Raw genomic sequence first — 144179 nt, 5'->3', positions numbered from 1 at the left:
AACTCACTGTGCCTCCCAAACTCCAGGAAACAGCATGTGGCCATGTTGAAGCCCCACCCCAACCAAAGCTGAAGAGGGGTTCAGGCGCCCTCTCACTCCTTAATCCTCCTGGGAAGATAGGACTTGAAGGTCTAAGCCCAAATTTCTCAAAAAAAAAAAAAAAAAAAAAAAAAAATCCTCATTAGAATCCTTGTATCCTGCTTCTCATTCTCCTAAAATCTTTTTTACTCTGAAAGCGTGAAAGAAGCCCTCAGATAAATGTCCTAAAGTTTTGAAACCAAACCTCAGATTTTTTTAAAAGATTTTTTTTATGGCTTTCTGTCTTCTATACTTTGCTACTTCAGAGCTATTATATCAGTACCCCTGGAGAAACTGAGGTAAGACGTGCAACACCAGGTTACATTCCCTCAAGAAACTACATAGGGCATTCTGTAATGTAGCTTCATTTCTTCTCACTGAGTATTCTTCTCCTTTCCAAACCTGAAGTTAAAAGAACTTCCAAGGTACTCAGGCAAACTGGTAAATGATACTACGATCTTTATGGATTTAACTGTGGCCTGACCAGCTGAAGCACTCTGAGTTGTATAGAAGAGTCTACCAGTTGGGAGGGAATCCTTAAGAAAAAGAATGCAAAATTAGGAATACAAACTTGGGTATGAAAGCAAATATTTACTTCTATTGAAAAAAATTAGAACAAATTACAAAATTTAAAATACTAATACCAGAAACATCAAAAATCCAGAAAAATTTCACAATGTTTTTATGAATTATTTGTCTTATCTATATGTACCTCTCTAATTTCTTTTGAATTTTGATGACTAACAATTCTGAATAAATATTTTTTTCAAATGAAGACATATACAGGAGTAATTAAAATGCACTTAAAAACACCTCCACATTGCATCAAGCTACTTGACTATGTAATCACATTCTCCTTATACTATATATTAATATGTTGATTTGTTTATAAATGCGTAGAGTGATTTTTGTCACTGGATTGTTTCCCTAGGTTGTTGTGTTCCATTGACAGGTAATCTTTCATCCCATTTTGTCTAAAACTGCTGAGTTTCTTCAGATGTGATGTGATCCAATATGTTGAAATTATAAAATATATGACTAAAAAATATACATAGTCACTGTGGAACTGACACTAGTTTGTGACCTACAAACACAGGAATTCTGATATATTTTATTTTGCATAATTTACATTAAGAAAGAAAAAAACTGTATTATGGATTTATAGTTGCATTTGCTGCTTATTGAGTATATACCTGGCAAAACAGAACTTCTGTTTTGTCAAGGCATTTGTGAGAATCAAATTCTGTGCTTATAATTTTATATATCTGAAGATTAGCAGAGTTTTCCACAGATTACCTTCTGGCTTCATACTTTGAAAACTTGTTTCTCCTTCAATACCCACATACTTCCAAAGCCCAGTGCAATAGGTCACATTCATATCACAATGTGATGTCTGGCAGTGGGAATATTGCTGGAAACCATTCCTGCACCAGAATAGCTAGCAATAACTTACCCAGATGTGAAAGTGACCACATAAATACAACCTTCTTAAGCTAGACTCTATGTATCTTCAATTCAGCTTCCTCTTAGCCAATTCCCAAACAGCTCATGATCTAATGCTACTCTACAGAAGGGCAAGTATGATATAAGAGAGGGTAAGTGTAGAGAAAAGAGACAGAGGTCTTCACTGATTGTAGCTAACATATCTTACAAGTTTTACAAAAGCATATCACCATGTGATCACATTGCTTGGTCTCCAAGCAGGGCCTTTTAAGGGGCTTGTGCACGTGAGGGGCCTGGGACATCATTAACTTCAAGACATATCTGCCCTGTCAATCAGAGATGAGCTCTGTTTGAATGAGCCATCTGTTCACAGCACATTTATATCTATGGGGTTGGCACACTGGTGTGCTTGTGAGCAAATGTGGGTTAGTATAAGTTACCGCCAAGAGTTTAGCAGTTGGCTAATGTCCAACAGGAGTAGGAAACTGAATATAATTTTCCTATGGTAACTTTTATTCCTTAGCCTCAAGACATGAGGAAAGTTACTAATTGCCTTGGTGTGTTCAAATACCTTAGAAAATTAAGGCATTTTAGTAACCCAGAAGGAGGATTCTAGGCCCTGACCAGAAAGCTCCTTATACCAAGGTTGCAAGTTTTATCCCCAGTCAGGGCACATACAAGAAGCAGCCAACGAATGCTTAGATAAGTGGAACAGCAAATTGAGGATTCTCTCTCTCTCTCTCTCTCTCTCTCTCTCTCTCTCTCTCTCTCTCTCTCTCTCTCTCTCTCTTTCTCTCTCCCACAAATTTTTTTCTTTTTTTCTTTTGGCTTTAATCTTTATTGCATTTCTTTTTCACATTACCATTTAGTCCCCTTATACACTTCTCCCCCAGCAATCACCACACTGCTGTCCATGTCCATGAGTCCTTTTCCTTTTTGCTCAGTCCCTCCACCCCTTACCTACCCCCATCAGCTGTTGCCCTGCTCCCCATCTATGAGTCTCCCCATTTTCCTTATTCAGTTTTTTCATTAGATTCCACATATGAGTGAAACCACATGGTATTTGTCTCTCTCTGACTGGCTTATTTCACTTAGCATAATGTTCTCCAGGTCCATGCATACTGTTGCAAAGAGTAAAATTTTCTTCTTTTTTACAGCAAGAAGGAGACTCATGAAAGAATCATAAAGGGGTGGGTTGTGCTCAGACACTGTAAAAATCAAAGACAGCATGGTAAAATGTCTTAATTATCAATTTAAGGATTTTCTTGTGTACACTTGTAGTCTATAAGAGAATAGTCATATGAATAATTTCAGCTGGATGTGACACAATACTCAACTAACAGTGGCTTAAATATTAAAGATACTTAAAGAACTCTTGGGACAAAAAGTCTGACGGTAGGTGATTTGATAATGCTGCTATTTTGGGACTCTGAGTTCTTGTTTCTGTGATTCTCATGGTCAAAAGATGGTTGCCACAGCTTCACACATCATTTGTCCGAAGGCAGAGCACAGGGGGAAGTGAGAAAGTGTGAGTGCCTCTCTCCTTTCAGCAAGGAGGAGGAATGCTTTCTAAACAGTTTCCCATCAGAATTTCTATTTAAGTGTCATTGGTCATACTGGGCTCATGGATACAAGGGGGAATTGGGAAAGTGGGTGTTGGTCAAGGGGGCATGGGAGTTGCCTGACTGGCTTTGTCATAATTCATCTTTCTGGGTGGGGCATTTGGCTTCCCTGAACAAAAGTTTTGGTTCTAGCAGGAATGAACTAAAGGGGAATAGATATTGGGAGGCAACTAATGGTATATGCAATTGGAACTTTTGAGCTGAATATCAGCAAAACTATTCTTTACTTACCAATTATTAATAAACTAACATGAATTGAGTATATATGAATATAAACCATCATTTATTTAGCCAATACTCTGTCATACAAACTGTGTAGATGTTAGATACTATATATTATCTGCAATTCTCCCAGCCCTGAAAGATAGATAGTATGATTATTTTCAGAGAGATTAAGTTACTTTTTAGGGAAATAAATAGCTTTATTCTGACTTCTATTATTAAAGTCTTTGCCTTTCTTGAACTTCAAATCAATTAAATAATATAAAATGTTCTCTCTTGTTTCTGAATTCTCTTGTTCAATGTTAAGTCTGATTCATTCATGTTGTTAAAGGTATTTGTAATTTTTAAAAATTATTGTGTATTATTCCATTGTTTGAAATACTGAGTTGAGTTTTTTTTCCAGTTTGGAGCTATTATGAATAAAACTGCTATTAACATTCTTCTACATGTCTTTTGATGAATAGAAGTACTCTTTCTGTTGGATTTACATGCAGGAGTAGAATAGGGAATTTAGCTTTAGTAGATACTCTCTGAAAGATTTCCATAGTGGTTGTACCAAGTTACACTCCCACCAGAAATCTATGAGAGAACCATATGCCTATGTTTGGTTTTGTTATACAGAAGGTGGTAAAAGGTAAGGAAAAGAAAGAGTGGGGCAAGACAATGGGGATTATTAACACTGGGGAAAAATGAAGCAGGTTGACATTTTAAATACAGTGGTCAGGATTTAAGCTCTTTTTTTTTTCTATGTGAGAGGGCAACATTCTAGCAGTCTTAAAGAAAGTACAGCAATGATCAATGCCGGCATATAAGGAGAATGTTCTAGGCAAAGGGAGGAGCCAGTGCAAAGGCTGACATACCTGGTGTGTTCACATCAGAGTAACTGGTCAATGTGGAAGAAGGAGAGTGAATGAGGTGGGAAGCAATAGAAGGTGATATGAGACTGGCTAGCAGAGCCAAAGCATACAGGGCCATTTAAAACATGGGGAGGACTTTGGCTTTTACTCTGAGTGAAATGGGAGCCACAGCAGGTCTTTAAGCACATGAGTGACATAATCTGAATTACTTTTTAAAGAGATCATTCTGGTTGCTGGGTTGAGAATAAACTTTAGGGTGGGAGCTAGAAGACCAGTTAGTAAGCTATTGCAGGTGGTAACGGAGACTTGGATAAGGACGGTGGCAGTGGACATGCCGAGTCTGGTTAAATTCTGGATAGCCATAAATATTATTGGCATCAGCAGCTTTCTTAATAGCAATTCTATGCTAATAATAATAGGTGCCATCTTTGACCTTCTATTATGTTCATACTCTGTGTTTTACTATCCTCATAAACTAAAGCTCAGAGATGTTCAGCAACCTCCTGCAGGACACACATTTCATTAGAGGTAAACCAGTGGCCCAATTTTAGCTCCAACAGATTTCAAAGCTAATGCGCCATCACCAGGTTCCTTTTTGCCTAGCCCAGTACCTTGTATGTAATATGTGAGCAATATCTTTATTTGAATTAATGATGCCACTTACCTTTGTCTGAACTTGCTCAGATTGAGCTATGTGTTTGCTTCTGCAGTTTAAAATTTTTTATTGTTTTACTTTTATATTAACTTTACTTTTTGGTGTATAGTTCTCTGAGTTTTAACACATACGTAAATTTGTGTAACCACTACCACACCCAAGATATAGAACATTTCCATCACCTTGCTTCCACCACCACCCCCACTTTTTTTCTCTCATGTTGCACCTTTGTAGTAAACTCTTCCCCAAACCTAAATTTCTGACAACCACTGATCTGTTCTTTGTCAGTGGGGAAGCTCCGAAGATTCTTACATAGAGAACATAGACAATAAAACAATAAGTGTCCTCCCTCGTGGCTGGTGTGGCTCAGTTGGTTGGACTTTGTCCCACAAACCGAAAGGTTGTGGGTTTGATTTCCAGTTGGGGCACATGCCTGGGCTGCAAGTTTGGTCCCCAGTCAGGGTGCATGCAGGGGGCAACCAACTGATATTTTTCTCTCACATCGATGTTTCTCTCCCTCTCTCCCTCCCTTCCTCTCTCTCTCTCTAGAATCAATAAAGGAATGTTTAAAAAAACAATGAGTGTCTGGAGGACAAATTTGGCAGCAAGGTGCATAATGGATTAGACGCAGAAGGTTCAGGGAACAGACTTCAGCAGCACAGCTAAGCATGAGGTGATAGGCGAGAGCTGGTGTGGGGGCAATGAAGAGATCTGTGTCTTTCTGCAGAGCTAACGGGACCTGCGCAGTCCTGGAGCCCTCAAAGCATGTTATCACATCAGCCATGGCCGCTAGAGGGCTTCCCTGCCTCTGCTGGAGCCCAAGCTGCTTCTCACCCGGGGAGGGCGGTGCTGCTGTTTCAAATCCAAGCCAGGCGGAAAAAGTTAAGGACTGTATGATTTCACTCATATGTGGGATATAAAACTGAAAGTCATAGATACAGATAACAGTATGGTTGTTACCAGAGGGAAGGGGGTGGGGGTAGTAAAGGGTAAAGGGGAGCAAAAATATGGTGATGGAAGATGATTTGACTTTGGGTGGTGGGCACAAAAGGCAATATACAGTCGGGTATCATAGAATTGTACACTCGAAACCTAGGTGCTCTTATTAATCAATGTCACCCCAATACATTTCATTAAAATAAACAAAACTGCAATATGTGCCTTAAAAATAATCCAAGTCAGGCTAGTTCCTGAAACGCTTCATGGGAGCTTGGATTTTGAACAGTTGATCTTCACCGGAAGATCTCCCGCTCGTTTGACAACAGCAAGAAACAGGGCCTAAGACGTAAGGATGAATTACAGAGCCGGTACCCAGGTGGCCTGGGGAACAGGAGAGCAGGAGGAGGAAACATCTGCCTACAAAATGCCAGCAGCAACCAGGAGCTGGCTCTGACCCCAGGGGACTGAAGTTCCAGATTCCAAACATCTTTTTGTGCTTGTGGTAGGTCACGCAATTGGGCCGGCAGTTGTTTAAATTTCTCTCTGAGTTCCAGGTTTGAATGGAAAGAGGAGTTATCCTAGGTGCTTCTAGTCAGCCAAAGCTGGAGAAGCTGTACGTGAACTTGTGAGTAAATGTGTGTATGGTTGAGTGTGTGTATGCATGTATGTAATGTGTGTGCATGGGTGAGTACATATGTGTGCATGTGTGTGCGTGAATGTGTACATTGAGCAAACATCCGCGTACACATATGGGTGCATGTGGGTGGATATGGGCACATGTGTGTATTCCTCTGAGAGTGTGGTGCATGTGAGCAGGTGTTCATGTGTCTGTGTGTGCCTGCTCTGCAGGGAAGATGTTAATGTTTGTTGCTTGGCTTCAACCCAAAAGAGAAACAAATAATGAGGTGAATGGAAGTGAACTGGAGTCTCTGCTTCTATTACACTAATTAGCCCACATCAGTTTTGATGGAGAGAAGATATAATAGATACAAATGAAGAAAGGATGAAAATCCTAGGGACGCGGGTTGTGCAGAGAAAGGGGGAAGCCACTCAGGAGTCCTGTTGGGCAGAAAAGGCCATTTCAGAAACCCCCCCTGAATCAGGTGAGATGAGTGAGTCATTCCTGCCCTTAGACAAAGACCAATGCATCATCCCATCCTGGCCAGCTACTTTTTAGGATGGTCTTATCTTACTAAAGATCACTTTACTTTTTGATGTGGTGACAGCTACCTACCTGACTCTCCCCAGGGCAGGTTTCTTGTTCTTTTTGTCAGGCTAGCCCCTTTCCACATTTCTCAGAGATGCGCTCACAGCCCTCTTCCTCACCAGCTGCTCACCACAGACCCAGCTTCTACCTGTGTCTGCACTGAGTCACGGTGCCTTGTCCAGAGGCTCTGCTCTTGCTGCCTGTGAATGGCTGGAAGCAGAATGGTGAAGGCAGGAGCACAAACTGTTTGGTAGGTTGGTGAGAAGGAGCTGCTCCTTAAACTCTAACCCTGTGTATAGGTGGTGAGTGAGTGGGAGGGAAAGGTAGTAAAAGAATGTTAGAGACCCCTGAGGCAGGCCTTCCCCTTCAGAAATAGCAGTGGTCCCTGTCTGTGGGTCCAACTCATACAGGCTCAAAGGTGCAGATTCAATTGTGGAATGATTGTCCTTCAAATTGCCAAAGTCCGTGCCCTGCTCTCGGAGAACAGGGTCTCTCCTGGCTTCTCACACCCCCTTTTGAACATGTCCTGGGGGGCCCCACACACTTTGAGTGGCATGGCTCTGAGAACTTTTTATAAATCTCTCCAAACATAGCAAGCTTTTCTCACACTGTATACTTGAGTGTGTGTGTGTGTGTGTGTGTGTGTGTGTGTGTGTGTGTGTGTAGGGGGGAGGTCTTCATAATTTTTTTCACATACTAATAAATCTAGAGAATGGTCACTTCTTAGAAAATGTTCATTCCACTTCTTATTCATTGATAGTCCCTGTTTTTGTGTGCCCCTTCAGGACACAAGTGGCCTAGGCCTGGTTTTCTTTCTAATGCAGTTATTTCTCTTTTTCATCTTTAAAATTTTATTTTAAAAAGTGAGATATAATTGACATATAACATTATATTACAGTTGACCCTTGAACAACATGCGTTTGAACTGTGCAAGTTCACTTACATGTGGATTTTTTTCAATAAATACTGTAAATACATGTTCTCTTTATGATTTTCTTGATATTTCCTTTTCCCTAGCTTACTTTATTGTAAAAATATAACATAAAAAATATGTGTTAATTGACTATGTTATCAGTAAGACTTCCAGTTAACAGTCAGTATTAGTGGCTAAGTTTTTAAAAAATTAAATTGTACTGATTATGCTGTTACAGTTGTCCCAATTTTCCCCCTTTGCCTTCCTCCACACAGCACTCACCACTCCTTCAGGCCATCCCCACACCATGGTTCATGTCCATGGCTCATGTACATAATTTTTTGGCTACTCCACTTCCTATACTGTACTTTACACCCCCATGGCTATTCTGTAACTGTCTATTGTACTTCTTAATCCCCTCACCTCTTCACTCATTCCCCCATGTTCTCCTATTTGGCAACCATCAAAACACTCTCCATATCCATGATTCTGTCTCTGTTCCTCTTGTTTCCTTAGTTTGTTTTTTAGACTTAATTATTGATAGATGTGTATTTACTGCCATTTTATTGTTCATAGTTTCGATCTTTTTTTTCTTAAATAAGATGAACTCCTTTAGTTTACTCTTGTCTGGGAAGCTCTTTATCTGCCCTTCAATACTAAATGATAGCTTTGCTGGGTAGAGCAATCTTGGTGTAGGTCTCTGTTTTTTATGACTTGTAATATTTTTTTGCCAATCCCTTCTAGCCTACAAAATTTCTTTTGAGAAATCAGCTGACAGTCTTTTGGGAAATCCTTTGTATGTAACTAACTGCTTTTAAGATTTTTTTTCTTTATCTTTAACTTTTACATTTTAATTATGTTGTGTCTTGGGGTGGGCCTCTTTGAACCCATCTTGTTTGGGACTCTGTGTTTCCTGGACTTGCATGTCTATTTCCTTCACCAAATTAAGGAAGTTTTCTTTCATTATTTTTTCAAATAGACTTTCAATTTCTTGCTCTTTCCCTTCTCCTTCTGGCATCCCTATGATGCAAATGTTGGAATGCTTGAAGTTTTCCAGAGGCTCCTTACACTGTCTTCATTTTTTTTTAATTCTTTTTTCTTCTTGCTGTTCTGATTGGTTGTTTTTTGCTTCCTTATGTTCCAAATCATTGATCTGATTCTCAGCTTCATCCACTTTACTGTTGTTTCCCTGTAAATTGTTCTTTATTTCAATTAATATATCTTTTATTTCTGACTGGATCTTTTTCATGTGTTAAAGTCCTTACTAAGTTGTCTGAGCATCCTTATAACCATTATTTTGAATTCTGCATCTGACAGATTGCTTATCTTCATTTTATTTGGCATTTTTTCTGGAGTTTTGATCTGTTCTTTCATTTGGGCTGTTTCTTTGTCTCCTCATTTTGGCAGCCTCCCTGTGTTTATTTCTATATATTAAGTAGAGCTGCAATGACTCCCTTTCTTGGTAGCATGGCCTAATGTAGTAGGTGTTCTGTAGGGTCCAGTGGCACAGCCTCCTCTAACACCCAAGCTGAGTACTCAAGGTGATGCATGTCCTTTGTGTGGGTTGAGTACAGCCTCCTGTTATAGTTGAGCCTTGATTGCTATTGGCAGGTCAATGGAGGTATTTACCCAGGTCAGTCAGCTTCAAGGATTGACTGTGACTACTGACCACCAACCTCTGCTCTCTGTGGTGGATCAGCTGTGCAGGGAAAGAGTGATGATGCTCCAATGTGATTTATGGCTCTCCACCAGGTGTGCAAACTCTGGGATTTCCTGGGTGGTGCAGGACAAGGTCAATCCCAACCTGTGTTCTGCCTAGGGCCACCCTGCATGAGCTATAAAGCAGTATGAGATGGCTGCTATTTGTGTTGGGCTTTAAGATTCCCAGGAAAAGTCAAGCTGTGGACCTAGGCTGGCTGTTGCTAGTGTTGGGCCTGGATCACTGAGGCTGACTGTTGCTTGTTTGGTATGATTTAAGAAGTTGTGAAGCATGAGCCAAGGCCAGCCATTTATATGGGAAAGTCACAGTTAACAGTTTGGGTGAGCCCATAAATTGGGTTGGACAGAATCTCAGGGCATCTCCAGTGTGGGGCAAACAGTGTTAGCCAGGTCGATGGAGTCTCAGATATGGCACCCTTCTGTGGGCTCTGTTGCTTTGCAGTGGGACTGCTCAGCAAAGGGACAATGGCTTCTGCCTGCCTTTCTGTCTGAGAGAAAGCTGCCTCCAAGCTCCTTTATGCCAGACACTTCGATTCCTTCCTATATGATACTGTTGCCTTTCAATCTGCTACTCTGGTGTAGGAGCTCAGAGGAAGTGAGTCTGAGTAAGTCCATGTGTAGGTTCTTTAAGGGAAACTGCTTGGGACTCCTGAAGTGTTTTCCACTGACTCAATCTTCACTGCTTTTTGCAGCCAGAAGTTATGGGAACTTATCTTCCTGGCACTGGAACCCTGGGCTGGGGGGCTGGTATGGGGCTGGGACTTTTCACTCCTGAGATATCCCTCCCAAATTTTTATCCACCACATGTGGGTATAGGACCAGCCCTTTCCACATCTCCACCCCTCCTACAAGTCTGAATGGGTGTGGTTTCCTTAATTCCATAGTTGTCAGACTTCCATTCAACTCAATTTTTTTTTCTTTTCTTTTCTTTTTTTTAGTATATGATTTTTATATATAGAATTAGCCAGCTGGACTCAGTTTAGATAATCCTAATTTTGTGACAATATCCAAAGCATCATAGTCTGTAGCCATTTGAACATATGCCTTCTACTGTCCATCAAGCTTGATCAGGGTGTTGACCTTGGCCTGGTCAATATCATAAAGCTTCTTCACAGCATATTTTGATCTGGTGCTTGTTTGGCCTTGATATCACAATAGACACAAGTGTATTGTTGTCTTCTATCTTCTTCATAGGCACAGGAATTTATATTTGTGAAGCCCTCCCTGTCCCTCCTCTGTCCCTCCCCACCCCTCCTCTGTCCCTCCCCACCCCAAGGTCTTAAGTTAGGTGGTCCAAAGAATATATAAACATGTTGCTGAAGGATGTCTTGGATCCATTTTTTAAATAATGTTGAATTTTGAGAGTTCTTATATATTCTAAACTCAGGTCTTTATCGGATATGTTTTGTGAATATTTTCCCCCAGTCTGTAATATGCCTTTTTATTCTTTTTATAGTGTCTTTTATAGAGCAAAAATTTTTAATTTCTATGAGGTCTAATTTATAAAATTTTCTTATTATGGATTATGCTTTTGGTATCAAGTCTTAGAACTCTGCCTAGTCTTAGGCCACAGAGATATTCTCCTATGCTTTTTCCTAGATATTTTATAGTTATATGACTTATATATGAGTCTGTGACCCGTTTTGAGTTAATTTTTATATTAGGTGTAGGTAAGGTAGGTCCAGCACCTTTGAAAAGGCTATTCCTCCTCTACTGGGTTCCTTTTACTCCATTGTCAAAAATTTATTGGCATTTTTGTGTGGTTCTATGTTTAGGTTCCTATTCTGTTCCACTGGTCTGTGTGCCTGTTTCTTCCATCAGGACAACACTGTCTTGATACTGCAGTTATATATTAGGATTTAATATTGGGAAGAGTGTTTCCTTCCAATTCTTGTTTTTCACAATTGTTTTGGTTATCTTAGGGCCTTTGCCTGTCCATATAAATTTTAGAATAAGTTTATCTAGGTCTGCAAAGAAACTTGCTGAGATTTCAATAGGAATTGCATTAATATGAATCAGTTTTAAGAAAAGACTTTTTTTTTCTTGCCTCAGAATTTCTGGGGAGCAAGTTTTAGTTAAAGAAGCTCTAAAGCCTTATGTTGTTACAGGTTTCTTGTCTGGGATATATTTTTAATTCCAGCCAACACAATTTTTTTTCTGGCAACAGAGAAAAACTCTGTATGGAAAAGTTGGGCATCTGGAGTTGGTGAAAGATTCACTAATAAACTTTGTTCCATCTAGAATCTGGGCATCTAAGGAGACTCAGTGTTCTAAACTGGCTCCTTTGAGGTCCACTGTAGCTTTTTGGGATTTATACATTTTTTTAAGAAAAACAAAATAGAAGTGTCTTAAGAGAAGTAGGTTGTTTTTTCTTGAGTCTGTGAGAACCAAATGTCTCTTCAGTAAAACTGATTTTACTTTGTCAGAAGGAAGATTTAATGAACTTGAGTTATTATTTAAAATGCACCTCTTACCAGCATCATCATGAGTCATTCTGAGTGCAGGGGAAAATGTTGGCGATGGTGCGATAGAGGATGGATTTGTAGGTCTTTAAACATCTGCCCTGCTCTTCACTCTCCTTTTCTATTCTCTTCATATTTCCTATCCATTAGGGAACAAGCTAACAGCAGTAGAGTCTTCCGTTTTTGCATTCTTTTCTTCAGTGTAGCACTTCCTTTTAGTTACACCCTTTAGTTCTCCAATGTGCTGTCTTATTTTTAGTCAGCGACCTGGATATTTGGCAAGTTAACCTTTATTTCAGTTAACACCAGACAAAGGGAACCCAATTCCACATCTGTCCTCATCCAAAGTTGGCCCCAACCTAGGTTAAAAAAATCTCTGAATTCTTCCCTGGCCAGTGTAAATTATGTGTGCCCCTTTAGTGATCTGATTTATACTGGCTTTTGTAATGGTGTCACATCCTGATGGCTGCAAGCATCGTTAAAGAATCCTTTGATAAGAGGCACTACTTACCCAGAGTTTGCTCTCAGAACAGGGAATCTTGACTACGGGTGTCAGTTTTGTGTATCCCAGATGCTTTAAAGGTTATTTAACTCTGAATTTTATAGAAGCAATCAAAAGGTTTATCAAGATTGCAAACCTCATATATGGAATAAGAACTCTATCCAGTTAACTAAACAGTTAATTGTATCAGGTAACATTTAAATGTGGTACCTACACAATAAACTCCAAGTAGCATCCTGTGTGTTATAACTAAAGTTGCTTCCACATTAGGGCATTAGTGATACCTTTAGTCAGAGCTGGCCAAAGAAATGACTTTATCTAAGCTCAGAGAAGACCTCTTCCCCAACTTCTCCCTAGTTATCTTTATTTTAGATTGGAATGGTTTCTTCTAGAGAAGCAAACTGTAGCTGATGTGGTCATTGGGTCTGTTGTCCCCCAAGAGCTCACTCCAAGTGGGAGGCATATCCAGGGCCTGAGGACTAGAACCAAAGACAACAAGGATGGATTGTTGCTGGTGGCTGAGTAATGTAGAAGCAAAATACTCTTTCTGTCTTCTCTCCTTAGACAATGATAGCACCCAGTTGACTTGCTTGGGGATTACAGAAGTTTGTAAGGCAGAACTCAGGGCTATGCATGTACCGTCTGTTCTTTGCTGAATTCACTCCCATCACCAAAGCAAAAATCACAGTCATCCTCCTTCTCCCCCATCATTTATGCCCCAATCAGTCACCTCCTCCTAAGCCCCCTGAACTCTTTCCTCATATTTGCAGAGAAAGAAGGGATCTCTTTTGGTGTGCACAGAGGAGCGCTAAACTTTCCAATTACACTATTCTGTCCTTCCTTGTCCTAAGCTCCACTACTAATTGCAGAGTTCCCAGTTCATGTGGGTTTGCTCCTTTCACTGCTTGTTCTCTGCAGAAACTGGCCCAGCTGTTATTTGGTGGAATGAATGGAAACTCCCACTGAGATCTGCTTGGACACTGTCCCTGTAGGCTGCTGGGATGAGAGTGGTTTTTAAGTCCCCGGGTTTTTTGTAGAAAGCAAGCTTTCAGATTGAGTATAACCTAAAACAGGTTTTCCCCTTTGAACAGAAATCATAGACACTTCCTGTGTTGCAAAAACAAACACCTTCTTACCTGCTGCCCTGCTGCCGGATATGGGTTTGACTGTTTAACACCTTCAGGTTCACTGGGAGGTGGGGCTAGCAGAGCGGGAGTGGGGAGCTACACTTTGGTGCAGGCTTCATCTTCAAAACACTTCCTGCAAACCCCTTTGTACTCTGTAATCTTGGCTGCACAGAGCTACCACTGTTCCTCTTTGCTGAGCCCTGCCTGTGCTCAGCACCTCCTTTGCCCTCTCTAATTTCCCTCTTTCTTACAAAATCCAGCTGCCTGTTGAGGCTTCTCTCTCTGTATTTACAGCTGTCTAATCAGCTGGTAATTTACTTTCAATCAGGGCCAGATTGTGTTCCTCGGATTTACATCTCCTCTTTCATTCGGTGAAGAAATTATTGCCTTTCCTCTTTACCATTTATTTTACATTTCTGCCATGTTGTGCTGACTAATAGTTTCTTAAATATGAAGATATAACCAAGCAGTTCAAGAGAGGATTTGTCCAAAAGTCAGACTTGCATCACAGTTGTCAGTGTGAAATCTAGATTTCTAGAAGCCCTTTGTTATTTAATTCCAGCCAGGAATTAATTTTCCTGAAGGGTGGCTGTAAGGAACATCCGAAATGGTTAGGGGTGATGAAAGGGCAGTGCAAGGCTGTGCTTCTGTCCTTAAGACTTGAGACTTCCAGTCAAGATGGAGGCATAGGTAACATGCTAGGCTCCTTATGCAACCACAGAAAGAATTACAACTAAACCTCAAAATAAATAACACCCAGGACCATCAGAAAACCAAACTGTATGGAAGTCTGACAACCAGGATCTGAAGAACAAGGATCTGAAGAAGCCACTTTCATCCATATAGGAAGGAAGGATGGAGATGCAGAGATGGGCAGAGAGGTATGGAGACGGGATGTGGTGCGGAGTGGTGGCAGCAGCAGAACAGGAGGTGCCACGTTCATCTGTGGTGAATAAAAAATCAGGAAGGATACTTTGGAAGTGAGTTATCCCAGCCCCAGGCCAGACTGCATGACTCAGGGTTCTAGCACTAGGAAAATAAATCCTCATAACTTCTGGCTGTAAAAACCAGTGGGGTTTGGGGCAATGGAAGAAACTGCCGGATTTTCAGGACTCTCCGCCTTAAGGTCCTGCACGAACTTAAAACGTATGCAGACCCACCCCCTCTAGGATTCAGCACGAGGGCAACAGCTGGAAGGGTGCCAGTCAAAACAGGGTGAGTGCTGGGCAAACCTCCAGAAGTCAGGCAGCGACATTGTCTCCTCTCCAAACCCCTCCCCCCACAGAGCCACAAAGCAGTGAAATGGATAGCCCTGCCCTGGTGATTACCTAAGGCTCCACCATACACAATTTACAGGTACCTTTTTTACAACAGGCCATGCTACTAAGAGAGGGAGTCGAAGCAGCTCTACCTAATACACAGAAACAAACACAGGGAGGCTGCTGAATTGAGGAGGCAAAGAAACACGACCCAAATGAAAGAAGCGAACAAAACCCCATAAAAAGAACTATATGAAATGGAGATAACCAACCTATCAGATGCAGATTTCAAAACACTGATGATCAGGATGCTCAAAAAATTCATTGGGTATGTCAGTAAAACACAACAGACCCAGTAAACAATGAACGTTACACTGAGTGAAATACAGAAAAATTTACAGGGAACCAACAGTGGAGGAGATAAAGCCAGGATTCAAATCAATAATTTGGAACATAAGGTAGAAATAAGCATTCAACCAGAATAGCAAGAAGAAAAAATAATTTTAAAAAATGAGGATAGTATAAGGTGCCTCTGGGATATCTCCAAATGTACCAACATCCAAATCATAGAAATGCCAGAAGGAGAAGAGGAAGAGCAAAAAATTAAGAATTTATCTGAAAAAGTAATGAAAGAAAAGTGCCCCAATTTGGTGAATGAAAAAGACATACAAGTCCAGGAAGCACAGAGAGTCCCAAACAAGCTAGACCCAAAGAGGACCACGCCAAGACACATCATAATTAAAATACCAAAGGTTCAAGATAAAGAGAGAATCTTAAAAGCAGCAAGAGAAAAGCAGAGACTTACCTACAAAGGGGTGGCTGTAAGACTGTAATCTGATTTCTCAAAAGAAATTTTTCAGGCTAGAAGGGACTGGCAAGAAGTATTCAATGTGATGAAAAGCGAGAACCTAAAACCAAGATTACTCTATCCAGCAATGGAAGGGCAGATAAAGTGCTTCTCAGACAAGGTAAAGCTAAAGGAGTTCATCACCGCCAAGCCAATTACTATATGAAATGTTAAAGGGAATTATTTAGGAAAAAGAGGATCAAAACTATGAACATTAAAATGGCAACAAATTCACAACTATCAACAACTGAATCTAAAATAACAAGCTAAGCAAACAACCAGAACAAGAACAGAATCACAAATATGGAGATCATTTGGAGGGTTATCAGCAGGGAGGGTGACGGGGGAGAATGAGAGAAAAGGTGCAGGGATTAAGAAGCATAATTGGTAGTTACAATATAGACAGGGGGATGTTTAGAATAGTATAGGAAATGGAGAAGCCAAAGAACTTATGTGTACAATCCATGGGCGTAAACTAAAGGAGAGGTATTTCTGGAGGGAATGGGGGTACTGAGCGGAGGGCGACGAAGGGAGAAAAATTGGGACAACTGTAATAACATAATCAATAAAATATATTTTTTAAAAAAGACTTGAGCTACACCAGTTTAAAGAGACTGCCTGAAAAAATCTGAAAAACTGTAGGCAATAATAAGATTATGTTGTGGTTTGTGAAGCTGGTTGAGTTGAGCAGAAGAGAAATTGGGGAAATAAAGAGAGAGCAGGTGAGGGTAGAAAGGCAGAGACTGAATGAGGGACAGATGGACTGAGGGTCAGTTGCGGCTCACCCACATAGATTTCCCTTTCCTCATGCACACCTGGGGATGCTTCCCTGGACAGGGATGTGTTCTTAAATCTGACTGATGTTGGTAATCTGTCAGCTTTCCTCTCTTCTGAGAAAGATTCTCTTAGTGGGGCAGAATTGGGGCTGGGGAAGAGCCCTATCCACCTTCTCTAGCTACTTGTTCTTACTAGAAACCATCATGCTCATCTCAGCTTTTGGGCCTAAAGAGCTCCCCGTCCTCCCAGTCCCCAACACTTCCTGCCTTTGTTTGGCTCATCTCCAAGGGCACTCAGAAATTTCTCCAGAGCAAGGGCTATAGGGTAGCCATGTGTTGGAAACAGGTGGGTAGAGTGATGCTAGAGGACCTGTTTCAAAGCTGCTTGGCACAGTGGGAAAACTCCTTGTGAGAAAGGCCAGTAAAAGCATGGATCCTGGAGGCAGATTGCCTGAGTTCAGGTCCCAGCAGCACCACTTAACTCTGATCCTGGACAAGGTTCTTAATCTCTATGTACCTCAATTTCCCCCCATGTGAACCTAAGATAATAATAACATCTATCATACAGGGTTCTTATGATGATTAAATGAGTAAATGACTATTAAGTGCTTAGAACTGCATTTTTTATTTGTTGAATATTAGTTAATGTTAGTTTTTTAACAAAGATTTTATTTATCTATTTTTAGAGAGAGTGGAAGGGAAGGAGGAAGAGAGGGAGAGAAACATCGATGTGTGAGAGGTACATTGACAGTCAGTTGCCCCTCACACGCCCCAACTGGGGAGCAGGCCACAACCCAGGCATGTGCCCTGACAGGGAATCGAACTGGTGACCCTTCACTCTGCAGGACAATGCTCAACCAACTGAGCCATGCTGGTCAGGGCTGGTTAGTGTTAGTCTTTTATATTAGGCAGTTTAGGAGGGAGTGAGGGGAATGATGGAAATTTGGGGAAAGATAAGTCTCTCCAAAGTACTCTTAGTGGTGCCTCTGCTAAACTCTTTTTTTTTTTTTTTCTCTTAATTTTAAATGGAAGCTTCTCCAAGCTGTTCTCCCTGCCCCTCAGACCTTCAGCTCCTGAGTCAGGTGCTTCAACTCTATGCCCCTAGAACCTTGTACTCATAGTTACATGGGTTCGTGCTCTGTTCTGTATCTCCCACTAGATAGTAAGCCTAATGTGAAAACCAGGAGGGACGTGTCTGAGTCATTACCATGACGCTGTACAAAGCTTAGCACACTGTGCCCCCAAATGGGTGTTGAGCTTGACTATGGAAATGCAATCAGGTTGGTACATGCAGTGTCTAGAGGGCAGGAGAGGGCTTTTCTTAAGTCAGGTACCAGTTACTGAAGATCCTTCCTGTCTAGAGTATCTTGGTAGGAAATTGAGTTAGGGATTGCTCAAGAACAGGCAAGTGAGCAGTCAGTCATTTGGAAGACTTTTCTCAGAACTTAGTGGCTCAGCTACTAGACTGGGATCTAACAAGGCTCTTCTCTGGGGAAGGACTGGCAAGAGTGTGAGGGAATAGCAGGCCCCCACCTAGATCTTGTCTTGAGAATGGCACCTGGGAAACATCAGACAGCACCAGAGCCCACTGGCTGCCATTGGGGTTACTGGATCCTGGCTGAGGGTTGTAGCAGAAGTGTGTGCATCTATTATTAAATGCTGTGCTAAGGCCCTGAGACCAGGGAGGAGACTAAACCACACAAAGTCAATTAAACCCTTCCTGCTTCTCATGCCTCTGAATTGCCTCTGGTGCTTAATAAAAGATTCCTAGGCTCTACCTTGGAGTTACTGAAATAGAAATATCTGGAGGTTAGATCTCAAGTCTGAGAATATTTAGTGAGATAACAATAGGCTCTGATGGGAGGATAAGAGCAGGCAGCACTGGGGAAAATTAGGTAGAGTTCCTATTGGAATCAGCCTGCGAAGTTTCACATCTTGGGGCAAATTCTGACTGTGTTAGTTTGGTAGGGCTGCTGTAACCAAGTACCACAGACCGGGTGACCTATGCAACAGAAATGTATTGCCTCGCAGTCCTGGAGGCTGGAAGTCCAAGTTCAGGCTGTCAGCAGGGTTGGTTTCTTACAAAGACTGGGAAAAAGAATCTGTTCCATGCTTCTCTCCCAGCTTTGGTGGTTTGCTCCCAACCTTAGGTGTTCATTGGCTTGTAGATGCATCACCCCCATCTTTGCTTTCATGTTTATGTGGTGTTCTCTCTGTGGTGTGTCTTTGTGTCTAAATCTCCCTTCTTATAAAGACACTAGTCATAATGGATTAGAACCTGCCCTATGACCTCATTTTAACTTGATTACCGCTGTAAAGTCTCTATTTCCAAATAATGCTACATTCTGAGTTACTGGGGGTTAGGGCCATCAACATATCTTTTTTGTGGGATGTAATTCAACCTATAATGCTGACCAAGTGGGAAAATTGCTTGGGAATATTGGCAGTGGAGTGGATTCTGACATGCTCTCAAAACTTGAAAGATGAAATTTGAAAATTTCTGAAAAAAGAAAAACTCATAGGTATAATTGGGAGATCCAACCATGAAATGTAAGTAACTTTGGTAAATAAAATTCTAGTAACACAAGTGGAAATGATCCCAAAGAAAAAAATTACAGTGGCTACTGAGAGAGCCCTTTGGTGAGTATTTATCTGAGGGGATCATAAAGAATTCAGAAAACAATACAACCTGCAAAAGGAAGCTGAGTATGCAACCCATCTTATAAACATTCTAAGGGCAATAAAATGGGCTTTGTTATACATGTGTTGAGCAAGGAGAACACATGTGGAAGAGGTAATGCTATTAACAAAACATTGTTGTGATTACCTGTCTATCTATCTATCATTATGTGAATACCTAAAATAATACAATGTTATATGTTAATTATATCTCAATAAAACTGACAAAGAAAAGGTTAATTGAGGAATTAAAAAATAAAGCATTAAATTTTGTTTTTAATAAATGATCTTTATTATAAAAAAAACAAATGGGGCAGAAGATACTTATCAGCAGGAAGCAGCTGTCTATGTTGTTCGGAATTCTTGTTAAAAAAAACTTTACTTATTTTTTTTTTTTTCAGAGAGAGAGAAAGGGAGGAAAAAATAGAGGGAGAGAGACATTGATATGAGAGAGAAACATTGCTTGGTTGCCTTTCTAAGGCACCCCAACCAGGGACCAAACCAGCAACTTAGGCATGTGCCCTGACTGGGAATCGAACTGGCGACCTTTCTGTTTCCAGGACAGTGTTCAACCAACTGAAGCATACCAACCAGGGCCTGAATTCTTCATTAGAACAAATATTTTATATTGTAAGGGCTGATAAGAGATTGTAAGGAGGAAAAGAAGCTGCATACTGATGAGATGATAGGGGGGAAAAAAATCAAGCAATTTCAAGTATTTGCACTATACCAGGGGTTGGCAATTTTTTTTCTGTAAAGGTGATATTTTAGGCTTTGTAGGCCATATGGTTTCAGTTTCAGCTATTCAACTCTGCTTTTCTAGTGTGAAAGCAGCTATCAATAATTTGGAAATAAATAGGTGTGACTGTGTTCCAATAAAACCTTATAAACAGGCAGATAGGCAGCTTTGGTCCGGGCTGTAGTGTGCTGATCTCCACATTAAAGCAATGCCATCTCAGAAAACGGAAAGAGCTTGCTGTTGCAATGGAGATTCACTGTAGGTCATCCCTGAGTAACCCTTCAGCAAAGAGGAAGTACACAGAATCTGGATAAGGGCAGAGGACAAACAGGGAGATTCTAAAATGCACAATCCACTTAGCTTCACATTGTGACACATGCCCAGAACGTTAGTACTAGACAATTCTATTCATTAAATATTATTTAAACACCCACTTCACACTGTTCTAAGTTCTCAGTGGTAAGCACTAAAGACACAGTTTTAGCCCTCAAGGAATTTTTTAGTCTCAAAGGAAAGGAAAGGGAAGTGTTCTTGTGAGAAGTGACTGCAGGGGTAGTGAATGTTCTGAAAGGGGAAGGGTATTGGGCAAATGGTATTTAAACAAGGGGATCTGACTTAGTTTAGAGGGTCAGGGGAGCCCTCCCTAAGAAAACTGAGATTTGTTTGAGGAACGAGCCTGGAGACAGGGGTAGGGTGGAAAAATATCCTAACAGAAAGAAGTGTTGTGCGAAAGTCCAGCCTCAGAAAGAATCCTCAAGACGCAGAAGTAAAGAGAAAAACAAGTGGCTAGACGAGAGAGGAAGGAGTCTGGGGCAGGACAAAGCAGAGTGGCAGGCAGGAGCCAGGGTCAGGAACATGGACTTTGTCGTTTCTCAGATACACCAATCCAGCAACATCAACAAAAGTGGAAATGAGGTGCCTGTGACAGGAAGTTGTTTTTAAAAACCTCATCTCAGCTCCGATCATCATAACTGCCTTCCAGACAATCATGAGCCAGCCTCCTAACAGTTCTCCCTGCCTCTGGTCTGGGATCCCTCCAATCCCCTCCCTTCTCAGGTGCATCTCTCAAATCCAAATCCGATTCTATCACACTCACGCTTAAGAACCTTCAGGGATTAGCCCTGGCTGCTGTGGCTCAGTGGATAGAGCGTTGGCCTGCGAGCCAAGTGTCACTGGTTTGATTCCCAGTCAGGGCACATGACTAGGTTGCACGTCAGGTCCTCAGTTGGGAGTGTGAGTGAGAGGCAGCCACACAGTGATGCTTCTTTCCCTCTCTTTCTCCTTTCCCCTCTCTCTAAAAATAAAGTAAATAAATAAACAAATAAATAAATAAGTTAGTTTTTTTAAAAAAAAGAACCTTCAGGGATTACCATAGTTCTTGGGACTTAATATATTTGGATTTTAATGAGGCATTTGATCCAGTCTTTTATGGTGTCTTTGAGTAATAAATGGAATACCGTTTACTGTCTTGAAAGTGCTGCACTGGCTCATGTAAGCACTCCCCGTAGTTATACATCTAATGTGTGTGGCTTGCAGGTCTCTGTTTCAGGGAAATATAAGATGAAAAAAAAAAAAAATCACACTAGCTCTTAAATGTCTTGGAGCAGAAGTGACATCTCCTTCATCCAGTTTATTGGTAAGAAGTCATGGGACCCCAACCCAATTACAACAAATTCTGGGAAAAGTAGGAGAGTACATGGGAACTGTCTTTGCCACAGTGTGTTTACTGAGTTTACATATGTCATAAAGCATGGATGGTTAGTTAATATTGCCTGATAAGAGAATTTACATTCAAAAATATTTCAACTAGATGGAAGGATATATCTAAACTAACAAAGAGATATTTAGGAGGATTCTATATAAAGTCCTATACCTAGGTTCAAGTAAAAACAAACCATTCTAGTTCAAGGTGGAAAGTATTTTGCTTGACACATTTGAAGTTCAAAACAACAATACAATGGGTTCCCTTAACCACATGCCCCATATGAATCATCAGGGCCTGTCAAAGAAGTCTGAGGAAATCATAGCAGCATTAATGGATGTATAGAGTTTACAATAAAGTAGATAACAACTGCCTTATTCGCTTAGCTTGCTAGACACATCTGCCAGTGGGTTCAGCACCAGGGGCTACATTTAGAGATCTGAGAAGCTGGAATGAGCCCAGAGGAAGATGAGTGGGATGGTAAGGGTTACTGCAAGGTAGGGGTTAGACTCTGGACTTGGACTTAAGACACCTAATTTAAGTTCTGGGCCTGCCACTTCCAGGCGACAATAACCAAAATTTATTCCCTACCCAGCTGCATTTCACCTTTCTAAATCTCATCTTCCTTCTGGATAAAGGGGAGATTTGGACTTGAATTTCTAAAGTTCTTGAAAGTTTGGCATGTTTGACATTGTTCTGAGAACAGTTGAAGGGATTTGGTGATGTGTAGCAGGGAATATTGAAAGGGGACATGGAAGTTGTTTTTAATTATTTGAAGAATTGTCATGAGGAAAAGGAATTAGATTTTCTCTGCATTTCATGTGAGGACAGCCTATGGCCAGAGGGATGAGGATACAGAGAATATTCTGAGTCTCTAGCATGTCTTAATAATCAAAGAGGTGTTCATGTAAGGTAGTGACCATTTAGCAGAAGTAGGAAATAAGTTCCATTCCAGCCCCTGCCAACCAAGTATGATTGTACTTGGCACAGTCATACATATCTCACGTTTAATACAGTGAGATCTGTGTTAAAATTCCATCATGAGAACCTGCCACACCCTTAGGAATTTCCCCAGGCTTGCTCACCTTTAACCCACCTACTCTGTATTTGTCACTCATCAGCCTCCTGGGTATCTTCTTGTTTAGTTCTGTAGCCTTTATTCTGTCTTCTTTCTCCTGAAATTAAAAAACTTATTTGGTGCTTCCTTTCCAGATTGTGACCTTGACTCCTCTTTATTTTTTATTTATTTAAAAAATTTTTATTTATTAATTTGAGAGAGAGGGAGGGGAGAGGTGGAGAGAGAAGCACCACTTTGTTGTTCCAATTGTTATGCATTCATTGGCTGATTCTTGTATGTGCTCTGGGTGGGGATGGAATTTGCAACCTTGGCGTATTGGGATGATGCTCTAACCAACTGAGCTAGCCAACCAGGGCTTGGCCTCTCTTTAAGATGTGATTTTCTTATCTGCTCTTTGGCCCTTTGGACCACAACTTTGGGCACTAGATGCCACAGTAAGTGACTTTCACTAGTCAACAGAACAATGTGCAATTAAGTTGCCATTCATTAGGCCCTCATATGACATAAGAGGGGTACAGAACACTGGAGGACTACTTTGTCAGGGCTGCATAGGAGAACCCTGAACTGTATGAAATGTTGGGCTTGATGACCACTAATGCCCCCTTCTATTCTCAGATTCTATAACTTTTTAATTTATATCTGTCCCTGTGCACAGGGTGGGCAATAAGTAGAAAGTTTTCAGTGACTCTTTGCCAGCGGTAATGCACTTTTAAGAATGCTCTTAGATGTTGCCAGTGAACTATCTTCAGCAGAGTAAGGGCAGCTGTTGGAGCAGTGGAGATAAACTAACACTTCTTCATTTACCTTCTCTTGTCTGACGTTCCATATAATAAAGGGAACCTATGAAGTACAGTCAGCTAGAGTGGAAGAGGGAGGCGGCATTTGTCAGGTAGCAGTGCAATGCTGATAGCTCAGCGGGCCAAACCATGACTTTGGCCTCCTTGGCTCTTTGACCTAACCAAGATTGAATGATCTTTGAAGGCTTGCAGGGAGGAAAATATGTCATCAGTTGAGCTGACTCCAGAATGACTCAACTTCAGTGAAAAAGAGCAGAAAGTTAAAACCCTGGCCCACAGATGTCCTGTATAATGGCTTTGCCTGTTCGTGGTGATCTTAGAAAAACAACAACAACAAATCATATCATTCCATCAATATGCTCCAACTGTACTTATGATAATATCCAAACTCCACATCATGGCTTAAATGGTCTGAATCCTGCCTCTCTCTCCAACCTCATCCTGTATATTTATCCTAATATTTATTTCTTGAGGGCAGAAACCTTTTCTTGTGTCAGGCTGCACCTGCAATGTTGAGAACAGCACTTGGCACATGTTTTACTAATGATTTGTTGAATAAATGAATCCAGATTTGACTTCCAAAGAACTTTACTAAATTCATGTAATGGAACCTCTCACCACTAAATTCTTAGGAATAATCCTTTTAAAGAAATTCTACTCCCCTATCCCTGCCATACTTTGTGGATGAAAAACATTAGTTTGATAAGAGGATAGCTAAAGAAGTGATGTATAATGTCATGTCCAGTTCAAAGTCCTTGTGGAAATTTGATTGGGAAAATGTAATTACCCAAGTTAGACTCTGCCCAGAATACCAGGCTTAAGGTATGGGATAAGAGTACATTAGAAAAATGAATTGGGCAGCTGACAAAATACTTTCTTTATGTGGAAGTAAATGACCTTGAATTTCACATCTTTTACTGGCTTTCTGTGGCAGGAGCAAGAAATTATACTTTGAAAGAGCCAGGCTTTTGGAATGCCAGTGGCAGTACCAGGAAACCTGTGGGTGGCTACAGAGAGTTTCTTTCTCAGTGCCCTTTAAAGTAGGCATGTAATGGACCAAATATGCTCTCTGTTTTGGCTTTTCATTTGGAGGATTATCTATGATTGCGGCTGACTGCATTCCAAATTTATGAGATTTGGCACCTGAATCAGATACTAAACAAAAAAATAAACCATTTGTTCATTTCTTTCTTCTTTCTCTTTTTGTCACCCCCCATTTAACTGTCTCAAATTGTTAACAAATGAGTTGAATGTTCAATATCTTTTCCACAGAAAATGCCTTTGGAAAAACCAAGACAGTCCAGTACACTGTTTCCCATCTAGTTCATCATGACATTCTGGAACTTTGAAAAGATATTCTTTTCTGTGTCAAGGTGTCCTAGGGTAGCTGACACTGCTTCGTTTCTTCTTGACAGGATAGATGGAGGACAGAGAGATAACGCAGCAGGCTGCAAGAGAGAGGGTGGCTGGATAAGGGGCTCCCCCAAATTAATGTTGTTCTTGCCTCCCAGAGCTCTCCACCATGAGAGCAGTGGCTGCTGCTCACCCACCATCCTCACGCCACCCCTCCAGGTGAATACCAACATTTTCTCAGGGGCTTTGAGAGGTAGGGTTTTTACATGAAAAAAAAAAAAAAAAAAAAGGATGTGAGTAGAGCTTGTAGGCACCAGATTGATGAGGAAGTGTTTTGGGGCTGGGTTCCCCCAAATCCCACCATGACTGGCATCATATACACTATTTGGATTTACAATAAAGGTGATAATTATTACCTTGTTAGCAGAGAATACCAATGCCTTAAAGAAAGCCTTCACTGTTTAAACTCTTTCTCAATTTTAGGGATGTGCTAGAATATGGAGCTCTTCAGACCCACTCACTGCTTGCTGCCCTCAGATCCAGCTGCACCCTCCCTCCCGATGCCATGCATGCACCCCTCATCCAGGGATGAGGAGTCCTAGAACATCTGCAGACCCACCCACTCTGGGAACAATGACCAGGGCAACAACTAGAGAGGCGCCAGTCTCATACAAAGTGGGAGAAGTGTCTGGAAAAGGGGAAAGTGAGGAGCAAGAGACATTGTTCCCTCTCAGACCCTCCCCACACACACAACGCCACAACGTGGTGAAACAGGTCACCCCGTACTGATGAATACCTAAAGCTCCGTCCCTTACAATGTAACAGGAGTGACAGCTCTCCCTAAGAAACAGAGGCAATTAAACACAGGAACCTGTCAAGATGAGGAGACAGAAAAGTATGGCCCAAAAGAGGGAACGGATCAAGGTTCCAGTGGGAGAACTAAGCAACAAGGAGATAGCCAACCTAACAGATGTACAGTTCAAAACACTAGTGATAAAGATGCTCACAGGTTTGACAGATACGCTTAAGTATGGTAAATGCATAAGGGAAGAAGTGAAGACTATGCTAAATGAAACGAAGGAAAATCCACACAAAACCAATGGTGAAGGGAAGAAAACCAGGGTTCAAATCAATGATTTGGAACATAAGGAGGAAAACAACAGTCAGCCAGTACAGAGTGAGGAAACAAGAATTGAAAAAAAAGAGGAGAGGCTTAGGAACCTCTGGAACAACTTTAAACATGCCAATATTCAAACCATACAGGTGCCAGAAGGAGAAGAGGAAGAGCAAGAAATTGAAAACTTATGTGAGAAAATAATGAAGGAAAACTCCCCATATTGGTGAAGGAAATAGACATACAAGTCCAGGAAGCAGACAGAGTCCTAAACAAGCTAGACCCAAAAAGGACCACACCAAGACACATCATAATTAAAATGCCAAATATTCAGGATGAAGAGAGAATCTCAAAAGCAGCAAGAGAAAAGCAGAGAGTTACCTACAAAGGGGTGCCTATAAGACTATCAGCTGATTTCTCAAAAGGAACTTGGCAGGCAAGAAGGGACTGACAAAAAGTATTTAAAATGATGAAAAGCAAGGACCTACAACCAAGATTACTATCATTTAGAATGGAAGGGCAGATGAAGTGCTTCCCAGACAAGGTAAAGCTAAAGGAGTTCATCATCACCAAACTATTATTATATGAAATGTCAAAGGGACTTAAGAAAAAGATCAAAATTATGAACATTAAAATGACAACAAACTCATAACTATCAACTGAATCTAAAAAATAAAAACAAAATCCAACTAAGCAAACCAGAATAGGAACAGATAGTAGGTATGGGGATCATTTGGAGGGTTATCAGCTGGGAGGGGGGAGGGGGAGAAATGGGGAAATGGTGCAAGGATTAAGAAGCATAATTGGTTGGTACAAAATAGACTGGGAAGTTAAGAATAGTATAGGAAAGGGTGAAGCCAAAGAACTTACATGGACATGAACTAAGCAGGGTGGCATTGCTGGAGGGAAGGTGGGTACTGGGCAGAGAGGAGCAAAGGGGAAAAAGATTGAAACTATTGTAACAATATAACCAATAAAACATATTTTAAAAATAAATAAATAAATAAACCCATAAAAGGCAATCTTTCTAGTTTAACCTAGTTGAAGTGTTAATACCACAGGCCTGCAGCAAGTCTGGCTGGAGGCTAGGGGTCATCAGGGAGGAGAAAGACTAGGAGGGAGCATCTCCTAAAGGAAATCTTAAACTCCAGCTGCAAAGGAAAAGGGTCTCATCTTTGGGTGTATACAGTGGGGGTCAGGCACTTTGTTTTTTATGTACTCCTGGACCTCCAGCACTTCCTGTTCACATGGCCAGACACCAGCACAATTACGCAGGTTCTGTCCTTCACAAAGATGTCCAGTCTAGGGGGAGGGATGAGAACGGGCTGACGTTCAGCCCTGCTTCTTGCACCTGGCTCAGAGATGCTTCAGCCTTGAGGAATGAAATCTATGCATTTAGGAAGTCTGGTTCTATGCTCCTGGATCCTCAGTTAATCTTTTCTGCTTGCCTTTCTCTCTTCTCTGGAACTTCACCATTCTTTCTTTGAAGAAGTTTGCAGTGTGGAATGATACAAATAATAAAAGTTAACATGTATTAGATATTTGGCATGTACCAGCTATTGTGCTCAGTGAGCACTTTATGTGAATTATTTATCCAATAAATATTAACTTAGGACTGGTTACATGTTAGAAAATGTGCCAGGTGCTGGGAGACAGAATAAAGCAGACAAAATTTTTTGCCTTCATAAAAGTTATATTCTAAAAGGAGATGAAGAGATCTTAAAGAGTAAAATACATGATGTGGAGGTGATGTTAAAGGTGTTGTAGAAAAATAAAATGAGGGCGATGCTAGGACATACTGGTGAGGCTTGAGGAGGGGAGGTAGGATGCTGCTCTTTTTCAGTTGGGTGGATGGTGAAGATTTCACTGAAAACGGATCTATATGACAGACAGATAAAATTACTATTTTCATTTAACAGATGAAGAAACTGAGGCTAAGAATATAAACACTTTTTCTCAAGAATAGATTGCTTAGCTATTTGTATGCTGGAACAGTCTCCCCCAGGATTCTTTGCTAATGCCTTCCTTCCTAGCTGTAGCGTTCAAAGCAATTGCACACAGTGGAGGAATTGTCACACCACGGGCACGCCAAAGGTGGAGGGAAAGGAGAGGTGGCTCCTACAACCTGCCTACCTGGCCTCCCCCTTGAGTGAAAACAAACCTCATGATTCTAAGCTGGGTTTTGTGGACATAGGACAGACAAAACAAACAAATAAACACACACAAAAACCACTCAATTTTTTTAAATGGACTATTTTTTAGAGCAGTTTTAGGTTCACATGCACTATTGGCATCCTGTTCAACGTTTTATTTACAAGGTTAACTTCTTTCCTGCTCCTTTCTCATGAATTGAATCTGGGCTGCAGATGCAACATTGCTCACTGGACGCTGCATCCCCCTTGCACACCTGGGCTGCCCTGCCTGTCAGGGGCCTGCTGTCCTCCCTTTTACACGTGGAGGACCCAGTGCCTGCAGAGGAGGTCAAAGGACATGTGGGGAGATAGAATAAAGCAGGCACACACGGGGAACCGAACAGACAGGGGGCCGGGCTTCTGATTGCTTGCAGGGTTGTGAGCTACTGCAGGTCTGAGGCCGTCCCTGCCCAGCAACCCTGTCAACTCAAGCAACCTTCTCCTCCTGGCCAAGGTTGTAAGTTCTTTTCTAGGAATTTCTCAGCCCTGAATTTCCCCTTTTGCTTTTTGTTTGTCATCCTGAGTTGGCTCATCTTGTCCTCCAGGCTTGCCTAAAAACTCCTTATTCAATGATGAGCCTTGAATAAATATGTCTGCCACAGAGCTGAATCACCATTTGTTACTCCTCACTGACTCTGAGATGCCTTTTAAGCTAGAGGGCTTGGCTTGCCCTGTGGTGAAGAGGAAGCAGCACCCAGCCAGACACCCACACCTACAGGCGGAGCTACTTCTGAGCAGCAGTCTGGATGGAAATGTGTCATCGCTCAGGCACGGAAGACAGGCATTGGGTGGGCAGGAGGCGGGTGGTGACATCAAGCCCAATCTTGCTGGATTTGAGGGGAGGTCATGCCTGATCTTGACTTTTGAGGAAAAAGGAAATGAAGTCATTGATGAGCCCTCTATACTTGAGATTCAGGGGATGAAGTCACACCTGGGTTTGCCTTATTTGGGAGAAGAAAAAGTGACAGCATGCTCACTTTCCTTATTTTGGGTCTGTGAGTAAGGGGAGAGGGTATACTCTACTAGAATTTGCCTTTTTTGAGAGGCCAGGGAAGTTAGGAAGCCCTTCTGCCTCCAAAGAGAGGTTTGCCTTCCTGCCTGCTGAGCTCGCTGTCTCAGGAAAGGGGCCAGAGGGAGCAGCCCCTCCCAGGGCTGCATTGCACTGGGCTGGCTTTGCTGTTCTCTCAAAACAGCCAGGGCCCACTGTGGCATTCTAGGGCCCTGGTCGTTCCTTTCCCTTCATGGGCCCCTTTCTCTGTAAATAAATAAATAAAATTATAGTTTATGATTGTGGTGACACAATGATAAATATCATCCAGGCTGGAGTTATTATTGTATAAGCATTATTATATTCATTTTTCTTCTGATTGTAAAAAAATTAAAATTAAAACACTGTTGTGGGCCTTTAAAAGTATCATGGGCCTTAGGCCCTCTGTGCCCAATGAGTTTATTGGCCCTGAGGCCAGGGATCTCCCCACCTTCAGAATGGAATTGGGCTGGAGGGGGAGCCACCCCCCACCCCCACCCCCCACCTGAGATGCTCCACCAGGGGCTGGGCTGAGAGAGCTGCACAGAAATGCAGCCCTTGTATGGACAAAAGGCATGGTGCAGAAGCAGGACAGTTCATCAGGTGACTGGCTTGCTTAACAGGACTTACATCAGATGAAGTGCCCTTAGGCTAAGGAACTCAGAGAGCAGGAACTCAGAGAGCATAAACTCTTCATTTCCCCAGGCAAAGGCAAAGAGAGCACTATTTGGAAATTCAGTGTGGTAGGTGATCAACCAGTGTCAAAGAAACACTGGAAGGTAGTAGTGACTTAAAATTATTTACATACTTATTGTCAAGATAGAGGCATAGGTAAACATGACTTGCCTCCTTGTACAACCACAGCAAAAATTACAACTAAACTACAAAACAGCTATCACCTAGAACTGTCAGAAAATCAAGCTGTATGGAAGTACAACAACCAAGGAATTAAAAAAAGTCACATTCATTCAAACAGGTAGGAGGGGCTGAGATGTGGAGACACAGAGACTTGGAGAAGCAGAGATGTAGACGTTGAATGGGTGATCCCACACCCATGTGTGGTGGATAAAAATCAGGAGGGATATCTTGGGAGCCAGCCATCCCAGCCTCTCACCAGTCCCTGCAACCCAGGGTTCCACTGCCAGGAAGATAAGTCCCCAATACCTCTGACTGTAAAACCAGTGGGAATTGGGGCAGCAGAAGAAACTGAGGGATTCTTAGGTGTCTCCTCTTAAATGGCCTGAAACAGACTTAGGACTTATGCAGACTCACTCCCTCTGGGCTCCAGCACTGGGACAGCAACTGGAAAGCCACAAGTGGCATACAGGGAGAAAGAGAAGTGTCTGGCATCAGGGCAAGTACTGGGGTCAGCTCCCTTCCAGACAAAACTCCAAAAGCAAGGAATCAGTATTGTCCCTTTTCTGAGCTCCCCGCCCCCACAGAGTCACAGAGCAGTGACACCATATCTGAGACTCCATGAACCTGGTTCACACAGGTTGTCCCTCCCAGAGACTCTGTCTCATCCATTTTATAGATGGACTTTTCTACATTAGGCAATGCTACTAAGATAGGGAGCCAAAGCAGCTTTACCTAGTACACAGAAACAAACACAGGGAGACTGCCAAAATGAGAAGACAAAGAAATATGGCCCAAAAGAAAGAACAAAGCAAAACTTCAAAAAAAAAAAGAGAACTAAGCAAGATGGAGATAAGCAATCTATCAGATGCAGAGTTCAAAACACTGGTTATTAGGATGCTCAAGGAATTCATTGGATAATTCAACAGCATGAAAAAGATCTAAACAGAAATGAAGGTTACACTAAGTGAAATAAAGAAAAATCTACAGGAAACCAACAATGATAGGAAGGAAGGTGGGATTCAAATCAGTGATGTGCAACACAAGGAAGAAAAAAGAATCCAAAACAAACAAACAAACAACAAAAAAAATAAAGATAGTGAAGGAGCCGCAGGGATAACTTCAGGAGTTCTAACATTTGCATCACAGGGGTGGCAGAAGGAGAAGAGAAAGAGCAAGAAATTAAAAATTTCTTTGAAAAAATAATGAAAGAAAATTTCCCTAACTTGGTGAAGGAAATAGACATGCAAGTCCAGGAAGCACAGAGTCCACACCAAGACATATCATTATTAAAGATAAAGAGAGAATCTTAAAAGCAGCAAGAGAAAAGCAGAGAGTTACCTAAAAAGAAGTTTCCATAGGATTGTCAGCTGATTTCTCAAAAGAAACTTTGAAGGCAAGAAGAACCTGGCAAGAAGTATTCAAAATGATGAAAAACAAGGACCTACAACCAAGATTACTCTACCCAGCAAAGTTATCATTTAGAATTAAATGGCAGATAAAGTGCTTCCCAGACAAGATAAAGCTAAGGGAGTTCATCATCACTAAGCCATTATTATATGAAATGTTAAAAGGACTTCTTTAAGAAAAAGATAAAAACTATGAACATTGAAAGGGCAATAAATTCACAACTATCATCAATTAACTATAAAAAAAAAAAAAAAACCAAACTAAAGCACAACAGAAACAGAATCACAGATATGGAGATCATTTGGAGGGTTATCAGTTGGGAGGGGGAAGGAAGAGAATGGGGAAAAGGGATTAGGAAGCATAATTGGTAGTTACAAAATAGCGGGATGTTAAGAATAGCATAGGAAATGAAGAAGACAAAAAACTTATATATACAACTCATGGACATGAACTAAGAGTGGGGGTTGTTGGGGGGAGTTGGGGGTATTAGGTGGAGGGGAGCAATGGAAGAAAAATTGGAACAACTGTAATAACGTAATCCATAAAATATATTTTAAAATAAAATAAACTATTCACATTCATTCAACAAATATTTATGGACATCAATATGTGTTAAGCAGGCTAAGATCAAGTGTAGTATCTGTTCTTATCAATATGTGTTAAGCACTAGGCCTTACAGACAAGTTCTTACTTTCATGGAACTTATGTAAATAGTATATACTGCACATTTAAATGCTCCAAGCTATCCGTTTATAGCCACAGGCAAGTTAAGAAAGCAGGGGGGGGAGGGGGAACATAATTCATCTATTACTCTCTAGGCATTGTGTCACTTGATCTCCCTAATCCCCCAAGGAAGCACGAATTATTTTTCTCTTTGATAGGTGAGAAATGGAGGCTCACAGAGGTTAAGAAACGTGGCCATGATACACAGTTCCCAATGTGGATTGGAAATCTGTTCTCACTCATTCCAAAGTCTGTGATCTTTCCATTGCCTGCTCTGTATCACTAGTTATATTTATGGTAAAGAGATATTTGATTCACTAATAGTTTCCCAAGACTGTATCTACCATGCAAACTTAAGTATATCCCCTTTTTGCAAAGGTAAGGGTCTATCTCAGAAAAAAAGGTAAGTTCAGAAAGTATCTGAAAAGAACCTATATTAGGAATACAGGGAGGGGTGAAACCTTAGTCCATGTGGGCGATAGTGTGTAAAAGTGAGGAGATGGGGTCCCTGATGTCTGGGGAAGACCACCACAGTCAGAGAGATGAGGGGTCACTGAAGTTTGGGGAGACATGCATTTTTTATATTATAAGTATCTGTTGAGGTATGCCCAGACCTCCTGGTTAAGACAAGTGCAGTAGGGACAGTGAGTGCCAAATCTTCAGTGTGACTGCCTCAGCAAGATAAAGACAGAGACTGAGCACAGAGCCAGCAGAGCATTAGGAGTCTGCTGGGCAGGAAAGTTCTGCCAACAGAATTCCAGTTCAAAAAGCAAACCTAAGTGCGGTCACAACTCAGGGATGTACACGACAGAAATTTCAGATCAGCCGAGTCTTCCTGAGGCAGGCACCAAGGATTTGGGCACTCTCAGTTCAGAAGCAGGGCGTCAGAGACACAGCACCAGAGACCTGGACGCAGCAGGTGAATGCCAGTCCTGCAGTGGGAGCTGTTTGTCCTTGACTTGCTTTTGCCGCATGCTAGTAGTGCATGTGGTTGTGTGCATGGTGCATGCATATCAGCTAGGGGGCAGGGAACTGGGTCTCAGGTAGTCCTAGGAGCCAGGAATCCAGCCTCTGGATAAACCCTGCTGCCCTTTGGGGCAGGGTTAGACTGACTGGGTTGACCTCTCAAAAATGTGAAATTGTTCACTGATTTCACACTACCTCTGCTACAGTGCTTACTGATCGCAAATATTTAAAATGCTCTTAAAAGTATTATAAGTAGACAAGTTTCTTCACAGGCCTCTTATACTGTCCTTGTTTTTCCTCATCTACTGAGGTTTCCTCATCTACTGAGGTTCACATATAACCCAGACCTGATGCACACAGGCTTGGCCACGAAACTGTAACTAACAGAATAATCTGCTGAGACCCCTAGTTTCCATCACCTGTACATCAATTTACCTCTATTTCTACTTCTAAGCCAGAACCCCATTATCTCCACCAAGTCACTTTAGAAATAGAAGATTATTATTTTTTCTTTCCCCTCTAAATATCTGTCCAAACCAGGAGGATATAAAGGGGAAGTCATTGTTAATTAATAAAGTTTCTAAATGTTAAACAAAAACCATCCTTGTGACTAAACACAACTGGAAATGAAATGTGTGAGCAGAATTGTCTAGAAAGTTCATCAGCTAATTCAAGAAACACATCAGAGAAAATTCAGGAGCAGAAAGTCCCCTGCTGTGACACTATGGTAGGGGAAGTGACTGACCTGGGAAGAGGGCTGAGAAGGCCATGGAACATCTATGAACCTCTAAGCCAGCTAGAGGAGGGAAGGCCTGTAACCTCAGGACTCTCACTTCTCAAGGGAGCTGCCAAACAGAGTATGATACAGTGGTCTGCCTTATCCGTGGTTTCGCTTCCCGTGGTTTCAAGTTTCCTGTCTTCAACTCCAATCTAAAAATATTCAATGGAAAATTCAAGAAATAAACAATTTACAAGTTTTAAATTGCACAATGTTCTAAGTGGCATGACAATGTCTTGTGCTGTCCCAGCCTGGGATTTGAATCATGCCTTTGGCCAGTGTATCCATGCTGTATATGCTACCTACTGTGAGTCATTTAGTAGCCATCTCAGATATGAGATCAATTATCAGTGAGAGAATGAGAGAGAGTTTATTACAGTATATTGTTATAATTTTCTATTTTATTATTAATTGTTCATTTCTTATCATGCCTAATTTGTAAATTAAACTTTATCATAGGTATGTATGTATAAGAAAAAACATAATATATGTAGTAGGGCTTAGTACTATCTGCAGTTTCAGGCATCCACTGGGAGTCTTGAAACGTATCCCCCATGCGTAAGAGGGGACTACTCTACTGGACATCTGACCTGATGACACAGACATGTGCCAGACCCTTTGAAGCCAGATCTCTGATGCTGGTGTGTGCATCTTTGGGTGGAGTCCACCTTCCCAGTCTGTACAGCCACTCTCCCTCCCTCTCTTTTTCCCTCCCTTCATTCATTTCTTTTCCTTTCCTTCCTTCATTCCTCCCTTCCTTCTTCATAGTTAGTTGAGTATACAGCACATACTTTAATCTCTTTGAATAATGAAAATCCTTTTGGAATTTCAGATTCACCATTAGAAATTATTTTTATAGGAAAAATTACATATATTGATATAGAAGTCTGTAGATTGGTCTAAATTGATAAAGCCTTGAAAAATAGCTGAAAGTTGCTTATGGGCAATTGTTAATTGTGAATCACTTTCATGAAATTTCCCACTATCTCCTAAAAATCAAAGGCAGAAGAATTTCTGATTAGCTGAAGTTTCTGGTTGTTTGGCCCCTTGGTTAAAGCTCTTCTTGCCACTCTCCTCTCTTCTCTTCCAGGTACATCTGAGTTAAAATACTAGGAAGAATCTAACAAGGGGAAAACTCCTTCTGTTTATACAAACCATCTACATATCTGGCTGCCAGATCCTCTTCACATACATAATTATCCCTGGTTGGAAACACTTTATTTTGATTCGTTAAAGCACTTTTGCTGCTACCAACAGCAGGGGAGAGTTTCTGGAAAAGACTCCAAAGTCACTTAGCTTCTTACAATCTAGACTAGCAATCTAGACTGCCACCACTTCAATTACGTTATATAGTGAAGCAGAAGTGTGGCAAATATAGAATACTATATACTTCCAATTACTTCTGTAACAATTGAACACTGCCACTTAATTAACAATCTCAACTTGAAAAGATGCCTTTCTATTTTAAATGTCAGAGGTTTTCATTGTGAAAAATCATAAAATACAGAGAAACATAGAGAAGAAAATAAAGATTACCCATAATAACAGTCATAAATGATAAACACCACTAACATTTTGGTGAATATCTCTCAAGTGTGTTTTTCTATTCCTCCATTTTTTAATATTCAACTGAAATTTTACATTTTAATAGCAATTTCCTTTTTTGCCACTAAAAATATATATCACACTCATTTCCTCCATGCAGTTAAGTATTCATATACAAAGTGATATTTAGTGGCTGTGTAGTATTCTTTTTGTAGATATATCATAATTTATCTAATAACTCTATTGGGAATCACAGTTAGATTATTGTTATTTGAAGGGGTTCAAGATGTGCTACTTTGGCATGTGTATTATTTTGAGCTAAAGACAATTGAGATCATGTGGGTTCAAGAGGAACTTCTGCCTCCACACTACCAACTACTTAGAAGAATTTAAATTAGGGGCCTTGCCCATATAAGAGTTATTACCAGAGACAGCTTTCTATGACTTATCTATATGGCCGGGAAAACACCTACTTACTGAACATCTGTTCTTCTCTACCCTCTACAAAGTGCCTTGCCTCATTCTGTACCTCATTTAACCTTTCTGTCTCTGAATCTCTCATGTATATGGGGTTCCTGTACCTGCTTTGGTTATTCTTTTCTTTTTACTCTGTCTCATGTTAATGTAATTATTAGACCAGCTGAAAGAACCTAGCAGTGTAGAAGAAAGTTTCTCCCTCCCCCTCCTCTTTTTTTTTTTTTTACTGTATGTTGTATGTAACATAGACATAAACAGCCTTGTGCATGAATCTTTGCAAGAATTCTCAATTAATCCTTTACTGCAAATTCCCAGAAATGGAAGAGCTGGCTGAGAGGGCTTAAACATTTTCAAATCTTTTGCTAAAATTCTGCCGAACTGGCCACTAGAAGAGATGTAGCAGTTAATTTACCTGAAGACACTTAGGAGGATCACTTTACCTATATCCCCAACAATATACAGCCTTGAAAATGAAATTAATTTGGTGGTTGCAAAGCAAAAATCTCATTTCACTGAAACTTCATCTCTGAATGTTAGTGAGGTTGAACACTGTTTAATATGTTTAATTGACCATTTAAGTATGTGGCCTCTAGGGAATTGCCCATTAATGCCATCTACTCAATTTCCTACTGTGATAGCTATCTTGTACTTATTGGTTTGTAGTTGATTAATGGGTCATTTCCACTATCAGATGATTTCCATAGGTGATTTTTATGGCAATGTTTTTTTTATAGGCTTCCATTTCTGTCACCTTCTCTAAGAAGGTTATGAAAGGGAATCCACATTTCATGAGTAAAACTGGCCAAATTTCTTTGCTTCCTAATTTGCAAGCAATATTCCTTCTAAGTTCACTCATGTAATTACTCTGTTTTGAAATTTTTCAGGGACTTGTTTTCACCTTTAAAATGAAAACGAAACTTACTATTGAAAAACTATGTCTATGATCTAGCAGCTGATCTCAACTAGAGCGGTGCTTTTAATACAGTAGCCACAGTAGGTCTTATGTTAGGTGTTCTTATCACAACAATAATACTAAGTAAAAAAAGCAGTAGGGAACTTTGTATTATCATGTTTACAGCATAGACTGTGGTGATTACTTCACAGGTGATATGTTTATATCCAAACTCATCAAGTTGTATACATCAATTATGCACACCTTTTTGTAGGTCAATCATACCTCAATATGTGTTTTTAAAAAAAAAATACAGTAGCTACTAGTAATATGTGGCTATTTAAATTTAAACTTAAAAGATGAAATAAAATTAAAATTTCAGTTTCTCAACTCATTTGTTCAATAGTTATTATTTTGGACAGCACAGATATAGAACTTTTTTTTATCATTGCAGGTGTGAACAGCTGATTAACAGATTTAACTTTTTCTATTCCCTGGATCTAATTTCTTCTATGTCTCTTAGCCTCTGCTTAGAATGCCCTTCTCAATTTCTTTAGCTAATTCCCACACATCCTTCAACATACAGCTCAAATGTCACTTACTCTGGGGAGGTATCTCCTAATCACTCATGTCTCCCAAACTGTATTGGGGCCCAATGTGGCCCATCAAAGCTCTGGGCTTAGTACCCACTACAGTCAATTGCAGATGTCAGTTCTCTGGTCCTTGTCTCCTACCAACTCACTGAGAGAGGAATGGGTGTCTTCAACTTCTGATTCCCCAGATTAGTTTCTGAAGAACGGACAAAGCTTGATGTACGTTGAATGAATGGACTGTCCACATTTTGCTTCACCCTTTACAAATGCAACGATGTATTCTTAAAAAGTCTCAAGAACTTGGACTTCTGGCCAAGATGGAGGCCTAGACAGACACACTGGGTCTCCCTCTACAACTAAGAGGGAATACAACTACTTCAAAACTAGAAACAACCAGAAGTTCCAGAAAGTCAAGCTACATGGAAGTCCAACACAAAGATATAAAGAAGAAATACTCATCCAGACAGGTAGGAGGGGCGGAACCTGGGTGGAGAAGATGTGGTGTGGTGGCAGCAGCAGCCGTAGGCCAGCAAAAAGCACAGTTACATATTTTAAAAAGTTGGGAGGGACACCTGGGGAGTGTTCCCAGCTCCTCGCCAGACCGCACAGCTCACGGTCCCAGAGCCAGGGAAAATAAAGCCTCGCTGCCTCTGATGGTGTAAACCAATGGAGTTTGGGGTGGAGGAAGAAACTGCTGGTCTCTCAGCAGAGTCCACTTGTTTAAAGGGCCCCCCTGACCCTAGAACATCCGCAGACCCACCCACTCTGGGAACAATGGCCAGGGAAACAGCTAGAGTGGTGCCAGCCCCATATGGAAGTGGGAAAGGTGCCTGGAAAAGGGGTGAGTGCTGAGCAAGCAGCGTTGTTTCCTCTCAGACCCCTCTCCCACATACAGTGCCACAATGTGATGAAACGGGTCACTCTGTACTGATAAATACCTAAGGCTCCATCCCTTACAATGTAACAGGAGTGACAGCTCTACCTAAGACACAGAGGCAAACAAACACAGGAAACTGTCAAGTTGAGGAGACAGAGAAGTATGGCTCAAAAGAGGAAACGAATCAAGGTTCCAGTGGGAGAGCTAAGCGACGAGGAGATAGCTAACATAACAGATGAGGAGAGAAACTAACAGACACAGAATTCAAAACACTAGTGATAAAGATGTTCACAGGATTCACAGATATGCTTGAGTATGGAAAATGTATAAGGGAAGAAGTGAAGGCTATGCTAAGTGAAATGAAGGAAAATCCACACAAAACCAATGGTGAAGGGAAGGAAACCGGTGTTCAAATCAATGACTTGAAACATAAGGAAGAAAAAAAAAGTCAGCCAGTACAGAGTGAGGAAACAAAAATTGAAAAAAATAAGGAGAGGCTTAGGAACCTCTGGGACAACTTAAAATGTGCCAACATCCAAATCATAGGGGTGCCAGAAGGAGAAGAGGAAGAATAAGAAATTGAAAACTTATGTGAAAAAATAATGGAGGAAAACTTCCCAAAGTTGGCGAAGGAAATAGACATACAAGTCCAGGAAGCACAGAGTCCCAAACAAGCTAGACCCAAAAAGGACCACACCAAGACACATCATAATTAAAATGCCAAAGGTGAAAGATAAAGAGAGAATCTTAAAAGCAGCAAGATCAAAGCAGAGTTACCTACAAAGAGGTGCCTATAAGATTATCAACTGATTTCTCAAAAGAAACTTTGAGGCAAGAAGGGACTGGCAAGCAGTATTCAATGTGATGACAACCAAGATTACTCTATCTAGCAAAGCTATCATTTATAATGGAAGGGTAGATAAAGTGCTTCCCAAACAAGGTAAAGTAAAAGAGTTCATCATCACCAAGCCCTTATTATATGAAATGTTAAAGGGACTTATTTAAGAAAAAGAATATTAAAACTATGAACACTAAAATGACAACAAACTCAACTACTGAAACTAAAAAAATATAAAAACAAAATCCAACTGAGCAAACCAGAATAGGAACAGAATCATAGATATGGGGATCATTTGAAGGGTTATCAGCTGGGAGGGGGAAAGGGAAGGAATGGGGAAATGGTACAGAGATTAAGAAGTATAATTGGTGGGTACAAATAGACAGGGGGAAGTTAAAAATAATATAGGAAAGTGTGAAGTTAAAGAACTCATATGTACAACCCATGTACATGAACTAAGGGGGTGAGATTGCTGGAAGGAAGGGTTGGTACTGGACAGAGGGAAGCAAAGGGGGAAAAATTAGAACTACTATAACAACATAATCAATAAAATATATTTTTAAAAAGTCTCAAAAACTAAAAAGCATACAAAAACAAGTATGCAAGGGGCAACATATATATTTTAGGACTAGTACAATTATTAACTACAATAAACTAATGAAGCACACAGACATGCTGGTAGAGTTGCCTCACAAAAGATAGTTACAACAGCAGATCTTATCCTTCAACAAATATAATCATTTGAAACAATTACAAATCATATATTCTTAATAATTCTCACCCAAAATAAAAGCCTACAGAAGTTTATTAGTTATCCTTAGTCTTCCAGAATCTGAGCTCTTCATCTAATTTTCCTTCTAAAGTTACAGCATGGTCCTGGTATAACAGAAGCCCTGGGCTGCTCTGATTTGAAACAGAACCCACAGGCTGTTTAGTTAAGGGCTTGATTGCCCGCCACCAGAATTATAACTCTCAATACCAGAGTTTAGTGAAAAGAAAAAGAATTGTTTATTTAATAGTTATATAGATTTAGATTATTTGTGGATTTCTGCTGTTAAGTCTTATGTTCTTTAAAAACACCCACAAACACATAGTTCTGCCTTCCCCTACCAAACCAGGCTAGTTTTAGAAAAGTTAGAGATACCGTTTCCCTACTTCCTAGACAGCCCTGGCTGGTTTAGCTCAGTGGATTGAGCATCGGCCTGCGAGCTAAGTGTCGCTGGTTCGATCTTCCAGTCAGGGTACATCAGAGAAGGAAAACTCTGACTCCAAAAAACCTCCGCTGCCTTGCGGCATACCTCTTCTGGGGAAAGGCTAAGGGAGTAAACCCCGACAGAAAATCCGGAGCCGGAGTCCCTAAGGCGGTTTGACGTTGTAGTCAACACCGGCAACTCCTGCGGCGCACCTGAACCCAAGCTGTATCGACTCTGTCTTTCCCTTGGACCCTTCAGCTGCGAAGAGAGGGGGGGGTCTGCTGCATGGGCAACAGCAGACCCTCCATATCACCCTGCCCAGGCTCTGTAGCTTCAGCTCCACTGGAGAGGACACTCCAGCGTCATCGCAAGATGTCGATTCAACACGGGAGGAGACAGATGCCGTGTCACTCCCGAGTCGGACTGCACAGCCATTCTCAGCGGTGCAGATAGACACTTAGGAAGCTACACCATCGTCTCTCGAGACGGATGGCTGCCGACGACGACGACTTCCTAGACACAGTTCAGCTTTACCTGTAGCTGCCAATCATTCAATTCTTATTGGGGAGGTCTTTCTGTGTCATGGTGCCCACCAGCTTTCAATCCAAAACCGCATGGATTCTCAGCCTCCTTGTAAACTGCCTTCTCAAAGCCGCATGGTGTTTCCCTCTCAAAACTGCATGAAGAATCTTCTCAAAACTGCATGGAGAACTCAGCTTCTTTAATCCGCATGGAGAACTTAGCGTCTCAAAACCACACGGTGAGAGCCCCCTTCACCAAGCCGCGTGGAGAGAGCCTCGCTAAAATGTCTTCAGCTGCTTTTTAAAACCCTGACTGTCCTCTGACGCAGTGGGTGTGGTAACCAGTTCTGACCATTCACAGAACCTTGTGCAGACTCTGTATGCTCTTTCCGTACCATTCCACAGTCAAAACCCCTCCCATCTTCTTGGGGCTTTGGAAGAACCAAAGCTATTTGCATAACTGAGACACTAAGGTTCTAGCCATAGCCATGCAAAGGCATCTTAAAAGCTGTTTTCTTTTCCTCATCCCCCAACCCGCAGGCTCTGGGGATTTTTAGAGACCCCCACTCTGTAACACTGGCAGAAAGAGCATTTGTGAGCACCAGGTTCAGGATACTTTTAACATTTAAATTAGAAAATCAAAACTAATATGTATTTTATAGAAGAAAAAATTTAAATATTAAACACATAAAGAATAAAGGAAACTCACTCATAATCTTACCACCAAATGACAGTCTCAGTTTGCATTTGGCATATAACTTCCTTCAGTTTTTCTATACACACACACACACACACACACACACATCTGGGTAATTCCCACACATCCTTCAACATAGAGCTCAGACATTCCTCACTCTGGGGAATACATAGATGTTTGCTTCTTGCAAAAGTGAGGTCATGCTGTACTTAGTTTTAATTTTTTCTATTAACAATTATTAATACATTTATGTCAATAAATATGTCTATTTTTAATGTCTAGTATTTTGTTATAAAAATATATCATCTATTAAAAAATGGTCCATTTTTTTGGAAACTTAGATTGTTTCTATCTTTTAGCCTTTCTCTTGTAAATAGCAGTGTGATGGCTCTCCTTTTGACTAAATGTTTGCCACTGATCTGTAGACCTAAAACTATCCTCCTTCAAGACAGAAACAAGGAATGACCTTTGGGAATTTGAAGGTGTGGGGGTAGGTGGTTATAATCCTGCCTGGGCAAATACAGGAACAAACAAATCACATTAGTGGGTCCAGAGTGTTATTCTGAGGTCATTGGGTTGCTGTTACTGGCTTCCCTAGAAGATGGTCTAAGACAAAGCTTATCTGCTAATTCTTCTTTGGGAAGTGCAATGTCAGGGTTGGAAAACTGAGACAAAGGGAAAATCAAGGCTGAGAAGGAGGAAAGTGAATACTTGTTAACACAGTTTGTTTCTTGATGACATGGGACATCTCTGGCAGGGAATACCAAGCCAATGATCTACAGGAAGGAGGAAAAGAGGAATAGAATTTATTGGCCAGCACCCTGGGTCTTTTTTCTCTTTTTAGTCCTTGCCTTCACTTCCAGGCTATGTCACCTGCACCCTCTTCACAGCCAATGTGGGGCAGTCCCAAACTCAGAGGACAGTGCTTGCTTTGTGTCTGAAAGTGGTTGGAAGAGTGAGGGTGTCCCTGGGTCTAGTCAGGGTGAACTTGGGTAACAGAGATGATCCCACCATGGCAGGCTCAGCGGGTCCTGCCAGAACCTGAGCCTCACCTTGGGGTAAGCAGGGAGTGCAAAATACATTAAGAAACAGTACCGTCATGGAAGAGGGTTGATCCTAGCTTTTCAACCAGTACTTGTCCCAGTAGGCCTATCAAAACCCTTGGCTTTGAGCAAAAAAGGGATTCTGCAGAGTGCTGTTCATAGGGAATGCCAAGTGCCATTCTCCCCAGGAGGTGAGACAAGAATGCAGTGTTATGAAGAAAGGAAAAGGGGAATTAAGTTCTGTGGCAGGAAAGCTCCACCTTTCCTATGGGGACAGAAAAAGAGCAAGAGGTCAGACAGGGACACTTGGCTGAGCAGAGCCACATCTTCCTCCGCACCTTCTGGTCTGGGCCATCCGGCCCACATGACTCAAGCAGGCAGCCCAGGCTCACTCAGGAGCAGGCTTCAGAGAGATGGGCAGATAGAAACTGGGCTCATCCTTGTGTGCTCTGAGGCCAATGGCCCCGCCAAATGAGCACCCTGGCACCACAAGGGCCAGGGCCAGAGGGAGGAGGACAGTTTTGCCCTGAGGATGACACTCAGCAGTCAGTTTAACTGAGCGGTTTCCCCTAGGACTTTCCAGATTCTTAACAGGGCAGATTTCCTGCAACCGGCTGAACTATTTTAAAAAATTGGCGGCAAAGCTAAAGAAGAAACTAGGGTGTGAAAAAAAGAGGAAGAGGTAGGGACAAAGGAGAATGAGCCTGCTGGAAGGTTTCCCCGAGGTGTCCTAATGTCAAGGAGGAGTTAAAGCAACACATTTAGGTCTGTGAGTCTCATTATGCACGGCCAAGTCTGCTGTGGGCACTGTCAGTTTGCCTACATTTGACTTCTCTCTGCAGCCTTTGGTTTTCTAGCAAGACTAGATGTTTTGTTTTGTTTTATTTTGTTTTTCTTTATACAAAGATTTGAAAACAGAGGAAAGTCTCACAGATAGTCTTTAAGATTATTCAGGCTTTGAATATAATTGAGGATAGGCTTAAACTCCTTCCTGTTCCCCCACCCTGAAGGATAAACCAAGGAACTCTCTGATGTGAATGGCACATTCAGGACATCCTCAAGCCAATCAAATGTGTCTTTCCGTCTTCATCTTCCATTACAATGTCTTCTGATTCTTCCTTGCCCCCAAGTCCTCCAGTGCAACCACGTGGTCTTTCAGGCCTTTGTGCTTTTTCCCTACAGTCCCCCATTTCTGTCTGGGTTTCACTTGAATCAAGACTCAGCTCAGGTTCACCTCCCGAGACTTTCCCTATCACTCATGTGAACAGACTTCTAGATGAGCTCTTGGAACACTTTGTTGCTATTAAGTACATGACTCTCCTTTCCTATTAGATTAGGAACTGTTTAAAAACATGGATCATACTCATTTTTGATTCTTCAGCACTTAGAGCAGTGTCTGGTACCTGGAATGTGTTCAGAAAATGCTGGTTTGTGGAGAAAGGACCCCTGTTTCTAGAGTAGTGCATCTACACACTTGCTATGCCACTCCTCTTGCTTCCCAACAATAAATGCTCCCCTGGGACCCCCCTGGGATGCTCCACCTCCTTGAGGGCAAAGATACAAGCTTACTGCTTCTAAAGCAATGCCTAGCACAGTCTCAGTGTTAAATAAGTGTCGACTTGAGAAAAATGTGCAATATTTTAGGCTACTTTTTACATTGTCCAGAGGCCAGTCCATAGTCATCATGATACTAGCAAATTTCTGTTTCTCAATTTTTATTTTTAAATAACAATTGACCTTCAGTATTATGTTAGTTTCAGGAGTACAGCATAGTGGTTAGATGTTTATATGACTTCCAAAGTGATCCCCTGGGTGAGTCTTGCTCCCATCTGGCACCATACTCAGTCATTACAATATTATCAACTTATTCCCTGAGTTGTATTTTATATCTCTGTGACTATTTTGTTAACTGCCAATTTGTACTTCTTAATTCCTTTACATTTTCCACTCAGTTCCCCCAACTCCCTCCCTTCCATCAACCATGTTCTCTGTATCTGTGAGTTTACTAGTAAATTTATTGAGTGCAAGCATTGATCTAGGTAGATCTATACCTCACACCGCTACTCATCACAACACTTACCATTTCATAGATAAGGAGACAGTGACTGAAGGGGCTAAGTGATTTGCTCCACAACACACATCCAGACAGTGGCAGAGATGGGGTACAAACTCTGGTTCGAATTCAGATGCTATCAGTTAGCCAGAGTTTGGGCTCTTGCCCTTAACCCCTGTACCTTCAGTTACCAGTTAGCATTTGAACTTTGGAGAAAAGGGAACAAGCCATCCTTCCTTAACTCCATTCCCTTCTCCTACAGCCCCTACTAATGGCTTTACGATATAGCTAACCATCTGCTTGGCTGACTATATATTTTATTACTTTGTCACTTTATTTTACTTTCTTGCTATCAAATCTAAGCTTACATCACAAAGACTTTGAAAATAGCTATGGCTGTGGCTGAAGATGCAGGTAAAAGTTCAGGAGTACAGATGGTCTTACCTTGATTAGAATCAGAACTGGTGATAATCAAGACACTTAGAATTTAGTAGGGACAGACTTGGAGTGGTGCCAATATTGGAATACTTAACATTTTAGTACTTCCTGGGAAGTTGCCAAAATATGGATGTCTTTAATATAAGCAGAGGCCAGGAAGTTTACAGTAACTTTCCCAAGGTCATGCATCAGGTAAACAGATAGTGAGGATTTGAATTCACTTTGGATTCCAGGGCCTGTGCTGGAAACACAACTAAGGCCTAGATCAGGTGGATCTTGAAAGTCAGACTAAGGTCTACAGACTGCATTAAGAAGACAGTGGGAAGGTTTTTGAGCAGAGGGGCAATAAAATCGGAGTTACACTTTGGAGAACTGGTCTAGCAATGGAGAAGAGGAGAGAGTGAGGGCAGAGGGACGAGTGGTCTGTAGGGAGACCATTCAGGATGGGAGGCTGTTGCCTTTATAATGGTTAGGCTTAGATGAGGTTTCCTCCCAGACACATTCAGCTTGAGATGATGGACAAGTGGAACTGTGCAGAAGACAGCTGGGAGTGAGAGGTAGGGGAGACGTGTAATTATAGAGACCTGGGAGTTACTATAGAAAGGCTGCAGACATAGCTCCGAAAATAAATGAGGTCACTAAGGAGTCGTGTAGGGATAAAGGAGAACAGAGGGCTGAGGACTGAACTTGGAGATTTGGCATATTCAAAGGGAAAAAGGGAGGAGATGTGGAAAAAGACAGGATGAATAGTCAGAGAAATGCAGGTCAGAGCAACAACTTGTAACAAATGGGCTAATAAAACAATTTAACAGCAGACACCAGAATTCCACTTACAGGATGGAAGTGTGTTGAGAAAAACTTTAATAAGCTGTCCTGGTGACAGGAGCAAGAGCAAGGAGGGAGGAGCAGGACACCAGGAGACAGGAGAGGAAGTTAAACTGCCCTGCACTGGGAGTGAGGAATCTAAGACCGAGGATGCAGAGCAGGGAAATGACGAGGGCGCTGGGAGAGGCAAGAGGGCTGGCTGAGTAACTGCGGACAGGCTGAAGGGCATGTGCCATATGGGGCCTTCAAATGGCTCACATGGCCATCAGGAATGCTCTGCTGTCTCTCCAAACCTTCCTTAAAGTCTCTGAAATGCACCCAAATCTGCTGTGAGTGTTGGGAGCAATCAAGGATCCAGGGTGGACTTGTCTTTCAGGTACAGAACAGGGACTGAACGAGCAGCATGGTGAGGTGAGGTGTGGAAGGCAATATGTAGAAACAAGTTCAGAGCCAATAGCCTGAAAGCATGAGCACACCAGAAATTGTGAAAGCATGGGGAGGGTTCTGGACTCCCTAAGGGTATGGAATGGGGGTGGGGTGTAGTCAATGTTATTTAAGTCTTCAGAGACATTCAGACTCCAGTTGACATCTGTGGTAAAGTCTTATGATGGGAGATGTGCTATTAAATCGTTATTCTTTTTGAATGAGCTAAATATGTGGGTGGATTTTGTAAGAGTGATCATGAAGGAGGGGGGAGTCCTCCATGAACTAGTTTGAAGATTTATGAGGCTGGAGGGAGAACACGGATCGTTAAGACACATTACATAGATTCAGTTCACATGAGTTGTCACAGGGCAGGCTGCCCAGCTGCGACGCATTCATTTAAACGGTTTGCTGGAGAACATCTCTGGGACTTTTCTGGTCCCTTTGCTTGTAATTGTTTCCTAGAAAACTTTTCCCAACCCCCAATGTTCCTCCTGAGCTAGAAGGACGGAACTAGCAGGGAAGGCTGCTGCAAAGCACAGGGTCAGGGACTGCAGAGACCTGCTCTTGCTGCCTGTGCTCCAGTCACGGTGAGGGTTTGCCAGGCTGGGGAGGGCCAGGGAGCTGGGGCACTGGGCAGACTCCTGAGTCTGGATAAGAATGGAAGCTGAGGTACTTGGCTAAGGTGCCACCCCAAGGTCTCTTCACTTTTCACCACGAGCACTGATGAAACTTTTCCTCTTATTAATTTGTGTAAGTCACAGACATGAGTATGTGCCTGTGTGTGTACAAATGCAACTCAGGAAATTTTGGCTGATGTTGCGAGAAGCATATGAGGGTCAAATAAGATTTGTGAAAGCACCGCTTTAAAACTGGCTAAAAAGCTGATGATTTAAAAAACGTCATCAGTAAAATGAAATGATGGCATTCTTCCAGTTATTTAATGATAGAAGTTCTGCCAAATTCTTTAAGTTGGCCCAAAGAAATGAGAAACAAAGAAAAGAGGTGAAGAAAAACATGAGCTTTCTCAATTTTCTGGTTTTCCCCAATAATCACTGGATATGCTAAAAGATTGTGTGAAATTTATGAATGTTATTTGGCTTCTATGGATCCTGTATTTCTTATCTACAATTGCTAGTAAATACTGAAGAGTAGGGGAAAGATGCTTCTCAGTGGTTGAAGATGTTGGTGTGGATAGTATGACAGATTGCACATTTTCTGTTCCACACATTCTTCTTACTGTGTAACATTGACACTTCTCCCATTGAAAGGTGAGGTCTCTCCTCTGCACCTAAGCTGGGTAAAATTTATGATTGCTTTAACAAATAGAGTATAGCAGAAGTGACGTATGTGACTTCTGAAGCTAGGTCAAAAGGTGATGCAGCATCCTCTGTCTGTGGGAAGCCATAAATTGTCATGTAAGATCTATGACTATCTTGAAGTCACCATGCTGTCAGAAAGCCCAGGCTATATATGAAGATGTCCAGCTGAGGGCCCAGCGAGAATCAGCGCCAGACACAGGAGTAAAGATGCCTCAGATGATTCTAGCTTCTAGCCATTGAGTCTTCCTAACTGAGGTCCCAGACATTGGGGAGCAGAGATGATAAGCTATCTTTGCTCTGTACTGTCTAAATTCCTTACTCACAGAATCTGAGAGTATAATAAAATTGTTTTACCCTAGTAAGTTTTGAGATGGTTTGTTACATGACAATTGTAATTGGATCAGATATGAAACTGGGAGACCTATTCAGTTCCTGAATCCTCCTGAGATTCTTTGTTAGGGTGTTAGAGCTCCTTCGAACACCATTTGAAAACCTCTGGACTAGCCAATATTCCATGGCTAAAAAGTCTATGTTTCTAATATACCTGGAATGTAATAGCTTTACCCTCCAAAAAGTATCTTACCTAGTGTTATGAATTGAATTGTGTCCCTCATCAAAGATGTGACCTTAATTGAAAATAAGGTCTTTGTAGATTATCAAGTTAAGATAAGGTCATTAGGGTGGGCCCTAAATCAATATGCTTGTGCACTTACTTATAACAAGTAAACTTGGACATAAAGATAGACACACACACACACAGGGAGATCACCATCTGAACATGTCGATAGAGATCTGGGGTGATGCATCTACAAGCCAAGCATTACCAAAGATAGCCAGAAAACCACCAAAAGACAACAAAGAGTCCTGAAACAGGCTCTCCCTCATAGCCCTCAGAAGGGGCCAACCCCGCTGACACTTTGAGATAATAAATTTGTTTGTTCTGTTTGTATGCCACCCAGTGTATGGTACATTGTTACAGAAGCCCTAGAAAAATAACATATCCAGAAACCAATTTGAACAGGGGTGATGGCACTTCATAGTTCCAAGGTGCTCAGTTACTAGAGTTAGGTGTAATAATTGATTTAGCAATATTTGTCAGGGCCCATTTTCTATAAATTATAGTGAGAAGCACTTTAGGGAAATACAAAGATAAGTAAGTCTTGGTATCTGCACTCACTGGGCCTCTAACTCTGGAAGGTGAGATATGATAGGTCCTAAAATACCCATGGCACAAGTGATATGTGCCCTAAATACACAGGCAGTTAGAAAGAATTAGAGAAATTCTAAAGAAGTCTTAAAACTCTTTAAAATGTCTCAGGGATCTTAATATAAGAGCCAAAATTATATTTGGATAGACATAACTGAATATAGAAGGGGCATTTCTATGAATATCTGATACCATATGGGTTCCTGCTTAATCAATTCAAGTAACACAGATAAAGTATAACATCTCTTTATTGCCCAGCCTATTTAAAGCATTATAGATTTCCAGATAAAATTTTGGGTATTTTTCCCCCTCTTTGTACATATAAGAAAAAAATGTTTATATTCCTAAACATTTTAAAACAACCCACAATGTAACAATGTCTTACAATTGTTTACTATGATATAGTCAGTGCTATTAAGAATGCCATTATCACATTTACTGAAGGTTTTGGAGTCAGCTTTCCAATATTTTTTATGCCAGTTCTTGATCAGGTTTATAACTAAAGCACTCAGTAGTCACTAGAAGTTGCTTTCTAAAAAACAACTTTTATTTATTGATTTTTGTATTTTAGCAGTTTTATATTCAGTGAGTTAGGGAAAGCTTTCTGAAAATAATTATCTAGCTGGTTTGCTTTGCTGAAATTTGATTTTTTCAACATTGTTGTTGGTAGAACGTAAGGGCAAATCAACCTGAATTTTAGAAAGTGTATTGAGCATCCTTTATCAGGAGGCTCCTTGTTCAGTGTAGGGGTCTGGAACTAGTTTCCCCAGAAAGTGCCACTGTGGCATGTATATTATTTCAGGCTGAAACAAAGCCCAACAAACTCAAGAAGAGTTTTTTGTTTTTGTTTTTAATTACCTCCCCCTAACCTGCCTAAGAAATTCAAATAGAAAAACCTGTTTTGAGAAGATAGACTTGGCATATTCACCTTACCATAAATGAATTAAATGTGGCAGATAAGGAGAAACCAAGCAAGTTTGTCTCTTGGATTCCACTCTGTGTCCCATACTTTCTAGTTGACCAAGTGAGAATTTGTTTACCATCTTTGTTCTTTCTTATCTACCTGTGAATTGCCTGCTTTCCCTTTGAAATTCCAGACTCCTGCCTCCCTCTTCTGAGTCTGGATGGCACATAAGCCTCAACTGCCCAATATGTCTTCAGGTCTCATAGTCTTATCAAACTCCAGCATCTACATACAAAATAAATTTGGTCATTTTCTCTTGTTAATCTGTCTCATGTTAATTATTTGTCCAGCCAGAAGAATTTAGAAGGGTAGAAGGAAAATTACTTTTCTGCCCAACACTTCCATTTTTTCCTCCCCTCAATAAACAGAAGTTTTATGTAACATAAATCAGGTGTATGCGTATAATTCCTGTGGCTGTCTTCATACTTTCCATTAGAGTCGAATTCAGTTTCTTTAAGAAGTTATCTGGACTTAACAAAATATTTATGTAGCTAAATGGTTAGACTGAGTAGTTCTGACTGAAGTTAAATCTCTAATTTTCAGTTTCATAATCATGAACTCATTTGAAGTAACTTCTCATAAAATAAAGGCTGTCAACATCCTGTCTTTGTTTCTGTATGCAGAGAGCAACTAAATCTGTTAAGTGTGTTGATACTGGGAAGGCTCAGAGTGTAACTGCCCAAGAAGTCCGAGTCACCACCAGAGACTAGAACCACGGGAGAGTTAAGAAAAAATCCTGAATAAATAGTAAGTCCTAAATAAAGTCTTCCTTACCATTTTAACAAATTTTCCTTAACACCACTTAAGAGATCATTGATGTGCATGACCTTTCAATTTTTGGTGAGATTGGCTACACTACAGAGTATTTTTCACAAAGCAATTTCAATCACTAAGAATTATAATTTATACATTTAACTCAATAGGCACAAATGGAACTCATCAACTATTTCATAAATTTGTGGATATTTATCTTTCAAACCTACAATGAGTATACCTTAATGTTTCTGCATTGGTTTTAATTATTCTTTGACTAAATTAGCCTGAGATGTTCAAAGATGCCAAGTGTTACTTGAAGTATTATTTTAACCAAGTTACCCCACATAGTCTATGTGAAATTATAAGGAAACGCCAAGAATCTCTACATAACAAATTTAAGAAAGTCATAATTTTTTTTCTGCATCAAAATCATGGCTGGGAAGTTGTTTTTTTTTAGGACTGTGGAAGAGATACAAAATGCAAAGCTTACATGTTGCCTCTTTGTGTCACTTTTCTCAAGATCTATATTGCCTGAGACTACTAAGAACTTTTTTAATGGTGATGTCTAGATGTAACGTGAGCTGAAATAAAATTAATTTCTTAAAGGATTATAGAAATAAACTATGGAGAAGTCCATTTTCTACTTGTCCCCAAACTTTATAACAGAAGACTCCATGAGTCAAAATAGTCAGAATGGCCAGTTTATTGAGATGTTTGGTAATAACATCTTTGTCTAATACTGTGTCTTTTATGCAAAGTATTTAAACTCTGAAAATACTCTATTGTTAACGGGGTGCAGAACATGTATCCTCTGAAAGTATGGGAACAACGCCCACGATCCTGCATTGGGGGAAGGGAAGAGTGGAAGGTGCAGCATTTAGGCACATCACATAACAAAAGGCAAGTTAATAGCCTTGCCTTCCTGAAGCAAAGAGGCCTGGCCCCAAGGCCAATTGTGTACTTGACTGAGGACTTGCAGGGACTTGTGACACAGTGGAGGGAGGGTGGGATGCCGATGCCCACCCCAATGCCCATGCATCACTGGCAACTCTTGCCCTGACTAAAGATGGCAGCCAAAAGGGGGTCAAAGACACTGGGAAGCTGACAGAAATGGCAGACACTAACACACCACAGGAAGAACCAGATGTGAGATCACTTAGGATATTCTGGATGAAGCATGTAAATTAGGGCGGGCTGAAGGTCATAGAGAGAGAGCCACAGGGTCTGCAGTGAGAGGAAGTCTGCCTGGAGAAGATGGTGGCAGAGCTGATGGAGCCACGGGGACCTGCCCAGTCACCCAGACTCATGAGAGATACTTGGAGCTGAACTGTGACTGGGAAGGCTGAGCTGCAGACTCTGCTTGTCTGAAAGATGGTACCTCTGACTGGCATATCCTGAAACTGGCCTGGTTTGGCAGGGGGAGGCAGGACTGTGAGAAACGCTCACAATAAAAACCGGGACACAGGACTTGAGCAGCAAAGTGAGGCGTTTATTCACGAGTCTGCAGAGTCCGGCGCACCCTCAGCCAGGAGAATGTGTGCGCCAAGTAGACGAAGAGAACTGGTTTTATAGTAATGTGATTAGCTCCCCCTCCCCTTTCCTTCTCCCCCCTTTTCTCCATTACTGGTTACTCTGGAGTTACAATCTAACGCGATTACCTAAATGCCCCTATTGTGATTTGTAAATATGTTACTACTGTCAACTACCTTCTCCCATTTTCCCTTTGTCTGGTGATGACTATCTTTCCCCCTTCAGGATGTCCCTTAAGGCCCTATAATTACATTTGCCCTTTGTTACTAATGATTTTCTACTGGTTTAGGAATCACTATGTCCTTGTTTTCTATAGGACTATCTGTATGTGGGTGTTTTAAAAGGGAGTGGGACTTAACAGCAGAAATCTGCCATTAATCTAAATCTGTATAACCTTTAAATAAACAACCCCTTTCCTTTTTCACGACACTCCCACACTGGGAGTCAGGCTTCTTGGTGGCAGGCAATCAAACCCCACAGCTGTTCCAGAATAGCATTGGCAGGGTTCTGTAACATTATCATTTATGGCATTCTGATCATTTTTGCACCTTGCTTGTTCAAATATGTTTAGGTATGAAATCTAAAATATAACCCATATTCAAAAATTGACGCAAAAATAAAATAATGTGGCTTATAGACAGCTTTTTACTTTTTTTTCCTACTTGAATATTTAGGATGACATTCAAACATACCTTCAGAAATATGCAGGCTCTGTGCCATGGATAAGTATGTACCCTTTTCAGTCTAAAATTGGCTTTAGTGACTTCCCTCTTCATGTACTTTTCCACCCAGACCAAAATGCTTATCTCACATCTTGCTAGCCAACATTGTAAAAACTGAATCAATTTATTTAATTTCAGTGTTTACCTCAATATTCTGCATAAATAAAAGGCCTGAAAGATATAACAGTGGAAGGTGGCAGTGGATAAAATCTTGTGGAAGAAAAGGGGTCACATACTAGACCTGACAAGCTCATGGGAGGCCTGTGTGGTGGCCCTACAAACTCAGAGACCTCAAGTAACCACAGGATGGTCTGAAATTAAAACTTTCTAGCTAAAATCAAGTCATGGCAGGTAGTCATGTCCTAGGCCAGTGTTTTTCCCTGACAAAGGTCAGTCTTTACCTTACCTGAGCCTGTCTGTTGTCTTTTGCAACTATAATAACATACTTTTGGAATGTCGAATTTCCTTTTCCCAGACCCCTCAAAGCACAGGCACTGCACCAGGGGGCCACCACAAATCCCCTCAATGCTATTGTTATTACACAAATTGTAGACTGTTAATTATCCTGTACCCACCTGTGTGTCTATCATTTACTTTTTATCCAATCACAGAGGTTTCCCCACTTTGCTTTTTCCTACCTCCCTTATCCATCACCAATGGATTTCATGTAATCCCATTATGCCTCCCCTTTGTAATGTATAAAATAAGGTGCTAAACTGCCATTCTTCAGAGCATTTTCTCAACTCATTAAGATTTTACTTCCCAGCAATGGTCAGTTCAGCTCAAATAAACTCACAAACATTCTCTACAGGTTTAAATGTTTCTTACGTTGATAATCTTATGTGCAAGTTGCACTGAAATAACCAGATGTCTGTAACTACTATATTCCTGTCCCCAAAATTTCTCTGGAGCGCTCACGCAATGCTTTCTAAGTGTCTGATACACACATTCCCATGGCCTCTTTCACCATATTCAATCCTTCTCCATCTCAACAGTCATTCAAAGGACGATCAATTGATTATCAGTAAAATAACGGAGGCATAAATGACTATAGAAAAATATGTAGTCCTGGCTAGTGTGGCTCAGGGGATTGAGTGCTGGCCTGCAAACCAAACAGTCGCCAGTTCGATTCCCAGTTGGGGCATATGCCAGGGTTGTGGGCCAGGTCCCCACTTGTGGGCGCTTGAGAGGCAAACACACATTGATGTTTCTCTCCCTCTCTTTCCCTCTCTCTAAAAATAAACAAAATCTTAAAAAATATGTAAAGTCACAATTTAGCTTCAAAAATTACCAATCACACATTTTAATGCATAAGTGGCAGAAATTTTCTTATAAAAGGCTTCCCTAACGCTGTAGTGTATGTGGTTAACCAGCGGCATCCTCCTAGCTGTGCAGAAGCATTCTGATTTCTTTAACCACAGTGTTTCCCACCAAGTATTTACTGAAAGCTGGGCTGGCTGGACAATTGTACAATCTGATCTGGCAAATGTACAGAAATTGCACTCCAGATTACATATTAAGGCACTAATTACCCAAATGAAACTCCAGGGGCACCTTGTGTAGATGCAGTACAGTGAATTAAGGAAGGAAATAATTAGTCACAATTGCAGAAACTGGTTAAACACAAACTAAAAGAATGTATGCAGCCCATTTCCTGCAGAGTACGGGGAGCCTTAGTAACAGAATATGCAAAAATACAGCAGAAATGCAAAAGATAAACATGATTTCTCCAAATAAATAAGGGACAAATCTCAAATTTAAATTACAAAATTGACTTTATTTGTTATTTTCTGTTCCTATGTACTACATAGCCACATAACATTAAGACATTTAATCATGAATTTGCACGATGACAAATCAACTTTCAAGCATTTTCTTGACAGTCTTATAGGTTTTGCCAGCATCTGACACAATCTGAACACAGTGAGAGAAAACAAGAGGCAGAAGGAAAACTGAGTGAGCACATAAGGCGTTGGATTTCATTAAAAAATATTTCATTAAAGAGGCAGAATCAGGTGGGAAGGGGAATGGTATTTAGCAGAAAGCAAATTTATACCACATTAAAAACCATGCATAGAAACTGTTAATTAATGTGGCCAATAAATTAAGTTCAGCTATATACTCCTTTTCAAGGTTTTCTGATTTAAAAACATTTCTTGAGGTGAGAAGAGACCCTCTCCCCTCTTCCCAAAATGAACTTTAGGATGTTACCTGTATCAGTAAATGGCTTGGAAAAACGAAGTAAGAGTGGATCCCTAGTTCGGAAGGCTAGTATAAAATTGTATTAGAAGCATGTCTGAGGCCTAAATCTGAAATAGCAATGGCAGGTCTGGTCAAGACTGTCCAAATGTTCTTACAATGTGTCTCAATGGACAATGAAAGATGAGAAAATCTTGCAGACCTTTGAGGCATCCCCCTCACTAATAACTGCTGTTTTGCTAACTTAAGGTTAGTATGGAATCATACTCTGAGGTATGGAGATCCTACCCAAATGTGAACTGTTTGAATAACATAATCACACTCAGCATTAATTAGAGAATGTGAATTGAATCTAATTTAGTCTCTAAATACAAATTGCAATTATATTGAAATTTATCTATTCAGTACTAAGTACTGCTGACACTTCTCATAAAGATGTATCATGAATGGTCACTGTTTAAAAATATGTCATTACTATTGGTCAGGTATTTAGTAAGAAATTAGAGAGTAAAATAAACTACTTAAAAATAAACTCTTCTTACAGAAGAATTAGGAAAATAAATAACAGCAAACTTCCGCTGGGGGAAATGGCAACGAGATGTAAAGATTTTTGTCTTCCTAATATCAGAGATCATATTGCAAGAACTTGAACTTCCCTTATCCCAAGGGACCCAAGGAGGTTTCCAGGTTGTTTAAGTTCCTCTCTACACAGATGGTTTGAGAGGCAGATAACGAGCCACCTCTCATTGAACAGGACACCCATAGCAGGCATATTTCCCATGCCTTTCTGAAAAAGCAGGATGCCATGTCAATTGTTAGAACTCATTACAATAGCTATATGGGGGATGTGCAGCAGGGAAAATAGTAGGTGAACAATAAAAAAATTTTTACAATAGTAAATAACAGGTTTCACTGTATCAAGAACCTTTATATTAAAAGTGTTGTTAAAAACAAAACAAAAACTCAACACATAGTTTTTTGAGGTGTGGCCTTATGCTCTGTTTCAACCCGACCACCAGCCGGACTGTTCTACACTTCACCATTAGAACAAACCAAAAAGTGTACCCATTAGAGGCTTCAATCAGCCACAGGAGTTAAGAGCACACATGGTGCTTTAAAGCTACATGAGCAGTTTCCCATGAATCCTATAGGGGTTGGAGAAATAGAGCTAGGTGTTCTTTTTTAGCAATTGCACTTGTAAAATATGAAAAAAAGATTAGGCAAATACCCCTTTTATATGAAGTTTATCTGTTAAAGAACTTCAGAAAAGTCAGCAGTTCAGTTACCTGAGTTTCCCATTTAAAGGCTAAATAGTAATTGAATGCTTTTTACTTACGAGTGTGAACAAAAATTTTTAATGTTTAAAAGGGCCAGAGTCAGAAAATTTTGACTCAAGATAAAGTTTAAGAATTTCAAAATTTTATAAAATCTAATAGAAACATCTATGAAGTTTCCTTTTTAGTTAAAACATAAAAGTCATAGAACTATAGTGATTTATTGGATGTTATTTAAAACTTAGGTTAAGGGTCAGCCTGCAAAATCATTAAGAAAGCAAATCAAATTCTTTTGGAATTTTGAGTAAATTGTTATGTGATAAAATACATAATTATTAGTGACTTCAGTTATGAACCCATATGAGATTATGAGTTAACACCAGGTAAAGACTTTAGCATAAATATGATTTTTAACCTGAATAGATCCCTTTTGAAGGGTGATATAGAAAATAACCATAAATTTTATACAGAAAAATAGTGCACCCAGTGTTTTAATAGTAGTTATCAAAGTCTACTTTCAACTGGGTATTTCTCTCATGCTCAGCTATGGACAGTCTTCCACATTTTTTAGTTTGTTTCTTTGCTTAAAACAGATAGGGCTATGTTTCTAAATACAACACAATGTTCATAATCAGGATCCTAACAATATTCTGGAATTCAATGTTTTATCCTATAAGAAATATAACCATCTTACTATTTTGAACATATTGTTTCAATTACAGGTTGAAATAAATCAGTTATATAAAATCCCCATTCTAACATTTTAACATAGAGCAGAAATAGTGAAGCACTTTGGTCTATGTGATTAGATTATTAAATAAGTGAAAAGCATCTCTTTCCCAAATTCTTCCCCCCATGATGTACTATATCATTAAAAACAAAATTGAGGTACATGTATCTGCTGAGTAGTTCCTGTTGTTGTGTTTCATAGGACTCAAATTAGCACTGAACAGTCACCAAGATCAAGGAGCAAATTTTAAAGGCAGCATTTTGAAACCCCAAATCATCTTCCTACTTTCTCTCATTGTTAAGTCACAAAACTTTCTTAGAGAAGACTAGGGCTTGGAAAATGGTCAATGTGATTTGGTAAATAAAACAAAATTCTATGATCAGTAGTACTGGTCCTGGACTGAGAGCACAGATAGTGTTTTCCTTTTCCTGTTCCACACAGCTTAACAGTTAGTGGGAAATTTTGCCCAAGACTTATACTATGCTGGATTTTTAAGTACAAAGATACATAAAAGCTCTATTGATCATTGGGCAAAATTATCGCTCAGTATATCCACTTAGCCATTCATTCACACTTCAGAAAAAAGTAACGGAACCATTGTACTTGAGATACTTATTTTAAGCCAAAGAGCAGAAAGAGTTCCTGCGCTTGCATCACTAGCATTCAGAGCAAGGGCAGACTTGAGGAAAATTGATTAAATACATATATGGATTATTCTGTGCAATAGGCAGAATTTGAATAGATTCCATTGCCACACTGCCCGGAGGAACCAGTGGGCCAGACTGGCGTGCACCAACTCTTTAACAGAGTGCTTTAGTAGTGAAATTTTTTTCCATCTGATTTATCTACATATCAAGATATCAAAGATGATTAAATTACTCAAAAACCAGGCTTCTAATTCTATGATTTTTAAATTTAATTACCTATTTTAATTAAAATAAATCTAGCTTCTCTAAGGTTGTTCACCAGTACCACATAGCTACATTGAGATTAAAGTGGGGAGCTTCTGTATTTAGTTTTCAAATACTTTAAAATATTAGTAAAAATGGAAATCAATTATATTATAAATGACCAATTCAAGCATGCCAGATATGGAAGTTTACTGTCTTCACTCACTTAAAAAATTCCTGTCTAAGGATGACTTTAACTGTCAGGTATATGAAATAACATAATTTAGGGTTCCCTTGGAGATGGAGGGGGGTTTAAAATAATAATCTGGAACAATGCACTTATGTGAATTTAAACTCCAGAAAAAGATGCACTATACAGTGAAGGGCTTGGCCAATGGAGAAGGCAGCTGGTATTAAAATAACTAGCACAGATTCCTTGGTATATAAACAATGACAACAAAAGCAAGGAACTGTACAGGTGTAAACAAGCTAAGAATGACCTTGGCAAAATATCTTCATTTATTTAAAAAAATACTAAAAAGCATGCAACTTAAAATTCTTTCCCCTTCACAAGAATGAACTGAAAACAATAACAAAACAAAACAGAAACAGATGAAACCATCTGTTTCTGTGAGTAGAAAACAATGATAGGTACATTAGGTTCCAGGACAAATAAAATTTTAAAATATTAACACTGAAAAAATACAATTAAATTTTTATTAAAAAATACAAACTCCTTACTCAATCTTTGTGTACATTTTGTTTCATGTGAAAAGAAAAAAAAAACAAACATAAAACAGGAAAGGCATTAAGACTACCTAATTATTTATACTGTATTTGGTAGAAGCATGTTTCAGTCAAACTTTAAACAAAAATAATTATTCTGTTTTCATTTGCTCTCTGACATCAGAAGGCAGAGTTTCAAACAGAGCATCTTCCACCACTAAACCAGCCCTCTTCAGAGCTCGACAGTCGCCTAGTTCAGGAGGAAGGATTTCAAAATGATTGCCTTTAACATCTAAGTAGGAAAGAAATTGTAAATTTCCAATTTTTGGTGAAAGTACTGATAGGCTGTTTTTCCCAATCTTCAGAGTTTTAAGTTTCTTGCAGAAGTAGAGTTCGTCTGGGAGGTTCTCCACTTTGTTACAAGTGATGGAAAAATACTGTAAACTTTGTAGAACTCCAATTTCAGGTGGGATAAAACGAATGTCATTGTAGGATAAGTCCAAGTAGCGGATTTTGTTGCATAGGAAGAGGTGAGAAGGCAGCACCTCTATTTTGTTGTGGCTGAAGGACAGACGCTCCAGGCTGGTGAGTTTCTTTATATGCTCCGGGATATAGGTGATGCTGTTATGCCACAGTTTTAACACTGTCAGCTTTCTCAAGTGCTGGAAGCTAACGATTTCTTCTATAGATTTCAGATTATTTTCCTTGAGGTCCAATTCCTGGAGGCTGAGCAGGCTGAACACGGCGTGAGGAATGCGCTCCAGGTCACAGTGGACCAGCTCCAGCTCTGTCAGGTTGGTCATCTTCTTTAAATTGTTCAGCATCACCAGCTTGGTGCCGTCGTTATGGATGCACATCTTCTGAAGATGGCTGGCGACGTCCACCACTGCCTGAGGGATTTTGGAAACATTGCTTTTGATAGAGAGAATTTTAAGGCTTTTGAGATCCCGCAGAGACTCAAGGGTGACATTTCTGGAAATATCGTGACTCAGAGAGCCAACCAGGTAGAGCTCTTCCAGATTCCGCAGTCCATACATCCAGGGGGGCAGCTCTCTCATATCGTCAAACTTGACGCTCAAGACCTTGAGGTTTTCCTTCAGGAAAGAGAGTGCTGCGCTGTGGATTTTGACGGAGCACTGGTGTAGAGAGAGCTCTTGGAGATTGTCTAGCTGTGCAATGGTGGCTGGTATCATTACGTTCTTAATGATCTCAAGCTTTAGAGATTGCAACTCTGTAATTTCAAAAACAGTGTCTGGAAGGCCAGAGAGCATGATGAGAGGCAATTCCAGCCGGTTGTGGGCATTAGTCTGTAGCTTTTGCCTCAGTTTATCAGGAGTCCATTCGTTATTTAAGTTTAGCTGCTTTAATTTGTTCTCACTCACTTCAGAGAGGAACACTGCAAATCTCTTGGAATACAGAGGGTCATACTGATCTATCATATGAAGCATAAAAGCAAAGTCATTTTTCACGTCTGGAATATCATCGATACCAGTCTCCTGCCGGACATACTCAAAAGAGTATTCCCTTAGAGAACGGTAGAAGAGCCAGTATAAGGTATAGAGGCATGTCAATCCGTAGATACTTACAAAGCACAGGTAGCAAAAGGAGAGTTTTGAGAACAAGTGTGCCATGGTATGATTGCAAGAAAAGTTCTTATACCCAGTCATGTCCTGAATGTCAACATTACAGTCCACAGTAAATTGGACCTTGGAAACCAGGGCACTATTATACGCAATGATGATTAGGAATTTTATAACCTTCAGCACAGTCTGGCGAACATACATAGCATATAGTATATCACCTTCTTCTACATGCAGCCTGAACTTCTTCACCTTCTCAAATAAGGCCTTCGCTTGCTCCCCTTCCTTCTTATCCAGAGCCCCTGCAGTACTTTTGTCCACCACAAATTTCTCAGGAATTGACTTTAACGACTGAGAGTTGACCAGGTTGCCTTCTGGACCAGACTGGATGGTGTTGGACCTGCTCACGTTGTTCTTCCTGTTGTCCTTCTCTTCTGAGTCCTCCCCGGACACTTCCGATAAAGCCCGTGTGGTCCAGGGGGAGTCAAAACACTTCCCCAGGATGGAGATAAAATGTTCTATTTTGGAGCTGGAGCCAGGGAATTTGAACCAGAAGTTGCTGCAGAGCATGAAGACCAGGGTATGGATGAGGACAAGGTAAGGGAAATACTTGGCATACCAGTGGAGGGCTCGCTCATAGCACATCTGGTTTATAAAACTGTACTGCTGGAGGTCCAGATCTGTCTTCAGTCCTTTCATTTCCACAGTGATGGGGTTAGTCGAAGATGGTTTAGGTGGAGGCAACGGGGTGGTTCCAGCAGCTGCTTGAGAGACGTTCGAAATGGAAGAGTGATTCTGAGATGGCTGAACTCTTTTCGGGAGGCAAATTATCTTGTCTTGCATGACCTGAAACACAGAAATAATATTTTTAAATTATATTATTCAAAGAGCTTTCATAATGTCATTAGTGCAAAGAAAGCAGCAATAACATCCAATAAATGTCCATTTCCTTTGTCTGGAGAACAGAATGTTCAATTCCAGCACAAGGTTTTATTCTCAACACACATGTTGGAAAAATAAAATACATGGCTCTGTTAATCATGTCTGAGTTATGACATAAAACACAGCATTTTTGTTAAGACATAAAACAATTTGCAACAAAATAAACCTTTACAGAAAAGTCATGCACTTTTTAAAAATTTGCATTTTTTTCCCTCTCACTGGGGCCTGGGAAGTACATCCCATTATCAGGCCCAATCTTGAATCAGATGGCTCCCAAGATTATATTAGCCTATGTATGAGAAATAAAAGGATTGAAAGGAGGAATTATGGAAGAAATCCCTGTCTTTATCATTTCCCATCTTTTTCCTACCCATATCCTGAATTATATGCATAGATGAATGTGAATGGCTTTAATATAATGGGAATTTCCTAAGCTTTTCTAAAAACTATTTCTTCAGAGAAGTGAATTTCTTCAGAGAAAGTGTTGAATAGTAAAGTAATTATGTTTAAACTTGCTGGCTAGTCACATAAAATATTACATTGAGAACTTCCATTGTTCTACCAATACTTCAACTGGCTGAAAAGAATATTAACCCAACTGTAAGAATGTCCAGCAATCTCCTAAGGCTGCTATTTGGGTAAGAGAGAATGTATCCTTTGTTAAGATTAGGTAGTATGAGGCAGAATACACCTTGGATCAATCTGGAGGAATCATCTCCAGGAAGAAATACATGTAAGTGCAATTTTATGAGTAAATAAGCAAGCAGTTCAAAGGAGGAATAATCAAGGAATTGACAGCAATAACATGTAGAATTAATAATGCAGCGAAAGTCTATTTGCATCTTAAAATATCAAATGGCTTAGAAATCCATAGTGTTTAGTAATTTTGCAACAGCAAAATGTTTAGTGATTTTGTATCAGCAAAGCCCTCTATATTGATTAGAGAAGTAGAAACTGAATCTGTTGCGAGGCGGACTGCTATGGCCACAAGCTGGTGATGTGGAAGATACAGCCCACCAGACAGAAGTACAGTAGTCCCTCTCTATATCGCAGTTCACTTATCACGGCCTCACTGTATCATGGGATTTTAAAAAATATTATATTTATATATCACAGATTTTTCGCTATATCGCAGGATTTTGCGGTACTGTATACGTATGTTGTTAAAGTTACATAGGTTTAAGGGTGTAGAATATGTTTAAGAACATAAGTAATGTTTATAAAAGTGTGGGAAAGGTTAATAAGGGACTGGGAATGGTTTATAAGTGTGTGGGAAGGGTTTATAAAGCCTTAACATATATAAATACTAAAATAAACGTAAGGTTCCTACTTCGCGGATTTTCACCTATCCCGGCGGGCTCTAGAACGTAATACCCGCGATAAGTGAGGGAATACTGTACTAGGTTTGGCAATGGAGTGGAGCATCCAACACTTAGTAGCATGCCTGGTACACAGAGACCATCAGTATACATTTATTGAGAAAGTGAATGAACCTAGAATGACAATAGTATTTCCAGTTGAGAGTTGCCAGAGGTCTGCATGTTGACCACAGCCTTCCTAGAGATGAAGATAAGAATGGTGATTATAATAATGACAGCAGCAAACTTCTGTTGTATTTAATATGCAACTGACCTCATTCTAAAAGTGTCATGGGTATTTTATTTATCTGATGAGGCAGGCCCTCTTATTCCCATTTCACAGATGAGGAGAACAAAACACAGAAAGGTTAAGTCACTTGCTAACATCATCTAGCCCAGGCCGCCTAGACCCAAAGCCCACATTCTTACTTTACTGAATTTGCAGGATTAAACCAAGAAGATCCTGATCTGTCTTTATCATAAATTACAAATTACTTTATAGGAATTACCCTGTTTTAGGGAAAAAGCTTACTTCTTCCCATATCCAGTACAAGTAACAATTTTAAAAAAGAGATCAGGGGAAGTGGGGCAAGTTTCACCACAAGATTTATAAAAGCTCTGTCCTGGAGTATAAAGCAGAGAGCTAATACTTATATAAATCAAAAGAAGGCAGAGAAGAGTAAAAAATGTGATTGCAGTCCTGACTGAAGTGGCTCTGTGGGTTGGGCATTGTCCCATCAACCAAAAGGTCACAGGTTCGATTCCTAGTCAGGGCACATGCCTGGGTTGTGGGGCCAGGTCCCCAGCTGGGAGATTGCGAGAGGCAACCGAGCAATGTTTGTCTCATACATTGATGTTTCTCTCTTCTCTCTCTCTCTCTTCTTCTCCCTTCCCCATTCTCTGAAAATAAATTAAAATCTAAATAAAAATTTTAAAAAACGTGATTGCAAAAAAAAAAAAACAAACAAACAAACAAACAAACGTGATTGCATCTAGAGGATTCAGTGGCTACAGAGGCGTGAGAACTGAGCAGTTTTATCACTTATGTATGTCAGGGGAAAAAGGTTGATCATGCCCATTCAGTATATGTATGTTTATTCATATTATGTCCAGAAAGTATGGTCAATCTGTATGTCAAATATTAGAAAAGTTTAATTTACTTCCCTTTAAGATAAATATAAATAAACCTTTTAATTTTTAGCTCAGATCTCAGTTATCTTGGGGTCAACACTCTACTATGGAAATCTCAGGAACAGAAAATAGTAGGAGAAAGCTTGCACAAATGCCAGATTACCTTGAAGGAATATAAAAGTGAAACAAGTAAGAAATTCAGTGTTTCTGTCACATTCTGGGTGTTTTCCTACTTGTGGCCTCATTAAATGCTTCTACAATCCATGAAGAAGGCAGAAAGTGGGGGCATGAGACCAGCAGGAAAAAGGGAGTGCCTCTCTGAGTACCTTCTCCAAGAGTGACACCTTTGAGCTAATATGACATTATTGTTAGTGGTGTGATGAAAATACAAAAGAATCAGTGTGAAAGCAAGATCAGTGAGAAAGTAAAAGACAGGCTCTTTCTTAAGGTGCTAAATCCCTGACAAGCAACCAGGCAGACTCATTACTGTTCCCCTGCTCAGCCCTTCCCGAGGCTTGTTCCTAATGATGGGAGATGACAGACTTCTGAACCTTGGTTGGATAGGTTTCAGGTTATGCACTGAACCAGGGTGCCCAGCTAAGGGGCAAGTATGGGCTGAAATCCTGCTTGGGTCACCTCGGTTGGCTGTGTGACCTTGGGGCTACGGCCATACTGTGGGGACGCTTTATAATATTATGTACAAAGGCACCTGACCAGTGCCTTCTGCCATGCTATGGTGGCAGGTCAAATTCTCCCTATGCTCCAGAAGAAATTGACCAAGGACCAGAGAACTTAGGTAATATACTTACCCAAGTTCACAGAGCTAGAAAGTGATAAAGCAGGAATCTAAACCTATCTTTTCTACAGCCTACCTTCCACCACTCTACAGTCTTTACTTCACCAAGCTTCTGCGAAGATGCCTTTAAAGAGAGCAGCCCCGTGTAGTTCCTTTCAGCCTCTGACATCACATTTCTCTCTCAGTCTTCACAAAAATATAAATTTTAATATGCGCCTGCTTAAACCCCAAGAGGGTAAAGACAGTGATCTATTTTCCAGAAGCTGTTAACTTCGGAGAACTGAGCAGACAGTAGAAAAAATACTAGAATTTAGTCACAAAGAACAATAACTGCTTGTGCTGCTGAGAGAACATATCCCAGGAAGACTCTGGCAGAGATGGAGCTCCCAGTAGAATTCCCAAGGAAGGAGATGGCAAGTCGTCTAAAGAAAATGATGGAAAGGAACAGGGCAGGTCATGGAGCTCAACAGGAGAGAGTGTGAAGATTTAAACAGCCAAAAAAGAGAGGAAGTTACCCTCCATGTTTAATGGAAACAGTATTTCTGAACACTACAATTTTGCGAAGAACTGGGAGAACAATCAGTATTTTCAAAGGTATAGTCAAGAGAAACAGGACAAAAACATAAGGCAGGCAGGAGTCCTTAAAAAAAAGGTAAAGGGTGATTTTATTGTATTTTTGTAAATAACAGCAGCTTGCAATAACCTGAAAGTTCTTTTTTCACCTTTTTTGCTCTTTTGAGAAGTTTGCCTAATTACATCTATATATCAGGTCTTCACATAAGGTTGTTCATTCAGTGTCCTGTTTCTTTATAAAATTTTGTATTAGTTTCAAGTGTGCAGCATAGTGGTTAGACAATCAAATAATTTACAAAGTGATTCTCCCAATATTTTAAGTACCCACCTGGCACTGTACAGTTATTACAATACTACTGACTATATTGCCCTGGCTGGTTTGGCTCAGTGGATTGAGCGTCGGCCTGCGAGCTAAGTGTCGCTGGTTCGATCTTCCAGTCAGGGCACATCAGAGAAGGAAAACTCTGACTCCAAAAAACCTCCGCTGCCTTGCGGCATACCTCTTCAGGGGAAAGGCTAAGGGAGTAAACCCCGACAGAAAATCCGGAGCCGGAGTCCCTAAGGCGGTTTGACGTCGTAGTCAACACCGGCAACTCCTGCGGCGCACCTGAAGCCAAGCTGTATTGACTCCGTCTTTCCCTTGGACCCTTCAGCTGCGAAGAGAGGGGGGGTCTGCTGCATGGGCAACAGCAGACCCTCCATATCACCCTGCCCAGGCTCTGTAGCTTCAGCTTCACTGGAGAGGACACTCCAGCGTCATCGCAAGATGTCGATTCAACACGGGAGGAGACAGATACCGTGTCACTCCCGAGTCGGACTGCACAGCCATTCTCGGCGGTGCAGATGGACTCTTAAGAAGCTACACCATCGTCTCTCGAGACGGACGGCTGCCGACGACTGACTATATTTCCTGTGCTGTACTTCTTATCCCCATGACTATTCTGTAACTACCAATCTGTACCTCTCAATCCCTTCACCTATTTTCTACCCAGCCCTCCAAGCCCCCTTGCCTCTGGCAACCATCAGTTTGTTCTCTCTATATACACACACAGACACACACACACGTACATGTACATACACACACAAACATGTGCGGTTCTGTTTCTTTTTTATTTTTAGATTCCACACGTAAGTAAAATTATATGGTACTTGCCTCTCTGACTGACTTATCTCACTTAGTATATAATACCCTCTAGGTCTACCCATGCTGTCTCCAATCATAAGCTTTCATTCTTTTTTATGGCCAAGTAATATTCCATTGTATATATATACCACCACTTTCTTATTTACTCATCTATTGATGGGCACTTGGGTTGCTTCCATCTATCTTGTCTATTGAAAATAACACTGCAATGAACATAGGGGTGCATCTATCTTTTTGAATTAGTGTTTTGGGTTCCTTTGGATTTATACCTGGAATTGATGGGTCATGAGGCAGTACCATTTTTAATTATTTGAGGAACCTCCATACTGTTTTCTGCAGTGGCTGCACAAATTTGCGTTCCCACCAACAATGCATGAAGATTCCTTTATCTCCACATCCTTGCCAACACTTGTTTGCTGAATTATTGATGACAGCCAAGCTGTGTACTGAGGCTGGCTGCCACCAGTACCGGGTCTGGGGTAGTCAGCAAAAGGTCCAAGGCACTCCAAGACCCGCCTCCACCTGCCTGTTAGGTCAGCCACTGAAAGAGCCTTGGGAGATATGTGAGTTGTGTGAATCAAGTTCTCAAATCTCAGTGTCCTGTTTTGTTTAATGTTATTTCATTATAACATCGATGAGATGCTGTAGGCACCTAACTCTTGTTCATATCAATTAGCCTATGGTGATACTGGTTTCATTATACACCATTTCACTTACAGTCATAGAATCTATGGACCACATTAAGTGAGAACTTACTACACCTCATTTCTTTTTACCTTTATCCAGTAATTTAAAGATTAAATTGTAAGGCAAGTTTTAAAGAAAGGCTGCAAAACCAAATTTTAAGGAATAATTGTAGAGTTCCAAACCACTGGTGCAGGACCAAGGGGGAGATCTTGGGGAAGCAGGAGGGAGAAAGCCCCCACCCCCCCTCCCACTGTACAGAACTCTGAGGTTCAGACCATCACAAGCTCATACATACACATAACAATGTGTATGTCCCACCATTTTCTTCTAGGGACAACCCTGAAGAGGAAAAAAAATGCTTGAGATTAGAGCTACTTGGAGTGTTTGTGTAGTGGGAGGAAGAGAAAAAGGGAAAAGATATTGGGGAGGGGGAGAGAAAACATTTTAAAAAGCAAGCTGAACCCTCGCCAGTGTGGCTTGGTTGGTTGGAGCGTTGTCCTGTACACTGAAGTGTTATGGGTTCGAATCCTGGTCAGGGCCCTGGGCTGCGGGTTCAATCCCCTGTTGGGCCCTGTATGGGAGGCAAGCAATCGATGTTTTTCCTTTGCATTGACATTCCTCTCTCTCTCTCTCTCTCTCTCTTTCCCCTCCTCTCTCTCTAAAAGCAATGAAGAAATTTCCTCAGGTGAGGATAAAATAAAAATAAAAAAAAAAATGTAAAAGCAAGCTGAACAGAAGAATCTGGTCCAAAATATAGGAAGGTGAGAAAGGTATTATCCTAAAAGTGGACACAATAATAATTCTTGAATGAAATCATCTATGTTAAGGAAAATATCTAAATTATTTTGGGAATGAGGAAGAGAGGGACACACAAAAGAAGGTGAGTCATTGAGAGCAAAGATCACGTGAAGCCAAAGCAACGAAGATGGCTAAATGACCTCCTTTACATCGGAACAGGATGGGAGGTAGGAAGAGGTAGTTAAGTCGGCACAGCATAGAAGAGTTAGGATTGAAGAAAATAGGTCAGGTAACATGGTGGGACGATGAAGTATATACTCATTATTTCTATTTTGAGATGTAAACACCTTTCAATATTCACCAAACCTTTGGTAAAATCTGCTGCCTACACACACACACACACACACACACACACACACACACGCATACACCTACACCTTTTATGAATAAATTTTCTAGAAATCACAGCAAAAAGGGACTAAATTTCATGCTTGGATAAAACTGTACAGACAGGGAAAGTTCACCTTGGATGGTAAAAATCTGTAATCTAAACTGTTTCCATGGAAGCAAAAATTGAGACCTACCAGGTGTTTGCCAGAACTTGGGGTGGGTGGTAGACTGAAATTTGACCCAATATCCCCTAGAACCTAAGGAGCAGCTGATGTCTAGGTGACAGAAGTGTATAAAATGCTCCTTTAGTCTTTATTATTAAACTCCCTGGAGCAATAAAAATATAAATGTAAATTTGTCCCATGATTGTAATAATAGCTAGGTACTATTTCTGGAAAACAAACCTAAGGGCTGCAGGGATTAGAGAAATGGGTTCACTAAAATTAGGGTTTATGAATTCTCATTTTGCAAATTATATTGAGATAACACAACTGTTTCTGGGGGGAGGGGAAGGAACTCAGCTTCCTTAATTCTAAGGTGAATGAAATAAACTTTTGTTTTCTACAGGGAGATGTTTTCAAGAAAAAGTGTGAAAGTTCAAGCTTCCTTAAAGGAAGAAACAACCTATTGAAACCATGCCCTGAAATGCTGCTCAGATCTAGGAAAAGAAGTCAAATATTTAAAATTGTAACTGTAAAATTTATACTAGCAGAGAGATGCATTTTTAAGTAGCATATATACAAACGTTATCACATACTGAATTACCTTGCATAGACAATGCAATATTGGGGTCTTTCAATAGTAATTTTCACTATTTTAAATCACTAATGTTCACATCTTTAATTGTATATCTTTTTTTTTCTTTTATCCTCACCCAAGGATTTTTTTTTCACTGCTTTCAAATATAGAGGTAGAAAGGGGAAGAGAGAGAAACATAGATGTGACAGAGAACATTGACTGGCTGCCTTCTCGTATGTGCCCTGACTGGGGATCAAACTCGTGACCCTTTGGTCCATGGGACAACACTCCAACCAACTGAGCCACACCAGCCATGGCTGTATGATATATATTTGATGATTGTTACTTGATTCTCAGTCCTTTGTTACAATCATAACACCATTACAATGTAGAAAAATAAGATATACTTATTTAGGCAGTTTTCAGAAAAGTACTGTAATGAAAAGCAGACCCCGCCAAATGAAACCACTTAGCTTCAGTCCAAATGCTTGAAATAACAAAAAAGAGCAACATAAGAGGCAGCTTACCTATTACATGCTGGAGATATGAACGACATGAATAGGTGCGGTGCAGGACATGTAGAACACGCGTAATGAGTAGTGCTGGGCACACCCTCAGGGAAAGTCAACCATTTTGGTCAGTTATTATGTTAGGGACACCAAGAAAGATAGCCCTTCAAGGTCAAGCATAGGAGAAAGACAACTACATCTGTAATCAGTGTGGTGAGCTCAAGTTCAGGCTTGTCTATCACAATGAACTTCATAATTAACTTATCTAGATCCAGAAAAAAAGAAATTGGTGTTATTTTTATTGGGATTACACTACATTTATATTTTAATTTACAAAGAACTGACATCTTTATAGTGTGTGTTTCCACTTGTTCACATATAATTTTTTTTCTGGAGTGTTTTATAACTCTCCTCACATAGACTTTGGATATATATTGTTAAGTAAGGCCTAAATACCTTTTTTTTTCCTATCTGTTTTTCTTAAAAAGCACTTTTAACACAAAAGGGAGACCCTTCACTTCACCTTTCCTTACCCCCAAGCTGACTCTTAGTAACCCCTGATGAGTCTGTTGTATGTTCTTCCAGGTCTATACATGTGCATTTACATATATATTATATATAAACACATGGGACCTTACTATACACATTGTTCCTGTACCTGGAGCTTTTCATTTTCATAACGTATCTTGGAGACCTTAACGCATTGGTACATAGAGACCGCAGAATTAGAGTGTGATGAGCTATCACATTCCCACAATAATGTGCATTTAGACAATTTTTCTATTAAAACCAGTGCCAGACTTCTGGCCAAGATGGAGGCGTAGACAGATACGCTGTGTCTCCTTCCACAACTAAGAAGGAATACAGCTACCTCAAAACTAGAGACAACCAGAAGTTCCAGAAAATCAAAATGCATGGAATTCCAACAAAGATATAAAGAAGAAATACTCAGCCAGACAGGTAGGAGAGGCGGAGAGGACATGGTGTGGTGGTGGCAGCAGCGGTGGTAGGGGCAGGCCAGCAGAAAGCAGTTACATGTTTTAAAAAGTCAGGAGGGACACCTGGGGAGCGTTTCTAGCTCCTCACCAGACCGTGCAGCTCCCAGTCCTAGCACCGGGGAAAATCAAGCCTCATTGTTTTTGACTGTGAAAACCAGTCAGGGTTGGGGTGAAGGCAAAAACTTCTCTCAGCAGAATCAGATTGTTTAAAGGGCCCCTGTGGCCCCAGAATGTCCGCAGACCCATCCACTCTGGGAACAACAGCCAGGGCAACAGCTAGAGAGGCACCAGTCCCATACGAAAGTGGGAGAAGTGCCTGGAAAAGGGGTAAGTGCTGAGCAAGTGGCATTGTTTCTTCTCAGACCCCTCCCCTACATACAGCATTACAACGTGGTGAAACGGGTCATTCTGTACTGATGAATCCCTAAGGCTCCGCCCCTTACAGTGTAACAGGAGTGACAGCTCTACCTAAGACACAAGAGGGAAACACACACAGGAGACTTCTGGCCAATATGGAGGACTAAAGTGACACACTCTGTCTCCCTCCGCAACTAAGAAGAAATACAACTACCACAAAACCAGAAATAACCAGAAGTTCCAGAAAATAAATGGAAGTCCACGGATGAAGTTATAAAAAAGTAGTGCTCATCTGGATGGGTAGGAGGGGTGAAGACGGGTGGAGAGGTCAAGCTGTGCTGGTGGCAGCAGTGGCGGCAATGGCAGAGCGGGACAGCGGTAAGCACAGACACCCATATTTAAGGGGAGGCGAGAAGTGCCTGAGGAGCACCCCCGACTGCAGACCAGACCCATCAGCTTGCGATTCCAATGCCGGGAAGGCAGACCCCCATTGCCTTGGACTGTGAGGCCCGGAAGGGGTGGGGACGGAGAGGAGGCTCCCGATCTCTCAGCAGAGAGTGAATGGCAGGAATCCATCCTGGACCCACACCCACACAAAAAATGCCACAGCATGGTGAGAAGGGTTGCCTAGTTGTGACGAATGCATGGGGCTCAGCCCCCTGTAGTGTAGGAGGTGTGACAGCCCCACCCAGGAAGCAAAGGTAGACACAAAACTGTCAAGATGGCCTAGATCATGATAGAGATCCCAGTGACGCAGCTGACCAGACAGCAAATATGGAATCTAATGAAGCAGCAGATAGAAAATCTTTCTGAGGAACAGTTCAGAACTTTGGTTATATGAATGCTTAGAGACCTAACAGCAGATCTTAAACAAGACAACAAAGGAATGAGGGCTAGTCCTGCTGAAATGAACAAAAACACATATGAAACTAGTGATGAGGGAAAGAAAACCAGGTATCAAATCAAAAAATCGAAACATAGGGAAGGAACAAACAGTCAACCAGTGCAGAAAGAGGAAACGAAAAGTGAGGAAAATGAGGAGAGGTTTAGAAACCTATGGGACAGCTATAAGCAGGCCAACATCCAAATCATAGGGTTGCCAGAAGGGGAAGAAGAAGAACTAGAAATTGAAAAATTATGTGAAAAAATAATGAAGGAGAACTTACCTAACTTGGGGAAGGAAATAGACTTACAGGTCCAGGAAGCACAGAGAGTTCCCAAAAAACTAGACCCAGGGAGAACCACACCAAGACACATTATAATCAAAATGTCAAAAATTAAGGATAGAGAATCTTAAAAGCAGCAAGAGAGAAGAAGAGAATTACATACAAAGGGGTCCCAATAAGACTATCAGCTGATTTCTCAAAAGAAACTCTGTAGGCAAGAAGGGGCTGTCAAGAAATATTCAAAGTAATGAAAAGCAAAAACCTACAACCACGATTACTCTCTCCAGCGAAACTGTCATTCAGAATAGAAGGGCAGAGAAAGTGCTTCCAGGACAAAGTAAAACTGAAGTAGTTCATCAGATCCAAACCACTGTTATATGATATGTTAAAGGAACTTGTTTAGGAAAAGGAAGATCAAAACTATGAACATTAAAATGAAAACTGTATCAGAACAACACAACCAACAACAGAAGCTAGGTAACCTAAACAAAGGCAAACTAAGTAGGCAACAAGAGTGAGAAAAGAATTATAGGTATGGGGAACATTATGGGGGGAGGTCAGCAGGGAGGGGGAAGGGGAGAAAGGGAGGGAGATGGTACAAGAATTAAGAAGCATAGTAGAAGGGAGTGGAGTAGGCAGGAAGATGTTGAGAAGAACTATATGCACAGCCAATGGGCATGTACTAAGGGAGGGGACAACTGGAGGGAGGGGGGCCACTGGGTGGAGGGGAACAAAGGGAAAAGAAATTGGGACAACAGTAACAGCATATCAATAAAGCGTATGAAAATAAAAAAATAAACAAACAAATAAATAAAACCAGTGCCAATCTCAAAAAGTTACATGCTGTCTGATTTTACATGGCACTCTATAAAACAGAACAAGGAACAGATCCGTTCCTTACGGTCTGGTTTCCAGAGGTCTACTGCAAAGTTTCGGCACCTGGGAATTCCTTGGGGTGTTGGGATTCTTTTGTAACATAAAAATTTGTGCATGTTTTAAAACTTAAGTAGTGTGTTCTTAAAGATTGGAGGGCTAGTATTCAAGACTTCAGCCAAGGTAGAAGCCCCCTGTCTATTTTGTACCAACCGATTATGCTTCTTAATCCCTGCACCATATCCCCATTTCTTCCCCACCCCCTCCCAGCTGATAACCCTCTAAATGATCCCCATACCTATGATTCTGTTCCTATTCTGGTTTGCTTAGTTGGATTTTGTTTTCATTTTTTAGATTCAATTGTTGATAGTTGTGACTTTGTTATTTTAGTGTTCATAGTTTTGATTTTCTTTTCTTAAGTAAGTCCCTTTGACATTTCATATAATAATGGCTTGGTGATGATGAACTCCTTTAGCTTTACCTTGTCTGGGAAGCACTTTATCTGCCCGTCCGTTCCAAATGATAGTTTTGCTGGATAGAGTAATCCTGGTTGCAGGTTGCCTTTCATCGCATTGATACTGCTTGCCAGTCCCTTCCTGCCTGCAAAGTGTCCTCTGAGCAATCAGCTGATAGTCCTATAGGCACCCCGCTGTAGGCAACTCTCCGCCTCTCTCTTGCTGCCCCCAGGACTCTCCCTTTATGTTTTACCTTTGGCATTTCAGTCATGATGCGTCCTGGTGTGGTCTCCTCTGGGTCCAGCTCGCCCAGGACCCTCCATGCCTCCTGGACCTGTATGTCCATCTCCTTCGCAAAATTTGGGAAGTTTTCCTCATTTTTTTCAATTCTTGCTTCCTCAGTCTGCACTGGTTGACTATTTTTTTCTTCCTTATGTTCCAAATCATTGATTTGAATCCTGGTTTCCTTCCCTTCACCACTGGTTTTGTGTGGATTTTCCTTTGTTTCACTTAGCATAGCCTTCACTTCTTCCCTTATGCATTTGCCATACTCAAGCATATCTGTCAAGCCTGTGAGCATCTTCATCACCAGTGTTTTGAATTCTGCATTTGTTAGGTTGTCTATTTCCTCATCTGTTAGGTTGGCTATCTCCTCGTCACTTAGTTCTCCCACTGGAACCTTGATCCATTCCCCCTTTTGGGCCATACTTCTCTGTCTTCTCATCTTGACAGTTTCCTGTGTTTGTCTGCCTCTGTGTCCCATGTAGAGCTGTAGCTCCTGTTATGTTTTAAGGGGCAGAGCCTTAGGGATTCGTCAGTACAGGGCGACCTGTTTCACCAAGCTGTGGCGCTGTATGTGGGGGAGGGGTCCGAGAGGAAACAATCCTGCCTGCCCAGCACTTGCTCCTTTTCCAGGCACTTCTCCCACTTCCGAACCGGACTAGTGCCCCTCTAGCTGCTTCCCTGGCTGTCGTTCCGAGAGTCTGTGGGTCTGGGGACATTCTAGGACCACGGGAACCCTTTAAACAAGTGGACTCTGCTGAGAGACTAGCAGTTTATGTCTCTATCCCAACCCCCACTGGTTTGCACAGTCAGAAGCAATGAGACTTGATTTTCCCTGGTGCTGGGACAGTGAGCTGCAAGGTCCAGTCAGGAACTGGGAACACTGCCCAGGTGTCCCTCCTGACTTTTTAAAACATGTGACTGTGCTTTCCGCTGGCCTGCTGCTGCCGCCACCGCCACCACACTGCGTCCTCTTCGCCCTGGCTCTGCCCCTCCTACCTGTCTGGCTGAGTATTTCTTCTTTATATCTTTCTTTGCTGGACTTCCATGCAGTGTGATTTTCTGGAATTTCTGGTTGTTTCTAGTTTTGAGGTAGTTGTATTCCTTCTTAGTTGTGGAGGGAGACACAACGTGTCTGTCTATGCCTCCATCCTGGCCATAAGTACCTGTTTTAATTTTTTTAAGAATCCAAACTAATGACCTCTATCTTTTCACAACTGAATTTAATCCATTACATTATTTTGCCCACTTATATTTATTTACTCATACTTAGATTTATTTCTGTATTATTTTATATTTCTAAATACCTTTCCTTCCTTATTCCTGCCTTCTGTTCCATTAATAACACTTTGCAGATAGAATTTCCCAACCCACCTCAGCTGGTTAGGAAGGTATAAACTGTGTTTCTATAATGAAGACTGTACTTCCATAAGAGGTTCTCTATAATTTTTTAAAACATGTACACTTAAAGGTTTTTAATATCCCTATCCCATTCCAACCATGTTTTAACTACCCACTGAAATATCTCATTTTGCTGTTCCCAGAGGGTTTTTTTTTTAGCTTTCTTTTGAAATGCACATTTTTGGATAATCTATGGTTGATTATGGTTACATATATATTTATTATATCATGTGCTCACCAGTTTTCTTAGATCCTAATATTCTCTCCCTGGGTTCATTCTCCTTTTGGTTGAAGTATGTCCCTTGATAATTCTTTTAATAAGGATTTGTGGGTAGAAAACTCATTTACCTGTATGTCTGAATGTGTCTATATTGCTTTTAATCTTGAATAACAGCAAGTTATAAAATTCTCTATTGATGAAAATTTCCCTTCAGCACTTTAAAATAGTAGTATTCCCTTTTCTTCTGGCCTATATTTTTCCTAGTGAGACGCCTGCTGTCAGCTTGAGTTTCTTCTCTAATGGGCAATCTATTTTTCTTGATGGTAGCTTTAAAGATTTTACCTTTAAACCAGATCTTCTACAGTTTCACTTCAATTTTGTACGTATGTGGACTAATACTGTTTAATATCTATAGCTAAGGACTTTCTTCAATTTGAAAGTTTTTAGGAAAATTTGCTTCAAAAATTGTCTCATCATTTCTTCCATTTTCCTGAAATTCCTATTAGACATAGGTGAGAGCCTGTGGTTGTCTTCCGTGGGTATGTGCGCGCTTTTTAATCCCTGTCTTTCTGTCTAAACTCTGGATAAACTCAGAACTCTTATCTAATTCATTACTTCTTTCTGCAGCTGAGTCTACACTCTAGTTATTCTACCTGCTGATATTTTAAAATTCAGTGACTTCATTTCTAAGATTTCTAAATTTTTTACATTCATTTGTTCTTATGTCATATCTACCTACATTTTTATGTTATGTACTTACATCTTTGGCCACTGTAAATCTATCTATTTTAACTTCATTGTTTGTTTCAAAACTTAGTTCCATTTAAGCAAATCAATGTTTCAGCTGCTAATTTTGTTGAGAGCCTTTCTTCATTTGTTCTGGGTGTTAGGCTTGTTCTGAAAAGGAAGTTGTTTTCTACCACCTCTCGCATGCTCTTTTCTGGTTTCCTGTGCACACACCCGAGCCCCAGAATCCACCAATAGCCCCAGAATCCACCATTAGGTCTGTCGTGGTATTATCACGTTCCAGTCCAGTGTCAGGGTCTTATAAATCCATTCAGGGAGATGGTGGGCAGGCTGACTCAGTTCCTGGCTGGGAGGCACCACAGATGCACAGTTTCCTCCTAAGGCACCAGATCCAGCATCCAGTTAATCGCCATTCTTTCCAGTTTCCTTTTGGGAAGGTGGCCTTCAGCTTCAAACAGTGTCCAGACTCCGGTCTCTTATCTCACCCTGTACATTTTTAGTTCACTTTACTGGCAGGAGTTCAGCTCCTGGCTGCTACTGCCTACTTTTGGATGAGAGCCCAGCAGTCCCTTAGTCCTACTCAGTATTTCATTCGTGCTCCACAGAAACGTGCATCTTATTTTTGAGTCCATATATGCATTTTTGCTATCTCTCTTTATACTTTATCTGTCATGGCTATATTTGTTGAACAGAGGGAGTATTTTGAAGTATAGCACTTGCTTTACTATATTTTCCAAAAAAATAGTGTGGGTGGGTGTGTTTTAATGTAAAAATTAGTCTCGTGGGGGGGGGGGAGATTGCTGGGGGAGGGGTGGTGCTGGACGGAGGGGAGCAAGGGGGAAAAGATTGGAACTATTTTAACAATATAATCAATAAAAAAAAAAGAAAAAACGTTTCTTATTATAGCATTGTAGTAAGTAAAAAAAAAATAGTCTCGAGACTAATATATGAAAAATCAGTGTGGAGGGTAATGGTGCAAAGAAGGGGAAGGTACTAGACAAAGAACTTGTAAGAATGACCCATGGACATGAACAATGGTGTGGGAATTGACTGTGGGAGCAGAGGGTGGGCTGGGCAGAGGAGGGCAAAGGGGGAAAACTGGGACAACTGTAATAGGATAACACAAAAATATTTTTCTTAAAAAGGAAAATCAGCACTCTGTATTTCTTGGGTAGTGCCAGACAAGGTAAACATGCAATGCCAGATTCCCCTCCCCACCAAAAAAAAGCTGAATGTCTTTACACATCTCCCACTAACAGCATATGACAGTACTTATTTTCTTACAACCTCAACAATTAAGTTCGTCACTCTTTTTCTACAAACTATAACACAAAAACTATTTCCCCAGTTTAAACTTTAAATTATAATTATGACTATATTATCACTAAAAGAAGCGATACAATTTGCTACGTATGATAAAAGCACTGGTGCCATTCCAATATGTTAACTTGTGATCCAGGGATATTCTTTAGATGGTGGTTTATTCTTTAGATAGTGCTTTCACTTAGTTATGGCAAACTTAATAAACACAGATAGACTGGAGCCATAGAAAGGCACACTGGACAATGTAAAAGTGATTAACTTTATCCATTACCCTCTCTCCACTCCACAGATTCAAATGCAGTGGGTTCCTTAGGGTTCAACTTTGAAGCTGATCATCCAGATTTGCCCCCAATCTGATAGAACAAAAGAAGTTATCTCTGTTGACCTAAGAATGACCTAGCAAGAAACAGATGGCAAAGACCTATTCCCCAGGGTTTGGGCATCAATACTAAGGACAGACTACACTTTATCATCTAAAACTTACTGAATAGCTACTCAATGCTAAGCATCATAGGAAAATCAAAGAGGCATAACCAATGTTCACTATTTTAAAAGCACTTAGAATCTTGTTGGAGAAACGTTAAGTAGCCATATGAAAGTTAAATAGGAGTGTTAACAAGGCAATATATATACCAAATGAATAGTGTGGTCAATATAGTAAGAGCTCAAGCTTGGAGTGAGCAAGGGTGGTTTTACGGAATAGGAGTAACTTTACTGGGACCTGGAAGCTATTGGACTTGGACAGGTCATTGGGGGAGTATAATAAGGTCAGAACCTAAGGGTTCCAGAGACAGCAACAAAGAGTTGCGTTTGGGAAGAGCAAGGGAAAAAGCAAAACAATAGATTGTGGCTCTTCCTGTCCAGGGACTCATTTCTCCTGGGAAAAGGGATGGAAATATAAGGGAAGAGAATTAATTTTCATGTAACTAAGTTATCAGTTAATGCACAAACTTAATCATGTTCTCCCAGAAACAAGGTGTTAGAAGACAGAACATCTGTCCTCAATCCTCAAGACACACGAAATTCACCCTTATCTGTACAGAATTAACTCTGAAAACATAAATTTTGTTTCAAGGCTATGTCCTGAAAATATTTTAAGTCCAAAAAAATCCTGGTGGGAAAGAAAAGGAACTGAAAAGGCAGAGAAGATGGTTCCAAAGGGTGAACATCTAAATGCTTTCATGTTCACAAAATGTCTTATCCATAGGCCTTCCAATTCTCCAAATCCAATACATGTATATTTGGGGACACAAAAATAGACATCCATGAGCATCACAAACACTGCCTCACTCTCTCTCTAGTACAAACCAGATCCTTGACTTCAGAGGAAATGGAGAAGCATAACTTCAAGGGCATGGTATCATCATTTCCTGCTTTTGTTTTAATGATCTTTAGAATGTATATGAGGACTTCTGGTCAAGATGGCACCATAGGTAAACACGGCTCACCTCACACAACATTAAAATTACACTTAACTATAAAACAACATCACTCAGAACCATCAGAAATTGAATTGAATGGCAGTCTGACAACTATGGAATTAAAGAAACCACATCCATTCAGACTGGTAGGTGGGAAGGAGATGCAGAACAGGCTGGTCCTACACCCACATGTGGCGGATAAAAATTTGTGAAGGATATCTTGGGAGTGAGGAGTCCTAGCCCAACACTAGGCCCACAAGCCCAGGGATCCAGTGCCAGAAAGATAAGCCTCCATAACTTCTGGCTGCAAAAACCAGCGAGGATTGAATCAGTGGAAGAAACTTCTGGAGTCCCAAGCAGTTCTCTTAAAGAACCCACACTTACTCAAGACTCACTCTCTCTGAGCTCCAGCACTGGGGTAGCAGCTTGAAAAACACCAGTGGTATATAGGAAGGAACTGAAGTGTCTGGCATTAAGCAAGAGCTGGGGGACAGATTTCTCCCAGACAGAAAGGAGGGCAGAGGCCATTGTCCCTTTTCTGAACCCTCCCTGCAAAATCCACAGTGTGGGCATGCGGGTGCTATATCTGAGACTCCATCAACCTGGGTAACAGTATGCCCCACCCTGAAGACTGTCTGAGGCTTTATCACACACAACTTATGAGCCCACCCACGCTGTTAGCAGTGGCTCTCCCATAGGAATGGCTGGTCTTGGCTCACACCTCACAACTTCCTAAATCCCCTCAAATAAGCAACAGCAGGCCTCAATGAACCTCCAGCCCCAGTACCTCTTGCTAAGTAGCCCCAGGCCCCGCACCAGCAGCAGCCAGCCTAGATTCACAGCTTGCCTTCTCATGGGAACCTCCAAGCCTAGCACAAGTAGCAGATATCTGCAGATTTCTTTATACCTCATGCAGAGTGCCCCCAGGAAGAATACACAAGTGGGGGCTGACCTTGGACTGTACCACCTGGGAAACCCAGAACCTGTGCACCCAGTGGACAGCTACAGACCACGTCAGAGCACCACCACTCTGACCCTACACAGCTGATACTCCACAGAGGGTGGAGGTTGATGGTCAGTGGTCATAGCTAGTTCTTGAAGCTGACTGATCTGGGTAAATACCTCCCATTACTTGCCAACAGCAATCAAGGTTCATCTACAAGAGGAGGATGTAATTAACCCACATGAAGGGCACACCTTGAGTACACAGGTTGGGTGATAGGGGAGGCTGTGCCACTGGACCCTACAGGACACCAACTACATTAGACCACATTACCAAGACAGGGAGTCAAAGCAGTTGTACCTAATACAAAGAAACAAACACAGGAAGGCTGCCAAATGAGGAGACAAAGAAACGTGGCCAAAATGAAAGAACAGCTCAAAACTCCAGAAAAAGAGCTAAACAAAATGGAGATAAGCAATCTATCAGATGTAGAGTTCAAAACACTGGTTATAAGGATGCTCAGAGAACTTAGTGAGGACCTCAACAGCATGAAAAAGATCTAGTCAGTCAGAAATGAAGAATACAGTGGTCCCTCTCTATATTGCGATTCACTTATTGCGGCCTCACTGTATCGTGGGATTTTTAAAAATATTACATTTAATTATTTATCATGAATTTTTTGCTATATTGCAGGATTTTGTGGTACTGTATACATATGTTGTTAAAGTTACATAGGTTTAAAGGTGTAGAATACGTTTAAGAACATAAGTAGTGTTTATAAAAGTGTGGAAAAGGTTAATAAGGGACTGGGAATGGTTTATAAGTATGTAGGAAGGGTTTATAAAGCCTTAAAATAGATATAAATACTAAAATAAATGTAAGGTTCCTACTTCGCGGATTTTCACCTGTCATGGGGGGGGGGGTGTCTAGAACATAATACCTGTGAAAAGTGAGGGAATACTGTACACTAATTAAAATAAAGAACAATTTACAGGGAAACAATATTAGAGTGGATGAAGCTGAGAATCAAATCAATGATTTGGAACATAAAGAAGCAAAAAGCAGCCAATCAGAACAAGAAGAAAAAGAATCAAAAAAAAAAAAAATGAGGATAATGTAAGGCCTCTGGGACAACTTCAAGTGTTCCAATGTTCGCATCATAGAGGTGCCAGAAGTAGAAGAGAAAAAACAAAAAATTGGAAAAATTTTACTTGAAAAAATAAGGACAGAAAACTTTCCTTATTTGGTGAAGGAAATAGACATGCAAGTCTGGGAAGCATCAGGAGTCCGAAACAAGATGGGTGTAAAGAGGACCACTCCAAGACACACCATAATTAAAATATCAAAGGCTAAAGATAAAGAGAGAATCTTAAAAGCAGCATGAGAAAAGCAGTTAATTCCTATGGGGGAGTTCCCATAAGACTGTCAGCTGATTTCTCAAAAGCAACTTTGCAGGCTAGAGGGACTGGCAAGAAATATTCAAAGTCATGAAAAGCAGGGACCCACAGTGAATATTGCTCTCCCCAGCAAATCTATCATTTAGAATAGAAGCGCAGATAAAGGGCTTCCCAGACAAGAAAAAAACTACAGGAGCTCATCACCACGAAACCATTATTATAGGAAATGTTAAAGGGATTTATTTAAGAAAAAGAACATCAAACCTATGAATAATAAAATGGCAATAAATATCTATCTATCAACAATTGCATCTAAAAAACAAAACTAAGCAAACAAGAACAGACAGAATCATGGATATGGAGGGCATTTTGATGGCTGCTAGATGGGAAAAGGGTGTTGGGGATGGGTGAAGAGGTGAGGGGATTAAGAAATACAAATAGGTAGTTACAGAGTAGCCATGGGGGTGTAAAGTACAGTATAGGAAATGGAGTAGCCAAGGAACTTATATGCATGACCCATGGACATGAACAGTAGTGGGGGATGCTGGGTGGAGGAAGGCAAAGGGGGGAAAATTGGGACAACTGTAATAGCAAATCAATAAAATATTATTAAAAAATAAAAATATAAAATGTATATGATGGACAGGAAGTAACACACTATGTACGGATGAAGTTTAGACCCAGATAGTAAAGACAGAGGAGAAAAAAAAAAAAAAAACAGGGTAAAGCAACTGCCAAGTTTGAAAGTGTTTATTAATAAACTCAAGGGCTGTGTATAATCTGTTTTTATTGGTTGCTCATTTCCCCACTAGCAACAGAAGAAGGAGAAGAAAAAAATCATACCCTGACACCTCTGAGGCATGGAGTTGATGACCTTTGAAAAATATCTAAGGGATTGGAGAAATGAGCTGATTAAAACTTGAGTATCTGAAGTTATATATTCCCTCTGTAGTAAGATATAGCAATAGTACACCTGTTACAGGGTTCATCTGTACAAGATTAAAAACCAGATATCAAGCAAATCTTCTCAAGTTAAGCATCACCAGAAATGTATATTCTTGAAGAATATTAAATGCCATTAGTCTGGTAGCAGAATTAACTCAAAAACTTAGACCATAATTTCCTGAGTTATTACTATATAGAAGAAGAACATATAGTTAAACAGAACTGGAGCTTTTTTTTACATCCCGATTCTCCCTCCATCACAGCACCTAAGAAAACATAGTGTAATTGTCTATTAATTTATCATTTTTACCTCCTAGACCAGTAAGCTCCTTAAAGCTAGGCTCCATCCTTCTTGACATTGCCTGGCATAAAGTAGGTATAGAATAAATAAATACTGTGCTCCCCTCCCCAAAGGATAACAAAGCACAATGGCAAGTACACACTTTATAAAATTGGATGCCAGTGAATATCTGAAAATATTTGGCTTCTAGCTACTTTCCTCTGAGATGGAACAATTCATTTCACACATCCTCCAAATTGCCAAATGATGTCAGCCTGGAGATTCCTAAAGCCAGAGCTAAGTGCTTACTCATTTAAGATAACAAAGGGTGCCAGAGTGGGGAGGCACTATCCATTTACTCCTGAGTAAAAAAGACACCATCAAATCTACATTAGGATTATGTCTACACTTTGATATTTCAATAAAGGCAATTCTATTGTACTAGCACTGTAAACACACACTGACTTTTTCATGGGTAGAATCACTTATACATACTATGATTTACATTTTAACCCGGATGAGCCCAAGACTTTCTAGCTATCTAAAATGCTTTCACTTCCTCTATCTTAGCTGCATTTTAGTTGCATTTGCTTTCTTCCTTTGGAGAAAGCTGTTTCCAAAAGGAATTAGGAAAAAAAAAAATGAGGGAGTCAATGATATTCAAAACTGTTTTCATTTTGCTTCATAGCATTCTTCCATTAGCCAAGTGAACTAGTGAATTATTTGACCCATAGTATTTTAAGATTTAAGTGCAAAGCATTCATTTCAAAGTCAAAACCAAGTGAGAATATTCAGTGGATATAAAAAACTATGGATAAACATTAGGAACATACAATTTATAATTCATACAAGAGGCAATTTATTTGTTTGAAAATTTTGAAATATTTATCATCATGCTCTTGAAACAATGAAGGAAAAGCTTTTTGAAGCAATCCCCAGGAACTGAATTCTTAGTTCTGTACTCAACTGACTAATCTCTGAACGCCCTGCAGTTCACTGATAGATCTGAGAGCAGGCAAAAGATGAAAAAAATTGGGTGAGTTCGAAGAGAAACACAAATTCTCTGGAGTGTCCACACACAATGTACACAGCACGAAGTTACAGAATTCTAAACACGGGGAAAATCCAAATAAACAAAAAACTGTACTAAAAAGGTGTTTTAAAAATGATCATTTATTTTAGAAATTTACTATAATAATCAAAGAATACTTTGCTATAGTACTCAGCAATGCATGATGCCAACCACCAGGAAGAAAAATGGTATCATTTATGAGAGAGAGTGAGCTGTACCTTGATGCGACACCGTAAAAAGTTTGCAGCTAAGACAAGAGTTGTGGCAATTAGTCATTTAGATGTGTTGGATGGTAGGACAATTTACTTTTTAGTCACATGCTTTGTGGAAGGTTAAACCATCTGGACTTCAGAAATATCATTAATTTGGATAAGAAAGGTTCCACACATTCCAGGCAAATAGATCTTTGCCATATAAAGTGAATTTCAGTTTGTATTTTTCCTTTTTTCTGGCTCATCTAGATGATCTCTGCTTAGAACTCAGCACTATTTTTGTTTCTCCTTCTTTCTAGGAGAAAGGGGGCTGGTAGAGACAGCAACATCAAAGGGGAAGTATTGAACCTTTGTGTTCATAAGGGGTTAAGGTTTTGAGTTCAGCGATCAGGGCTCTCCTCTGGACTCTTTAGAGCTTCTCCTAGGAATCAACACTGCGAAGTCTCTTCTTCCTTGAAGCTGGTGTGATATGATGGGTTTGAAGCTGCCTGTCTCTTAAAAGTAGATCATACCCTATGAGAACAGCTCAGACAAGCTCTCCTCTTGGCTTTAGGGACAATCAATAATCAATCTCCTCCTCTCTTCTCCCTCCCATTTCCCCACCTTCCTTTGACTCTTCCTTGCCTGGGCTCCCCTTTTCTTGCTCTAAGTAGGCAGAGATTCAAGTGCAGGGAAAAAGGATAAGGAGGCTTCTTGAGCTGCCCTTCTACCTTCTTCTGGTCCAGGTCCCATGGGCCTTCAGTGTTGAGCAGAGGAAGTCTTGGTGACTTACCCGAGGTCTGGCTGAGTTCACTGAAAGACTAATAGTCAAGTCTGGGGGAAGAGCTTAGCTTTCCTCAAATGTTCTTTTGCCTGGTCTTGTCCTCTGTCTATACAGCTCCTACAGATTCCACTGGGAGAGGGAAGCAGGTAGCTACGGGAGGGAAGATTTGGGGCATTTGGTCTTTGATCTTAGACCTCTCTCAATCTGCTTGCCAGAGATGCAACTAATCACACTTAAACGACTATACTGGAAATGCCTCACATGAAGACAAGGCATTTGAAGTCTATATAGGTGAAGAGACTAAGAATAATATTTTGCCATGTATTTTTCACAGTAAGTCTGTGAAACAGAAATGATGTTTATCCTGCTCTTTTTAAAAAAGATTTTATTTATTTATTTTTAGAGGGAGGGAGAAAGAGGGAGAGAAAACACTGATGTGATAGAGAAACATTGATTGGTTGCCTCTTGTACATGCCCTGACTGGGGACCAAACTCGCAACCCGGGCATGTACCCTGACGAAGAATCGAACCAGCCACCTTTCACTTTGTGGGATGATGCCCAAGTAACTGAGCCACACCAGTCAGGACTATCCTGTTCATTTAATAAAACTGAAGCTCAGGAAAAATTCATGTGTTTTACCTAAAATCATATCAGAGAGTCCATATCTTCCATTTGAAGTTTTGAAGAAAGATTTGACTTTTCTCTTTAAATTTATTTGACCTAGCTGAAATTATAAAAATCAACCCACGTTTTGTATTTCCAGTGAGCATATGAGGTCTCTTACAAGGTAAACTGATGAGGTAGTTGATGGACTGTTTGTTAGACACAAGATTTGTGGCTGATAGTGCAGAATTCCTAAAAATATAAAATTAAGTGATTATCAATACAATCATGCACAAAGTAATCCAGAAGGGAATATTCCTATAACATTTCCTGATCATGCATGAAGTATTTTCTGAGTTTAATATTTAACCCCCACATTTTAACAGTCAACATCAACATACCCTTAGCTTTAGGTATCGATGCAAAGAATCTCACCAGATCTGAAGGGCTAATATGAGGATACCTTGAGTAGGGAGAAGTCAGCTCAATTTACAAGAGCTTACCCTAACTCTGCCAGTAAACACAGTTTACTTCTCAGAAAAGTTAATGTTTTGAATTTGCTGTTTTATGATAAAAAATCACAGTGTATATTTAAAACCCTTTATTCCTTTATTCTTAGAAAAAGGAAGTGCTGTTACCTCAAAAAAGTTTAAAGTCTTTATTTGCTAGAAACTTTCAAGAGGACATTTACTAAATTTTACTTTTCCTCACAAGTCTTATTCCTTCTAACACATCACACACTTTTCCCCCCAGAATTATAATTTAAACCACCCTACATAGAATATTGAGAAACTTGAATTCCCCAGGTAGACTTAACTCTTTCTTTTTCCTCTGCAGCCATTGCAATATCTGGTCATTTCAATATGAACTCCCAATCCCAAACACACACACTGCAGAAATTATGTTTCAGAAGGCTATATATGAACGTCTTATCTTTGCAATGGTTTAAATATCTTCAGGGCCAAGAGCAAGTTTTGTGTTGTCAAAACTCAGCATCGTGCCCACAACATAGCATACAGAATAAATTAGTACAATAAATTAAGGTGTCGTTTTGCCTCTCCAACTATTTCTTTAAAAATTTTTTTATTGATTGATTTTAGAGAGAGAAAGAGAGAAACACCAATTTGTGGTTCCACTTATTTATGTATTCATTGGTTGATTTTTGTATGTACCCTGACCAAGTATCAAACCTGCAACCTTGCCATATCGGGATAATGCCCTCACCAACTGAGCTACCCAGCTAGGGCCTCCTGAACCATTTCTTAAGCTACTTTGGAGTGCAGATGAAACCTTAAATTATTTTGTATTCCCCACATTAGTTAACACAGTGCTGGTAACCTAGTCGAACGCAATAAATATGCAATGACTTATCTGCAGTGAAACAGAACACTTCTCCCTAACCCAGATACACAAAAACAGAACCTATATATTAATCTGTAAAGAGTGGTATAAGAAATTTTTACACTGAATGGGAACTTACACATAATCACCTCTAAATTCTCTTCTAATTTTGAAATTCGGTTATTTTTACATTTTTAAAGAAATTTAACTAGCATAGGACTACAACCTTCATGAATCAGAATAAATCAGCATCATAAATATATCGACAATATTCAAGAACCACTTCAGTTCAAGTCAAGATGGAGGTGTAGGTAAACATGGTTCACCTCCTCACACAACCACATCAAAACTGCAACTCAACTATAGAACAACCATCACTCAAAATAGTCACAAATTGAGTTGAATGGAAGTCTGATAACTATGGAAATAAGGAAACAACATCCATCCAGGCTGGAAGGAGAGGCAGAGACGTGGGAACAGTCTGGTCTCCCAATCACATGGGGTGGATAAAAATTTGTAAAGGATATCTCAGGAGCGAAAAGTCCCAGCCCCACATCAAGCCCCCAAGCCCAGGGTTCCAGTGCCAGGAAGAAGGTCCCCATAACTTCTGGCTGCAAAAGCAGTGGAGACTGAATCGGTAGAAGAAACTTCTGGAGTCCAAAGCAGGTCCTCTTGAACCCACACACAGACTTACTCAGGCTCACTCTCTCTGAGCTCCAGCACTCGGGAGGCAGCCGGAAAGGCACCAGTGGTACACAGGGAGGAAGTGAAGTGTCTGATATCATGGCAAGAGCTGGGGGACAGCTTACTCCCAGACAGAGAGGCATGCAGAGGTCACTGTTCCTTTTCTGAACCCTACCAAAACAGAGCCACAGCGCAGGCAGGCAGGCAGGCAGATGCCGTATCTGAGACTCCATCAACCTGGCTAACACTATTTGCCCCACCCTGGAAATCCCCTGAAGTGCCATCCCAACCAAATTATGGGCCAACCCAAGTTGTTAACAGTGGCTCTTCCATAGGAATGGCTGACCTCAGCTCATGCTTAACAACTTCCTAAATCCTATCAAACCAGCAATAGCTGGCCTCAGTGAGCCTCCAAACCCCCGTACCTCTTGCTAAGTGGCCCCAGCCCTGGCACTAGCAGCAGCCAGCCTAGGTTCACAGCTTGGCTTCATCTGGGAATATCCAAGCCCAGAACAAGTAGCAGACATCTGCAGACTGCTTCATAGCTCATGTAGGGTGTTCGTGGAAAGAATACACACACGGGGGCTGATCTTGGCCTGCACCACCTGGGAAACCCCAGGGCCAGTGCTCCCATTGGACAGCTACAGACCACATCGGAGCACCACCACCCTGCCCCTGCACAGCTGATCGTCCACAGAGGACAGAGGTTGGTGGTCAGTGGTCACTGCCAATCCTTGAAGCTGACTGGCCTGGGTAAATACCTTCCATTGACCTGCCAGTAGCAATCAAGGCTCAACAAGAGGAAGGTGGATTCAGCCTACATGAAGGGTGCACTGAAGTACCCAGTCTGGGTGAGAGGGGAGGCTGTGCCACTGAACCTTACAGGACACTTACCATACTATGCCACGCTACCAAGACAGGCAGTCACAGCAGGTCTACCTAATAAATAGAAACAAACACAGGGAGGCTGCCAAAATGAGAAGATAAAGAAACATGGCCCAAATGAAAGAAGAGATCAAAACTCCAGAAAAGAGTTAAATGAAATGGAGATAAGCAATCTATCAGATTCAGAGTTCAAAGCATTGGATATAAGCATGCTTAGGGAACTTAGTGAGGACTTCAACAGCATAAAAAAGATCCAGTCAGAAATGAAGGATACATTAATTGAAATAAAGAACAATTTATAGGGAACCAATAGTAGAATGGATAAAGCTGAGAATCAAATCAATGATTTGGAACATAAAGAAGCGCAAAAAAAAAAAAAAAAAAAAAAAAGCCAATCAGAACAACAAGAAGAAAAAATAATCCAAAAAAATTAGGATAATGTAAGACCTCTGGGATGACTTCAACTGTTCCAACATTCACATCACGGGATGCCAGAAGTAGAAGAGAAAGAGCAAGAAATTGGAAAGCTACTTGAAAAAATAAGGACAGAAAACTTTCCTTATTTGGTGAAGGAAATAGACATGCAAGTCTGGGAAGCATCAGGAGTCCGAAACAAGATGGGTGTAAAGAGAGGACCACTCCAAGACACACCATAATTAAAATATCAAAGGCTAAAGATAAAGAGAGAATCTTAAAAGCAGCATGAGAAAAGCAGTTAGTTCCTATGGGAGAGTTCCCATAAGACTGTCAGCTGATTTCTCAAAAGCAACTTTGCAGGCTAGAGGGACTGGCAAGAAATATTCAATGTCACAAAAATCAGGGACCTATGGCAAATATTGCTCTCCCCAGCAAATCTATCATTTAGAATAGAAGGGCAGATAAAGAACTTCCCAGACAAAACAAACAAACAAACAAAAAAAAAAACTAAAGGAGCTCATCATCAGCAAACCATTATTACAGGAAATGTTAAAGGAATTTATTTAAGAAAAATAAGATCAAACCTATGAACAATAAAACGGCAATAAATACATATCTATCAACAACTGGATGTAAAAAACAAACTAAGCACACAAGAAAAACAGAGACAATCATAAATACAGAGAGCATTTTGATAGTCTGTAGATGGGAGGGTGTCTGGGGAAATAGAGGGAGAGGTGAGTGCATTAAAAAATACAAATAGATAGTTATAGAATAGCCATGGGATATAAAGTACAGTATAGGAAATGCAGTAGCCATAGAACTTACAGCATGACCCATGGACAAGAACAATGTTGTGGTGATTGCCTGAGGGAGTGGGTCGGGGCTGAATGGAGGTGGGCAAAAGGGGAAAAACTGGGACAATGCTAATAGGATAATCAATAAAACACATGTTTAAAAAATCCTTTAAAGACTACAGTATATTAAGTAGTTAATATACTGTATCACTTCATAAGAATAACATAAATGATTTTTGATTCATGAAATCTTTTGAAACTACTTCCTTTTTATGATCCAGAACAAAGCATATAGCATGGGATGCTCATAATCATAAGCAAGTCCTCAATAGTTCACTTGAAAACTGGTTGTTTAGAATAAAGGCACCATTTTCCCACAAAACAACATGGAGGTTTTCAGACTCTCAGGGCAGCTCATAAAGGTCAATGCAGGGAATAAGATCAAGTACTAATACTGGTATATACTGGTATATAACTTCATCACCACTCATAATGTGATTTACTTTAGGGCCCTGGCAATGTACTTCTCCACACTACACCTGTATGAATGGGCAATCATCAGATACTTTTCACCATGGCAGTCAACTAAAATTCTATTATAAAACTACCACAATATGACCAAAACATAAACTGTAGGTTTTGTAAAATACAGGGTGGGGCAAAAGTAGGTTTACTGTTGTGAGTATGCTGAACAGTTTACTCTTGTATTATTACTTATTAATTATTGTATTATTTTCCATATAAACAATGGTAAACCTACTTTTGACCCACCCTATATACTCCATTGGTCTCACTGAGAAAACTCTGTCACTTAGTCTGTGAGGTGTTTCAATTTCTGTAGCTTCTTAAGTTTCTTGGCAATAACAGCATTTTTTTCTTTCTACCCAAATTTTAGCTATAGTTTTCCAACATATGAGGGCACATGCATGTATTTAGAACTCAGGACTTGATCTCTTTTTAGGGTATTATTGCAGGACATCCTCAGAGGACTTTTTCCCCAAGTTTATTACGCAAACATAAGGCCCTGTCTCATTTCTTTGGCACTAGATTTATGCTAATTATTCTAAGGATGGTCTGTAGGAGGCCACGGTTAATCTCTGATAATACTAAAGAAAACTCAGTTGCTACTGGCTGCTTTTTATACTTCTTTTCAGGAGACCTGATTTTTATTACCCCCTCATTAATTCCCCACACGAAGCTTTCCTCCAGCAGTTTATGAGGCGGTTTTAAACTGTAGCTGTATAATTATCTTTATTAAGACAATGAATACTTAGAGATGCTGGAGCACATTAATGCATTCACTCAACACCTTTCCTGGGTGCATGTTAGGCTTGAAACAAGCCAATGGGTACGAAGATGAACTAGACACAAATCCTGCCATTAGCAGCTTGAAGTCCTATAGCGCCAATGATAATATGCTCTTAACATTTTCTGCTTCACTGTGGCCAATTAAGTGTCAACAATGCGGTGATGTTCACTGTTGGTCCCAGGTTCTAAACGCTGTATGATTAAGTTTTTCGTCCTGACTCTGACAAGTGATACTTAAAGCCAGAAGCTTAAATCTAAGATACCTGATGTTTGGGGAAGCACAAGCACTCCAAAGCATTAGTGGTGATGCTCAATGTAGTAAATAATGATGTCAAGCCTTACAAAGTGGATCCAAGCAAGAAAAAGCTGAAAGGGGCCGGTCTCCCCCATGCTCTTTCTACACCTGCCACACTGGCCCCTTCTGTTACCTTTGCCTGGACTCTTCTTCCTCCAGACACCCACAGACCTCCCTATCTCAGTTCCTTTAGTTCTGCTCAAATGTCCCCTTTTCAGAGAGAACTTCCTTGACCAGCCTATTTAAAGTAGGATCCCTGTCACGCTCTGTCCTTACACTATTTTATTTTTCTCAAAGCATTTATATCTGACATTGTATTTTAAATGTATTTGTTTATTTTATTTTTTGGCAGGGTCTTGTCATTTTGGTCACAGCCTGATTCCACTGCCTAGAACTATTTATCATACAGTTCTCATGACACATGGACTCTCCCTGTAGCCTCCCCTCCACAGGGCCATTCAGTCTCTGAAGGGGCATCTCCAACAACAGCCCTTCAGCTATCTGCTGTCTGTTTTTGTGTTCCCTTCAGTCTTAACCGAGACCAAGAATATCTTCACCCAGGCCTCATACAAGGGTCTATGGTCTCTCCCTTCTACTGCTCACAGTGTCTTAATTTATGCTGTAAAATATTAAAAAATCAACATAGTGTCTCTATAATTCAAAGATCTTAGCCCCCTTCCCAGGCCACTAGATGGTCACTGTACATTAGCACATGGCAAAAGTGTCTCATCTACTCTTCCTCCATTCCACAGAGTGAATTCTGGTAGGCACCTACATGTGCCCGCTACTGTTCCTGGTCCTGGGGTACAAGAGTAAACCCTACTTGTAAGGCTTAGCCTTAATGGAGTTTACAAATTTTTGTTTTTGAAACAAAAGGATGAAAAATCTTATAGCTAATGATTTTCCACACTTATTAAATTTAGAGTTAAATTTCTGTTTATGAAATACAGAAGAAATATTTGCACAGAGATTTAGACGTTTATAGTTGAAGAAAAGGATGGGATTTAGATGGAACACCTGACTCAGAGTCTATAAATGAAATCTGAGGAAATTAGTTTATATAGGATGATTTGTGTGTGTGTATGTGTGTGTGCGCACATGTGGTGCGGGGAGGGGGACCTTAAGGGTGAAGGGTTGAATTATCCATATTACTCAATTCACAGTATATCAATTCCAGCAAAGCCCCTTCCTTCCCTTCTCCCTCTCCTCCATTTCCTTCCTTCTGCCCTCATTCCCTCCCTTTCTTCTTTTCCTTCTCACTCTTGCTTTCTCTCCTTCCTTCCATCCATCCCCTTATGCCATTCTATTCCCCTTTACCACCGTAAGTGAGCACTCTTCATACAAATTTTGATATGTTATCAAATTTCTCAAAAAATAAAACTAGAATTTTATAAATATTGCTTTTAATTCATAACTTTATTTGTGGGGATTGGACATCTTTGTAGTATCAAGTCTGTGCCACCCAAAGGCATACAACATCTTTTCATTTATTCAAGTTGTCCTATATGTCATTTACTAGACATTTAACAAGTTTTCTGTGAAGTTCTTGTGTATTCTTGGTTAGCTTAATTCCTAGATGCTTAATATTTTTTGTTGCTATTTGATTGTATCTTATTGTTTATTGCATCTTTTAGTTGGTATGTACTTTCTCATTGGGAGTGTTTTATTTCATATTTTTAAAAGTGGATGCAAAACAATAATACTGAATTGTTTTTTAAAAAAATACATAGGCTAGGTATTCCAAAATAACAGGAATTATAAACATAAAAATGCAGGCACTTATAAAGGAAAACAGTAGTGTAGGGTAAGAAGAAACAGCATTCTTTTTGTTAAAGTGAAGATTCCAGATATAACCTAGAAACTTTCGAGCTTTGCAATTAAAATGTTGTCCCAATGTTAGCCTAACCCTTACCACAGGGCCCTTCATGGGGTGGCTGCCAGGATCCTGATGTTGTCAGAGTTCTCAGTGAAATAAGGAACAGGAACCAAGTGAGGATAGAAGAGGAAGGGCGAATCTGTTTGCCTGATAGGATTAGTGGGCTGGGGAGGACCTCCAAATCCAGGGCACTGATTAGAAATACAAGATCATCTCCTCCATATCATACATAGCACATCTGCTTAATAGAGATCTTTCAACACAGGTTTTGGCGATTTGCAACCCAAGATCAACAACAGAGACCAAATATATCGTAAATGTCACTTGCTTCTTATAGAAAAAAAACAGTATTCTGTCAATGCTTTGTTGAGGGAAAAGGTATATACTATTAAACAATCAACAGGCAACATGACCATAACCATTCATAATAGTGAGATCAGAGAAAATGTTCTTCATTCCATGACTGGCATCAGATGATCTAAGAAAAGCATTTAGATTCATGCCCTGTGTTAAACCCAAGAGGGTGAGGTGAAAGGCACTCCTATTATTATTCTTGTGGCCAGGAATTCACTGCACATTAAATTGTCAAGGTGATAGATGACAAGAAGTCAAGTTCTAGGGAAGATCAGAGTATCAGTTTGAATAAACCACCATAACAAGAAAAGTCCTAACTAAAGCTTATTTTTTGTACTATATATGACAGATTTTGAAATAGTGTTTTTCTCTTATAACACCAACCACTATCCCTACAGAGGTGAGAAAGGCTGTTCTCTAAAAGTATTTTCACCATCAAATGACTTTTATCTTATGTTCCCCACAGACCCAAGTTGAATGGTCGGTGATATGTGGGTACATAGACACTAGAATAAAACAGAAATGAGGTTTTCATTTTAAGCCTACCGATTAGTGCAATCAGCTAGTTTAGTTCATCAGTATTCTGAGTTTCACCTTAAAAAATAGGCTCATCTAAGTAAGAATTTCTGAACTTTGATCTCTAAATTCAGATTTGGCAAAAAAGAAAGATCTACTAGAAATCCAGACAGTATGGGACAGGTGATGTGGGAGGTAGAGAAAGAGCAAGAATTCAGGGCACATTGTCAAAGTGAACTCTTCTGAAATTACTTCGGGGGTCTCCATTATTTACCAACTATACTTTCCAGTGAACTACTTCTGATCATTTTCTCCCAAAGGCTGTTGGCCATGGAGTCAACACTGATGGCTCTAAGTCAGAGAAGCAGAAGTTAACTTCACTATGTACCAAAAATCAGAGTCAACTCCAACCAACAAGGTCAGATGTCCCAGTGTGACCCTGCTGGCCAGCTTGTTTCTGGTGATTGGGTGAGTCTGCAAGGGTTCTTTATAGGTGGTTTCAAGCCACCGAAATCATTCTCCTGGTTCCCTTCACCCCACCCTTCACACAGCCAATTCAGGAAGCAGGAAATGGCTTTCCTGTGTAACAGTCACAGAACAGTACCCTAGGGCTTCCAGGGGGCTTGTATCTTCCAGTTCCTGTTTCGAGTTTCTAACTGCTAGCTCTATATTTGGTAATGGCCTGCCTGTGGGTTGTTTTGGATTCGGTCATAATAAGATAACCTGAAGTCACTAAGCAGAGATCGAAAGCAATCTTATTTTTCCAGGAAGCAACATGTTGACCTTTCAGGATATGGTCTAGTTCATTGAGAGTGTTGAGTTTTTGAATAGTGCTGTTTATAGCACAGAATTGGGTGTTTACATTATTGGTCCAAAGGGTGTATGACTGTACAGGAATAAGATACTACATACACTCTTCTGCTTTAAGATGAGTTTATATTTGTTTTTTATGTGGGCTGATGTAATTTAAGCAATGCTCTTCATAGTATATGCTCTTATTCCATGAAAACTTGGGAATAACTACTTGCTCAGAAATGAATAAATATTTGTCAGATGACTGAGACAACAGCATTCATTGTAATTCTTTTACATCAGGGCAAGAAAGAATCAACACTCTATTACCAAATAATAACTTCTTCTTTCCCCCAGTATTTTCAAAGCTACATAGAGTTAAACCTTTATGAACACAATCTTTTAGGAGTGAACAGATAATCAACTATTATTTGCTATTGGAAGAAGTAATTTAGAAAACTGTTTTATCACCAATATGTGCTCTTCTCACCCTACTTCAGATTTTGGTTTGTCCTGTTTTAGAACCCTAAGAGTTAACTTGTTTTGTAAGTAAGATCAGGAAGAATGATTGCATTTTCATTTTAAAAGGGAAAATCAAGTCAAGAAAACATACATTAACCATTGTAATATCACCTTGGAAATGGGAAAGGAATTTGAGTTTCAAAGAGAACCTTTATTTATGAAGTTGGCAGTCACTAAGTCTATTTCAAAGGATTATCATAGTAGGGCTAAAACAAGAAATTACATCTTCTTCCTTAGGGAACATTAATTTGTAATACAGACACTGGGTGGTTTTACTTTCTATAGTAATTTACACCATATTTTTGTTTCCTGTTTCTTTAATGTTTACTACAGATGGAAAGTTATTCTCTATTACAGCAGGTGAATAATCTTTAAAAAAAAAATCTAAACTGTAAATCAGAAAATTCACTCTTTTTATAACTTTACATTTTTTACCTTTTAGTCACTGGCATTTGTTTTTGTGTTTAAAATCCTGTCTTATAAGCTGATATCTGGCCACATAATCTGCACAACTGTAATGGTTCCACACTATTCCACAGCAGTGTGCACAGAGGTGAAGGACACGCTACAAAATCATCCTGAGATCTGGACCCTTGCTGCATCCCTCTTGGCTTTGGGACTAACCGAACCTAGTGTTCTTCAGAACCCTCTTCTGAAAAATGGGACTAATCTACATACTTCCATAGGTTTGTTCTGGGAGTTAAAGCCCATCAGAGATTCTAGCACAGGTTTCTCACCAGTGTCACTTGATGGAAGTGCTATTAGCATTCTGGATAAGACAGTTCCGTGGGGGGGAAATGCCCCCTAAAATGCTACCTGTGCCAATCAGTGAGGGCTTTGTCACATGATCATACTATATCTTTTGTTTGCATGGATTTTTTCCATCCATTCCTCTTTAAAAAAAATTTTTTTTTTAAAGTTATATACTCATTCTTTGAGACTAGGCTCAATTTTTACCTCCTCAAGTTCCTAACTCCCAATAGCTGAAATGATGACATCATGTTTAATGCTCTTAAGGTGCTTACACACTGAATGGCATTGCTTATGTATTTCTACAGTCTTTAGACTGTTAGCAACCTGATGGCAAGGGCTGTGTTGTGTTTCTCTTTCAGTGTCAGGAGCCCCACACAGTGCCTGACATATCACTGGTGCTCACAGATGTCTGCTGAATAAAATAGTACACTCCATAAGTCTTCTGAACGAGGTGGCCTTCATATTCTGAAGCATGCCAGGGATGCCCCTGCTTCAGGCCTATAGCATCATCAGGGGCCTTTCTGGGTCATCTCCACATTCAGACTTACAAGATTACCATAAACTTCACTTGGCACCAGAATCACTTAAAAGATACAGGATTGGAGTCACAACTTGCCAGCAAGGCAGCACCAGGCATTCCCCTTTGGGGGGATCTTCACAGCTGTCTGTGTAGTGGTTCACACTGCTGCCCAGGAGCTAGGCTGTCCCTGAGCCTCTCCTCCCCGATCACCTCAGGTGCAAGAAAAAGAGATCCGCTGCAGGCAGATCCTGGATTTACCCTGGCCTAAAAGCCTTAGAAGCCCCTATCTCTGATAACTCAATAGATAGATACCTCTTCCATGTGTCAAAGGACATGCCTAGTTACAAGTGTCACCACAATTGCAGAAATCCTATGGTATGACTTCCTGTCAGCAGTTATTCCCCAGCCCAGATGCAGTTGGCCAATCAGAAGTCATTTACATCATAAGCAATGTTGCCTAGTAACACTGTAACATTCTACCTACAACAGGGCTCCAGAGAAACACAGTTAGAAAGTTGAGAAAGTTAAATGTCAAATTCTCCTGTGGAAGGGTCCTGTGAACCCTCTACCTATGTGTCCTTGCTCTTGATGCTCCCTCTGGAGGGCTCCTCAGCAGACATCTACATGGCCAGCTCCTGTACCTCCTTCAATTCCTTGGCCAAGGTCACCTTCCCAAGGAGGGCCTTCTCAGGCCACCCTACTTGAGAATTGCAACTCCTGATCTCAGCTGCTGGGACCTCCTACCATTTCTGTATGTTTTCTTTTCCAATGCCCTTATTATTTTCTAACACATATAACTTATGGATTGATTTTCCTTATTATGCTTGTTTTTCCCATAGAATTTAAGTTCCATAAGGTTGGGACATATGTCTTATTCTTTTCCTTATGTACTGATAATTCTTAGCTTCTAGAACAGTACCTGGCAGAAAGTAGGTTCTTCAACAACTATTTGTTTTATTAATGAATTTATGCCCTTTCTCTCTTTCAAACTCTAGTTTTTTACTGCATCCTTTTTTGAGAAATGAGGAAGGGCAAAATTTTTTCAGCCGACAAATAAAAGGTAGCATGGTTTTAGGGATTAAGAACAGAGAATTTCCTGGCTGCTGTGGTTCAGTGGATTGAGTGTCGGCCTGCGAGCCAAGTGTCCCGGGTACAATTCCCAGTCAGGGCATGTGACTAGGTTGCACATCAGGTCCCCAGTTGGGGGCGCAAGTGAGAGGCAACCACCCAGTGATGTTTCTCTCCCTCTCTTTCTCCTTTCCCCCTCTCTAAAAACAAACAAACAAACAAACAAATAAATTATAAAAAAAAAAAAGAACAGAGAATTTAGGCCCAAACTGCCTGGGTTTGAATAAGGGCTTTGCCACCCACCTTGGGAGGTTGCCCTAAACTTGATGTACCTTAGTGCCTCATCTGTAAATGGGGATAATGATAGTACTTCCATCTGAAGGTTGTCACGAGGATGAAGTAACTTAAAATATATGTAACGTGTTCAGAATAATGCACTACGTGTTTACTAGTATTAAAATAAACTTTAAAAAGGCCTTTATTTTTACTCTGCAACACTTCTAACTATATTTCTCTTTTCCGAGCTCCCCTTCCTCTCAGTTGTTTTACCTGAAAGTCACATCCACCCCACAGTCTTTTTTTTCAATTACAATTTATATTCAATATTATTCTGTATTAGTTTCAGGTGTACAGATAGTGGTTAGACAATCATATACTTACAAAGTGCTCCCCCTGATATTTCCAGTACCCACCTGGCACCATACATATTGAATACTATTGTTATTACACTATTATCGACTGTATTCCCTATGCTGTACTTCACATCCCTGTGACTATAACTACCAATTGCTACTTCTAGGTGAAAACGGTGAAGAAATTAAGAAGTACCCCACAGCCTTTACTTTAACTTCCATTCAACTTTTCCGACTACTGAAACTAAGATCTCTAATGACGTAGTCGCTGCTTTTCTCTCTGTAGCCCATGAGTTAACTGTACTTCCTCCCATCATTAACACCTGCCTTTGACTTCTGAGTCCCTCCTCTCCTGTTTCCAGCCTTTCTTACAGCTGCCCCTTCTCCGCTTTCTTCAGAGGCACACCCACTTTTCCTTCATTCACTCTTTAACGTTACTCCGAACAACACAGCGCTCGCCAGTTCCCCTCAGTGATTCACTGGTGACAGCAGTGAGAGCCAGTCCTGCTGAGTATCCCATAGATGCCGTTCTTTCACACATCCATGACTTAGAGCTTTCTTTCTTCTTCCAGGCACCTCCTCCCACCCTTATATCTCTCTGACTAACTTCAGCTGGTTCTCCAAATTTTAATATAACCGTTCCCTTTTCTTCTGTTCCCAAGCCAAGCAAACCTCCTCTGCTCTCCCTTATTGTTTATGGATGCATCTAGTATAGCATAACAGAACCTTTTCTGATTGCTGGTTTATTTAGTTTTACCCCAGAAATAAACTGCTTATAGGTATATATTGGAGTTGGCCAAAAAAGTCTGCATGGTTAGGTATATATTAGGGTTAGCCAAAAAAATCTGCATGGTTTTTTTTCCTGTAAAATACAAGACGCATTTTTTTCATTTTCACCAATAAATAACTTTATTGATTTGGATACTTAGAGCACGCCTGCTATCTCCCACTATTGGCTTCTAGTGGATAGAGGCCAGGGGTGCTCTTCCAATGCATAAGATAGCCCTACAGCAAAGAATTATTTGGTCAAAATGTCAATAGTACCAAGAAACTTTCCAAACCACATTTGACAGGTTCACTCAGTCCAAAAACCTTCTCCATACACTGCACAGATCTTTTTTTGCTGTTCAGCTTTTACTTTTTAAAATAATAAAGCATAATATGCCAAAAATGTGTATTTTCTTCCATCATCAATATTTAAATGGCTGCACAAAAATTCACCAATTTTGATGTTTTTTTAAACGCTTGCTGACATGACAGCTGTCACAATACAATCTAACAACACTGTTTTGAATGAAGTTAAAGACAACTAAGTGCTACAGAAAAATGTAGCAATTCTTTGGCCAACCCATTATGTCCTCAAAATACAGTGCCTGACACATAGTAGGTATGTAAAAATAATTAGATTCAATATATGAATACACAGCATCTACAGAGAATAAATTCTAAGTGGCTACATTTTAACTGAGAACTAAACAATGGGTAAAATTAGTAATGATAGCTCATCAAAATGTCCTTCCAGAGAATTTTATAAGAGGTAAAAAGAAGGAAAAAAGCTCTGTTTTGGCAATATAAATGGTGCTGTGGATCTACATACTCTATTTTACTATAAAGCCAACTTTAAAAGATAAGAGACTTCTTGTAATGTTAGTGACATCAAATATTATTTGCCTCCAGTCGACTGCTGTTTGAGGTCAATGAAACCTTATAAGTACCATATTTACCTTATTAGGAAAGTTGAGTAAATCAGTGCTTCAGGCTTCCTATCATGATTTTAAACACCATCCACAAGATTTACTTGGTTAGAAATCACACAACCAGCTCTTTTAAGAGGTTTCAATTGCTGTCTTACTCTGGCTCCCATCTAATATGAGTCTAGTAGGCACCTACCTGTAAAGTACATCCAAACACACCGATCATCAGCATGGCCACCGAAAGGTAGTCGGTGAACACATCCCACCATGGTTTCAGCACCCGGAAGGCAGGCTGCTGCTCAGAGAACTGCCGGAATTCTGTCACTGGAATCATGTTTCTGAGAAAGGAGAGAGTACCAGTGAATTTACTGATCTTCATGCACAACATACACCACTGTTAACAACATTCAAAATGCCGCTTCAACCCTCCAGAAATAGTGGTCTGAGTTAGACTAGCAGCTATGATGGCACCTTGGTGTTTTCTTCAGAAGCCACTGACTAACTACTATAATGAGCCTCACACGAAAGACAAGTACCCTTACTGGTTCCCTTTGGCTCCATGTGGCCCAGAGAGATCGTGACCAGAGCAGCCTCTGAGTCCATTACTTCCTGGATTCTCTCTTTCCTTAAACAGAACAAGAGGACACCAGAAAGTAGAACCCAGCCTTTGAGATGGTTTTGTTATTAATCTTACTATCTTGGGTTGTTGTTTTAAACTGTTTTTTTAGGTGTAATCTCAGCACTGGTTTGTGTTAATTATCTACTGAGCACTATGTGTAAAGTGTTTTGCTTGCTCCTTGGAGAAGGCAAACAACTTTGCCATATGGTCCTTGTCATTTAAGATGCAAGATCTCATTGATGGTTAGGGGGAGATCTTCCTTTTGTCTTGCACCTTCCCCCTCCTATGGTCCCTGTTCTTTTGACTTGATATCTTTTCGCTATGTCCTGTACTTCTTATATTGTATTGTGAGCCTCAAACTTACCCCTTATCTCTTCTGAGAAATCAGGTGGTCCTGAAAACACCTATCCCTGTCTAAGTGACAGAGGTAACTGAATAGGGTACACCGGAGGCTCTGGGAGGAGGGGGAACTGCTGCATCCCTTTCTTAGTCTGTATTCCCCTTTCTTACTGCTCAGTCCCACCGCCTTTGTCATGATCCAGGACTTGAAGTTACTCATGCTGCTACTGTGAGAAGAAATATTCTTCCTTATCTTATGGCAACGAGTAAGAGTGGCCAAAGAGGACAAAAAAAATTTCTCTCCCTTCGCCATCTTTGGATCCAGCATCTAGCTCATTACATCTGTTGTTGTTACCGAGTCTAATTAAAAAGCACTACATTTAGTGCTTATTCTCTCAAACCTTGTTTATTTCCTGGATCTTCCTTCCTTCCCTAATACTGAATTAAAGGCTGTACAATAGACAGCCCATAGAAAAGCCAAGACTCTTCTTTGAATTTACTGGTGGTTATCTTTGGAAACCATTATAATGTTATCCATTCTGTCCTGCTGCTTTACGTGACGTTTTCTTAAGTGGTAACAACCTATCTATTTGGCATCTGTGCAGCATTTGATATGGTTTTCTTGTTTTACCTAAACACAACTTTCTTAACTCCATTCTATTACTACCCCTAGGCTTCAAACTCCTTGAAGGTAGAACCTATGTTATGTACATGTATTCTCAAAACATATATTATAGGCAAGCCAGACAAGCTAAATAAATGTGTATACCCAGTGCCATTACAATTTCATACTAGTTCAAAGTTCGATTTTATTTCTGGCACTTAATGATCTCTTTTCTTCCCCGTGCATCATTACAATCTCACTGCCCCAAATGTTTTCTAGAAACAGTTGCTCCAGAAGCAGTCATAGGCAGGCACTAATTCATCTTAATTTTCACATTTGCTTCAGAAGCTACTGTCTTATTGTATTTTACATCCCCATCACTCACTACAGAGTCTGGGGAACACGAGGCCTTACACAATTGTCTGCTGAATAATTAAATGAGTGAATTCAGATGCTTGTCCATGGAAGAATGCTTGTCCAAATCAGATCTGGGCTGACACCACTCAGCTGCAGTGACAAGTTCAGCACCTGTGCTCTAGTCTACTTTCCTTGACAGACTGGCTGCTGTGTCCTTCATGGTAAGTTCCTGGCCACCTTGGAAGGCCCTGGGCTTGTTCCCTGAAGTGGGGAAGAATTTCAGGAATAAAATGGACCAGTGTAGAGCAGTGGTTCTCAAACTTTTTGATCTCAGGACTCTTTCACACTCTAAAATAGAGGAGGTCCTCAAAGAGCACTTTTTTATGTGGGATGTACCTATCAATGCTTATCTTATTAGAAATTAAAACCAAGAAACTTAAAAAATATATAACTCATTTAAAATAATAAGCCCATTTCATGTTAACGTAATTATAAAAATAACTACATTCTATAAAAAAATGAGAAAAATGGCATTGTTTTAATTATTGCAAATCTCCATAACATCTGGCTTAACAGAAGAAAACTGGGTCCTCGTATCTGCTTCTGCATTCAATCTGTTGAGATATGTTGTCTTGATTAAAATTTATGAATCAGATATGTGTTTGGAAAAGAGAAGTATCTTCACAGCCTTTCCATCTAATTGTGGATATGAATTTTTGATAATATATCAAACTGACTTGGTTAGCTCCATATGGAACCTGAAAACTATGAACTTTTCAAACTCCTGATATTAAAACTCACTCATCTATCTTGCACTTTGAAGGAATCTTTTCCCCACACATGATTTTGTAACATCATGCACTGGTCATCTGGAAAATACCAGATGACTGAGTTATGCAGCTCTTCCAAATGTTGACAAATTATATTGAAAATCACATTTATTAACATCCCCACTGCTTTCATCAGAAAGGCCTTTAAGTAGTGAGAAGCTGTCAAACTCATGGTGGTGAATACAATATTATTAAGGTTCTCCTTTAGGGTCACTTTTTCATTTTGAAAAAATATCTTCCACATACTCAAGTCTGAATAATCAATTGTATTATTCAAGTAAAAATGGTGTAATAAGATAAAGGAGCTAATTCAACTTTCAACTCAAATAAGGACTTTCTCTTGGGATAACTATTGTACTTTAAAAGGCAGCAGAAGTACTTTATATGCTCTTCCCCCTCGTCACAGTGTACTAACACAACATGCAGCCAAGAGTTGAGAGTTATTAAAATAATAATTTTACTGCTTCAATGAAGACATTAAATGACGCTGGCAATTAAAAAAAAAAAGTGGTGTGTGCTGATGAAGAATATAATCTCTACAGTACAGTCCGGTGCCTCTATCTTGATTCCTGCTAAAGCACCTTACCCACCGTTGCTTTTGTACCATCAGTGAAAAAAGGCCAAAACCACCTTAGCACTGAAAAATAATTTTGACCTTGTGGACTCCCTAAAGAGGTTTAGGCTACCAGGGTTCTGTGAGCCACACTTGGAAAACCACTAGGGTAGAGGCTCATATTCCTTTATCTATGGCTCTCCTTGGCCAAGCAAAGTCCTGAGCACTCACTGCAGGTGAGGTGGCCCCAGTCTTTGGCCGAGTTGCCTCCACAGGCATCATTCTTTTAACATGGACAATAGACTAAGAATCTCAGAAACCTGAGTATTATCCACTGCTTCCTATTTCTGGCACAGCCTAGTTAAGATAAATCACAAGACCTGTTAGAGAAAGAGCTGGTCAAGCTGACACAGCCTTTTAGTGTTATAACTCAACTCTTATTGCACTTAACCTATTTTGGGTGTGTGTGTTTGTGTGCATGTGTATGCACATGCACATATATGTATGTACATATATACTACATATAAATGTATGTAGTTAGATGTATAATATACACACAGAAGAAAATACATATACATACAGACTTTATTGTTTTAACATATCACAAGGCTCAAAGCCAGTATCAGCACAGCATTAATCCTTGGAATTAGTGCTGATGCAAAAAAAGGGAAGGCAGTTAAAGGTAGAGTAGACTAAAAAATTCCAAAACTGAAAAGAGAGTGAATGAAACTTTTGCTTTCTTAACTGAAAAAAAGTTAATATCCTTATTAATTAATTTTTTATCACAATTTATCATTTATCTCCCTTATATCCTCTTTGACCTCCACCCCCAATGCCCGCAATCACCACACTGTTGTCTGTGTTCATGAGTTCTTCCTCTTTGTTTTTTTGCTCAATCCCTCCACCCTCAGCCCTGCTCCCAGAGCTGTGAGCCTGCTCTCCATCTGAAAGTATGTCTCTATTTTGCTTATTAGCAACATATTTCAGCACCTCTGAAAGTCATAAATTACAGTGATGATGACATTTGATTTTTCCTTCATTATTATTATAGTTTCCAAGTGATTTGTGACCATTTCAAGAATTATCATTTTAACCTGAAGGAGCCACTTCTGAATAACCTTCAAGTTTAGTTTTCCGCCCTTGAAGCTCAATCAGTATTATTTTATTTTTCTTAATATTTTTGTTTTAGAAATGCAAATGATTATCTTTATACTTCTTCTTAGTCCAGTCTCCAACTTGTTATGTAAGATTTTAGTTTTTGCCTAATTAAATAATGTCTTTGGAAATACGGCATTTCACCTTCAACCAACAGATCCCAGTACATATTCTTTTGCCTTTTTTCTTGTTCTTCTTTTACAGTCGTCCAAAATTTCCCCCATTGCCCTCCTCTGCCCCACCCAACCCCACTCCCACAGTCAATCCCCAGCATGTTGTCTATGTTCATGGGTCATTTATAGATGCTCCTTGACTAGAACCTTCCCCTTAAGAGATCCTAGTATATTAATTAAAAAATATATAGTTTAACATTATTCCTGCTGTGTCCTTTTCCAGAAGTCAATGTGCACTTCCTTTATTAAAAATACTTATTATCAAAAATCATTTTAATGGCTTCATTAGCCACAAGCCTTTACCTCTCAAATATATCATTTCATATAATCCTTTGGTAAAGAATATTGGTAAAGTTAGTTGCAAATGCAGAGTTTCTTATTTCTTTCATTTATTTGGCTCTTCCTGAAACAATCTCTCTTCATTCTCTCTCAGGGGAATTTTAGTATTTTATTTTCCAGAATTAATTACACAGAACAAATTCTACTCTATTAATCTGTGACTTTAAGAATATCAAAGTTACTCTATTTTGACTCAAAACTGATTGCTAATCCACAGCTTTTCTATGGCTATCAGGTGGGTAGAGCTAACATTTGCTTTGTTCCATATTTTTTTTTGGCAACACCTTTAGACAGTACAATTATACATCGTTTGAGGAAACAAGGGCCAATTCTGATAAGTATCATATTAGTAACATGGCACTTTAAAAGATGAATAAAAAATTCAATAATTCCTGAGCACATAAAATATGAATTCTACAGAAAAAAACCCACATATATTATTCATCTATGTTGCTAAATCTAACAGTCAATCTCAGCCCTCACCTTTTTGCTGTATCAGCACCACTGGCATCAATGACCATTCTTTACTTGACTTTCAGGACACCACAGCCACAACGTTTTCCTCCTACTTCTCTGGCTGTTCCTTTTTTAACTCCTTTGCTGATTCCTCCTCTTCTTCCTGACGTCTGTCTTTGGAGCGCCCGGTGCTTAGCCTTTGACGCTTTCTTTTCCCTAACTCATTCATTCTCCTGGAGATCACATCTAGTCACATTGCTTTAAATAGCATTTATTCCGAACACAAATTTATATCAGTATCTACACTCATGGAATCAACTGCCTACTAGCCATCTCCATCTGGATATCCACTAGACACATTAAATTCAGTATGTCCCAAACCAACTGCAGTTCCATTCCCTTAGCCCCACCCTCTCCCATTCCCAGCAAAACCCATCTCTTGCAACTTTTCTATCTCAGTTGATGGCAACTCCATCTTTCCGGATGCTTAGGCCAAATATCTTGAAGTTATCCCTGATGCTGCTTTGTCTCTTACACCCCACAATGTTAATACTTACTATAAGTTCCTTAGTATGAGGTATGCCCAGAAAGTATCCAGCCATGTTATATGAAAAAGACACATTTATTGGAGAAGATACAAGATATAAGAAACATTGTACATGGGACAATGACACCTCAGTTCCCTTCAAAGTAGGCACCTTGAGACCTCACCCAGTTCTCCCAATTGCCATCAGCTGCCCCATTGTATTTTCCTGAATCTCATCTATGGTCTGAAATCTCTTCCCTTTCAGAGGTGATTTTAATTTTGGGAAAAGCTGGAAGTCACAGGGCATCAAATCTGGGCTGTAGAGGGGCTGAGTCACCTGGGTGATTTGATGTTTCCCCAAAAAACAGCATGAGACGTGATGCATGAGCAGGTGTGTCGTCATGATGAAGCGGCCAATCACCAGCTGCCCATAGCTGCAGCCTTGTGAATTACCCAAATAGTTTCCGTGGAGGGATATTCAAACTTAACACAAAATTTAATGCAGATTTGTTGCTCTACTTGCACAGTCATTGTGAATGTGACGACTACACAGTACACATGCTCACTAAACAGTCTACCGCCCCCACTGACTAGTACAGTGAAGTCATCATTGTTCACACATGCGTATTCCAGTCCATTCTCCTTGGCTGCCAGGTTACACTGATGTCATGCAAACCATCCTCGTTATATTAACAATGGTTAAACTTTTTCCAGAGAGACTTCATATATTGCGTGTCTCCTTCTACAAGAATATAAGTTTCATGAAGGCAGGGACTTTCTGTTCAGTTCTATCTAGTACAGTGATGCATCCTAACTACCTAGAAACATTGTATGACATACAGTAGGCACTCAATATTTGCTGAATAAATTAGTGAAGATGTAGTATTAAAAAAAAAAGGGTAAAACTGCCTTTAGTTTTAGAAATAATAATCATACAGGCAAAGTGTGTGTCTAAGTGATATCATGGGAGGACAAGCCTGCAGGGCCAGGACATTTGCACGTCTGAGGCCAGGATGGAGAAAGAGTGCAAAAAGGGAAGAGCCCAGAAATGCCACGATTTATTTATGGGTTCTTCTCAGTTGTACCCAAAGGCTCCATAAGTCAAAATAAATTCATCATGATATGCTCAGAACATAAATTATGAAACAATTGTTTTTCCTTTAGCTGTGCAAATATGGAAATAAAAACACAAGAGAAAAAGCCACATTTTTCAATTACATAAAAGTGATTATCTTTCTCTCTCAGGAGAGCATCACTCTAGTTTGTGTTTTACTCTGTGGTACACATGACAAACTATTTCTAGAAAAAACCCACTGAAGAAGACCATAATTATATGGCTTCATAGAAATATATTTAATTAAACAATTATAAATGGGTTATAAAATTGTAAAACCTGAAAGGCAGTTCAGAGGCCCTCCAGTCCATCACTCTCATTTTAGGAGTGAAATACTTGAGCCAAGAGAGATGAGGCGATTTGCCCAGAGGACACAGATAATGGTGAGCCACGACTCCTAACCACATTTTACTCTTCACTCTATTGCTCTTAGTTAATACAACATCATGCTGATTCAAATGCAAAGAATCTAACACATACTAAGAAAGAGATAGTTTAAATAAAATATCTCCTATACTCCACTTCTATTTTCATGTTCCTACTAAATTCAAAAAATAAAATATTAATATATTTAAATGATTCTTAAGTTATAGTGCTCTTATATCCCCATAAACGAGAACTTTAGACTCAGAGGAACAGTAAGAGGCAGGTTGAACTTGCAACCCAATAGTTTTGTATTATCATCTCCTTAGATATTCCTGTGATGTCACACACTAAATTAATGGCCCTGTCACATTATTTGGAAAATATTCAAATTGAGCTCAACCTGTTTTTCTAAGGGTGGTGGTGGTGGGGAGCAAACATTATCCTTCCATAGCAATTTTCATTCTCTCTTAACCAAGGAAAATATTATACCTCTTCCTCATTATACTTTGTACATATTTAAAGAAAAATCCCTTTAATCACTCCACTTCAAATCATACATCTCAAGGGCTCTCTGCTTTACATGCTAGTTTCCACAGTTATGTTTATCATATTCATAAGTCTTTGAATCCACTAAAAAATTGTTACATATAATTAGTAGCTGATTTTTTTCTCTCACAAGCAAAGATTACTTTCATTTACTTATGCACATGCTGTAAATAGTTATGAGTGTGTAGGATATGTCAGGTACTGTGCTAGATCCTGGGGAAATGAAAATGAATGAAAAAGACTAAGCACCTACCCTCACTTACGTGTATTCTCATGGGAGAATGTGCATTAAAGAAATTCCTGTAAAAGCACGAACTGTAAATGATCTCCTTTGTACATGTGATCGGTTATTGTTTCCTGTGCCAATGATGCATTTAAAGAGGTGGTTGTTTTCATTTCATTGAGAAGAGGGTTTATATCTTGTTTATCTTTGTATCTTTTAGAATATGGCACAATGCCTCAGAATAGGCCCTCAATAAATATTTACTAAATTGAATTTGACCTAAACACGCACACACACACACACAAACACACACACGCACGCACGCACGCACTCACACCCAACCAATTGAGCATTTTGTAGTAGAGACCAAACTCTTCTGTTACGTTACTATCCTATTGAAAAATTTGACACTATAGTAAATGACTATTATGGTATATTTCCACAGTGTAAATAATGATTATTCAAGAACATCCACTCCTAAAGAGAATGTTTCAGGAGAGTAAAAGAGTTAGAAATAATTTATAATTTCAAAAGTTAAGGTTCACTGAAATTTTAATGCACAAAGTTCTGTCACTAGTTGTAAAGAGGACATGTTGATCAATAATGACTTATTGGGTCTCAGTTTGTACCAATGGCCCAATACTGTGACTCCCCTATCAGAACATTACCCTGTTAAGAAACAAGTGATAGAAAACAAATCCAAACATAAAAGTCTTGTTTATAAAATAATGATTTGGAATACTGCATATTTAAATCTTGGTGAGGTTTTGATTTCTTTGGGTTTTCTGTCAAAGAGCTTCAGCTACATCTATATGACACTAATAATTATTTAATGCTTATTCTGGATATTTTAAGTAAACTTAAATACATAAATATTTTCTGATGAAGTTAAAGAGTGATCTAATAGTCTTTAAAAAACAGAGCAGCAAAGCTTATCACCAGATGTTACACATTCCCTCCCACATCTCTGTTACTACGAATAGACTTAAAAGTCTCCCTGTGAAATATGGCTTCAGCTCTGCATCCCACTGGTCCTCTTGGTCACCTCTTAATTCCATGTTGTTTCTTGGTCACCTCTTAATTCCATGTTGTTTCTTGGTCACCTCTTAATTCCATGTTGTTTCTATCTCCTTTAAATCAGGTACAATTTTCCGGAAGGCAGAGTGTATACTTACCTACTCCTCCCCCTAGAGCATCCTAAATCCTTGAAAACTCTCGATATCATTCAAATGGGATTCAGATAAGATTTCAGTTCTTATCAGTCTCAACATCCAAAAATTAAGCCTATTTTTAACAGGGTAAAAATTTTTCATTTCTAGCTCTGTTAAATACAACAAGTAGGAAACAAAGTAACACTGCTCAGGAAACACGGAATTGGTGTTTAAAGTGAGAGTTTAAAAGACTAATGGATTTATAGTATGATCATTTTTATTGTCCTTTTTATTAAATTCATCTTTACAGGAACTTACCATTTAAAATTTCCCTTTAAAAAATATTTTATTTATTTATTTTTAGAGGGGGGGGAGGGAGAGAAACATTGGTTTGTGAAAGATCTATTGATCGATTGTCTCCCGCACACCCCCAACTGGGGACCTGGCTTGCAACCCAGGCACGTGCCTGACTGGGAATAGAATCGGTGACCCTTCAGCTCACAGGCCGGCACTCAATCCACTGACCCACACCAGCCAGGGCTAAAATTTCCCTTTTAAGACCAGAGACCAGGGAAGGGTTCCTAATAGCGGAAAAACTGCTGACTAATTCTGCTCAGGACTTTTCAAGAAGGTTCTCAAGTAGTCAGCCCTTTGTCTTCCTGTTGGGTGTGCTCAGTAAAATGATGGAAGAAAGAAGATCCGGTCTTCAAGCCTCCAAGAAAAAAATAACAAAACAACTCTGTGGGAGGAAATCAACAACTACCAGACTTTTCTTGTCAAAATAATTAAAACTGATGTGAATGCATCTGAAAATTAAAATATTTTGTTTTTGTCCATCTGACCAATAAAGATATAACTAAAAGTTTTGTGCTTACAAGAAAAATATTTTTTGGGTTTTGCTCTAAATTTACCATTGATTTAATGGCTATCTTTTCCAAGTCTGACATTATATGAATTTCCCCTTCCAATGCTTAACTCTCACAGCAAAGCTAAATAAAATCTAACATGATGGTATTCAATACTCCTAGAGTCTCTGGTTCTAGAATCTGAGGGAGGGCATAAAGGTTTCTTTATATGAAAGCTACTTGCCTCTCAGACCTAGACTGTGTCAAAATCTAAGTGAAAGAAATGCTTGGAAAATATTGATATGAATCATTCACAAAATACATCTGCTTTTCTGAAGATATTTACTTAAGAAACAAACAACAACAACAACAAAACAACAGCAAAGGCAATTGTGAAACTAGGTGATACACATCACATGATTGCAAAGGTCAAGTGATAGGTATGGCTCTCAAAAGGTCACTACAAAGGAGACAGAAGCAATAGCATCAGGGCCTTGTGGCACTAATACTGTAACTGGAATGCTCTTGCAATCCCCCTTTGCTTTGCAGACTCCTATACATCCTGCAGAGCTCAGCTCCAGCTCCACTTGCTCATGGAAGCCACCCCTGATCTCCCTGAGCAGGTCAAAGCCAGCCCTGGAGGCTCTCACAGCACTGCACACCCCAGGGTGCTCAGACACCCTTTTCCATTCATCTATGTGGTTCTTGGATCAGTGTTACTCTCCATTGTTTCCCCAAAACCTAACAGTCCCTGGGACATAATAGGTGCTCAACATGTATTCATCAAATAAACAAATAATTATTTAAAAACAAAGTTATAAGAACAGTGTAAGTGTGAGGCTTCAGAATGATTCATCTGAATACTCTGTCAGAAAAAAAAAAAAAAAAAAGGAGGAATAAATGTAAAGTTCATCAGCTAGTTTGGAATAAGACCCAACTCATTGCCATCTTTATAGACAAACTGTATAGTATTTTGAAATTGTTTACTTACAGTTGCATTTATTAATAAGAAAGGTGGCTTGGGGACAGATAGTCTTCCTGAGAAAACCATCTCAAAGATACTGAAAGTCCTGCCAAATTTACTTTTAAAAATCATTGAGAGACCTAGAAAACAAAGTACTGAAGCTGAGCAACCTATCAACTTGCATGGTGACACCTAGTTTTCTGGAGACAGTTTCTGAAGTGGTTTTGTTCAGTGGCTTCAGCTGCAGGATGGGAGCAAAACGAGTTCAAGAGCTACTAAATTGGGAGGTTTTAAGTATTCATCACAAATACTAAAAAATCAAAATTCTGTAGAAAGGTCATGGAAATTTATTTAAAACTTTAGCTTCAGTAGAAAAAACTAAGAAAAAAACTTACTTTTAAAAGTCAAACATCTTAAAACATATGTTGGAAGTTCTGAACTAAAGTGGGATTTAGGAATGAGTGGATGATCTTTGGGGTCGCTTAGGGTCAAGGGAAAAGGGAAGGTTTATGGAACAACTGTGGGGATTTATTTTTGATTTGTTGTTTAATGTTGATACTATTTTCAGATGACCCATGTTAAAAACTTAAAAGACTGATGTTAAAGGACTGAAAAATAGTTACACGGACATAAATTACAATTGTTTATGCAAAAACAAAATACATGTCCACTCAACAAAGACATAGAAATTGGTGGAGATATTATTAGTTCACTTCTACTCAATGTCCTTAGTTACAAACAGGGTCAGTGTTGGGATTCTTGTGGTGGGAAAGAAGTGGGACTTGGAAAATGAGGTGGAGAAACCATAGAATCTAAAGCCATCCCGGCTTCCTTCTGGAAGCTGAGAGAAGGATAAATTATCATTGGAGATTGCTACTCCAGGAGCACAAGGTTTCTCAAGGATAAATGCAGTGTCTTTGAAAATCTTTATATCCCTAGTGCCTACCACAGCACCTGGAAGCATTATTCATTCTTTCTCCTAGTACTAGAGTAGCTTTCATCTGCATGGTATTGAACCCAGTCATGTGGATATACCAACGAGTAAGGGATATAACCCCAGGCCTTACGAACCTTACATTATGGTGGAAAGGCAGAAGTTACACAAACCCATTTAATCCTAATTGTGATAAGTGTAATGGAGTGGAAGTTTAGGATACTCGGACAGTACACTGAGGTACCTGAACTGCTGGCGGTTTGCAGGTGATGCCTGCATGGAAATATGAAGCACAGGTAGGGAGAGTTATCCAGGTAAAGTTGGAGGCCACGGCCAGCAGAACGAAAGGTGCGATGGCTTTCTGTTCCCCTTCTGAGATGTATTATTTTGCCCTCCACCACTCATTATAAATATTTTGGTTTTGTTTATTTTGTTTATTTTCTTTCTCTCAAACACAGAGTATGGCTAGCCTGAGCTGGTCCAGTCTCCATGACACCAAGAAGACAACAAGTTATGTGTTCTCAGATTGAAAAAGCCACCAAGAGTCTTTAAGGTATTTATGAAAATTTACCCAAACAATCTGTTTGTAGAAGCCTGTAAGACCTCAGCAGTTTTACTTTGTATCCTGTGCTAAACTGCCTTCTAAATGTGAATTCAACTCCACTGCGTCTCCCGGATCATCATCCACGTGATGCCTCAACACTTCTGTTAATTCAGTGCAAAGACGCCCGAAGTTCTGGTTAAGCAGACCATTTCAGGTCCTGAATTTACAAAATTCCCAACACAAATAGTGAATGTTCTTCTGGAATCTCAGTCAGTCAGTCTTTACCAGTGAGGGGGCTGCTCAGTAATTTCCTGTAACTGGACACAAAAGGCAATTATGAGGGCCAGTGGCTGCTGTCCCCTCCCCCTGCCATGTGTCCAAACATGGTCTAGCCTGCAGTATAGACACCTCACTCAAAGTTCAGGGGGAATTCCTGTTTAGGAATTGACTTTTGAGTTACACACAGGATATTCAGTCTTTGGTCAGAGGATAGCCTTCTTTGGTCTGTTTTTTTAAATTTTCTTCTTTGTTCCCTTTGATATATCCTTCTTTCTCCCTTTTATTTCTTCCTCCTTCCCTCCCTCTTTCAACACTTGTCATCCAACTACTATGTGTCAAGTACTGGGGATACGAGATAAATAAGAAGCCACAGGAGGCTTAAACTCTGTCATCCCTTCTCTTGGCTCCTCCCCTCTTTGTATGGATTCAAACCCCAAGGGTTCGTGGGAGCCAGATCAACATTAAGGAAGGCACATGACAACGAGGCATTTAACCTCTGCAGGTAGTTTGCCAAAAGAAGAGCAGAGATAAAAAAAAACCTAGCATGAGATTGGCCTGGGATGAAGTAAAAATGAAATGGAAATAAACAGGTATCTTAACTTTCACAATTTGAACTTAGAATAGTTTGGGATACATTTTTGTGTGTGTGTGTGATAAATTCCCAGTTATACAAACCCTTGCAACTTGCTATTCAAAACTCAAGAACCAAGTATATTTGGATAATAAGAGGTACTATTAGAGATACTATTTATTCAATATCTCCATCTATTATTTCCTTTTTAACTGACTTACAATGTTGCATTAGTTTTAGGTAAATAATAACAATGATTTTTGATATTTGTATATATTGTCAATGATTACCAGAATAAGTTAATATCCATCACCACACATAGTTACAATTTATCCTTCTTGTGATGAGGATTTTTAAGATCTACCCTCTTAGTAACTTTGAAATATATTACAACACGGTATTGTTAACTATAGTCACCATGTTGTACATTATATCTCTGGGATTTATTTATCTTATAACTGGAAGTTTGTACCTTTTGACCACCTCACCCATTTCACACCTCCTCCCTGTCTCTGGTAACCACCAATCTGTTCTCTGTATCTATGAATTCAGTTTTTATTTTAGAGTCTATATACAAGTGAGGTCACATAGTATTTGTCTTTCTTTGTCTCACGTATTTCATTTACCATAATCTTTTCAGGTTGCATAAGATCCATCCATGTTGATGCAAATGGCAAGATTTCTGTCTTTTTATGGCTGAATTATATGTCACTTTATCTTGTTTTCATGTTTTGGCCATTGTAATGATGCTGCAATGAACATGGATGCAGGCATCTTTTTGACTTAGTGTTTTCATTTCCTCTGGATAAATACCCAGAACTAGAATTTCTGGATCATATGGTAATTCTATTTTTAGTTTTTTTGAGGAAACTCCATACAGTTAGGTTTCCGTAGTGGCTGCACCTACATACTTTCCCACCAATAGTGCACAAGGGTTCATTTCTGTCCACATCCTCCCCAACACTTGCTATTTCTTGCCTTTTTGATAATAACCATCCTAACAGGTATGAGATGATATCTCCTTATGATTTTGATTTGTATTTACCTGATAAGTAGTGATTATGAGCACCTTTTCATATAGTTGTTGGCCATTTGTATGTCTTCCTTGGAAAAATATCTATTTAGAGCCTCTGCCTGTTTTTATTTTTTTTAATGAAATTTTTTTTCTATTGAGTTGTATGAGTTCTTTATATATTTTGAATATTAACCCCTTATTAGATATATGATTTACAAATATTTTCTCCCATTTTGTACGTTGCCTTTTCATCTTGTTGATGGCTTTTTTGCTGTACAGAAGCTTCTCAGTTTGATGTAGTCCCACTTGTTTATTTTTGCTTTCGCTGCCTTTACTTTGGCGTCAAGTCCAAAAAATCATTGCTAAGATTTGTTTCAAGAATCTGACCCCCCTAAGTGATCTTCTACAAGTTTTACGGTTTCAGATCTTAAGTCAAGTCTTTGATACATTTGGAGTTGACTTTTGTGTGTGGTGTAAGATAGTGGTCTCAAGTCATTCTTTTGCATATGGCTGTCCATTTTTTTCCAACACCATTTATTGAAGAGACACCCCTTTCCCTATTATATATTCATCCATTATTTCTTAAACTGGTAAGAAGGTCCACAGTGCTCTTCTAGTTCTCAGTGGGATTTGTACACCCCCTAAATACTTAAACACCACACCAACAGTATGTCAGCTATTATGACTGTAGAAAAGCAGAAAACACCTGTGTAAAGAAAGCAGTTACAGGAATTAACCTAGAAAAAAAATCATAAGAACATGGCTGAGTCAGCATGAGGGCATAACCGCTTAAAGTATCAACTTCAAAAAGAAAATGAAATTATATGGGTTGCCCTAGTAATACCAAGATAAAATGCGGAAGTTAAAATGTGGGACTAGACATTAAAAAAACTTTCTTTAGCATAAGGTCTCTCGCATCATGGAATGAGCTTTACCACGGCAACAGGCAAAAAATATGTAAATGGATTAAAGAAAGAAAATATCCAAGGGAGTAAAAGCATAGTAATAAGGACTAAGCTGGACTAATAAATACTCTGTACCTTTAACTCATGAACTTAAATAGGGAGCAGCAAAGTGTCTCCAGTGACCAAGTAAGACTTTCTTCAGTGACATGTGATCTTAAATGATTTTAAACATTCAGCTTTTGTATTATTTCCACCCACTTACTTTTCCCCAAATGGCATAGACCTCCCATTCATTCTAATAAGAAAGGGCAAAAGAAAAAAAAACATATATGTATATAAGGAATACATTATATTTTTCCATGCCTAATCTCTACTTTTTTGGAGTTAATATATCCCTGGTAATTAAGGCAAGAACAGACATTCATATTAATCCTGTGTTACTCTAGCATTATAATGGTTGGGGGCACAGCACTGAAGTCAAAGTGCCTTAGTCTGAATTCTAGTTCTGCCACTTGTAAGTTGGGTGACCGTGAGCAGGTCACTAAATCCTTCCGTTTCCTCATCTTTAAAACGGGGAAAAGGAAGTATCTTCTTTCACAGGGTTGGAAAGTGTGTAAGAGATAATTGTGGCAAGCACTAATTGCAGTACTGGGTAGGAAATTAGCACTCAATATACTGTCAATAAAGCTAATAGTCAAACATGATCAGTGTGAAATGGAGTTTACTCTTAAGAGTAAGAATTCTTTGGTGATTTGTAGCCTCTGCTTTTAACTTGAGGTATCCCACTAAAAAATAATTCTTTATAAAACCACAAGAAGCAAACTTGGAAAGAATCATTTGTGTTAAAAGGGAAAGGAAAGGTATGACAATGAACATATACTATTATTGTGCCTATTAATTGCCAGGCATTAAACATTGAGTTTTTTATTTTTTAACTTCCACATTAAACTCATGAGATAGGTATTAGCTCTATAGTAGAAGAAATGTGCAAGGACAGATTAAATAATTTCTCCAAGGTTACAAAGCCTGTGAATGGCATAGCAGAACTTCCCACTCAGTCTGTCAGATTCCAATGCCCAAGCTCATTCACTTCACGAGAAAAATTATTTTTGTCTCTAACAACCTCCTTTATTGGAAATTCAGCCTTGTCATCCACTGGCAAAAACATCTATTTGGGGAGTTAGCTATTCTGAGGACTGAATTCAGGGCATATTTGTGATTTGCACACTCTAGCCTAAAATCTGGCACTGAGAGAGAAGTTCGGTCTGAGGAAATATTTCTTTAAAGGTTAGAAAGGACTCGGCTTTTCTCTGTAAAGCAATCACTGGTATGGGACTTACTCTTTTACTGGAAATAGCTAGAAAAACAGAATTTTACCACAGCCACAGGAGGCCTTAAAGCTATCTATACTCTTGGTTATACTTATTTTTTGTTTGATGCTAAACCCTTGGGTGGAGAATGGAACCCCCAAATTTTAAATTGTTTCAGTCTCCTTTAGGGGGATATGCATGTGATTTACAGGAACTCAGTACAGCAGAACAGCAAGAACCTTTTGTACTGGGAATTTGAATACTGGGAAACATATACCAAATTAAAATAGAAGGACAGTCACTACTTATTTCCTTCTCATTGTTCTTGTTCAAATTAACTTGGTCAAGATAATTATTAACCACCTCTTGCCCCTAGAAAATGATCAGAATCTCCCTTCCCTGATGTTTCAGCCAAACTGTTTTTGCTTTATTGCAGGCATGTCCATAAAGAGGATTAGTTTTTCTAAAAGAAAAATGGTTCAAATGTTTACTGCTTATTAAAAATTATGACTGCATTTTCGGCTTCCCCATCCAGGTCCTACAATGTTTCCAGAGGCAGGGCACAGAAAATGTTCTCAGTGAACTTCATGAAAAAATCCCCGAAGGCACTTAAAGTCTCTGCACAATGCATGGCACTACAGCCTTAATTCTGCCAACTAATTCTTGACATTAAGGCATATCTGAACGTATTGGATGACTCTGAAGCTGTAGCTTTTCAGGGGAATCTGACTTATCATATGATTTCACATCAACCTGAGCTCCACAGCTCACATTCCTTTAGCTTCAGTTTTCTTCATATCAAATACTGCAGATACTTCTATTACTGCTCTGCTTTCTATTTTACCTCAATTTCTTCACCCCAGCTTCCCATGTTCCTCCTTTTCTAGTTTTCCCAATTTAAGTAAGGCATGATCTACCTAATGGATCAATGTGGATTTGAGAGAGAGGGAGATGACACCAGGATTTATGACTCTGAAAGTCAGAAAGGATGGGATTGCCATTTACTAAAGGGAGAGTGAAGCCCCAAGAGAGTGGGTTTGGGGAGGGGGTGGTGAGGAGTTTGGTGAGAGACACATTAAATCTGAGATGTCTGTTAGATGTTCAAGTGGAGGGACTCCAGAAACAGTTGGATATATTATGCTAGAGTTGGAAAAAAAATTTGGCCTGAAGATTAAATTTGCGGATCATTAGGGTATAGGAAGTAGTTAAAGCCATGGACAGAAAGAAGTCACTTAGGAAGTATTTAGAGAGAAGAAAATTACCTAAGGACTTCCAGCAGCAAGGGGCATTTTCCAACCAGATGCAGGGCTGGATCACACTCTCAATTCCTGTAGGTTTCTACGCAAAAATCAGAGGCACCTTCTCTGATCACCGTATTTAAAATATTAATACTAACTTGCCTCCGCCAGTAGCACACTATCCCAGAATTCCCTTTTTCACTCTCCTAAGTTACTTTTCTCAACAGCATTATCATAAGCGTATGTGCTTACCTGTGCTTTGTTGTCTTCCACCTTACAAAGTAAATTCCTTAATTTACAGGGACTTGGTTTTGTTTGTTCCTATCTCCCAGTATGCAGAACAGTGCCTGGCACATGCAAAACACCCAATAGTTGCTGAATGAAAAATAAGTGCACATTTACTCTGAAATTCTCCCAGTTGTGAAGCATATATAACAGAAATATTTCTCTGAATATCAGAATTTAGAGGTAGGTGCACTTGGCTATGGGGAAGAGAATTACTAGATTTCTTTTGCAACTGCATTTTCTCATGACACCCACATTATGCTTAGGGACACAGGGGAGGCAAAGAAGACATAAAAGGCCTCCTGGGAGATTTATGTGGATGTTGAAAAGGAAAATGTTTATTTGCCTTGTTCAGGGAGTTGAAAGAGATGAGATAAAAGTGAGAGAAGGGGGTGTTCTAAGCCTACTTTATTCTGAGAATTGGGCTCCTTTATAATATTGGCAGTACCATGTTCTTTCCTCTACTCTCACTGACTGCCTCAGTGATGTTCCCCTGACGACAGAATAAGATAAAGACAAAAAAAGAGAAGGGCAGGTGAATCTAAGAAACAGCAGCACAGTAGTGACCACTGATGGTTTGGGTCAAGATTCTCAATGGCAAATGACCGGCAATGCACAAGTGCAGAAAAATGGGAAAGTGAGGACTGTGGGAAGTTACGGTGAATCAGAAGAAGAACAAATTAACAATACTGTATTCTTAAAAAAAAAAAATTGAGGTTCTGTACCTCTGTCCAGCTGCCCTAAGGAGGACGTTCCGCGGACCCCACACCCGCCGACTCCCTTCCCCGCGTCCTTGCTACCGCCTCAGCGAAGATGGCCTCAGGAGTGCAAGTTGCTGATGAAGTATGTCGCATTTTTTATGACATGAAAGTTAGAAAGTGTTCCACACCAGAAGAAATCAAGAAAAGGAAGAAGGCTGTCATTTTTTGTCTCAATGCAGACAAAAAGTGCATCATTGTAGAAGAAGGCAAAGAGATCTTGGTTGGAGATGTTGGTGTAACTATAACTGATCCTTTCAAGCATTTTGTCTCAATGCTTCCAGAGAAAGATTGTCGCTATGCTTTGTATGATGCAAGCTTTGAAACCAAGGAATCCAGAAAAGAGGAGTTGATGTTTTTTTTGTGGGCACCAGAGCTAGCACCTCTGAAAAGTAAAATGATCTATGCAAGCTCCAAGGATGCAATCAAAAAGAAATTTCAAGGCATAAAGCATGAATGTCAAGCAAATGGGCCAGAAGACCTCAATCGGGCTTGTATTGCTGAAAAGCTAGGCAGATCCTTAATTGTAGCTTTTGAAGGATGCCCTGTGTAGATCATTGTTCAGTGCCACAAATCAAAAGCTTCCATGTTTAATGTTATCCTCTTGCTACATAAGTAAAGCAGATATATTTAGGTCAGGGTCTCACTGAGAGGGAGCTATCAATCTTGTCATTTGTTAGAGTAAATTAAATATTCTATAAACATGTGCAAACAGCCCCAAATAAATTCAAAATCTAAAGTTTTACTGGTGTGAAATTAAATCCTTATTGGCCAAATGCCTGTTTTAATGAGTGGGCTTGTAAAGATTTTTGCTGAGCTCATGATTTTTAATAATGCAGTTCACAAAATAGTACAAGGTCATATGAAGAGAATTGTTGCATCTTTGTTAACCTCAGCAATCACTTTGTTTCTTTAGTTTAGATAATTGGTCATAACCTAGTTATGATTTTTGCCCAAATTTTCTATTCTCTCGAGCTAAACTGAATAATGGAAGATAATTCTCACAACATGTTTAACACTTTAATAAACTAACTACAGTAAGATTAAATTAGGCAGTCTTTTAATTCTACCACACATGTAATGAAGACTGTCTCAGAATTGTGTACACTTATAATCAGCGCTGATATTGCGAAGCACTATTTCAAGCACGTAGTTGGAGTACAAGAAGCAACTCCTGGCACCTGTGAAAAGCTCTACCTACTAGCTGGGCGACTGTTCTGGGAATGACCTTGCAGCTTTACAGTCATGATGTGTCCTCAGGAAAATGTGCAGTATCTTGTAACAACCAATTATAATGCAAATTAGGGCTCCATTGGTACTACACTGTATTAATGAAAATGATAAAACAGTATATTGATAAGCTGGGACACTTGTGATAGCTTTAATTATGTCTTCTTCGAACTTTGTTGCTTCTGGCACAATTAAGGTATGGATGAACATTAGGTACATGTTTACTCTGGGGTCTAGGAGAGCTTAATATCCTAGAGCAGTTTGTCAGTTCCTTGTGAAATGGGGAGCAGGCACAACAAATGACACCCACAGAAAAGCCGCTACCTGATGGCACTTGGAAGTGATTGTCTTTAAGATCACAGGCATAACACTTCGAACAATATAGAGATGCACAAACAGTTGAACTTAGAAATAGCTGTTTTGGCTTTACGTAATAAAGGAAGCATTTTTAACTTAAAAAAAAATTGATAGTGAATGTGTGGTATTCAAGCGCTAGAAAGTTAAGCGTTTGTTAAAACGAACATTATTTGTGTCCCTTACTAGATTTTGAGGCTGTGACTTTTAAGAGCAATAGGGGCAATACCAGATATACATTTATTTAAGAGCAACAAATTCTATCTTTAAAAATATATACAGATTGTAACCATTTCTGACTCATTTCTATCGCTATCACCCTCTTATCTTTCAATAAGGTTATTGTAATAGCCTCATAACTGGTCTCCTTGCTTCTACCATTGACCCATATAGGTTATTCCCAACTGAGCAGCCAGAATGACCCTATTAAATTACTGAACTTCTCCTCTGCTCAAAACTATTTCTCACTCAGAGAAAAAGCCCAAATCTGTACAAAAATCCCAGTACTCTGTACTCCTCCAACTCCCATTCATGTGTGTGGCATCGCCCTTTCCTTCACTCTCGCTTTGCTCCACCCGCATTGGTCCTTCTTAACTGTTCCTTGAACATCCAGGTTCACTCCTGCCTTGGGGCCTTTGCATTTCCAGTACCCTCTGCCTGCAATTCTCTTCTTCTTGATATCTGTGTGGCACAATCCGTGGCCTTCTTCAGGACTTGCTGAAACTTATCCAGATTCCAACCACATCTGACCATCTCTGTCACTGTGACTGTGGTCCAAGCCTTCACCAGCCCTTGCTTGGATAATGCTGCAAAGCTGATGTGATAGTACAGCCCCACCCACCAGTACTCCCTTTCCTCCTGCCTTGCCTTATTTTTCTCCATAGCATTTAGCACCTTTGAACATATGTATGTCCCTTCTGTCTTCCCCTACTTGAATGTAAGTGCCAGGAAGGCAGGAATTTTGCCTAATCTGTCTCTAATGCCCAGGAGAGTGCCTGGCACATATTTATCATTTAATAGACATTTGTTGAATAAAAGCATAAAGTGATAGAAACAGAATCTATGCAGAAATGTTACATACATTGCGATAAGCAAAGAAAACATATGAGTAAAACTGATGAGTCAAGAGCATGGAAGGATATGAATAGACCGACATACCAACTACAAAATGCTTCAACTTCATACATAAAAAGAGGCTTCAAACAGCTGCATGAGTGATTCAGCATATACATGAAGAACCTGTTCAAGACTGAACAGAAGGTTCTAGAACAAAATCTGTGGGTTGGTCATGCCATACAGATGTGAAAAAATAGGACAGTAAATTGTGTTTTGAGGGTGAGACTCACAGTGCTAGAGGAGAAAGCCCCTGGCCACTCCGAGCTCAAGGTGACATTTCTCCAGAAGTTGACATCACTTCCTGAAAGAGGAGAAAGTGCTGTGTGTTTTCAAAGGGAGAACACATGGACTGATATTAAATAGGAACAGCCAATTAGAAAACCTGTGGACAGAACCTGGGCTGCGCCAGTCTCCCAAAATCTATTAGAAAATCTTGGAGGAAATAAAACCCAGAGTAGGCAGAATGGTGACTCTCAACACTGGCTCCCCATTAGAATCAGCTGGACAGCTTTAAGAATTCAAATACTTGGGTCCAGTTAAATCAGAATGCCTGGGGCGAGACCAAGCCTGAAGTTTCTCTTTAAAGATCCCCATGTAATTCCAACATGCAGTTGGGGTTGAGGGGTGAGACCCATTTCTGTGGAAACATCTTATTTCCTTTTCTTGTGATAAAAAAGTCAACTTAAGTATCCAATGAGGTCTTAAGGGAAAAACAGAGCTTTAGCTGGACCTCCCAAAGTAGAGCTCACTTACTTAAAATGATTTCTGTACTCTATGAATTTACACTTTAATAAATGTAAGGAACAGGTTAATCATGTCTTTAGTTAATAGGTACCTCAGACCCCCACCTCTCCCCAGATCACATCAGGACAGACAGGCTGCCCGAGGCAGCCCACTCTCCCATGAGAAGAGCATGCTGCTAGGATAACATTTGAAAGGGTCTTAGACCATAACTGCAGTGTTCTATTTTGGAAGCCTGTGGCTGGGTATTTTCATATGCAGTCCAAGATCAACACTTTCCCTACCTGCTCTGTTCACTCCTTCACTCTGCTGGGTTATTTATATACTCATCTGTCTCCCTCCCTCACTCTAAATTCTGTAAGGGCAGAGGCTGCCTTGCTCATTCTGGCACTCCCAGCCTCTGACCCAGTAATGTCTGAGCAGTAATGGTTTTACATGGCGAGAAGCTCCACATGTATAGCAATGACTTACCCCTCCAGAACACTGTCTGAATGTAAAAAATTCTCTGAACATTACAGAAGGACTTCTTAAAAACTGGGAGGGATACTACTTAAAATTTTCTATTAACTTGCATTATAATAAGTTATGTTTTCTTTTAAATTTATATTGTACTCAGAGTGTAAGATATATCAGAGACGTTTTCTTTTAAGTTTCTGTTTTCTTTTCCATTGCCAGCACCTCATAACTCTTTGGTTTTTATGTCTTAGTCTCTTGGTTAAGTAGTCAATAACTAAAGAATTTAAAGGGTAAAATCTGCTTCATTCGAGAGCTAAGTAGGAGTACAGATAGCCCATTTTCCTCTTGGAAAGATGCCCATTTTCAGCATACTGTACATTCATATTTTTAATAAATATTTTATAGTTTATCACTTGATAATACACAAGTTTAATTTTTACACCAACAGCTTAGTTTTAGAAAGACAATGAGGATTTCTTGTTCATAGGTGATTCCAATATAAAAACCATGAGTGCTGCTTTGGTATATTTTAAAAATATTGTGTTTCTGCTACCTTCCCCACTTCTATTAAATAAATGCCTTAATTGGAGTATGAGATGTTAAGAGATGGGAAATGACCATTTAAAAATGTTATGGCGGTTAAATATTTCCTACCTCACTTTGAGATTATATTCTAAAAACAACTATATTCTAAAACAGGCTTCATTCCAGGTTCCCAGCAAACACACCCAAATAGATTAATTAATATATCAGACCCTTATTAGACTGTTTTCAAATGCTATACTTACACTGTTTATGATGTCACACAAGTAATTTTGATTCAGTTTGAATATGTCAACAGGAAGAGGCCTGTCAGAAACATAAAAATTCTAAGCAAACTAACTCTGAGACTCAAGCAATTCCATTACCAGAAATGTTAGTTAAACCAAACAGGAGTGTGGCCAAAGAACATCAAGGAACACCACTGTTCTCAAGATCTGCGGTTTCCTCTTACAAGGGACCTATTCTGCTCTTATTTGGATGTGACACAAGAGGGCTTTCTGAAAGCACAGTATATTTCAATTAAAAAAAAAAATCTCATTACAGCTGAGTAAATGTAAAGATGCTCTATAAGTCATACACTTACATTCCTGAGAGTCTCTATTAATACATCTGCTGCTTAACATTAATAAGACACTTTACTGCTTCACCCGAAACACTTCTGTTTCTATGTATAAAATTTTCTAATTCAGTATGGATCTATGTGCACAGCTCCAGTTTGGGTCTAAATTTTTTTCACTTCTATTGAAGAATAAGTGCCCTGAAATTTTTGTAGAGATTGTCATCATACTAAGCATCTTTCTTTCAAACCACAATGGCCACTGTGTATTGAGCCCACTGTCACACGTAGGTAGACCGTTCATAACGATGGGATGTGCTTCTACTTAGGGCATGGCCATGATATTAATTGCATTTTAATACAAAATTCAAAGGTAATTTGTGCGAATTCTCTTTTCTATGAGGTAATTGCAGTTGTTTGGTATATTTAGGGTGATATGAAGCCTTAGTCCAAAAAACTATATGGCAAGAGTAAAACTAATTAAAATATTCCTATTATTACCTTATATGTATATATTATCTCATTGACCCTGGCTGGTTTGGCTCAGTGGATTGAGCGTCGGCCTGCGAGCTAAGTGTCGCTGGTTCGATCTTCCAGTCAGGGCACATCAGAGAAGGAAAACTCTGACTCCAAAAAACCTCCGCTGCCTTGCGGCATACCTCTTCAGGGGAAAGGCTAAGGGAGTAAACCCCGACAGAAAATCCGGAGCCGGAGTCCCTAAGGCGGTTTGACGTTATAGTCAACACCGGCAACTCCTGCGGCGCACCTGAAGCCAAGCTGTATTGACTCCGTCTTTCCCTTGGACCCTTCAGCTGCGAAGAGAGGGGGGGTCTGCTGCATGGGCAACAGCAGACCCTCCATATCACCCTGCCCAGGCTCTGTAGCTTCAGCTTCACTGGAGAGGACACTCCAGCGTCATCGCAAGATGTCGATTCAACACGGGAGGATACAGATACCGTGTCACTCCCGAGTCGGACGGCACAGCCATTCTCGGCGGTGCAGATAGACTCTTAAGAAGCTACACCATCGTCTCTCGAGACGGACGGCTGCCGAGATATGTTATCTCACTGAACATCTGCATTCCCATAAACAGCCATATTAATCTAATAAATAAAAATAAAAGTCAACTCTATTAACCGTTTTGTTCTACACAGTGTGGTGGTTACAATGCAAATTTTGCAGTAAGAAAGCCCAAAGTTTGAAATCTAGCTCTGGGCCAACCTCTCTAAATGATGCACACTTAGAAAAAGTACCTGGCAGTAAATGACAATGTTCAATGTCATTATTTAATTAAGAAAATATTAGCTAGGCTTCTCTCCTGGGAAGCTTCTGGATTCTGAAAAACCCCATTTACTGTATGTTCCACTATATCTTCTACTCATGGAAAGTGCCTAAACTACCCCACATGAAACTTTTGGGGTGTCTTCAATAATTTTTAAGAGTACCAAGGCCCTGAAGTCAAAAAGTTGGCTAATGCCTTCTCTTCACTGCAGCCATAATGATCCTTTGAAAACTCCAATCAGATTATGAATCTCACTTGCTCAGAACCCTCTAATGGCTCATCTCGGAATGGAGGTGGACAAAGCACTTCATGAGCCTACAGCACCTTCTCTAAAAACCTACTCTGCCTTGTTCAGGGCCCTCCACCCACACTGACTGGCCTTCTTGCTATTCCTCCACATGCTAGGGATACGCCTTTTTACCTGCTGTTCTCTCTGCTTGGATCTCTCTTTCCTCAGATGTAAATAGCTTCTTCCCATTCTTTAGGTTTTTGCATTATGAGCCATATTTTTGATGGTTTCCCTTTCCAGATTTTTATATACTTGCAAATATGTTTCCTGTTCCCCTCCTTATCTTTGCCATCTGTGTATCTGTTTACCCTAACCCCCTGGTCACAGAATAAGTCCCAGGGACAGGGTTGGTTTCTAATCCCAAAGGACAGCAGATCTGGTGGTGCTTTGCACCCTCTATAGTCTTGAATTAACCCTTTGAGTGCCAACATTGCTGTGAGCGATATTGACAAATTTTCCCAAAAGTGCCCACATTGCTCCCAGAGACTCTTTTTCTGATGGCTATAAATGTAAATAACAGTGGAATAATTCATATTTTGTTTTGTTCTCATTTTTTATACCTCAGGTTATATATTGACGTAATTTTTTCTCATGTTGATCCAAATTTTGAATTACACATGGCACTCACAGGGTTAAAAACACATGGCTGACCTCAAGGGATTATCTGGCTAAACCTTTAGGCACAATCATACTTAACTCATGGCAGAGAGCACCAACTCATTTTAAAACCTCCCAGCCTCTATAAAAATTTGTGGAAAGGCTGGTAACTTGATGTCAGAAAATTCTTCTTTTTAAATCCTTATACTGCAAGTTAAACTTTCATCTTTTTTCAGAAGAGATGTACAATCACTTCATATTCAGTTGAAGAGGCCCTCATACCCCTGGAAGTAATTAGTAAATTTCTCCTTGTCCTCATCTTAGCTGAAACATGCCAGTTCTTTTCATTTATCCCACACAGATTCAACTTTTAAATGCTCTCATCCTCTTTGTGATGGTCCTCTCTCTCTCTCCCAAGTTTTTCATCTTCCTAGTAGTTTACGTAGCCTTGAATTAAACTGTAAACATTAGTGAGTCATCAAAAGATCCCTAGAGTCTGCTTTTCTTTTACCACATTCCAGTGTACACTTTTATTTTTTAAATTATGTTTTATTGATTATGCTATTATAGTTGTCCCAATTTTTCCCTTTGCAACTATCCACCCAGCACTGCCCACTCCCTCAGGCAATCCCTGCAACACTGTGCATGTCCATGGGTGATGCCTATAAGTTCTTTGGCTACTCCATTTCTTATAACTGTACTTTACATCCCCATAGCTATTATAGAACTACACATTTGTACTTCTTAATCCCCTCACCTCTTGACCCATTCCCCCACATACCCCTCCTATCAGACAAACATCAAAACGCTCTCCATATCTATGATTCTGTCCCTGTTCTTCTTGTTTTCTTAGTTTACTTTTTAGATTCAATCTGTGATACATATGTATTTATTGCCATTTTGTTTTTCATAGTTTTTATCTTTTTCTTAAATAAGTTCCTTTATCATTTCATATAATAATGGCATTTTAATTATGATGTGGGCCTCTTTGCATCCAACCTGTTTTTGGATTCTCTGTGCATCCTGGACTTGTATGTCTATTTCCTTTACCAAATTAGGGAAGTTTTCTCTCATTATTTTTTAAAAATAGAGTTCCATTTCCTTGTTTCCCCTCTTTTCCTTCTGGCACCCCTCTCATGCACTTGAAGTTTTCCCAGAGGATCCTTACACTATCCTTGTTTTTTTTGGATTGTTTTTTCTCCTTGTTCTGGTTGGTTTTTTGCTTCTTTATGTTACAAATTATTGATCTGATTCTCAGCTTCATCCACTCTACTGTTGTTTCCCTGTAAATTGTTCTTTATTTCAATTAGTGTATCCTTCATTTCTGACTGGATCTGTTTTATAATGTTGAGATCTTCATTAAGTTCCTTAAGCATTCTTATAACCAGTGTTTTGAACTCTGCATCTGATAGATTGCTTATCTCCATTTTGTTTAGTTCTTTTTCTGGAGTTTTGATTTGTTCTTTCCTTTGGGCATTTCTTTGTCTCCTCATTTTGGCAGCCTCCCTATGTTTGTTTCTATGTATAGGTAGAGCTGTTATGACTCTTGGTAGTGTGGCCTAATGTAGTAGGTGTCCTATAGAGTTCAGTGACCCAGCCTCCCCTATCACCAAAGCTGGGTACTTGAGGTGCATCCTTCATGTAGGCTGAGTGCACCCTCCTCTTGTAGTTGAGCCTTGAGTGCTGTTGGCAAGTCAATGGGAGGGATTTACCTAGACCAGTCAGCTGCAAGGACTGGCTGTGACCACTATCCACCAACCTCTGCCCACTGTGGAGGATTTGCTGTGCAGGGGCAGGGTGGTGGTGCTCCAATGTGGTCAGTAGCTGTCCACTGGGTGTGCAGACTCTGCAGTTTCCTGGGTGGTGTAGGCCAAGGTCAGCCACTACCCGTGTTCTGCCCAGGGCCACCTTGCATGAGCTATAAAGCAACCTGAGATGGCTGCTACTTGTGCTGGACTTGGAGGTTCCCAGGCGAAGCTAAGCTGTGAACCTAGGCTGGCTGCTGCTAGTGCCAGGCCTGCGGCTAGTTAGCAAGAGGTACCAGGGCTGGGAGTTCACTGAGACTGACTCCTGCTTGTTTGAAAGGGTTTAGAAAGTTGTGAAGGGTGAGCCATGACCAGCCATTCATATGGAAAAGTCCCTGTTAACAGCTTGGGTGGGCTACAAGTTGGGTGGGATAAAGCCTCAGGGCACCTCCAGGGTGGGGCAAACAGTGTTAGCCAGGTTGATGGAGTCTCAGATATGGCCTCTGCCTGCCTGCTCTGTGGCTGTGTGTGTCTGTGACCGGGGAGAATTCAGAAAAGGGGAAATGGCTTCTGCCTGCCTTTCTGTCTGGGAGAAAGCTGTCCCCCAGCTCTCACCTTGATGCCAGACACTTTGGTTCCTCTCTGTATGTCACGTGTGCCTTTCAAGTTGCTACCCCAGTGCTGGAACTCAAGGGAGTGGGTCTGAGTACATCCACGTGTGGGTTAAGAGGAAGTGTTTGGGACTCCAGAAGTTTCTCCTACTGACTCAATCCCACTGCTTTTTGCAGCCATAAGTTATGGGGACTTATCTTCCTGGAACTGGAACCCTGGGCCAGGGGAGCCTGGTGTGGGACTCCTCGCTTCGAGATATCTGTCCTGAATTTTTATCCACCAATATGGAGCTGGGACCAACCCATTCTGTGTCTCCTTCCCTCCTACCAGTCTGGATGGATGTGGTTTCTTTAATTTTGTAGTTTTTGGATTACCATTCAGCTTGATTTCTGACAATTTTGAGTGATGGTTGTTCTATAGTTCAGTTGTAATTTTGATGTGGTTATATGAGTAGGTGAGCTGTGTTTACCTGCGCCTCCATCTTGACTGGAAGTCTCCCCAGTGTATGCTTTTAAAATATACTAACACATTGCCTTATGAAAGGAAAATTATCCCAAATGTGTTCGTACAACCTGCAATCTCCTCCCTGAAAGAAATTAGTGTTCCTGATATAATACTTAAGTAATTGATTCTCATGAACTTTAGTCACATTAAGAAACTATGAAATTAGTTACCACCCATGCAGTTGACCAGCTGTCAACCAAGAGTTCAATGGTCTTTAACCAAATATTTTCTTTTGATGTCGAATCTAACATTTTTCTAACCATTCTCTTCTCCAATTAAATGCTCCTACTGAGAGCAAATCTTTGAATTCACCAATTAGAGAACTTTTGCCTTTGAGGAAATTAGTTACAAAACTTTCTGATATATGCTAACAACGAAGTTGTCAATATTTTGTTTTAAAATGCTGGATCAGACCTGGCTGGTGTGGCTCAGTGGTTGAGTGCCAGCCTGAGGAATGAAAGGTCACTGGTTTGATTCCCAGTCAGGGCACATGCCTTGGTTGCTACCTGGGTCCCCCGCTGGGGGTATGCGAGAGGCAATTGATCTATGTTTCTCTCACACATCAACGTTTCTCCCCCTCTCTCCCTCCCTTCTTCTCTCTCTAAAAAATAAATTAAAAATCTTAAAGAAATTTAAATGAAAGGTCTGTGAACTTGTTCTATAAAGGGAAAAACAGTAAATACTTAGACTTTCCAGGTCACGTCTGGTCTATGATGCATATTCTTTAAAAAATATTTTAAATCCTTCAAAACTTTAAAAACAAATGTCCTCGGGTGGACCATACGAAAACAGGTTGTGGGTCCAAACTACCTGGGTCACAGTTGGCCAATTCCTGTTGTAGTGGTTTTGGAGGTCCCATGGAGTTACTCATCTCAAAAGGAACGGAGCTGTTGGCACCCTTCAGATCAAGGAGCTTAATGGCATTTATGCTACTGAGATCCTTTGTGTATCTCTTCTGGTCTTTGATTTTTTTGTTGATCTATGGTTATTTGAGCATGTGAATGTAAAGTCTAATGGCCATCTGAAAGGACTCTTGTTCTGCTAGCTTAAGATGATTTATCATCTACTTGAGAGCTTGGAGAGCCGTTTGGGCCCTAAAATTGAATAAAGTGGGGGTTGGAGTTAAAACAGAACTACTTTCCAGGATGAGATGAAAGAGGTATTTTGATAACTGAGTGACATAAGGGACGCCAAGAAGAAAAAAAAAGTCAAGTCCAGAACCCAAGGTTTCTGTCCCATGTCTTAAGTTTGAGAATTTCCATGGCTAGCATTTTGTATCTGACACATTCCATGGCTAAATGTCTACTATGTTACTAAGAAACAAAAGCCCTTAAAAGGAAAGTTTAGGATGAGCAAGTATCTCATTGTTAACAAAAAAAAGTATCTAAAACTTGGAAATGAGGCAAAGGGAGGGCAAACTATCCTTTCATTGTAACACTGAAAAACTGTTTTACTGGCCCCTCCAAGGATAATTTAGGGAAATATAACTTCCTTTGCCTTGCTAGTTACTACTGACTGAACTCCAGACTTGTAGATATTTGTCCACTGCGTAAGAAAACCCAAAACATTAGTTTTTTATTGCCCTGAAGGACACTGCCTCGTTTTGTACCTAACCTAGCAATGTTATTCTAACAGTCTTTTTTCAAATAATTCTTGAATGCTCTTTGATCCCATTTTGCCTTTCTGCCAGTTCCTTCACTAAGGAGTTGAATAAATCTTTGATATGTTTGTTAAATTTTTAAAAACTATCCTTTGACAACATTCATAAAAGTCTCAAGTTATTTTATGTTTTTCTTGCCGTAAGTTTCTGTACATATTTGCATTTGCCTAACAGTTAAAACTGTATGGAGGAATTGGTTCAGAGGTTTTCTACTTGCCTATATCTGTAAGTGGTTATTTATAAGGTTGTGGTTTTGTGATCAGTGAGTTCTTGGGGCACCTACTAGATCTACAGCTTCCCATATGCTTAGAAAAACCCCAAGAATGACGGCTAAGTGGTCACAGGAGTTTATCCTTTGTATGCTAGAATACCTTCCTAAACAAATAGATTCATAATGAAATGAAAAAATAAGGCAACATCTGCCTGGGTGATTTCATAAGGATGTGAAGAGAAAGAATTAAGGGAAATTTCTGCCAGGTCTTGGTCTGACAGTAAATTAAAATAAAATTTATATAGACTAAAACAGACAGAAACCTACAATTTATCAAGAGTCCCTCCATCACCATCCCAGGCAGCAAAGCAGTGAAAGAATGTTAATCAATGAAAGGTGTTTTACTTTGAAAACTACCTTTGCCTTTTTCCAGAGGGAAATTAACAAGATTCTAAAGCCTCAAATGAATGGAGTTCACATATTCCAAGTAGAAGCTGATAAACATGTATATGTAGAATAAGAGGATATGAAAAATATTTCCTGCCCCAGTACCCACAACAAAGAGGAAAAAATGCAAAAAAGGGAAGCTTAGAGTGAATAGGTGGTATTCAGGTCACTAAGGATAAGGAACCAAAAAATATGCAAATAACTGTCTGATCAGCCTTCATTGACCCTTTCTACATTTCTTCTTTTTTCTTAAATTTAATCTTTATTATATTTATTTTACCATGAGTCCCTCCTCTCGAGCAATCACCATACTGTCTGTGTCCATGAGTCCTTTTTCCTTTTTGCTCTATCTCTCCATGCCCTCCCGTCCCCCACTGGCAGTCATCCTGCTCTCCATCTATGAGTCCGTCCCCATTTTCCTTGTTAGTTCAGTTTGTTCATTCGATTCCACATACGAGTGAAATCATACGGTGTTTGTCTTTCTCTGACTGGCTTATTTCACTTAGCATAATGTTCTCCAGGTCCCTCCATACTGTTGCAAAGGGTAAAGCTTTCTTCTTTTACTATGGTTGAGTAGTATCCCATTGTGTAAATGTCCCATAGTTGTTTTATCCGCTCACCTATTGACAGACATAACCCACAGAACAGGAGAACATATTCGCTGATATATCTGATAAGGGGTTAATTATCCAAAATTTATAAAGAACTTACAAAACTCAACACCAAAAACAAAAAACAACAAACAAAAACCTCACCTAATTAAAGAAAATGGGAAAAGGACCTGAATAGACACTTCTCCAAAGAAGACATACAGATGGCCAACAGACATACAAAAAGATGCTCAACATCACTAATCATCAGAGAAATGCAAATTAAAACCACAATGAGATATCATCACACACCTGTCAGAATGGCTGTCATCAACACATCAACAAACAAGTGCTGGTGAGGATATGGAGTAAGGGGAACCCTTTTGCATTGTTGGTGGGAATGCAACCTGGTACAGCCACTGTGGAAAGCAGTACAGTATTCCCTCACTTATCGCAGGTATTAGGTTCTAGACCGCCCCCCGCCCTGTGATGGGTGAAAATCCGCGAAGTAGTAACCTTATATTTATTTTAGTATTTATGTATATTTTAAGGCTTTATAAACCCTTCCCACACTTTTATAAACAGTTCCCAGTACCTTATTAACCCTTCCCATTCCCTTAACTTTTTCCACACTGTTATAAACACTATTTATGTTCTTAAACATATTCTACACTCTTAAACCTATGTAACTTTAACAACATACATATACAGTACCGCAAAATCCCGCGATATAGCGAAAAATCCATGATAAATAATTAAATACAGTAGTCCTTCGTTATATCACGGTCCACTTACTGCATCCTCACTGTATCGCGGGATTTTTTAAAATATTATATTTAATTATTTATCACGGATTTTTCACTATATCGCGGGGTTTTGCGGTACTGTATATGTATGTTGTTAAAGTTACATAGATTTAAGAGTGTAGAATAAATGTAAGGTTCCTACTTTGTGGGGGGGTCTGGAACGTAATACCCATGATAAGTGAGGGAATACTGTAAGGACATATCTCAAAGAATTAAAAATGGATCTACCTTTTGACCCAGCAATCCCACTTTTGGCAATATAGCTGAAGGGAAGCCAAAACACTATTCAGTATAACATAAGCACCCCTGTGTTCATTGCAGCACTATTTACAATGCCAAGATATGGAAACAACCTCTCTACATTTCCTAATCAGAACTTTAAATCCGAAGTAATTTAGTAGTGATTTAATGGTGCTTTGTAAACGATGATGAATTACATAAAATTTAATGTTCAATTGATATTCCTGATAATGATGAATACTTGGACAAATTAAACTATTTTGTTAAATGACTTAGCCTTGACATTATTCTAGTTGGGGAGATGATGCAAAAATTATACCTCATTTACATCAAAATGGTAAACACAGATACCATCTGATCCAGCAATTCCCCTTTTATACATATTTATCCAAAAGAAATGAAAACATATGTCCACACAAAAACTTGTATCTGAACGTTATTGGGAGCACTATTCCGCATAGCCCCAAAATATCCACCAAATAATAAATGGATAAGAAAATATGGTACATCCATACAATGGAGTATTATCTGGCAATGAAAAGGAATAGCATATTGATACATGGCTTGAACCTTGAATATGTGCTATGTGAAAGAAATGAGTTACAAATGATCACATACTGTATGATACCATTTACATGAAATGTCCAGGATAGACAAATCTATAAATTCAGATATAGAATACTGGCTGTCTAGGGCTTGGGCAAACTGGAAGGTATGGTAGGGAGGGAGTAATAGCTAATGGGTACAGCCTTCTTTTTAGGGCAATGAAATGTTTCAAAATTAAATTATGGTAATGACTGCATAATTTTGCTGTTATACTAAAGAGCATTTAATTGTATAGTTTAAACACATTAATGTTATAGTATGTGAATTATATCTCAATAAAGCTGTTACAATGTATTTTAGTTCATGCATGACTAATCTGTTTTCTAATAAGATGTTTCTTTAATTGGAAGTTACTATACATAAGATCATTATACTAAAAATTTAAGTCTTTGTAGATATTTTCAACAACAGTAAATTATAACTATTTATAGCTAGCCTGTTTCTTTATGGTTGTTGTAAATTCCAGGCATTGCTGAAGTAACATGAAATCATGAATGTCACGGTTCTCTGATAGGTTTTTCATATGAACTATGATATATTATTTTTAAGTGGCTATGTAAATTGTAATTCAAGATAATTAATTTTAAGACCTGGGCTAATATATGAATTAAGTAATTATGATTAATCTTTGGCAAAATACTATCATATGATAGTTTAAACCTATGCATCACATCTCTATATATAAACATAACTTATTCTTCATTAACACTCACATAATAAGACTATAATCATTGCCTTATATTTTATAATATTAATTTTATCTTAAAAACTAAAGTTTAACTATGCTGTCATCCACCATTGTTTATCTTATGTGATTTATAAGTTACATATATTAAGATAAATTAATTTTTGAAGTAGCTTAATAGGATAACTGGTAACTCAGAAAGAAAAATTATTTTTGAGATGACCTTTTCTCAATATGAGGCTGTAAAATTATTTACATACTTTGTATTCAACCCAGATGACAAGTTATTTTTTTCCTCACCCAATTCAAATGTGTTCTTTCAGAAGGGGCAATTAGCTTCCTTGTTTTTGTGCTGCTTTTTGATATTTTATAATTATAAATAACCAAAAGCAAAAAGCAAAATAATAAGAGGTCCATGGCCTCTAGAGAGAGTAAAATTCTGAGATTTCTTATGTACCATCTGATTTAGCTGTTTCTAAGCCAGCCACCAATATGGACTTTTCTTATCACTGGGCATCTATATTGTTATCCAACAACATTTAAAAATGTTGCTTCAAATGTTGTGTTCCAAATTTGGAGCAAAAAAAAACGGAACAGTATTTTATATTTAAAATGATGTTCCATACACACTAGACAGCCTCTATGTGGCACCACAGGTCTACCCCCTACTACAATCCTGGATGTGGTACTAGCAAGTAAAAGGGATGTTAGAAATATTTAGTTTTAATTGATTAGCTCCTAAGTTGTCAATTAAGTCAACAGTAGGCTGTTTTGTTTATTGCAATCACACTTATGGGGAAAGCTGTCAAGTATAAAAAAATGTTAACAGGTAAAATGTTATTAATACGACTATATTATTAGATGCCTTTTAGGATAAGTAAAATTATCTTCATGTTCATGTACAAGGGTGAACTGAAACAGACTTACTTCTAAGATTTTGTTCATAAATTTTAAATAGCCTCATGTCAATCAAAGATGAGTGTGGCACTTACTTTTAGTCATTGCTTTGTAGATTCCTTAGGATGTGTGTTATGTATCATTGAGCAGGCTCTGACTCCTGGTGACTCAATCAATGAGTGATGTCCACAATGGCCTGCCCTCAACCTCCTGCTCAGATCCTTGGGACTCACACCTATGGCTTATTTCATGGAGTCAATCCATCTCATATTGGTCTTCCTCTTTTCCTGCTGCCTTCTATTGTTCCCAGCATTATTGCTTTTTCTAAAGAATTCTGCCTTCACATGATGTGCCCTAAGTAGGACAGCTTCAGTTTTGTCATTTTGCCCCTAGTGAAGTTTCAGGCTTACATTGCTCCCGGACCCACTTGTAATTGTCTTTCTGGTGGTACAGGGTAGAGCTCTTTCAACACCATATTTCAAATTAATCAATTATTTTTCCCTGTCAGCCTTCTTCAATGTCCTTAGGATATGGAATCCTAATTTCTAATCAAAAGTTTATATGAAGAGATATTTTTACTTCTACCTTTCCAATACTTACATCTTTATTTTATTTTTCATCCTTACTGCACTGGTTAGCCTTCTGTCTAATGCTGGACAGGGATAAGACTTGTCCATGGAAACCAGCTAAAAGAGCCACCCAGTTAACTGTCAACTGTTAAAGAGTTTAGTGGCCTTGAACCCACATTTTTAATTTAGTTTAACAATGATATGCATTTACAATTCTTATAAAATGTCCCTAGTAAGAATGAATTTTTGAACTGACCTATCAGAAACTTTTCCTCTTTTATGTTAAGACTGAAATAAAACTTTAACATATGCCCATAAATGATTTGTCCCAAAAGTTTTTTCTAACAGTCAATTCAGCCTACTAGTTATTTATCACCATCTCCTTAGGAATAATTTTACTTTCGCCCTCATGGCATATAGTTAGCCTTTTCTCTACCTTGCATTTCATTCATTTACTCATTAAACAAATATTCACTCATCCTTTGCTATATATTAGTAATACAGAAATGAACAAAGCAAAACAAACAAAAATCTAGTATATTTGCATGGTTGGTTTATTTGTTTTTCTTCAAGTTACAACTCTGTACCTTCTTTAAATTAACTTCATTGCCTAGTTTTGACTATTTCCCTTCTTTATCTTTATTCTATTTCAATTCATTTTGCCGAGCTCATTTCCAGCCCCTGCTTCAACACAATGCTGCTCTATTCACCATGGAGTCACTTACAAAAATATCTGACCCATGTTTTCTATTGTGCCACCAGATCCTTAGATAAAATGCTGAACACTCAGATCCAAATGGCAGACACACCTCCAGTTGCCAGCTCCTGGACTGTAACTACTTTCTGGTTATAGGGATTCATAGAATTGTGCATTAAGCAGGAAGTTGTGTGCGCAGGACAGTAATTTCCTAACTTTGCTGATAAGAACATTAAAGATATTTACCTTGCTAATGTCAAGGGAGATAATACAAATTAGTCAGACAGTGTTTTCCTAATGAAGTTAACCTCATATTTATTTTTAAAATACAAGGTGTGATTAGCTAAATACTTTTCTAATTCCTAGTTTCCAATCACATACAGAAATATTTCTGTGTACATATTTCATGGCTCTATTAAGAAGGATAACTTCTAATTACACTATTAAATTTCATTACCTGAATTTAAAATAAAAGAAAGGGAAATGGATACAATCCAGGATGCCAGATTAGAAACGCTACTGTAAAATATATCTTTAATATTTAATCCACGGCTATTTCTTAAGTGGCTATGTCCCAGGCACTGTGCAGATGCTGTGGAGGCAAAAGTGAGTAAAACAGATAGGGCTTATATAGCTAGCCTGTGCCCTCAAACAAAAAGAAAAGATGCTGGAAAACAAAAACAAAAAAGTATCAATTTGGTTAAGATAAAACAAAGGGAAAAAATCAAGCTGGTTAAGATAACACCTGGAGGATAAGACAATGAGTTGTTTTGGGGGAAGGGAGGAAGCATGAACCAACAGGTTCCAAACATTGAAGGAAGCCAACACAGTATAAAGAAACTACGCTCCTCTAACCCTTACAGTGCCCAAGATCAGCGACCAGAAGCCCAGGCTTATGCTCCCCAGGGAACCGAAGCGCGGAATGGAAAATGAAAATGCTAAGAATGACTTTAGAAGTCCCACCCTTCCCAAGTATTTACTTGTTATTAGCTGAAATCCCTTTGATAGAAAATATAGTGCTTCATATTTATAAATATGTGGCTTAAAATATCCGTCGTCGGCAGCCGTCCGTCTCGAGAGACGATGGTGTAGCTTCTCAAGAGTCTATCTGCACCGCCGAGAATGGCTGTGCAGTCCGACTCGGGAGTGACATGGTATCTGTCTCCTCCCGTGTTGAATCGACATCTTGTGATGACGCTGAAGCTACAGAGCCTGGGCAGGGTAATATGGAGGGTCTGCTGTTGCCCATGCAGCAGACCCCCCCTCTCTTCGCAGCTGAAGGATCCAAGGGAAAGACGGAGTCAATACAGCTTGGCTTCAGGTGCGCCGCAGGAGTTGCCGGTGTTGACTACAACGTCAAACCGCCTTAGGGATCTCCGGCCGCCAGCTATCGGTGAAATCGGCTTAAAATATAAATACTCTAATAAGGACAAACTCATTTATACTGATATAAATGACCAGTCACATGAATGGCTAGTATCAGTCTTCCCAGCAGAGCAGAAATAAGTAAAGGATGTTGAGAATTTAAAGTTTGGGGAAGGCTTCCCATCCTGAAAAGATAAGCATGCGAGGTAGAGGAGACTTGGGAAGATAACTATGAATTTAGTAATTTTGCCAAGGTGCAATTGGGACAAGAAGCCTTATATATTTTACATATATATTTCAATTTGAGTCAATAAAGTATGCTTTTTTAATAAGGCATAGAAAGCAATCTAATTCCAGAGAATTTGTTAATTAATCTACCATATGCATTCACACACACACACATTCTTCATTTCCTTTAGTTCCATATGGTTCTTTTATGAGTTTCTAACATAAGACAGAATCATGCTACACCATGTATTCTCAATAAGAGGCTGATCTTGCCTCTGTTGAAAATTGGTTCTGGGGAGCAGGGTAAATAAAACTTACATAATGGTTTGTAGCCTGCCAAAAGGCCACCATCCATAAACAGATATACAGTGTGTCTATGATATTATAATTTATCTGAAATAGGTTTGGGGAGGGAGAGTAATAATGAAAGAAAGGTTGAGAAACACTTTTCTATGAGCTGCATTGTATTCTCTCCAGCACTGCAGCCCTTGGGGCAGTTTTTTGGTTTAGCCAAACTTTCCTCTTGCTCTACCTTCCCACTGTTCTCCACTACAGAATAGCTTTGCTTCCTCTGAGCCCTTAGAGGGCTTCTTTAAAGAGCATATAGTTCTCATGGATTCCTTTGACTCAAAATACTTCAGTCATCTGAAACCCTTTCAGTTACTTCCCTAAGCTTTAAAACATTTTGCTTAAAATTGATTTTTGCATTTTGTCAACTCTCCCTTTTCTTTTCTGAACTCTATTCGGTTTCTAAACCCACATTATTATTTCTCTACCAACTGTCATTCATAAGTACACTATAAACTGTAGAACCATATTTTTAAATGACACACATCCAACACCAGAAAATGATCCTAAATTCACTCTCAGAATCTGTTATACTTCTGTGTAGATAGCCTGGGTTATTTATTTGTTTCATGCCTGATAGTGGAAAAGAGTTCAGTTATTCTCTACCTTTTAATACTTAGAAAATTTTCAATATGTTTTTGCCAAACTATCTACTTTAAGCAAAGATCTGAAATTATCCTCTTGCTCTCTGTGCCAGCCCGGGATTCAAGTGGGAGTACATTAATGTACTAGATGTCCAAGGCTACAATAGTTCCTCTTGCCCACCTTGACCCCACAGTCTCTCTCCTATTTCTACAGTCCAGGAATGAGTGAAATCTAGCAGGCCTCAGTCATATGGTACTATAATCATGCTTCATTGCTTTTATCTCTTCCTTTTTATTTTTTCCACCTCTCATATTTGTGGTGAGACTGTCTGGGTCTTTTCTCTGTGCTAATTCTCTCATGAAGATCACTTCTCATTGTTGCCAACACACTGTGCCATGATTGGTCTTATTGCCAAGCAAAAGGGGTTTGAAATCCTCCCTGCTTATTATCTCAAACTTCTCTCAAAGGTAAGTATTCCTTTCCCTCAGGTAAATCAGATTCCTAATTAAAGAAATCCACCTGAACTGTTACCCCATCTAAAATGCCAGACTACTTAAACATTGTTGATGTGCTCAATATACCTGCAACAAAGGAGGTTATCATACCTCCTTAGGAGGTTTCGTCGTTAATGGTACCTAATGGCCAAGGTTTTGTTTGAAAACTATGCCCGTCCAGTAAATGTAATGCCAGTTAAATTGATGGAAAAGGCTGGGATGAACAAGTCTCAAAATGAAGAGGGAGATGTTAATAACAGTCATGTAACAAAGACAAATGATTTGGGTCACCTTCCTAATTACTGTAAGAATCTCTCTCAGAATGTCTGACTCATCTTTCATTCAGGAAATAGAACCCGTCTATGCTTTATACAAAGCAAAAGTTGTAAAGAAATAGAAAAATGAATCTGTCCTCAAAGAGTTTACAGTCTTTCATAGGATATTACTTGGACAAATAACTAAAAAAGCAAAAATAATTTTTTTAAAGCACTAGGGGTACATGTTGTCTGTATTGTAAGTGAACAGACAAAGGATTTAAAAGGCAAGGTACATGAGCTCAGGCAGAAAGTAGCATATAAGCTGGGCCTTGAGGAAAATGCACAATTTTGGTGGGTAAAGACCTGGCTAAGGGTGAGGTGTGTAGTGGGGAGGTCCTGCATTTGTCATGGTGCCGTCCATGAGTAATAGGCAAGGCTGAGAAATTGGTTTTCAAATGACTGAAACATGGCTAGTTTAGTTCTAAAAAATGTGCATAACAGAACAAAGGAAAAACTATGTGAGTAAACGTGTATAGGTCAGGACTACAAAAAAAAAAAAAAAGGATATGATTCAAAAGTTAAACATGCTAACAACCAGATTAGACCTTTGTATGATCATATGAAAAGTGAATCACTGACAGCACTGAGCAATCACTATACCCATGTAAAATATACAGAAAGTGAAATATAGCAGAAATTTCAATTAGCACTAGCTGGGATACCGGGTTACTCATCTGTCCCATTTACTAGCACCTATTAGGTGACAGGAGCTGCCCTTTGTATGCATTGCTACATGTAACCTGAACAATGATCCTAACAGGGAGGCTTTATGAACCCCATTACATATGATGAAACTAGGGCTCAGAGAATTGAACAATGTGAGTTGAGTTAGTTGGCACTCCTACTGTGCAGTAGAGCCAGAATTTGATACCAGATTTTCCTATCTTGAGGCTATGCTCTTTACCCTATGCCAATCTAGAGTGATTTGTATTTTAAGATTAAATTACGTGGATTCAAGAATGCCTCCATAGTAGTTTCATCCTTGTTGGTTGCAATATGCTTTCATATGTGATCCAGGGCTGGAGATACAGCCTATCTTTGGAAGTGTGATGTATGTAGCCCATGAGGCAGTCATCATCATGTGGATTAGAATAGCTGATGAGGAGAAGTGAAATGTCCATTTGGTTAAGCTCTTAATCAGTCATTTAATAGAGAGCAGTGACAAAAACATGGGTTTGGGAAACAGATGGTTCTGATTCCAAATTTGAATTCTGCTATATACTATATATGTATATGAAAAACCAGAGAAGGAAAACTCTGATTTCAAAAACCTCCTCTGCCTTGCGGCATACCTCTTCAGGGGAAAGGCTAAGGGAGTAAACCCCGACAGAAAATCCGGAGCCGGAGTCCCTAAGGCGGTTTGACGTTGTAGTCAACACCGGCAACTCCTGCGGCGCACCTGAAGCCAAGCTGTATTGACTCCGTCTTTCCCTTGGACCCTTCAGCTGCGAAGAGAGGGGGGGTCTGCTGCATGGGCAACAGCAGACCCTCCATATCACCCTGCCCAGGCTCTGTAGCTTCAGCTTCACTGGAGAGGACACTCCAGCGTCATCGTAAGATGTCAATTCAACACGGGAGGAGACAGATGCCGTGTCACTCCCGAGTCGGACTGCACAGCCATTCTCGGCGGTGCAGATAGACTCTTAAGAAGCTACACCATCGTCTCTCGAGACGGACGGCTGCCGACGACGATATGAAAAACACTGGACAAGTGACTTTACTTCCTTGGCCTCAGTTTTTTCAGAGTCATAGTGATAAGTTAACAATAAATTTATGAAGAAAAAAAAAGTGTTGGATAATGGAAAATTACATCATTAAAGCTAAAAAGGCTTGACCTCATTCAGGCATTAATTTAGCTGCGTGGTCTTGGGACAGTCACAAACTCTGAGCCTCTTTCTTCTATGAAAGGTGGATGGCATCATCTACCTTAAGGGTTTGTTGTAAGAGTCTGAGATAATGTGTGTCAGATCCTAGAGCAGCTAGACTGTATTATAATGACTATATTAATCATTAACGCAATGCTTGGCAAAATACTTCTAAATTTCTCCCCCTCCCCAATTTTTAAAAGTGGGACTTTATTATAATGCTATTGGTGAGTATAACTTAAAAATACTACAAACTCCTGGCTGGTGCAGCTCAGTGGATTGAGCATTGGCCTGCGAACCAAGTGTTGCTGGTTCAATTCCCAGTCAGGGCACATAACTAGGTTGCACATCAGGTCCCCAGTTGGGGGCGTGAGTGAGAGGCAACCACACAGTGATGTTTCTCTCCCTCTCTTTCTCCTTTCCCCTCTCTCTAAAAATAAATAAATAAATAAATAAATAATTAAAAAATAAATACTACAAACGTAAAAATCATGACAACAGTTTGATAAAAACTAGATACCTCAGAAGTTAAAATATTGCTAACTTTGTATTCCTTTTAAAAGATAAACTGATAAGCTTCATATAAGTGGAAAATTATTCATTCTTTTTTCTTACAGTCCCTATAATTTTTTCACTCAAAGCATTCCCCTCTAAAAAGTTTTCATTAAGTAAAGTGCTTAGTCAATCTGAGAAATAAGAAATTAACGCCATTAAGAAAGGCTTTGATTATTCTATTACTATCATTAAACATGCTATCTGATATGACTGTTGTGTTAGTGGGCCCTACCCATGGTCACTATCTCTTCTATGAACCATGAAAAATATCTATCCTTGCAGCTGCTCTCCATCTTTCACTCAAAGCAAACAAACAACCTAACCTAGAGAGTGTTTAAGTTAATGACTCCAAAGGAAAGCAAGTCAGGATTACACCCTTGATCTTAAGTCACAAGAAATGCAAACATCACAGATTATAGTTGATGTTTGCTACATCAGCTGTTACCTACGTCTACACAGCCAATACACAGTTTATGAATCTGAGCAAATTTTGTGACGTTCAGCTTTCATTTTGGGTTTACACAGATCGCTTAAAATATCTAGAGAATGTATACACCTATGTAACTGGCTGCCCCTCGTGATTTTTCAGTGTTGCGACCACCACAAGGGTTATTACCACCACTTTTCCTCCTCTCTCACTACATGGCATTGTAAATGACTTGTCTATGAAGAGGTCTCATGTATGCCTTAGGAAACTACTACATACCAGTCCCACGTGTGACCTGCGCTTAAGGCTACATTTCCTACATTACCGAGAGCTTGTGAAAAGTGTGAGACTAAAATAGGGCTGCCATTTTCTTTACCTATTCCTCTCCCGCAAGGCTGCCTTCAATAGGGTCATTCAAGCTTCCCTCTGCCCAACGCCAGCACTCCCACAAAGACTGATTGAGTCTTATTTTTTACTTTAAGGAAGATGGGGGCTTGACAATGTTTCCTAACTGGTTTGCTGGGAGTTTAAAATGCTTTAAAAGAATTTGAAACCAAGAGAAGTTAGGAGCTAACACTGAAATATCCATCCTAGGATGTGGGCTAGGTGTCTATGTTCTGGGGGAACTGGAATCGGATGTACACCGGCTGGTCTGGCGTGGGGGAGGGAAGAATTGTCTGGGTGAGAAAAGAAAGGAATGGGTATCTACAGAGCACATCCTAAGGTTCCTGAGTTGTTCACTCCATCACTAAACCACCTCGTTTCTGAGAACCAGCGGGAAAAGACTAGCGAGCCTGAGTTTGGTTTCAAGGCAGCGGTCCTGGCCTAGACACCTGGCTTGTGGGGCCCGCGCGATCTGGCTCTACTCTCTCTCCCCTACGGTCCTGCAAGGGAGGGGCATCGCGCTCTCGGCCCCTTCCGAGACCTTCAAATTCCTCTGCACCCAAAGTGTTAACTTCAGGGGCTCGGGGGTGGCAAGGGGTCAGTAGACCAGAAGGGACAGGCCCTGGGACCTAGGGTTTTTTTTTAAGGTAGTGAAGAACCACGACCACCCGGGTCTGCGCCTTTTCTCCACGTCCTCCCACTCCCATCCCCCAAGTCCGCAGAACCTGCCGTGGCCGCGCTGCTCTTGGCGCCAGGCTGGGGACCCGCGTCCGGAAGCTTGGGATGGGTGGAGTAGGGGTTGGCGGGTCTCGGAGCCCTAGCCGTGTAGGGCTCAGGGACCATACACTGGGCAGGCGACCACGTTCTGCCTGCCCGAGAGCCGGGAGAAGGCAGGGACGAGCGAGGCGGGGCGAGTTCTGGCCCCAGCGCACCTAGCGGACCGAGCCAGCGGGCCGCCGCGGGCCGCCCCTCTCCATCCCTCCGCGGTCCCCGCCCTTACCTCTGGGCGTGAGGGTGCCGGCTGCAGAGGGTGCTGGGGAGCCGCGAGGTGTCTCCTGGCCGGGCTCAGCGGCAACCAGGAACAGCAGGGTCGTCCGCAGGGCCGCTGCTCATGGCTTATCGCGCCGGAGCACTGCGCCCCGGGCCACCGCGGCGCCTTCCTCCAGGTCCTCTTCGCGGGCTCCGAGCCGGGACACAGCTAACACCCCGGCCCCGCAGCCCTCCCCTTCTCCGCCTCCCCCGGGCCGAGGAGCCACCCCCAGCACCGCCCCGCGCGCAGCGGGGCCAGCGGCAGCCAGCGCCGCCCAGCGTCCGGCCCAGGGGTCGCCACCGGCGCCCGCCAGCCCGCCCCGCGGTTCCAGCCCCGCTGTGACGCAGGGCGCCGTGCCTGGCACTTCCTCTGCTGCAGAGACCACCCCGCTCGGAGGCTAGCCGGCGAGGGCTGCCGCCCGACGCCGGGGACTTTCTTCAGGATGTGTGTGTGTGGGGGGGGGGCGGTGCGGGGGGTGGAATTGCCCCGCCACTTCCCGACGAGGTCACTCGGGCCTCTTATCCGCCCACCTGGCGGCTGTGCCCCGGGAATCGGCTAACAATGCGCGGAAAACCCGAGGCTTCTCGGCGCGCAGCGTCGGCTCTGCTACCGCAGCTCCTCTCCCCGGGTAAGTTAGAAGGGGCAGCTACCGCTAAAAATAGCCCTTTTGGGAACTCCTAGAAAGGACCCGAGTCACAGTAGCGATAATCCCGCCTCCTTATTTCCCTCCCCGCATAGGAATAGAAGGGTGGGAGTGATCGTGGGACGCATTGAGGTGGACGCAGAAGGAGGAAGGCAAAAGCTAATTTCTCTGGACCATGAAACCCATCAGCCCTTGGACACTTCAGGCTCCTCTCCGGCAGGAACCCCCAGG

At 40.1% G+C, this 144179-nt stretch overlaps 1 protein-coding gene, 1 long non-coding RNA gene and 1 pseudogene across 2 annotated transcripts; 2 read left to right on the top strand and 1 right to left on the bottom strand.

Moving 5' to 3' along the window:
* Positions 1 to 58678: 58678 nt before the first annotated feature.
* LRRC8C (leucine rich repeat containing 8 VRAC subunit C) lies at positions 58679 to 143456 on the bottom strand. The gene is made up of 3 exons (XM_090269709.1): positions 143276 to 143456; positions 99472 to 99613; positions 58679 to 61202 (listed from the first exon to the last, which is right to left on the bottom strand). The coding sequence occupies exons 2-3, from the start codon at positions 99607 to 99609 to the stop codon at positions 58929 to 58931; spliced, it is 2412 nt and encodes an 803-aa protein (XP_090125835.1). The 5' UTR covers positions 99610 to 99613; positions 143276 to 143456; the 3' UTR covers positions 58679 to 58928.
* LOC150015243 (uncharacterized) lies at positions 74434 to 135253 on the top strand. The gene is made up of 3 exons (XR_016509716.1): positions 74434 to 74499; positions 111828 to 111922; positions 134592 to 135253. It is a non-coding gene; the product is annotated as an uncharacterized LOC150015243 (long non-coding RNA).
* On the top strand, positions 118307 to 119019 carry LOC150015244 (destrin pseudogene; annotated as a pseudogene).
* Positions 143457 to 144179: the final 723 nt, after the last annotated feature.

Source organism: Furipterus horrens, unplaced genomic scaffold (genome assembly GCF_987537825.1).
Source record: "Furipterus horrens unplaced genomic scaffold, mFurHor1.1.pri manual_scaffold_3, whole genome shotgun sequence".
NCBI classification, from domain to species: Eukaryota; Metazoa; Chordata; class Mammalia; order Chiroptera; family Furipteridae; genus Furipterus; species Furipterus horrens.
Note: the sequence above shows the minus strand (reverse complement) of the source record. Positions and strands in the feature narration are given on the sequence as shown.

Excerpts from the sequence above, each read along its gene's own strand:
- LRRC8C (XM_090269709.1), bottom strand. The coding sequence starts at position 99,609 with ATGATTCCAGTGACAGAATTCCGGCAGTTCTCTGAGCAGCAGCCTGCC. Across the intron at positions 61,203-99,471 it reads TGTTTGGATGTACTTTACAG|GTCATGCAAGACAAGATAAT; the intron begins GTAGGTGCCTAC and ends TCTGTGTTTCAG.